The sequence below is a fragment of the Mya arenaria genome, chromosome 3 (genome assembly GCF_026914265.1).
Source record: "Mya arenaria isolate MELC-2E11 chromosome 3, ASM2691426v1".
In the NCBI taxonomy this organism is placed as follows: domain Eukaryota; kingdom Metazoa; phylum Mollusca; class Bivalvia; order Myida; family Myidae; genus Mya; species Mya arenaria.
The window spans coordinates 48,570,523-48,714,701 of NC_069124.1; the positions used below are offsets into that span (position 1 = coordinate 48,570,523).

The window sequence follows — 144,179 nt, forward strand, 5'->3', positions numbered from 1 at the left end:
TTTCATCAAAATCTGATCATCGGTTTCTGAGAAGATGTTCTTTAAAGGTTTTTCTATTTTTTTGCCCTGGCAGCCATGTTGTGCAGCGGACCGGAACCATTTGAGCAATTTTGGTTAAGGACCACCCAAGGAACAATTCTGTCAAGTTTCATCAAAATCTGCCTATCCGTTTCAGAGGAGATGTCGTTTAAAGATTTTGCTATTTTTAGCTGTGGCGGCCATATTGTGCAATGGACCAGAACCATTTGAGCAATTTTAATAAAGGACCACCCAAGGAACATTACTGTCAAGTTTCATCAAAATCTGCCTATCCGTTTCAGAGGAGATGTCGTTTAAAGATTTTGCTATTTTTAGCTCTGGCGGCCATATTGTGCAATGGACCGGAACCATTTGAGCAATTTTAATAAAGGACCACCCAAGGAACATTACTGTCAAGTTTCATTGCAATACGATCATCGGTTTCTGAGGAGAAGTCGTTTAAAGGTTTTTCTATTTTTACCTCTGGGGGCCATCTTGTGCAGTGGACCGAAACCATTGAAGCAAATTTGATAAAGGACCATCCAAGGAACATTTCTGTTAAGTTTCATCAAAATCTGATCATCGGTTTCTGAGAAGATGTTCTTTAAGGGTTTTTTTATTTTTTTGCCCTGGCAGCCATGTTGTGCAGCGGACCGGAACCATTTGAGCAATTTTGGTTAAGGACCACCCAAGGAACAATTCTGTCAAGTTTCATCAAAATCTGCCTATCCGTTTCAGAGGAGATGTCGTTTAAAGATTTTGCTATTTTTAGCTCTGGCGGCCATATTGTGCAATGGACCGGAACCATTTGAGCAATTTTGGTAAAGGACCACCAAAGGAACATTCCTGTGAAGTTTTGTCAAAATCCGCTTATCAGTTTCAGAGGAGATGTCGTTTAAAGTAAAAGTTTACGCACGCACGCACGCACGCACGCACTCACGCACGCACTCACGACGGACAATCTGTGACGACATAAGCTCCATGGCCTTCGGCCAGTGGAGCTAAAAACTGTTGAGTTAATATTACGCAATTTATTGTAAACCAAAAATAGTGAGCTTAGCTTAATCCTGTTATAAGGGACTTGATTAGTTTCGGGAAATCTGGGCCTCAGGGACCATGATTACGAACAGTCTCAAGTCCAAGTCTAGACTCAGACTCAGAAAAGCATTTTTATAAAGGAACAAAAAATCATATTTATTTCATTTCTTTTACAGAAATGAATGCAAATAAAGGTAAAACATTCAAATATTAATGTATTTCAACAAATTTTACCATCAATACTCTGATAGAAGGAAAATCACAATGAAATGAAGTTTTGCCATATTGAGTCTAGAGTCTGAACTCAGACTTGAGACTGTTCGTAATCACTGTCCCAGGACTTCAAGTCTCTGAATAAAATATATTCCAATCTGATGTGCTGTTTTAAATAATTATATTTGGCAAAGATAAACAAGAATAAGAACAAGAGTAATGATTTGCAGTATATTCAGTGTAAAATATGACTTTGTGTCTAATTACAACAATAACATAATGTATAATAATAATAAACCATAATCACAACATTCTGCAAGGTGTAGTTGCACCTACAAGGGAAATTGCAAAACTTCTTTTAATATTTATCACAAACATGATAATATGAAGTACATTCAACATAATTTTATAATCCTAAGTTCACTGGAATGATTTTGGACTGGAATCTTTCCTTGTAGGTACAATTTTACTGGTCCAATTTAGGTATATATAATATAATATTTTACTTACAAAATGAAAATAATAAACTTTTAAATAAAGCTGTTTATACAAAATAATGCAGGCTTAAGCATAGAATACAGGTCAAAAAGGTAATGTATAATAAAATAATGACATTACTGTAAGTTTCATTAAAATGCATTCATCTTTCTGTGCTATATACCATAGTCAATATTCATAAACCATTAATATTTTTAAAGCTGCACTCTCACAGATTGATAATTTTGACAGCTTTTTATTTTATTAGTCTTGGAATGAACCAATGTTTGCGTAAATGTCTGGAAATCAGTGGTACAAGACTGCTGACAAAAGATCAGATCGCAATGGTTCATATTTACGTTCGAAAAATGATATATTATGGCTAAATGCATTAAGAAAAATGAAATTTTCTGCAGTTCCAAAAACAATTGAGATCTGTTCCATTGTGAGTTATCTTATATGACTGAATTGAAGGCATTGATACCAAAATCAACTCATTCTGAGGGGAAAAAAATAATGTCAAAGCTGTCAATGAGTGAGAGTGCAGCTTTAAGAACAAGAATTATTATCATTTTCAGCAAAATACTGAAGCAGTCCTTAGACGTCATTACATATATTTGTTTCACTGTTTTTTTCTTTCATTAACATGCGCATGTAGTTTAAATACAAATGTTTTTTTCTCTAAAAATGAATTAAACCATGATTTAGATTCAATTTTCTACTTATACTGACCCCGATACATAAATGTCATTAAGTGATTATATCAATTTCATACAGTCAAAACTGTTACATGCAAGGTCCACAAAAAAGATTCACAGATGCTGTAGCTTTTGGTCGGGTGTATAAAACTTAACATTTAATCTTATCAAAAGACAAAACTATCCACAGAAAAAATAATTGTCAAAGGCAATTTCAGAGATCACAGAGAATTCACACAGAACGAGAATAAAACACAAAGACATGACTACAATGATGGAAGTGTATTACAATGACCCTGACACGCATCAAGAGAAATGTTAAACAAAAAGTCATTCCAACAGTACATGTGTGTTACTAGAACCATTTAAAAATCTGAATTTTTGTCTTACTTAAGATGTCCTTATTATAGAATATACTTCAGCTGGTGAACCACATGAAAAACTTCTTTGTCGTGATTACCGTTAACATAAACCATGACGCTGAAACGAGGTAACATCTTTGTTTGACATCCTCTTAACGGCATTGTAGTCACATCATGAACACAAGCATAAAACACAGTACAGTAACAAAAACTACATTGAACATGTCCAGTCCTGCATTTCACCTTCCTGTGTCAAGTAATAATGAAACTACAGCAAAAAACCTGGTGGTCCCATAACCAATAAAAATAACCTTATTTGTATATAAATCCCCCTGGTGGTCCAACAACTCTTTAATATAAATCTTCTTTTGTACTTAGCAAGAGTGCTATGAAGTGTACAGTAATGCTCGTCTAGCTTTTGTTGCTTTTTTAGTTTAACAAGGATCAGAATTCAACAATGATTAAAGCCTGGGGCCTGTTTTAATAAGATATCTTAATTTTAAACCTTATTCTGGTTTAAAGGGCTAAATATTGGACACCCTTAAAGTGATAGACAGAATCTATAAGATACATGTTATGTCCATAATTTTATTGAAACATAGTTTACACTAAAAATGGGGTTACGCCTTGAAATTTACAATCTTAGGCCTCATGATCTTTAATTAAACGGGGCCGGGAAGTATATGCCTTGCTTGACTTGTTTGTATCGTATCTCGAAACATGTGTTACAAGTTTTATTTAAATATAATCGTTTTTTTATTTATGTCCATGTTAAATTATTAGCACAACAATGCTAACGGCAATTTTTTCTCTAAAGTCAGACAAGCTTAAAACTGCATGAAATTCTAACCATCAACATCAAAACATGATAAAGGCAAAACTTTGGTATTCACAAAGCTCTTCCTCTTAAGAAATAACAGCTAACACAGTAACACAATAAAACAGACATCAAATGGAAACCAACACATCAACGAAAAAATAAACCTCCTTTTTTTAAACTAGTATCACTAACTTAGAAATAAAATTATTTACATGCAAAAAATGTACACATTTCTAATCACACGAAATACTGCGCACCAAAATAATTTATTCATTAAATACTTATCTGTTTAAGGATTTTGATTTATATTCTCAAAAAAAAAACCATCGCATTATTATGCACAGACAGAAAAAAGCAGGAAATCGGTTTCAAATTGATATAGTGCTGAAATCAGATTACAACTGCCCTCGGTAATTGCCTCATTTGTTTCCCAAAATAACATATCGCATCCGAGTCCATGTGTATTTTTTGTCCAGGGTTAATTTGTAACTAGTAAATATTCCCATTTGTTCAACAGTTATGAATATTTATATCTGGGTGGTTTAATAACATCATGTCAATTGACACACTGTTATAATTACGCACACTTTTCGCATGGACTCACCAGGATTCAATTTTATCACCTCAAACTTTTAACAAATATAGAAGGAAACCTTGTGAAACAATGCCATCAATATAGATTAGACTATGAATTAACAAAAGTAAGAAATAATGATACAGTAAAAGGTTTTCTATAATAGCTTTGCATGTGTAAGAATGTTCCCTTCAGATGGTATGATTTGGCAGAAGCATGAATAAAAGAATAAAGAGAGATCATTAAGAAGTTTCAAAGATGACATTAATAAAATTTGGATATTATGCTCCGCAAAAGTTCCCAGCAAAAACAATATTATTATATAATAATGCTGATTAATACAAAGAATATTGAATATTTGGCAATGTAAGGAGATAAAAAATCTCAAGCATCTTTGTTTAACTAACTTAAGCTTTTATGATTTTTATCAAAAGATGGATTAACATTTTTTTATGGATAAACATATTTTGTGCGGATATTTTCCACAGAAAGTTGCATTTATAACAGTTCAACAAATATACAACATATTATTTTAAAGAATGAAGCAATATATATGTTTTTGTCTTGATATATCAAAAAAAAAATGGTGGTTTAGAAACAGAAATAAAACACATCTACATGACGAGAAAAGAAATAAAGAATAGAAGAGAATGAGAGAGGTCACATAGGTTGAAGGGACTAGTTCAGGAAATCTTTTATAAAGAGAACACATGTATGCAATACAGTATTCTATAAAAAAAAAAGTCTGTTGCCTTTGGCAAAACATTGCATTAATGTTCATGTCTGATGGACAAACAAATAATATAATACATTTAGGATAGATCAAATTTACTTCAAGGGGCTAGACACCAGATGGTCCTCAAATCAGCAGCAAAAACAGTATTTCATCAAAAGAAGCCTAGAATTGTCAATGTGAGCAAGTATGAGGCTGATGAAACATCATTTTACATGATTTTAAGAATAAACGCAACAGTAATGTTGCTGTCTCATCTGAGTTTCCCAGTTATAGAAAAGCGCATAATGGTTTCACAATTCAAATCATATCTGTTTCTAAGTACAAATGTATATAGCAACGCTATTTTTAAACTTACTGGGATTTACATGGTAGACAACCCCAGCAAATTTTCGAATTGGAAATTTGCGCAAAAACTGTGAAAGATACATGTGTCTGGTACGCTATGTGATACAAGAGAAAGTAAGATTCATTGCATTGTACACGATGATGTTAATTTTATGTTTTAAGTTTTTAACAATTTTTCTTTGCATTGTTTCATCTGGTGTCTAGTCTCTTTAATGCTAACATGAGAAACATAACCAATGATTCACAGCTCTGCTGTTGATTTTTTTCACATATTTTGTTAATGAATTGATTTGTCAAAATTTACTTGCGTAGTGTAAGATATGAGAAAAACTGTCTAAAATTAATAAAAATGGAAACATATAAGAATAAAAGTCAAAAAGTCACCGTTGTTCACTATACTGAAACAAGGAAAAAATAAACTGTAAAATATCACACTGTAACGAAAACTAAACACACACAAAAAATGAAGATCAACTCGAAAATTTTCAAAACATAAACTTAAACAACCTCTCATTAAGAATGTACTAGTCGTAGGGCTGAACTATGTTAAAGTTAACAACATCGTTAAAGGCAGCATTGTTAACTTCTAAATAACAAAAAACTTTTAATTATGATGTGTACACATTTAATAATATCAAGCACAGCTGGATGTGAGAAGTGCCAATGGTTAAAAGTGAGGCCATGAAATGTCCCTACTAGTCAAAATTTGAGTTAACAATGATAATGTTAGCAACATTGTGAACAATCAGCCCATTCTATTTATTTTGCATAACATTCGTTCTTCATATAATGTTTAAGAAAAGTCTTAGAATAAATCCTATTTATAAATTATAATTTCAGAACAGCTCACAAAATATTTTTCACACTTCATTACCAAAATTTTACTATGCAAACTATACTCCACTAGGAATTACTCTAAGAAAAAAGAACAAATGAATTACGAAAATATGCCCAACAAAAAAGACTAGCTAGGGAAAATAACGCATTGAAAACAAGTCATTACATATTCGAAATAACAATAAACTGATAGACAGCTTGCACTTCAGTTATAAATCTATGTAACTATAATCACTGTCAATGTGCTGTAGGCTTCTCCTGTTATGCAAACAATTTATCGACTGACAATCAGCATTTTTGGCTTTGAACAATAACAAACTGATAAGAAAAATAAACAATGGTAAAGCACCTCAAAAGGGTTTATTTATTGGTAGCTGTATTGCTTTTAAAAATATTGACTGCATCAAAATCTTTGGCAAAAAAATAAATAATTTGTGTATTGGCCAATCCAGGATAATATACATACTAGCTATGTTTATCTGCTAGTTCATAGCTTGACAACTGAGCCAAGTTTATCCTTTAACTGAAATGCTGCTGGGGCGGTATTCATAAAAACTTCTTTAGTTACTTCCTAACTAATCTCTTAAGTCATAAGAGATAAAGAATTTCCAAAATGCATTATTACCATTGACTTAATTAAAAAAAACACACTTTAATATTAAAATCATTTATACATTTCTTTTAATTTGACTATGAAAATTTTAAGAAATTGACTCAAGTTAGGAGCTTAAGTTAGGAAATGACTTAAGATGCTTTAAGAATATGGCACCAGATCTCTAAGAGTTTATGCTATGCTTTTAAATCTGCACTCGCACAGATTCACCATTTTTACAACTTTTTTATTTTTTGTCTTGGAAAGGGCAAATTTTTGCGTAAATATCTGCAATATAAGATTGCTGACAAAAACTCAGATTGTAGATTTTCATATTTCTGTCCAAAAATTAATATTTATATTTTATGACTTAAACTGTTACTAATGGTTTAAGAAAAATGCATAAAACATCAATTTTTGAACTTAAATACAAAAATCTGCAATCTATTTTTTGTCAGCAGTCTTATATATCTGGATTCCATGGATTTTCGCACAAATTGGCTCATTCCAAGACAAAAAATGAAAAAGTTCAATCTGTGAGAGTGCAGCTTTAAGGAGTGACTTTAAACTAAGCAATCATAACATCCCTCACTTTGTTCAATTAACACCTTTCTACAGGTTTAAATTGTGCATAAAATTCTCACAGAGAATGATCCCACTGTTTTATGACAATGCTATTTCCTACTGGATCAAGAGTCATGTGACCGATCACATGACCCAATGTCAAGTCATGTCACTATCATGTGACCTGCATGCTCTGAAAGTTTTTCACCATGTCAAGAACCTTTGATGGTCTGCTTGCGGAAATATTGGAACACTTTTCTGGTGTGACCTTGGCCTTCTCTCGAAGAGGAGCATTGGTGGACTTCTGAAAGAAAGAAAATGAAATTTAATATTTCCCTTAAAAATATTCATGATAAAAAAATGAAACTATCAGTTATATTTCCATGATCTCATAAAAATTAGGCAGAACCTTTTTTGTAAGGTTTGGGTTACATCTTTTCCAAAAACAGGTAGGGAAAATAGGTGTTTTTTTCATTAGACTTATCTAACAATGTTACAGTCATCAGTGTGGAATGGCTTCAACTTTTTTCTTCAGCTTTTTAAACTACATATTAAAACACATACACACACACACAAACACACACAAACATTTTATTTATTTTTTAATCAACAGACTATAAAAATAGTAACGTTGGCACGTTATTTGTAGGTAGGGTCAGGTAACCCAAACCAGAATATTTTTTTTTAGGCCTTACAAGCAAAAGCACCTCTAGTCACAGCTCGTCCATTTTTCTAAGCTAATGATTGAGATAACTTTACAATTATATGAGCCAGAGTTAGGAGCGCTGTCATTGGTAATAACAACCAGTGCTTACTACTGTCCTTGTTAGGAAGCAAGATCAGATGTAGCTGACGTCAACACCAACAACACAAGGGTTTTGACAACACCTTGATTTCTTTTGTTAAAAAAACCCAAAAACCCACAGGCTTGAAATTTCTTGAATGAAAACACAAAAAACTTGAAAGTGTTTGATACATATATTGCATAACAAAGCCATTCTCTCTTAGGAAACCCCCCCACTAGATCCTTAAGTTTAGAGTCAAACCCATTGACTCTAACTCGTTAGGTGAGAAATTACTCGGTGCTCAAACTGGATGTTAAGGACCTATTTCTTCATACTGAAGATAAGAATTCTCGCTTGACTATTTTCACAGGAGTTCGAGCGAATGGGGTTTGACTGTATAAAAATATGTTTTATAGCCTACCTGCTCAGCCGTTCCAGCTCGGGGCTTGTCCTTGTCAATGATTTCAATTTTCATATCCTTTCCTTTAATGCTTCCTCCAAACCTCTTTGTTATCCCTGCAGTGGCTTTCTCTGGTTCACATCCAGTTTTGCCACTACCAAACGAACTACCAACTTTCCCAACTGAAGAGTTCATACTGGATTTGTTGTTTATATTCTTGTTTTCATTATTAATTGGTTGAAGAACAGTGTTTTTATTTTCCGTTTTGGCAAGATTAGACTTTAGACTGGCCCTGTGTGGAGATACATTTAATGGAGTTGATGATTTGCTTCCACCCGAGTCCGGTCTTCCAACAGATTTGGTTGGAGATGATAACTTTGAAGTGGCAGTGCTTGAGCTTGAACTTGAAGCAGTTGGTTTGTCACTAGATGGTTTAGATGCTAATGCAACAGGAGGTTTTACACTAGAAAATGCTGGTTTTTCAACTTGGAATGGTTTCGCCGAACCAACAGATGACTTCCGAACAGATGAAGTGGAGACTGTTGGTTTTGTGTCAGTGGGTGTTGATTTAGGTGTAGTAGTACTAATAGGCTTTGACGCACTGCCAATTGGTGGCTTACCAATGCTGGAAACTGCTGGTTTGTTTGGCTGGGAAGAGTTGACCGGTGTATTAAATGCTGGCTTGCTACCTGACACTCCAGGCTTCTCTATGCTTGACTGTTTACTTATGGATGACACTCCCCCGAGTTTGGCTGCAGATGGTTGACTTGCGGGTTTACTTACAGCAGATGCTTTTTCAAATGTGATCTTTTCTGTCTCTGGACTCTTTGGGGAGTCTTTTTTGTTTTCAGATTTAATAGGTCCGATCTTAATCTCTTTAGGTCTTGCTGGATCAGATTTATCATCAGCAGGTTTCTCAAGTTTCTGGACCCTGGATATCCATTCTGGCTGACCTGTACTAGGGGCAGCCACACTAGTACTTGGTGCCCATGAAGAGCGTTTGTTCAATGCAAAATTTTCATAGTCTCCTTGTCTACGCCTAACACTGGATTCTTTTTCCTTCCTCACACTGGCTATATTGTCATATTCAGGTTCATCCTTTTTCACATTTCCAATGTTTTCATAATCAGTGTCTGGCTTATTTTCATTGGCACCACTGGAATTTGTAACACTATTCTCAAAATTAGCACTTCTTCTATTACCAGATGTAATAGTTTCAACATTGTTGTCCATTAAGTCTTTAGACACAGGCAAAGTTTTACTTCTGGCTTGTCTTTTCATTCTATAATCCTCCCTTGGAGAAGCTAGTTTGTTTGCAGCTGCTTCAGATGTAGCTTTACTGACTTCAGACACATTGCCAGCAGTCTTATCTGTTGCAAAACTAACTTTCTGTTCATCTGACTTTTTGCCATATCCTTCACTACCAGACTTCTGACTATCTCCAAATGCTTCCATGTCACTTGGTTTCATATTTACAGGCAAGGTAGTACTTTTGAATGCAGGTTTAAGAGGGTCCTTTTTGACAGCAAAACTAGGTTCAGTCACTGGAATGTTTTTGTCAACTGCTGTAGTAGGTAATGATGCTTTTTCATCAGATTTTGTCATCTCAGCTGATCTTAATTTAACATTAACAGGCTTCACTGAACTCTGATTCAAGTCTTTTAAACTAGACACAGTTTCTGTCTCTTGAACTTTAGATTTCTGAGATTCCATATTTAAGGCTCCACTTTCATCAAATTTCTTAGATATTCTTTTCGCCCTATTAAATGCCTTTGCCAACTCGTTTTCTGACCCACTGGCTTGTGGTACAGTTTCTGCTGGAGTTTTCTCAGGAGCCTGCCTAGGCCTCAGTTTCACCTCTTGCAACATTGACATTGAAACTGGGCTTGTCGAGAATGGTGACTGAGGGGACATTGACCTTGGCCTTGACCTCTCAATGTCCTCTGTGGCTCTTGACCTTTGCATATTGACTGCTTGCGAAGGCTGAGAGCGTGGGACATACATGGACTGTGTCATGAGGGGCATATCCATGCTCATGTTCCCTGGGGTTTCCAGCACAGATCCAACAGGAATGGTGGTAGCGAAAACAGTCTTTTGGGACCCCACTGGACCTGGTGTTCCAACATCTGAAATGAAGCAAAATTGAACATCACACATCATTTTTGTGAATTGCAAACATTATTAAAGTAACAACATAAAATTAATACCAAACATAAGAGTAAAATGTGCTGAGATTTAAAAAGATTCTATGAAACTGGATTTAACAAAGAGAGATTTTGAAGGGACTAGACACCAGATGATACCATTGTAAGAAAAAAAGGAAATTGTCAAAACTTGTATAAAACTGATAATTTTAAACGGGTAAACTTAGCTTAGACATCAACATAATATTCTTTTCATCATGTAAAACGATGTTTTATCTGCTAAAGTAATGATAATTCTAGGCTTGTTTTCAGGAATTACTGTATTTGCTAATTTTGGGACTATATGGTGTCTATAGTCCCTTTAATGTCTGCTATAAGTAATCAACCACACAGAAAATCCATTTAAATTGAGAAACAAATATAACATGGAGGCCCTTTAGTAGCACTAAATTATCCACAGTGATAACTTGCCTTGGTCTTCCTCATGTGTTTTCTGTGGAGATTCCTCCTGTACATTTGGCAGATAACTGGCACCCTGGGGTCTCTGTAAGTGGACATGGCAACAACATTTACATATGTTACAAGTAAAACCTTTTTAAAAGACACATTAAGTCTTATTTTCACTATTAAATGTTTCAAGTTGTTTCTTGAGTGGTATGAAACACTATTGGTATAGGTATGTGTAAGTATTAGCTACTTTTTGTGCACTACATTATCAAGGTATATGTATATTGAACAAGTTAAAAAGGCATGTACTATAATACAAGAAAAGTGATCTATGCAAGTATCAGCAATCCTACAAGTACAAGTTTAATGTGAAATTTTGCATCAATTGTAACCTTTATGTGTACTGATAGCTGCACATACAAACAAGAACATGCACAAGTTCACATAGTGTTTTCACCTTCTCTAATCATTCATGTCTTTATAACTGATTTTCAATGCTTAAACTAAGCTGTTTATGTAATAGTTTAATTACATTCAAGACATGAATTAAAATCTTAAAGATTAAGAATGGGCAGAGTGAGCATAGTGAACAAGCCTTTCTTCATCACTTAGATTTTAATTCCTGATCATCTGACTGGCTTAGAATAAAAACTCATTGGCTGACACATTGCCAATGCAAAATCTGACAAAATTATTAATGCAGTGTGTATCGGATGAGTGGCAGTGGGCGGACCTTTCAACAGCCGCCATAGTTCAAATGCTTAATGATTAAGCCTAGTACTTAATGAATGCCTATCTGCAAATCACTGGCTGTAAATGTAGGTTGTATTCTAAAAAGATATAACACAGATCTTTTTGTTGGAGTAAATATGTTTCGAACTTAATGTAAGCCAACATGATCGATAAATTAGGTCTAGTAATGTTACAGAATCGCATATGGTTAAACATCCTCGGCACCCCAGCATATCATAACCTATATGATACCCTGGGTAAATTGGCTACGCAAACTTAGTAAATCTTGAATATTCATAAGCATTTTCCGACCAATAAAATAGCTGATAACAAAAAGGAAAGAATCTCCTTTGTGAAGTATCACCGGCATATTTAACAATATCCTGCATAAAACGATTTGTAAACCGTGACCTCATTCAATTATTTCGAACCGAGATTACATCCGTAACTTCTCAGCCATTTCGGCACTGCATGATGCGTGTCTCATTCGACCAATCAAGCGGCTGGATTTCACCTTATTAATTATTCATGAGTACATGATTTTAACAGCTGATTTGCCCAGGGTATCATATAGGTTATGATCCGCTGGGGTGCCGAGGATGAGGGTTCAAATTTGCTCCTGAATGTGGGATGCAATAAAATAAGTCTCTAACCTGGTTCCTTTTCATGGACACCTTGGTGGAGACCCTGCGTGACTTTGGCTTCACAGAAATACGGTGTTTGGCAGCCTCGTTCGTAAGCGACGATGACCGCACCTGGACGGACTCAAAGTCAGCTATGTCTACCTCACCATCTGTTAATATTAAGATTTCTTGGGTTACAGTTACATAAGTTAAATATTCCTCAAATTACAGCAATTTTAGTGTAACCAATAGGCAAGTTAATTTATAGTGAAGTTATTTACAGCTACTGTGAAACAAATTAGTATCACATAATATTTATCACCCTAGTTCAGTGGTCGAAATTAGCACAAGCCCGCAAGCCCTGCACTGGTAAAATGTCTTCCAGGCTTGCTCAAATTCTGAATTTTATATAGCAGGGCTTGATAAAAAAATTGATGCCCAGCAATGGTATAAGAATTCGGGCTTGTTCATCCAAAAATCTAATTTCGATGACTGCTAGTTGGCATAATATTAAGCGAGAGTGTGGTCTTATGCAGTCGCTGGAACCAGAGAATATCATATAAATTATTGCCTTATTTTTAACTCAAAATATTTTGTGCTAATCCTTTTTACATAGGAGTGCCAGCAAGATAGTAGTACAGTCTACATATTCAAGTAGATATATTAGTACTCTCAATATGCCAACAAATTAACATTTAATATGTTTTTATATATCACTAATTTACTTATTACATCACAAACAATTCATCTATTAATATGCAGTAGCAATTGTGACCTTTCTGGGTATGAAACTGACAAATGAAGATAGCCTGACATTTAATACATCTATTTCAAAATGCTCCTGGTGGAAAACCTAATTATAGCAAACATTTCCAATAATAATATAAAGTAATCATAACACTAACACAAAGCCCTACAGCACAGCATGAGCTGTTCAAATAAGCACATTAATCATATCTTTTTCCAGCAGACATTATACACCATTATTTCAAGTTGAGAAAAAAAAACATTATTATAAAATGGACTATTTCATAAGAACTGAAAAATACCCTTATTAAAACAACTATTTGTAAGAACTAAGAATTACACTAAAATTAGAATGACTCTTTCGTAAGAACTATAAAATACGCTTATAAAAGAAAAGCTCTTTTGTAAGAACTGAAAAAAACATTATCATTAAAGAGACTATTTGACATGAATTGAAAAAAAGACACTTTATAACTACTATTGCCTAAGAATGAGCTTACCAAGACTGCCCTGGGATGAGGTCAACCTCTTTGTTGATCTCGACATCTCCTGGAAATCAGAACAGGCAATAACATAAGGTGTAGAACAACAATCTCAAGATTTATGGTCACTGTTAAATCATATTTTCTTACCAAGTAATTCAACTTAAACTAGAGCTATCATAAAGTGATGAAATTACCCCCAAACTCCACACTGAAACAGGAATGGTCAAATGTTGTGCTTTGGAAGTAATAATATAATCATGTCCACACAAGAAAATCACCAACACTCTGTTTTTGTTATGTCAGCCTGAATATTTGTCGAACACATTATTACCAGTCAAGGACCATAACTTTTGTAAGAACAAGGGAAAATTATAACACGAAGCCATGTTCACAATTGCTTTTGCTGAAAAAACATTACTACAAACTTTCATGATTGTAGACACAATACTTTTGGAGCTACATGCATCACAAGATTTTTAGGATCATTTGTTTACTAAGTCAAGGGCCATAACTTTTGATAGACAGCATAAATTACTTCATGAATTGCAGGTGCATAATTTCCCATGCTGAACAACATTCTTATAGAGTTTCATGTGCTTCCTATTAAGTAAAATATGTTTGAGATGGTAATACATTACAAGATTTTTCTAATCAATTACTGAACAAAGCAAGGGCAATTACTCTTGTTAAACAACATGAAATGTCACATTAATTGCAGGTACACAATATCCCATGCTGACCAACATTCTTATGAAGTTCCATGATTGTGTATCCTTCAAGGTGCAATAATTTTGAAGCTTAGTAACATGCATTACAGCATTTTGTGACTCAAAGTGACATGATGAAATTTCCTCAACAGCCCCAAGATAAATCTATCTGGGGATATTTATTTAAAAAAAAATAATCAGAGATTCTCTGAATAAAGACTGATAATTGACAACGACCTGTTCACAGGGCTTCTGTTTAAGGAAGTTTGGAAGTATGTTACTCCCTTAAAATATGTTAAAACTTCCAAAATTGAATTCTTGGAAGAATAAAAACTTTTGAGGAAAACTTTCAAAGCTTTCAAAATATCAAAACCTTATGCAAATATTACTTTTATGACCTCAATTTCAATCAATCTTGAAATAAAGTGAATTATTATCATAAAAATGTGTGCATTTGGCAATTTTAAGTTGCAATTTATTTGAGGTTTAACATACTAGTTGAAAAATAGTGGATTTCTTTTACGTATTTCAATTTTTCTGTGGGCATTAGTTATGATTCAGTAATTCTTCTCACAGCATTTCATGAAATTTACTGCCATTCTGTTTGTACTTGTGAACATTTGAACCATTACATTAGACAAAAGTCTGCCCTAAAAGGGAGGCATTCAGGAGAATATTAAGGCAACATGAATAGGACAGAATCAGCTAATGGCAGACTGCAATATTGATTAAGAACAAAATTATGCATGCACTCGGCTTTCTGAATGACAGATTTATGTGCACAGAGGAAATGATAAAGAAAGAAAAATCTCCTATTTCAAGACCAGCCAAACCATTACTACAGACAGTCAGCTGCAAAATTTTGTTAATGGATATTTGTTTTCCAAATGATGTATTATCTTGTAAAAGTATTGTTTCAGAAGAGGCCCAGCATCAGTTTTGTTTACAATAGTGCGTAACATTAAGTTTAACCATACAGATATATTTCAGCTATGGGATGATACGAATTATGCTCAGGTTTGTTTACTCGGAAGGAACGACTCTATGACTACAAACTGGTGTTCTTTTGTAGAGACCAAGAGAATTTGCTCCTGATGGCGCTCGAACCTACATCCTCTTGAATAAGTGACAGATACCTTAACCACTAGACCACTCACACTTCATAATTGCAGTACAATAAAATAATCTATATTAAATAGGATGGTACATGAGTTGCTATTTAATACAAACATTTATGAAGCAAATTTAGCAAAAGTTTCCTTAACAAGTTTGATTAAATGATTTATCAAATGGCAACGATTGTATGATTCTATATATCATATAATGACACATTTGTCGCCAAAATAAAGTTTTTATTCATTTTTTGGTATGAAATACTATGGATTACATTACACAGACCTGTGTAATAAATAGGACAAAACGTTATGTTTAAATTACACTCGAAAACATTTCGGAACATAATGTGATAAATCGATTCAACATACCAGGTCTGAAGAACCATCCATGCTTCGAAGGCTCTGGTCACTCTGGATTGGTCCAGACAGTGGCTGAAAGTAAATATTTTAGTCCATCAATCATACACAGAAGCCGAAAGTAAACAACCATCGCTTCCCCGTCAATATATCATGTAGATATGAGCCAGGGATCAACTCTGACAGCAATCACGACGAAATAATCAATTTCATCCCGATACATAATCTGTCAAGATTACTTCTTCAAATAAATATAATGATATTACAACGAAATACACAAACGAAATTTATGGGACAGTTTAAATCCATTAAGTATCTCTAACTGTCCTCTGAACGGTACATTATATATATGTCAAATTCTCATGTTTTTTTCCACTTAAAGGGACATGTTCATGGTTTGTTAAATGGACTTTTCATGAAAAAAATCAAAAGCAAGGCAATTTGCTGAAGGGTTGTTGCGTCGTTGGTTGATCACATTATCATGTGATGTTACCAATGTCTTTGGTAAAAGTTAAAACATCCATAATAATATCAGTCCGTGTGGCCGAGTGGTTACAGCTTTGAATCACTAGTTTTTTTTTATTGAGTATACCGGCATACCTGGTCTCCCCACTAAAACCAGAATTATTTTTTTTTACCTAATTTGTTGTTTTTTTCTATCTGCAATTTCAGTATCAAATGTTAAAATAATGATAAAATAAGCGTTTCAGATGAAACGGATTAGGAAACCTATAACTGATGGTCCAAAAACATGAGCAAGTCCCTTTAAAAGAACAGGACCATATGATAGACAGGAATATACCTTTACTATTCAAGTTCAGTTTTTGCATCACATTATGCACTTTAATAATGTATTATCCTATGTGCAAATAAGCTTGTCATTTGATTGACCCATTGGCAATAATGTTAAATTTTCATGCCTAATGACCTAATGTTATTTTTGATATCGTTTGAAAGGAATAACTAATATGTTAAATAAATAACTGAAAGCATGTTGCCAATAATATAACTACAGTTGGTATTCTTGTACTTTATTTCGACTAATTTTGACCGAGAAATAAGAAGTCATGATCTATTGTGCTAATCTTATAAGGCCTAAAAAGCTTCAATGTAATAATTAAACAAGAGGGCCAAATGGCCCTGAATTGCTCACCTGTCATATATTGCACATTGGTTTGATAAGAAATCTGGATGGTTCAAAGTAGTTAAGGTTTTTTAGAAGTCTGGAATAAGCTAGGACTTATGGAGTATATCAAGTAAGAGGATGATATGTTGAACAGTGATGACAACATGGAGTCTGGTGAATGAACAACAAGAATTAGTTTAATTGCTTTTATTAATGAACTCAGGTTCGGAGAAGATTTTTTAAGTTTTCACTATATAATAACACATAAGAGAAAACCCATCAGCCCCGGGGTGTGGCCAATTTTGACCCCAGGGCCATAATTGGAACAAACTTTGTAGAGGTCCACTAGCCACTAGACGATGAATCATGCCAAGTATCTAAGCTCTAAGCCACGTAAGTTCAGAGGAGATGATTTTTGAAGTTTTCACTATAAACATATAGAGAAAACCCATGACCCCCCAGGGGGCAAGGCCAATTTTGACCCCAAGGCCATAATTTGAACAATCTTTGTAGAGGTCCAATAGACGATGAATCATGCCAAATATCTAAGCTCTAAGCAACGTAAGTTCAGAGGAAATTTTTGATTTTTTTTTACTATAAACATATAGAGAAAAACCATGACCCCCCGGGGGCGGGGCCAATTTTGACCCCAGGGCCATAATTTGAACAATATTTGTAGAGGCCTACTAGACGATGAATCATGCCAAATATCTAAGCTCTAGTCCAAGTAAGTTAAGAGGAGAAGATTTTTGAAGTTTTAACTATAAACATATCGAGTATACCCATGACCCCCCAGGGCGGGGCCAATTTTGACTCCAAGGCCATAATTTGAACAATCTTTGTAGAGGTCCACTAGACGATGAATCATGCCAAATATCTAAGCTCTAGTCCAAGTAAGTTCAGAGGAGAAGATTTTTGAAGTTTTAACTATAAACATATAGAGAATACCCTAACCCCCCGGGGCGGGGCCAATTTTGACCCCAAGGCCATAATTTGAACAATCTTTGTAAAGGTCCACTAGACGATGAATCATTCCAAATATCTAAGCTCTAAGCAACGTAAGTTCAGAGGAGAAGATTTTTGAAGTTTTAACTATAAACATATAGAAAATACCCATGACCCCCCGGGGCGGGGCCAATTTTGACCCCAGGGCCATAATTTGAACAAACTTTGTAGAGGTCCAATAGACGATGAATCATGCCAAATATCTAAGCTCTAGGCGAAGTAAGTTCAGAGGAGAAGATTTTTGAAGTTTTCACTATAAACATACAGAGAAAACTCATGACCCAAGGGCCATAATTTGAACAATCTTGGTAGAGGACCATTTGGTGATCCTACCTACCAAATATCAATGGCCTAAGCCTTGTGGTTTGGGAAAAGAAGATTTTCCTTTTGGTTGCGATGGCAACCAGAGTTCTGCATGGAATTGAATTCTTTGAACAACTTTGATAGAAGACATCCCTATGAAGTTTTATTAATATTGGCCCAGCGGTTAAGGAGAAGATGTCTTTTAAGTAAATTGTTGACGGACGACGCACGACGGACACCGGACAAAAGGCGATCACAAAAGCTCACCTTGTCACAAAGTGACAGGTGAGCTAAAAAATAATCATGTAATAAACAATGTTCTTTCTACATATTTACTCATTTTACCCTTTCGAAAAATACCAATACAACATAAGGTTACTTGGGGTCTGTTTCATTAAGGATCTTATTAATAATCGATTTTCGTTGAAAATTAAAAATATCTTTAGTTCATTTTTTATTTTCATTATTTTGTTACATATTTTAGTGAAATGAATTTTAAAAGCCAGTATTAAAAGTGAATATGAAGTTAAGGAAGAAGAAAAAATTAACTTGTTGAGATTTCTTACTTTTATACAGACTTATGGGTATTGGATTTGCAATATAAATATCCTTAAATAAAATAGGCTCCAGGTATTCTTAATTAATATACTTGAACATCAAATATCTTAATACGATAGAAACAGTTACGGGGACAAATCAAATGTCGGCTACCGTTTTATAATATGTTAAATAAACTTACTTTTAAGTAAATAATATTACCGAAGCAAAAAATATGCTTACTTAAAAACTTCACTTAATTGAGTTTGTATGCAATCACCACTTTTGATGACATTCATTTAACAGCCATCAAAGATTGTTCTTTGATGGCTGTTAAATTAATGTGAAGAACATAAAAAATAATCTTACAAAGTCTAAACAAAGAGGGTTTTTTAAACATTCAAATAAACAGTATAATGCTTGAGTTTCTTTAATGTCGGTGAACTTTTACTCATATGCACTTACTCGACATCTTTTGATAACCAAATAACGTGAAATGTAAATGTACAATTTGATAAGGAACTCTTTTTTTATTTCACTAAATCGCAGTATTTTTTATTACATATCCATCACAGCCTTATACATACATCCACACCATGTAAAAGTACCACTGCTATAAACCTCGACAAAAAACACTAGCTTTGAGGCTGAGATGTTATTTTAAAACATTATAAGCACAAAGGAAAGTGACATACATAACAACTGATACAATTAAATAAACTGTAACTCGTACAAACAGTACAGATGTATGATGTTGACACTTTGATGTACCATGTACGGGCGAGTGATCCGGAGATATTAACCTGAAGATATCTTAATTATCAGTATAAACTGACCTATTATCTTGTAAACATTCGAGAGTATGATTAAATATGAAATAACAAGAAAAAAGTTTTTATCAAATTTTATTTTTATTTGAAGCTCAGAATTTATGTTGGTTAAGGTCATTCTACATAACAAACCACACAAAGCCCTTTGGAAAGAAGTTTCTTAACTTGTTATTTGGAAGATTTCTAATTATTAGATATGGTTCCAAACCCTGGAAATATTTATGCCATCCTGAATGATAAACATCCTGAAATAATACATCTTTGAATCACCTAGCTTAAGGAGTCAAAAAATAATAAATGTTTGTTTCCGGTTTCCAGACCTACCCTATTTTAGCCCAGACCTTTTTATTGCCATGAGTTCTGTTTTACACCATTTCTTTTTTTTTAAAAGTTAAAAATGAAATGGTTTTTGGCATTTGACAATACTAGTGACGCTAATAATGATTGTAAGCATATACCGTAATTTATAATTTTTCTTTACAGAAAAATCTCACGAACAATTTGCCTAAGAAAAATAAAAAGATTTCCCAATCTACCTACTCAAATTTGATGAACCGGAAACAAACATTTTATTTTTTTAACATCTTATATCAAACAGAAATTCAAACCACTTAATTTTTTCACACCAGATCTACATTAGTTCTTAACTTCTATCTTAATATTAAAGCCATTATAAGTGGAATTTGTACGTGTAGCATGACAAAGCTTTAATATCATTCAACTCACTTAAATTTCTTAAACTAACACAAGTGTTACGCTGAAGTTAACAATGAAGAGGTTGTTGGTTCGAGCCTCAACAGGGGTAATTTCTCATGGCCTTTCAAAATGGACAACAACCCAGGAAATGGACTCGAGAGTGATTCTATAAGCCATAAACTTGCAGCACAATTGAGCAGAAATAAATAATAGTATTACCTAAAAGATGACTATAGAATTACTTTTTAATAAAAAAATATTTCGACAACAAAAGTTAGTCCATTCAGTCAGCCAGCCTATTTCAACCTTCAAGATTTTTTTTAACATTTTGACTAAAAATTGTTATCAGCTTATTCAGACTATGACCTGAATTGATTAACTAATGAATGTACAAGATATTGCATCTGATGTTATGCACCGTCATACAAAGACATGCTAACCAAGTTCAATCAAAAGTCAGTATTAATGTTAATGATGTATGTTCTTCTGGTATTCAGAACAGAATTAAATACTTTTGTCAAAAGAGGCATAGTCGCCAAATTGTAAAGCAACTCATTCCAACTTGTCACATTTAAATTGGATTTTCAAGCTTTTGGTAACATATTTTAGGTAATTAATCAACCGTGGCAATCGTACATCTAATTTATTAACCTAGCATTGGGCATTGAAAGCCCTATGCCCTGTACGACCTTACACTCTAATGTAAATTGTCAAGTTACAAAATAGCTTACTATCAAATGTTGACTTTCTTTTTATACATTCAAATTTTGGTATGTGGTCGAGATTAAGTGGTACTTTTCGTTTTAGTCCTGTTTGCTTTATAGCTTAAATAGCGTACTACATAGTATTGATATTTCATTTCACTTATAATATGAAATATTTCGACTTAAATGTAAAATGTCTGCTTTGGACTTAACCAAAACATCAAAACTTTTGTTACTCGGGATACAATTTAAATGCCAGAATATTACCTTATATGCCTTTACCCTATTTGTAGGTAATTCTAACATAGCAATTTACATGCCAGCTACGTAGAAACCATGACATTGATAGCTATAATAAGAACCTTAAGTGTTTCAAACAGATTGGTGTAAAGCTCCATTCTTAACAGATACATGTTTGAAGAACAGAAAATCTACTTACATTTACTAGTGTTAGACAAAAATCACTGTTCAGATTGTAAACAAACTATATCCAGCATCTGAGCAATAATCCATTTATAGCATTCTCCTTATTTGCCTTGGAACTGTGCAATACCAAACATAGCCTAAATCTTAGCAGAAACATCGCCATGGGAACCAATAATCAATATTTTCTTTAGACTTGCAGATTCTGACATTCTGCTAAATAAAGGCATAATATACTGAGTGTGAGGGGAGTGAACCATTTTTCTCAGCTTCGCGGAGTAATATACAATAAAGTTATTACTAGATATAATTCCTAGATATTAATGGGAAGATATAAATGTGTTCTATATTGTTACAGGAAATTGGAAAATGATGTTGCCAATGGAAACTGATAACATAATGTTTTTCAGAAAATATATTAACTTATATGAACATTGTTGATATAGGTCAATTTACTTTAAAGGTGCACAAAATAGGTTGATATAAAACATAAATAATGCATTATCATGTTTTACTCACGCGACTTAAATCATCAAAATTATTTGTGTACATATTTAAAAATATCGACCATGATTCGGCACTTTTTTAACTGGGAACTTTGTGACCTCGCAGCAATTAATTTGATAGATCATTTATAAAGGCTAACATTTTTTATCTGTACACAAATGATCTGTTTTTTTGGTTTTAATCATTTATGTCAAACAAGTTAAAGATGATAATGCATAAATTTAAAAAATAAAATGTGTCAACTTATATTGTGCTTGAAGTGATGGTTAAAGATTTTTTAATATGTACTTACAAAAATAAATAAATAAACAATTTATTTTGTGTAAGAACATTATTACAAGCTGATGTTTAGTGGTCTACACTATGTTAAGTAAACTATCCACTAACTGGGCCACCCACTATTTATATCTACCGCTACAATTCATCAAACTAAACAATGTTTTACTGCTGATTGATTGATATAAATGAATTGTAAACTAGAGAAGTACTGCTTTCTCATTAGACAAAATATAATGTTGACCACTAACAAAGACTAAGATCTACAGGATCTTTTTGTTTCATGAAAAATTTAATGGTATAATGGATTTAATTGTTATCAAGACAACAAAAACCACTGTATAAGTAGAACAGCAACCTTCTTATGAAAATTATCGACAATGACTTGCAAGATCTTTTAACATCTTTAAGTTATAACTGAAAAGAGCACCTCAAATTTCATCTTATATTTATGTAGGAAAAGTGTTCTTTTTGTATTACTTTCAACTCCGATATAATAGAGATTATAATTCAATCTCTTGAGGCCATATTTCTCTTGGAAGACCACAAGCGCGTTGCTTGTAAGATTAAGCAGTGCATGTTTGTGTTTATAAACCTCTAGTAAATAAGTTTTTTTTTTCTATCAGATTCATAAATTGTGTTTTACCAGTACGTAGATCAACCAGTACAAAATCTTTTAAATTCAAATCACTCAACAAAATCTTCCTTAATATTTCAGACATAAGCTTTGGTGAGGCTATGCTAAAAACTCTTGAAAATACATTTATAAAATTTATTTGCCGGTGATTTTTGCTATTAGATTATACAGATACAATCTTTTATGTTTGTCATTGGGCAAAGGTCATTCTGGTATTAAAATGATATTTGCAATGATAATAACAAACCCAACAGTAAATGGACTTAGACCGTCACCGATATGTTTAAGGGAAAGTCAAATAAACTCATGATAAATATTTACTTTGTGAATATATATCTTAACCATACTTAAAACGTTATGATTTCTAACAACGATAAAACATAAACAATACAATCATGGTGGTGTCATAAACATCATAGCAATCTATCAGTAACTTACAAATAAATGTTTGAGTGGCGAAAATTGAATATAAATATATCAAAAGCCAGGCAAGATTTTGAACATTATGTTTGTATGGACGACAATTCATGTAGCATGATGTCATTCCCTGGCCTATAGACAAGGTAACATCTAAACATGGCTAAACATGTGCGTTTTTTTGTGTTGATATCTCTTTCTAACTTGAGTTTACGTCTGTTTGCCACTCCTGCGACTTTCCTCAGTCTACAAGGAAGCAAGCAGACAACAAAAGCTTGTAAAGAATTTGTCTCTTAATTCAAAAAAGCCAATAAAGCTTGGCAATCAGTCAGACTTTGCAATATGCATTGTCTGTAATTTGTCAAACAAATTTATTATCATATTTATGACAATGTTAAATGATATATACTTCATAAATTTTGAATATTTGCTCAGCCTAAAAAAGCTAAATATAATAACCTTGTAGATGAGGATGTGATGGTGTCACAAGACACTAAATTCCATGGAATATTATGACCCTGCTGAATGCCTTTTCAGGCTATGTTTTTAAAGGTCTGCCTGCTCCTAAATATCTGCTGCATTATAACTGACTCCTGTTAATCCTTGTGCATTTTAAACAGAAACTTAGTGGCTTAAATGGGGGAGTTTACCCTCCTCATTAAAAGATATATCAAGCCAAAAAGAATCATTTAGATCCATGTGTTAGACTATCATAGTTGTCCCAGGCTTTGGGGGTGGGGGGCTTGAGTATCAAAAGGTTTCTACATGTATATACAACATAATACATGAAGTCCTAATTATTACCAATGATTTTTGGTGATATTTCCATGGAAACAGCCTCACCCTGCAGATTTCCTATTTGGACCTCATCAATAAGTTTTTATATCCATCATGGCCAGATTATTACCTTTGTATTGATGCTGGTAATATTTTCCATGGCAACAGCCTGACCCTGCAGATCGCCTATCAGGGCCTCAATAAAAGTTTCCATATACAACATGGCGTAATTATTACCTTTGTGTTGATGTTGGTGATATTTTCCATGGAAACAGCATGACCTTGCAGAATGCCTTTAGGGGACTCCTTGACCTCTGGTTTGAACACACTGTCCTCTGAGATGCTTCTGCTGCCGAGACCGCTCTTGGAGAGAAACCTGAAGGAAAGATAACAACTCTTAACAGGCGGGTGAGTGTGGCTATTGGTTAAAATGCCTGTCTCTCATTCAAGAGGTCATTGACTGAGGCCCACTATGGGTCATTTCTCTTGACCTCTCAAAAGGGACGCCACCACTGGTTTCTACCCAGGAAATGGACTCGAGAGCGATTCATATTAGCCAACAGCTGTCAGGTCAATACTGTTAAAAATAAGTTATTGACTAGTAATAAACACATATTATCTTAATGCATGATATTTGCTAGACATGAGCAGTCAGATAATGCAGCATTGCTGTATCTTTATAAAAACAAAATCCGTCATTTTACAAAGGCAACCTTTTAATGCTGGAAAGAGATTCACCATCTTCATTCATACTTATTTTGATGATTTACAGTGCTAAATACTTAAAACTTTAGTATAAAGGGTGCATATACTTAACACAATCCATCTATATCATGTTACACCAAAAGTTAATTGGATAGTTACATATAATATATAAAAAATATCTAATGACTTCATTTATGATGGCGACATTAATGGTATAAAAACAGATGGTCGGACAAAGCGTCTGGTAATTTGTCTTATGGTATCCCACTTTTTTTGTTCATCATACACGTTCTGAAACAAGTCCTTACCCGCCATCATCATCATCATCCCCCTCCGCCATCTTCTGATTCAAAGCACCGATGGAATGAGCCTTTCCATGCTCATCTGCCTTGAAGCGCTTCTTACTACTACCACCGAAGAAATTCCGAATCTTCTGAAACGGCTTAAATTTCTTCTTTTTGTCCAGCTTGGAATCTTAAAAGTACGAAATATGAGAAACCATTCAATACCACAGTTTCTTTCATAAACTACATTTAGAAGCTAGACAGAATAATGTTAAACAAGATTACCTGTCAAGCGTAAGGGAAATGTCTAATACATAAGAATAAGCTTGAATTAATGGCATTCAATGACAAACAAATGTTCCCAAGGCAACTAATATAGCTGAAATACCACGACTGAATAATGAGTAAAACTTGTAGCTGCTGATCTATAGCAAGAAATTGGTAAGTAATTACGTGAATATGAATAGAAATAGATTTCTATTGAGACAAACAAGAGTCCTGCAAGCAGAAGCCAATGTTCATCTGTTCACCTCTGGCAATCAAGTGGAATAATTCAACAATTATACTGCAAACACACCACTATTGTATCTGGTGTCACTGGGTGACATGTGTATTGAATTTCAAGGAAACATTTATAATACTTACCATCTCCAAACGTATCATCCCCATCCATCCCAAACCCGGAAATGTCGGCGCTTCCTGAAGCCATGCTGCTAAGGATTTCTTAGATTCTTTTACGCCCTATATCCTACCCTTGTTTCTGACAATGGTCTTCTGACCCATTTACTGCTTGTGAATCAACTGCAAAAAAAACAAAGACACAATTAGCATTAGCATAAGCCATTGGTTTTTGAAATTAATATTTTAAATAATATTAAAAACATTGTTGTTGAAATCTTTTGGGTTTTGCCTTTCTCAACTAAAGAATATCATGTTGAGAGTGTCTTGAATCAAAATATTACAAATGAGCAAACTAGCAACTGTAACAGCACTTAACTGTTGGTAAAAAATATTTTCTGAGTCTTTACCAGGCCTCAAATTTCCACAACTATGGATGCGAAATCAATGATAAAATATACAAGGACCATTCAATCATTCATACAAAACACAGACATAACTCATTCTTCTTTGTGTTGTGTTTCTGAAGTCATTAAGTCCGCAATATCTGCAAGACTGTCTCTAAGCTCAAGAGGAATAGTGCCAGGACCCTTTCAAAGAGGAATTAAGCCAGAAGAAAGGGAATTTCGAATAATCACAAATCATTCTTATTCTTAAATAAAATTCAGTGTACATGAATGAGTGTTTCTTATAGACAATCAGATTAGCAGATTCTAGTGGGAACATATTGCAGGTGAAATAATGCATATATATTGGCAATTTTTTATCTTGATTTTGAATCAACAGGACAACCTTATGAACAATGACTTTTTATAATAGAGTTATAAACATATAGTAAGCACTATAAGAACTGTTACCTTTGTTCACAATGCTTTCTAAATTGACATAACAATAAATTAGATTCAAGGAACTGGCTCATGTTTTGGCACTAAAATTAAGTTTTCCCAGTAATGCATCTGAAAAAACTTCTATTATAATTATCATAATCTTTGGCACTAAAATTGCAGTACAAAAATACATTATTATAAAATACCTGCTTGTAATCGAAAGCATACCCACGCTTGTAATCACGAGAAAAATAGAAAAACTGAAAACATATCCAGTCACCCACAAGGACTAAAATAAATCCAAGTCCATGAGCATTTGATCGTCCGGGGTTATCGTGCACATACTTTTAATTATGTTGTTCAGCATCATGTCAATTATAATATACGGTAAATGTGTATCAAGTATATGTAAATCCTGTATTAATCCAGAACTGCACGTACATTTAAAACATTTTACAATGTATGAGTCAAATAACATGGCAGTGATTCATTCTTTAACACTTCTTTTGAGAATTTCTCAGTTACGTTTGAACAATGATTTTTTTGTCAAATCTCTTTTATCAGGTAGAAGACCTGATAAAAGAGATTTGACAAAAAAATCATTGTTCAAACGTAACTGAGAAATTTTCACTTAACCTGTAAAATGTAAACATTTGAATGTTGACAATGTTACCTGGTACTGCAATGTTGACAAATTCTGATATAATCATGAATTGTGTTTATACATGTATATATATATAGTGTGAAATAACACCAGTTACATATTAATGCCTAAGGGTTGTACAGGGGAAAGACCTACTCCATCGTCAAGCTGTATCTAATGCCTTTTTTATTCTATATCCCTTTGTTATTTTTAGATTTAACAGATTTATATATTGACCAATGATAGGTAGAACGAAATCAGTCTAAAGCAAACTAGTATGGACGTAAAAAAGGGAAAAACAAACAAGTTGATTTTTGCTAACAGAAACATGTCTTTTTGACGGGACCTACGCGACAATGCCACTTGTACACCAGCAAGTATCGTACAACGACGTATATCCTCTGAAATCCTGTAGTCTCGTACACAGTGATTTGGTGGGATTCTGAGCTCCTGCTTTGGTGTCATTTGACCTGTACAAAATTTAGTGACATTTAACCTTAGATATATATCGTTTTCTTCAGATTCATCAAAGGGGTCACTAGAGCCTACCAACTATCTTAGTATCTAGCATAAAATACAAGTTTATGAATTACTGCACTTTTACAAAGTCAGAAAATCTCGAAATGGCTACTTAGGCATTTTATGATTTTCGGACTTTCTAAAAGTTAAATGTCACTAAATTTTGTACAGGTCAAATGACACCAAAGCAGGAGCTCATTCCCACCAAATCACTGTGGTCTCGTAATGGCTTCAGAAACACAACAAACTTGACACTGTCACCGATGACATATTTACATCGAAAAGTAACGTTTGTTAATAACCTTATTATAAAATAGGTAGTTTAATTCAATTCTACTTACCTCAGTTGATAATTATCGCCTACTTATTTCAGTTAATAGCTGATTGTCCACTTTAATACACCTTTGTAATTATTTGTGTACACCTGTAATAAACATTAAACATGGCGGATGTCAATGGTATGATCACGTGACAGGTGAATCGCTATCGCGCGAAGCAGACCAGAAAACGATCAAAATGCAATTTTATTTTAAAACCTATAATCATCGCTAAGATGTGAATCTATTTAATGGCCACTTATTGAAATGCACTATATTTGATTTAAATGCATACGTTTGTATATATATATATGTATAATAATACAATGCATATTGTACATGTCCGGCTGTTCAGACAGGGTTTTCCACTACGTACATGATATAACCTTATTAATTATTGACACTATATAGGGAAAGACATAGAGATAAACCCATGTGTGTTCATATATACATGACTTTATACGGCGGCAAACTGTTACAAGACACTGTACTACATAAGCTCGTGGAAATTATAAATATTATGTACGTTTCATAATTCCGGGATGGCCACAAACTTGTATATATCGAGTGATTGCGACAAAAGGACTTTTAACTTCATCTTACCCAGTTGTCACTGAAACAAAGACAAACTTCATCTTACCCAGTTGTCACTGAAACAAAGACACGTCATAGAAGTACTTGGCATTCTATATACAATTATACTATAATGTCCAAGCATGGATGGACACATTCCACTTGTATGGTATCAAGTTAAAGACCTGGGCGATTTTTTGTTTGATCGAAGTCATACATATTCAGTTCTCGTTATAATTTCCAAACTTCACGTTATCAACGGTATTTAAAAAATAGTTCGCCGTCATGTAGGGGGCCCGGTTCTTTTTTTTAGTGTACGGTCCAAGCACAGGTAGATTTCTAACAACCCCACCTCCTTACAGTATTTTAGGACCCATGTAAAGGCGTACGTAAAGTTCAGTCTGGGGCGGGACGTAAATTACTCCTACTATCTTACCCAGATCTACGAGCCAAGCATCCTTACTGGGTCAACTTTTGGCTCAACTGAAATTCGATCCGTCCCCCGGTTGCATCTCATTGTATGTTTTACCGTGCTGATCATGACAGCGCGCAGAGTTCCGGGCGCGGTAAAATCAGCCCGCTGTCTCCTATGTCAAGGTCAGACTGTATAAAAAAAATATATATATATTTATTATTATTCCTTTCATCGAATTAAATTTCTTCACCCTGGTTCAGTTTATCAATAGCTAATTTAATATCATCCAAGCATACAAATCTATGCTGTCGATCAAATACTATAGTAGACCATGTCAGTCTGGATAGCATTTTAACCAAATGTCTTATTATTATGTGGCAGTTTATAAGTACAGTCGAACCCCATTGGATGCTTACCTTCAGTAAAAAAAATTGGTCCTTTACATCCAGTTCGAGCCAAAGAGGAATTCGAGCCAAGCGAGTTCGAGCCAACGGGGTTCTACTGTAAATGATACTTGTCTTAAAGGCAATCGATGTTCGGATGGCTGCGAACTTGGCGTTCGTGTTCCATGGTCTGGTGGAATTTGCTTTCGTTAACTGTTCAAACCCGCGTCTCTAGCCGACGTCATTTGCCGTGCTAGGTGTATAGCAGAGATTGTTCGTAAACTGTTGTTATAAATAGATAATTATGGTTGTTTTTGCGTTTGTCTGTACGATTCATAGCGAACAATCGGTACAAACCGTTGATGTTTCTGTTACACCATGTGCAGCACCACTTTTGATCGGATGACGTTCTAACATGTGACGTCACCTGTAATGACGCCAATGACATATTGAAAGAACAAAAACGAAGAAACGCGCAGGGTCATGACAAAATTGTGAACGAGCGCTTAAGACATGGTGGATCGACTCTAGAATATTATCTCAAAGTGTTATTTAATATGATGACCTAAGCATCGTATATACCAAAAGATTGCAAATTGGGAATTATCATACCCATTCACAGAACAAGATAAAAAAAATATGCATGTAAAAGTTATCGTCCTATCACATTACTGCCTGTTATATATATTTTTTTCGAAAAACTGGTGCATAAACGTCTTCAAGCATTATATCAGGCCAGTTAAACATACAAAACAATTTCCAAATGCAAAACAGAATGGATATCAAAAAGGACTATGATCTATAATAGCATCCTTTGCTCTTTAGGAAACAATACTTTCGAATCTAGAGTACGGCTCAGCGTCATACGTAGCAACACTAGACACATCCGGTGCCTTTGACAATGTATTGCACCCAGCCCTGTTTGTTAAACTTCATGACTATGGAAATCGTGGCAGAATGTTGAGAGTACTCATCATCTGTTATGCAGACTTAAAGGGTATAGTATAAGTAAACGGATTTCAGTCGACGCCATTTCTGGTCCGCCAAGGTGTCCGCCAGGGAGGGATACTTTCAACATGGCTGTATCTTCTCTTCATTGATGAACTCTTAAAGGATTCTTCCCATGGATCCTACAATGGGACCATAAACACTGGTAACTGGAACCTTGCTGGACCTCACTCTGATATCATCGAACAAAGCGCGGTGCTACAAGCACAAATAAACATTGTTGTTGCTTATGCAAATTTATGGGGCTATCAGTTAAACGAAAGGAAATGTTTGTACTTAATCTTCGGAAATCTTCAAACAGTAAACGACTCCTTGGTCGAAGGTCATACAACGCTTTTCCAATCAGAGTCTATAAAACGCGTCGGAATAGAAATTAATAGGTCTTGTAAATGTGCCCCGGCAGTTGACGTCAGAATAAGAAAAGGACGATCATCGCCCTTTTCCTTGCTTACAATCAGAGACTGCTGAGCTTATGATGTCAATCCGCTAATGCTTGCTGGCTTAGTGCAAAAACTTGTATCTCTACACCAATCGTCCTATATGGCTCTGAATTATGGTCGTCACTCACTAAATCTGACATTGCGAAGCTCGAACGTTACGTTCGCTTCACGGCTAAGATGTGTCAAACCATATCACGAGGACAGGAACTGATAATGGCTCTCAGTTTGTTAGGGTGGAATTCTATAGAATCACAGATCGACCTACGGTGAGCTCATGCTTTTCCACAAACTGTGCAGCTTAAATGCATCACTACTTGTGAAAAAGGTGCTTGACTATAAGTTACAGTTATTCTGTACTCGTGGTAATAGCAGTCAACTTGGATTTATACCAGACATTTTCAAAATTCCAAGCAAATATGGTTTAGAACAGCACATTCACGCCTACAGATATACAGCGAAACTTCGTACAAAACTGGCTTGGAAACGGTCAGTCAGAACAGCCATCACGAACTTCTACACCAACAAATGGAAAGCCCGAGTCACCGGCGACCCGGAAATTCATTGTTTTGCAGTTCCCATACTCGTGCCTACCCGTCCTTATAATATGGTCAACTGCGAAATCTCGAGAAGACATACCTCAAGCGATATCTACCAGCCCCTTCCTCACGAACACAAAATATTCCCAGGCCGAGATATGTACTCACTGTCTTGCGTGGTCAGCTGACGTCGACGTCCATCGCGTTTCTTCGTGCCCAATGCTTTCCGCCAAGAGACAAGTGGCACGATCACACTCGAAACCCCACACAATAGTGCAGACTTCATTTACTACTGTACTAGCGCGATTCGTCATGAACATATACTCGACCGAGTGATCATACAGACAAACATATCCGCGCAGTCTGTAGATACTTTCATAATGTATTGTGCAAACTGACTTAGACTTAGACTCACAAAGGACCTCTCACTGCTGACCTGTTTTATTCCCTTTAGAAATTATTATTATTATGTTCGTTTTTCTATTTTTCTTGCTTATGCATGTGTACTGTCTTTAAAACTTATACGGCAGCTTTAATTTTAATGTAACACTTATTTTTGTTTATCTTTTTTATTCTGCATGTCTTAATGCGTTTTAAGCCATTTGAACCAGTTTAAAAAAAAAAAAATAATCATTAAATATTTCAAAACGGATGCAGGAAATTCAGAGGTATTATTATAAAGGCATATTTACCCGAGTACCTTTAATTACTTTCATATCTATTTCGACATGTTTTTGAACCAGGTGCCACGTGATTTTTTGAATATTTTTTTTTTAAATAAAAAAAGTAATAAGTCTTCAGGGCACTGTTCACCACGTACGTTAATCATAATAGCCACAAATTCAGGAAGTATACGCCTAGTTTTAGAGTATACGTTTTATCTTACAATATTATTACATTAACATCGTTATCATGGTGCAACAACTTTGGGCCTCATAATATGTTATATGTATTGCTGTATATATACTTTATATATGACCGTTTGTTTGTTTAATATGTTTAAATCAATGTCGGGTTGAAATAAAGAGAACATATATATAATATAAGACAGTCTCGGATGTCATGGTCTCCATTTAATTACCTACATCCTCGTTTCATTCATTGTTTTACAGACCAGTCCATTTCTTAGATCACTAGAGCAAACCTTGTCAGTTCACATGAAATTGTGAAAAACGTGTCCCTTTTATCGTATGTTTTTCATGTTAACAAGCCGCAATGTCCATCAAAAGGCTGTTGATGTTTAGTTTAAGACACGTACAGTCCATTGGCTTGGAATTACACGCTTACCAGGCGAATGTGTTTAGTAAATACATATTTAATGTATAAAAACATGACGTCTGTACCTTATTCATCCACTTGGAAAGCGTAAAAAGCAATTTTATTTACGTACACAATAAGAATGTTTGAAATTGGACTACTGCTAACACAAATAGACACCTTTAAAGATGCACTCGTACTCACACATGATATTTACCAGAATTAATAATATTGTTTTAATATTCCAAAAATGATCAAAAGATGTTGAAAACAATGGTTCTTATGAAGGATACCATGCATGTTTAATTTGAAAGAAATATGCATAAAACACGGTATTTCGTATTTCTACTTTGTGAGACTATAGAAGAGCACAGTAAATCTTTTAGCATTCACCAATCAGTTAATATTTTTGCGTTTTCAGCTATTAAATACACGGCTACAATGTTGTACAATCACAGTAATTAATAATTCCAGAAATGCATTATTTAGTAATTAGTTAATGGTATATCACTCAAAATTGATATTTGCTATACATGTGTATGTATTGATTTGAAAGAAGAGTGTCACTTTAAAGAGATTAAATTTTGGCATTTTCCCCGTTTAAATTCCATTTGAAGGCAACGTGAGTTTGAAGTCAGGTGATGAAATTTTCGGGTTTTTTTATTTCAAAGAAATCAAAGCAAACACAAAATGTCGCACTGAGGTATTTTGTCCCAAACCATGATTGCATGTGTACTCTTGTATCTTCCAATTTACTTTTGAAAGCTTTTAAAATGACCTCCAGTATAGAAAAAATCCCCAAACACCTTCTGGCCTCCCGGGGTTCAAATTCTGTTTAACAAGTGACACTTTCGGAATAAATTTCCACACAGATATACGAACTATAACTGAGTATATTTCAGAACGTTTTGAAGGACCATCGTAGAGATCCATAATAAATTACACGAAATTATTGCCTGTGAAAAAAAGTTGTCTGCTACCAGGAACCGGTTTTGAAATTGCCGTTATAAACATATTAAGTTTGTTTACTTCCGGATTGGTAAAGTTAGGATTTTGCAATATATTTCCTGTTTTCTTATTTGCAAATGCAGAAGCCTGTTATATTTTACAGGATCCTTAACATGTGATACAACACACTTTATTTACCTGGGGTCCGGTTCAGAAGGTTTACCTAGATCTGTGATAATACATTGCCAAACCATGGATGAAGATAGACAAAATTCAGGTTTATTCAGATTTATTTACCTTTGCAAAATATGAGGAATTTTGTATGATATCTTAATGTGAAAATGTCTGTTTGACAAGTGTTAATGTCTTCAAGTGTGTGTGGTAAAGAACCAGCTGCAGTCAGCACAGTTGGTTTGAGTGCCATGTTAAGTGTTCCACTGTCGAGGTTTAATTTTCCTCCCAGGTTTACTTAACTGGTGTCAAAAGTTAAATGCATAAGTGCCTGAATTGGCCTGAATAAAGGTTAATTGGGGAACAGTAACCTGGTAAGCTCAGTAGGTTAGAGCACCTTGATGGTGTTCAGATGGTCATGATGTTGAGCCCCACACAGGGCACACTTTTCATCCCAGGTCAAGTGAAGTGTTGAAATACTGCTGCTAGTCAATTAAGCCTGTTCTCACTTATTTGTTGCGCAATGGAAACAAATGTCATTAAATGACAATTATTGAATTAAAGTGTTGGACTCAGTGACCAAAAATCAACCTCTCGTGCGCCCAGGCCATGATTCTAGCCTGGGACACCTAAGTCAGAAGAACTTAGGCTTCAATATTTGTTAAGAAACACCCTTTCGGAATGAATAAGATTATCGTTAAAAACTTTGAATTTGCGGTCTCTTGGTTTATATTGCTGAACAGCTAGAGTAAAAAAATTGCTGATGTGCCTATTTGTAAAAAAACAAACTTGTACTGTTCATGTCAAAGTTCAGTTGGAGTTCAATTGTTTGTCCAAGTCATTACAGGTTGAGGTATTATTTTGTACTATTGATAATACCATGCAGTATGTTGAAATAGTTGTTTATTGCTAAAATAGTGCACAGAATTTGGTGTATCATATATTAGCTTTTACTGTAGATATTAAAAAAATATTAGCTTTTACTGAAGATATTAAAATAAATAAATAATTAAAATAATAGCTTTCTTTTATGGTTCCACAGGTAAAGGTGATGACATGGAGCCAAAGTCCAGCCGCTTCATGCCTGTGCCAGAACACATGCTTTCACGGTCACACCACTCTAGCAGAGAAAACGTGGATGATGCAGTTGTGCCTCCACCTTCGTATACGGAAGTCGTGGTTAACAGAAACAAATATGAAGAGCCGCCACCTGAGACAGAAGGTATTTTGCTTGGCTTCTTCAGTGTTGAAAGAAAACGAAAAAGACAAATAATTAATTATATTTATTCAAATCGTTATCCATAGACCTTTTTTTATAAATCAATAAACATAGAAATGCCTTGCTAAGATTCAAAGTCCTTTTATTACTCAAACTGGCTTGTTTTGAGAAAAGAAAAAGTAAGAAAATACTAAAAAGTCAAATTTTGTCTTTCTGTCATTGTCCCTTATCATTTTGATTTTGTTTTCTATGAAATATGACTGTTTTCAAAATGGTATTAAAAAACTATAGAAGTCACCATGCAGGATTTCTCATATATTTTCCAAGATGTCCCTATGGCAGACATGGGTGAAGGTGCTGAAGGTAGTGAACTTTCTCCGGAAGAAATTGCAGTTATAATGCAGATGCGGGACAGTCGAAGTTCTTACGTTGACGGTGCTGGCAGGGAAGAGGAGGCTTTTGAAATGGTAACAAGGAACTTAGGCTCTCATAGTTTTGTTTCTTTGTATTTGTTAAGTACCGGTAGTTGCCTATAATATCTTAAGGTGATCATACATGCCAGAATATTTTTGAGAATCATTGTTTTGGTCAGTGTTTGCCAGCCATTGAAAATCTTGCTTAAAGACACTCCCAATGGCATTTGCTATTAAACCCTGCTAATTCAATTAACAGTTTACTGTTGAAAAAGGCATTCTTGATAGCTTTATTAATAAGAAATCCATTCTTTAGAAAAATGTGTCATGTTTCTGCTATTTTAAGGTGTCCAAAGTTTAATATCATTCAATCAGGCAGTAGATCTGGCATTTATGACAAACTTTTACTTGTAGTATTTCACTATCCTTTGTCTTCTCTTTTTTATTAACAAATTTGATGCCAAGTTAATTTATTATATACCCTTGTATTTTTGGTATTAGGTACCATATGAATAAAGAAAGCACTTAAAATATGTTTCAGAGAAGGTAAGTTGTCATGATATTTTCACTTAAAATTATGCACAATATGCATCAGTTGCTAAAAAAGGGCATCACCTGGCGACATATCTATGGTATTTACTATGTGGTCCTTTTTGAACTTTTGGTAGTATGATGTTGATTTTGACTTTCATAGTTAACTATTTTATAGTGTGCTCATATATTTAAATAAAACTGGTACAGCTGAAACAATTATTTCAAGTCATGTTTGTAATACTTAAAATCAGGACTGTCTTTCCACTGTAGGAGCATGGGGCCTTGGCTTTTCCAAACAGGACTTTTGCCTAAAAGACAGATTTTTTATTGCACGGAGTATAACTTATTCATATGATAATATCAAATGTATTATTGTGCCACATATACATGTAATTTGGATTCACATTCAAACAATTTATGTGACAGCATATTGCAAAAGAAAAATTCATAAAAAGAAGGGAATTTTGGCATGAAAATTGGGAATGGGGCAGAAATTCGGCCCATAAATCACTAGAAAGACAGCCCTGTAGAATCGTAAGTGAAACTTCCAGAACAGTAATAATTTGAATGTTAACAATAATCAGTGTGTGTTGACCACGTGATAAATTGCGTCATAAATGCTACGTCGGAAGGCAATATTTTGGTTTGAAAAAAGACTTTAAAAACAAAGATATCTTCACTATTTCTTTACCATTTTAAATGAAACACAGCGCTTACGGAGCCCTGCCTCTGGTCTTTTACCAGATTTTGATTAAGAGTTTAGTTTAAACACCTCGACAAACCTTTTTGCAATATGGCCGTCTGACGGAGCACTGTCAAAACATTATTTTGGACACAGGTTTGTTGAAGTGTTTGATGAAGCAAATGGCATTATCGAATTTCGGTAATAAAACAAATGCGGGGCTCTTAAAGCGGTCATAGACTGCCCTTTGTTTCATTTAAAATGGTGTTGTAAAAGAAAAGTTATCTTTGATTTAAGTCTTCATTTTATGCAAAATGTTGCCTTCCGACGTAATTTATCACATGGTATACACACACTGAATAATGATGTTATCAAAATTAACATCAACAAAATTCTGATCACTCAGACTAACAAAAACTTACCACAGTGTTTTTGCAACAACAAAACTTCTTTAAAGGAAGTTGATTTTTGTGGTTGCTTGATATTCTAGGGCACTCCGGGTAACTGGACTTTAAGGGAATCTTCAGTTGATAAACAGGTAAACAGGTGCCAACTGACTGCGTCTCCTTGTATTGTCTTTATCCTTTAGTTTTAAAACTACTGGATAAATGCATGGCTGTCCGTATCATTTTTGTAAACATGTCTTGTGACTGTAATTTGCTCTAGAGCATCATCTTAATTTTTTCACTTGCCTGACAGCTTGTCAGTGAGTTATTTACTAGAAGTCTCAAATGACCTTGTACAGTTTTTTTTTGTAATTATGAAAATGGTTTTCTAAATGTATTGTTATCGCTGTTAAATAACTCAATAAAATTTAATCAAGAACAGTTTTACCTAGGACCTTGATACCTCGATGGTAAGTTGTCCTCTAATAGTAGATGACCCCTATTGATTTGGGGGGTCAGAGATCAAAGGTCAAGGTCACAATCAACAGTATTATAAGGAAAACTTTGTCTGCAGTCTATAAGTGTTCGATCGAGGACCATCATACTTACATGTAGGTTACTTCTGACAAGTTTTTGAACCTTATTTTTGTTTTGGGTTCAGTAGGTCAAAGGTCATTAGGTTCAATAGGTTTTTGAATACTTTGTTCTAAAAATGACTGAAAACCATTTTACCTAGGACCATGAAACTTTAATGGTAGGTTTCCGTTAACCCCGATGGTCCTATAGTTGGTATATAATCAATGCATTTTTTCTTAAAACACTTAGATTGAATAAACAAAGCTCTCAGGTGGCATTATGTATTAAGTAATATTGCCAGTCTCATTTTGCTGCTTTTACATTTTGCTTGGAAATATAATAAGCAAATCACTTGGAGTACTTGAAGCAGCTAAATAATGGCTTATGCCAAGAACAAATACTTTTTATATCATCACCATTAAGTAACTAATTAACCATGTGCCTGCATTGAGAACATAGTAAATATTTCACTCATGGCCGCAAGTTATCCAGAAAACCATGCCAATATGGATTGAGAACAAAACATCATTTTTGAAATTGCATTGTTCAATTACTGTCTTACCCAAGGCTATGCACACCAATTTGATTGAGAACATGGAAGTAGGTTAAAATTTTAAACAGTAGATGATTCTTTTTATAATAAATTGTTGAACTATCTAGTATTGCGATTATATATTAAATGATTAAATGACCAAAGGTGTAGTTATGTTTCTGCTTTTGACATGAAACACTAAACTAGCTCCTTAAAGCCAATTCAAGGTTTAGATATTATAGTTATCTAAAGCCAATGATACAAACTGATCATCTGACTTGGCTTTCACAACAAAAACGGTAGTCAATTTCAAACATGAAGACATTATTATAGGCAACACTATGTATGAATAGTTTCACTGGCATTCTTATGGGCGTGATTATCATTTTCAGTTATATTCTGGTACCAAACATGGAAATTTTAATGTAAAAAATATGCTTACGGTATACAGTCAGGGTTTCATAGGCAACATTTACTTTTACTATCACAAAAGTTTTGGTAAATATAGATGCCAAATATGAAGCATGGTTTTGGGCAGTGCCACACAACAATTTGTTATGCATATATCCGCTATTGATCAAACCTCTCATTGAATGTCTATCTCCTGTTTATTGCTAAAGTATTTCTGATTGAGAATTTCCTTTAATAGTAAAACCAGGCAACAGAAATGTACTTGTATTTATTAGGGTTTGAGCAATGTTTAAAAATAGACAAGGTGCTGCAGAAAAGGGACAGGGTGCTGCAGAAGAGGGACAGGGTGCTGAGTGACAAAAGGGCACATTGTATTGTGCAGTGAATATTATTGATTAAAGTCATCATGAATTTTATAAAAAGTGTTAAAAATTGTGCTCTTTAGTAGTAATATTAGGTTTCAATGACCAGATATGTAAAGTTTGTTTGAATTCATAATCATATCCCAAGTTTTAATCAAAACAAAAGAAATATTTGATTATCTTAAGCATTTAATTCTTTGAAGGCAGGAGGGTGCAATTTCTGGTCTCCATGAGGGCAGAAGTGTGCTTCCAAAATTGACAAGGTGCAGCACCCTCCCAACCATTTAGCTACGTGTAAAACCCAGATATGTTCATGCTTCATTGGGTTTGGGTATGATTTGTTACACATATATTTGTGTACGGAACAAATTAATTCATAAGTTTATGGACAAGAACTGCATGCATTAAGCCTAAGTCGTGCTCATGTTTTGCAGATCCCATGAAATGGAAAGAGTATAGCATGCCTCGAAACATACTGTAAATTGCGTGTTAATGTTTGTGAGAATGAGTGTTAAAGGTTTGTTGAAATTTATGACGCTTTATTCAGCTTATGAAAATCACATAATATACATGATCGAGCCTTAAAAAGCCATCCAACATTGCACTAACTGTTTTTCTTCAGCTTGAGAAAGATAGTGATGACGACAGACGATGGACTGATGTAAGTATAGGAACTTGAACCTTCCTGAACCCTGCCATAGTCATTATTCAAAGCATATTCCTAATCAAGTACCTTCTTTGCTTGACTAAAATCTGTAGGTTGCTATTAAGAAATGGTTACAGGTAGTAGTGGGAATCGGTTCCACATTACTATCGATAGTCGATTCCACTTAAGTAACTGATTATCGATAGTACAATCAGTTTTTGACAATACCTTAATGGTAGTTTTTTTCGTGTTCAATAACTGGTAATCCCTAACTATGCTTATGTTATGTGTATGTTTGAAGTTATTTAGTGTTGTTGTTTTTGCTTTCGGCCATATTGTTGATGATAACAACTGAACACTTCCGAATGCATAAACTAACTCAAAGGTGAAAGTTTGCGGAAATTAACATAATGTAAATAATAAGAGGAAAAAAGAAAAACAACTCGCTCGTTAAATCGAAGATCGATTTTTGACCAAATACAATCGATTGTCGCCAATTTCAGGCCCATCCACCAACCAATCAATTTTTTGTTTTAAGCATCATCTGAACATCACTAGTTATAGGTTGTATATATGTACTTACAAAAAAAGATTTGATGCTACTCAGTTATTTTTAGTGGTCTACAATTTATTGTGTAAACAACCTACTAATTAGGCCAGCCACTGCTTATGTCTATCGCTTCACCTGATTTAAATCAATAAAGGCTGACTTCTGATTTACTGAAATACATGTATTAGAAAAACTGCCTTCCTTTTGGCCAAAATATAAAAAGTTGACAACTAAAAAAAGAGTTAAAGATTCGAACAATCAACATCTGACTTAACAGCTATATACAAACTAAACCTGTTGGCATAAACTCCCAAAGACTGGCAAATATACCTCAAGCCTCGAGCTGAGTGGGAATGCTAACACTCAGTTGGAAAAAATTGGTCCTTCACATTAAGTTCCAGCCAATACGGTATTCGAGCCAAGCAAGTTTGAGCCCAGAGGGTTTAATTGGATGTGGAATACTTAACAAAGAATATGCATGTTTTAACCTGAAAACTGCTTAAAAGTTGCCTTGTGCTTTGTTCTTTTAAAAAACATTTTTGAATGTTTTGTACTATTGGCTTGGTGTCTAAATACAATGCAGTTCTAATTCCAGTATATACATTTTAAATGGTTTGAATTTGGTGGAGAGATAAACTTCTAAAAATATCAGTTATATTGAGAATTCATCAGTATCAGCTAATAACATAAGCTGCATTCCCTGCAAGCATTTCATGCTAAAACAATGCTCCAGCTAGGTATTGAAAGTAGAGAGACAACTGATTAAAGCATGTATAACATATGAATGAAATTTGGCCAAAAGGGCACAGTACCGGGTATATTCCGAAATTTGCCACTGGATGTTCGACTGTAAATAAATTATTTTGGCCATGCTGGTGCACTGTTTAACACTCATGAATTATTTTTAACAAAGTAGCTGTGTAATTCATCATACCCTGAAGATGCATGGTGCGTCTATCAGTATTTTTAAATGTGATTGTGTCCATGTATTTGCAGGTGGCAGGGGACCTGGGCACGGTGGGCATGGAGAGTCAAGGTGTGGCCAGGATCTCCTCTGTTGTGGATGCAGAAGAGGGAAACGCTGGGTCTCACAGGTCAGTTCTTGTAATGGCATGGCTCTAGTTGAACATGGCCAATCAATCTAGATGTATACAGAGCAGGGCATAAGGGAAACCAAGGAAAGTACATGTAATTGCTTGCTCTAGTTGCACTTGGCCAAGCATTTTCCACCATTGTAGATGCAGAGGAGGCCATTGCTTGGACAGCAAATTGAGTAGTTCCTTGATATAGGCAGCTCTAGATGTAGTTGTACTGTTCAGAATTCACCTTTAGTCTGATTAAAGGCTGCTCTAGTTGCACATGACCAAAGAAGGTTTTCTACCAGTGTAAAAACAGAGCAGGGCAATGCTGAGTCTCACAGGTTAGAACATGTAACCGCTTGCTGTAGTTGCTTGTTGCAAGGCTGCTCTAGTTGCACATGACCAAAGAAGATTCTCTACCAGTGTAAAAACAGAGCAGGGCAATGCTGAGTCTCACAGGTTAGAACATGTAATCGCTTGCTGTAGTTGCTTGTTGCAAATGAAGGTTCTGAACCATTGTTGGTGCAGAGTAAGGCAATGGAACACACAGGACAGTACATAATAATAATTGTTTGCTCTAGTAAACTAAGGTCAAGCACAGTTCTAAAGTAGTATAGATGCAGAGGAAGACAGCGCTTGGACACCCAGGTCAGTACATGACTTTTTTTGTACATGTAATTATTAACTCAAGTTGCCCATGGCCGAACTCTGTTCTCAAGCTTTATGGATGCAGAGGAAGACAGTGCTGCGACACTGAATAAGTACATGTAATTGCTTGCTCTAGTTCCTCATGGCCAAGTAAGAGTCATCACCGTTGTGGGTTCAGAGAATGTCAACAGGGTAACCTAGGTCTGTACATGTAATTGTTTCCTCTAGTTGCCCATGGCCGAACAATGTTATGGATGTAGAGGAAGACAGTGCTGGGACACTTAGGTAAGTACATGTTAATACTTGCTGTAGTTGCTCATAGCAAAGAAAGGTTATTCACTATTGTGAATGCAAAGGAGGACGATGCTGGTTCGCCCAGGTCAGTACATGTACATGCAATCACTTGAAGTTGTCCATGGTCAAACAAAGTTTTTAACCATTGAAAATGCAGAGAAAGACAGTGCTGTGACACTTGGGAAGTACATATTATCGCTTGCTCTAGTTGCTCATGGCCAAGCAAATAGTTTTCACTATTTGGGATGTAGTGAAGGGCAACAGGGAAACCAAGGTCAGTATATGTAATTATTTGTTCTAATTGCCAATGGCCAAACAAGGTTCTCAACCATTATTGATGCAGATGAAGACAGTCTTGGAAAACTTAGGTATGTACATGCTACCCCTTGCTCTAGTTGCTCATGGCCAAGCAAGTGATTTTACCATTGGGGATGAAGTGAAGGGCAACAGGGAAACCAAGGTCAGTATATGTAATTTTTAGTTGCCAGTGGCCAAACAAGGTTCTCAACCATTATAGATGCAGAGAAAGACAGTGCTGGAACACTTAGGTAAGTACATGTAATCGCTATCTGAGTTGCTCATTTCCCAAGCTAGGTTCTTGACCATTATGGATGCAGTGAAAGGCAAAAGGGAAACCAAGGTTAGAACATGTAATCATTTACCTTAGTTTGCCATGGCAGAACACTGTTCAGAAGTGTAATGTATGCAGAGAAAAACAGTGCTGGAACACTTAGATAAGTACCAGTACATGTAATCGCTTGCTGTTGTTGCTCATTTCCAAGCAAGGGTCTTCACCAGTGTGGATCCAGAGAAGGGCAATTCTGGGACACCCAGGTCAGTAGTCTTTCAAAGTATTTAAATCTTGCTTTAGTTGCATATGCCAATTGACAGTCTCAGGCTATGGTCAAAAGGTGGATAAACTTCTTATCTAATATGAGAGCATAAAATAAGTTAACTAAGTGACATGTTAACCATTCATAGATTGAAGCTTTATCTTAGTCAAACTTGCCTAGATGTATTGAGGGGTGGAACATGAAGTGACCACATTTGCATCATGGGTATACAATATTAGCCTCATTGCGCGATTTTGGGCCTTCGGACATATATTTGTTATTATAAGGTATTTAAATTAAATGATATTTCAGGAATGTAATTCTGAAAATTTCATGATGATTTCACTTAAATTGCGCAAGATACGTATTTACAAATGAGACCATGTATTGTGCATTTCAAAATCTAAATTTGAAGTCATTCACATATCATTGTTACGAAAGTACAATACTTCAAATGACATATCAGTATTACAACTAGCTTATAATTTTAATTATTTTCTTAACACATAATATTTGAGGAACATGAATTAAGATTAAAATGATGAATCCTTTTTGTATTTTTAATTCATTTTGCTGTTTTAAGACAGACTATTAATGCAGTCAAAATAATTAGGGACGAAATCCATGGTTGCTATGGAAACTTGAGTAAACCAATGGTCATAAATCGTCGAGAAAATGATGCTTCAATGTCAAACCTTTAAAAGAAAAAAGCCTGGAACAAATTTATATACATAGAAAAATTCATTATTTTTGGCATTTTTTATCAATGATTATTTCATTTGTACTAATTATGTCCGAAGGTCCAAAATTGCGCAATGCGGCCATAAAGTATCATGCCATTCAACTAAGCAAAATAATATTTCAGGGAAGATGAGGAAACACCTCGCATACTAAGATTGTGCCGAGGAATGGCTGCAACCCAAATCATCTGCTTTGTCGTGGTTGCCATACTGATCATTGGAGTACTGCTTTTCCTCAGCCTCTTCCCGGCCAGCTTTGTCTATGTTGACTATGATAAGGTACAACTTCAAGGACACAGTGCTTTTTAAGCAGAAATTGGGGCTTGAAGAGGCCTGGCCTTTTCATTTTGGATTTTTTATCAAGTCAAGGCTTTGGAAAAGTTGACAGTGTTTGGCCTAAGAACTAAATGTTCATTTAATTAAATTAATGAAAGATTGATATACAACTATTATAAAATCATTATAAACAATGATAACATGATTAATTTTTATTATATTTTTTGTCATTTTTTTTTAGGGAACTAAGTGTATAAATTGGGGAATAATATACTTTTTATCAATAGGGATGTAGCCAAATATCAGCCTTGGACATCTATAATATATAGTATTTATAATCATATCATGAGTTTTAATAAAAACAAAATATTTGATCATCAAAAGCATTCCATTCTATGAGAGCAGCAGAAAGGTGCTTCAAAAAAAGGACTTGTACAGTAACATAAACCCTAAATTTGTTCAAAGCTCAGAATAAAATCCTTACACAGTTTATGCTAATGACTTTTGCCTAGAAATCTTATGCCTTGCTATCATTATTATAACATAGCTCAGGGGCATTCTGGACTATTGCCTATAGAAAGTTAATTTGTTTATTAAAAGAATCAATAACAAGTTGAAATGTATCTCTAGAATAATTTTGTTTCTAAATGTCTTACTTTATGAATGTTTTTTTTTTTAATGTTTTAAGCAATATTTTACATTGATTACTGAGTATATAAAAGTAGTAGCTTATGATTCAATTCTTGAACACACATGGATGAAACTGAACATACCGGTACTTTTCACAATGACCTAATGTTTCTGTTTTCAGATAGCCTTAAAGCAGAGCAAGATGACAAATGTTGTTGATATGGACGAGGTGTTCTATGGAGGATGTTATGTCCTGGGGCCCGACACCAAGTTTGTCTATTTCAAGTCAACAACTCATGACGTTGTTCATCGAATTGCTGTTTTCACCAAGGATACCATCTCCGTCACCATCAATTTTTCTTTGCATTACTTTATCAGGTATGGATTTCGTATAGGGAAATTCATGGAAAAATACAAGTCCCAGACTTAAAGATTTCCATTCAACATATAATTTATTTTCCTGATATCTGATGTACTATGTAAATAATTTATGATACTCCCATGATACAGATATGAAAATGCAATATCTTTTCTGAAAAACCAAAAAGATTTTTGAGTAGAAAATTCATTTTTTTCTTGGTAATCGGACAAAAATATAAGCTCTTTACAAAGACACTGTTAACGATACTTTTCCTTTCATATATTGTTAAACATACATATATTATGAAAATAATTTGCTCTGAACGCATTTTTTTTCATTAAAAAACATTAATAACATGGAAGTACAGCCCACACAATCATGCAAATTCTTGTTCAGCAAGGACGCAAATGTTGATATACCCTGGTATATTTTTATGAGCAAACAATCACGTTTTGGTTAACAATCTGTAAAGCCTACATACTTTGCAACAAGCACCATGGATCAGGACCATATTCAATATAATCCTCACGCCTCATTGATATTCAGTCTATTGGTCAGTTATTTTTAAACTCCAATCAAAATACTTGGGTTCTAATCTTAAACTTAGGTCAAATCTAAGGTGGTTATTGAATATGGTGGTGGTGTTAGTAGTTTATACTTCGGGTCCCGGCGTGAGCACATTGAAGGGTCCCAGAGTGACAGTTCAAACACCGCACATCAACCTGGGCAGAACCAGTACTAGGTGCCTTCACCTCTGCAAGGAACTGACAACTTCTGTACATGCCAGGGACAGTGGTACAGTGAGAAGGGTCGTAGAAAGGATTTCATAAGCAATCACAACAGAAGTGACCTGGTCCGCCCGGGAATCGAACCCGGGTTGTCGGATTCACAGTCCAATGCTCTACCGATTGAGCTAACCGGGCGGACTAATTTGTATAGTTATCAAATATATTCAATATATATCAAATTAATATTGGGTGGGATTGGGCTGATCGTTCAGAACTTTGTTGAAGTTAACAGCATTGATAGTGTTCAACTCGTTTCTGTTCTGGAAGTTTAATGGATACACTTTTGACCTGCTGTATTTCTAACAGGATTTGAGATGACTTCTTCAGCTTTGTTTGTTTTATATTTGAATAAGAATTATCAAACTTGAAGCCACTTTCTAAGTTTGTTAAAAAAAACGTCAAATATTTTACACGTTTAAAAGTAGATAACAATGTCGTAAATCACGTTATCATCTTTAACAAAGTTCTGAACAATCAGCTCAATGTCTTTACAGTTTCATGGATTTGTTTACGCTTTACTATAAGCTCTGTTTGTTTTTCAGTCTCAGATATACAAGGAGCGATGTGAATATGGCCCCCTGGGCAAGATTTAAATATTGAAATTATCCTTATCCTTAGACATGCCTCAGTGATTCCATTCAGCCTATTGGTCAGCTAAATATACAGGCCAATCAAAACACTTAAATTAAAGTTCAATCTAAGGTGGTTATTGAAAACAGTCCCTGAACCTTTGGAAATGAAAGTCTCGCCCTCCTTTCAGGCCGAAGGAGGTTGGTCTGCTTTTCCGGAAGTTTGTCCATGACTACAATCCCCCGTTCGAGCTCATGATCAAAAGCACAATCAAGAACATTGCTGCAGCTGAACTCTCAGTCAATAATTTCCGATTCAACAGAACATATGTTGAGACTCGCATGCATGCTGCTATCAGGAGGAAACTTGGAGGTAGGCTAAAATTATATGGCATGTTAGCATACCAGGCATATATCAAGTTTGATTCGAAAAATATCACTTGTTAAAGCTGCACTCTCGCAGATTGACAGTTTTTTTTACATTTTTTCAGTTTTTGTCTCAGAATCAGCTGATTTTGGTATCAATGCCTTCAATTCAGTCATATAAGATATATCAGAATAAAAAAAGTCTCAATTGTTTGGAAAATGACTGAAAAACTTATTTTGCTTAAAGTGTAAGTTACTCTTTTGGCCATTAAGCAACAATTTTCGAACATAAATATGAAATACTGAAATCTGATCTTTTGTCAGCAGTCTTGTATCACTAGTTTCCAGACGTCTACGTAAAGTTTGGTGCATTCCAAGACAAGAAATATAAATTCAGTCTGTGAGAGTGCAGCTCTCATACATATACATAGTTAATTTACTGCTTACAATTATTAACTAAATAATGGGCAGATTGTTCAGACATTTGTTAAATTAACAAGGTTGTTGATGTCATCGTTGTTAATTTTTAAATCTACTGCTCAGAAAGGTTAATGGATACACTAGTGATATGCTGAACTTTCAACAAGATTTCAGACAACTGTTGGAGCTGTACTTGTTTAATTTAAATCAATGATCCCAGATATTTCAGATCTGAAAGTTAATGAGGATGTTTTTAATCATGTTGTTAATAAAGTTAAAAAATGAGGCTGAATTGAATATCACTTTATCTGGTTCATAAAACTGGATAGACACCAATATCATCAGTCACTAGCTGTATAATTTATGATTCATTTAATAGTAAGTCAAAGCATTTTATTATATGCATTTAGTATAAGTCTTCCTAAAAACTTGTTTTTTTTTTACAAAATAGTTGTATTCATTATGAATGAAAGTAGCAATGTTCACAAAATTAAATCACTAAGATATATTTCATTTTGAGTCTTTTATTTAAAAATACTGTACAATGTGAATGATTTCACATTCCTATAGGGACACTTTTTCCAATAAAATCAACTTTTATGCCTTAAATATCATTTTCTATGGTTTAACATATGACTCCACCTATGAAAAGTATGGAAATACACAAAGTGAACCATGAATAATAGCTACCGGTAATAATATAACGAGAAAAAAATGGCATAAAAAAGCTGTTTCTTAATTATAAAAAATGATCTCATCTTAGGTGACTGTTGCCCAGACTGCTGCAAATCTCGGGAATGTCAGAGTAACACCTACTGTGAGACTTGCAATCCACTAGCCTCGTGTAACCAGGGTTACCACGTGGACGCTCGATTCTTCAACCTACTCGGGGTCTCCATACCAAATGAAGTGTTTGAGAGGTATCTACATATCGCCATCCTTGAGGTAACTATTTTAGTTTTGATGGACTTGAAAACACATGTAGGAAGTTATAGAAATGTAGGAAATTATCGGATTGTCGGGAATTAGAGGAATGTAGGGAATTACAGGTATGTTGGGAATCATAGTAATGTCAGGAGTAATAGGAATGTAGGGAATTATAGGTATGTTGGGAATCATAGTAATGTCAGGAGTAATAGTAATGTAGGGATTTATAGGAATGTTGGGAATCATACAGAAAGGTAGGGAATTATAGGGTGCTGATTCTGTAGATTTGTTTTATTTCCAAGAGTTTTATTTTAATGATATTTCACGATTTCATCAAATATGGATTCAAAACTTTGCGAACTAATATTATAAAACACGACTGCTTATTCTTATGACAGTATTTCATATCACTGTGACCTAAGGAACACCGAATCTGTAGGAAATAGTAAAATATATCAATTATGCAAAAAAGGACATAAAGAATTTAATGTCTACTGAAATGAGAATCTTAATTGGTGTTATAAGATTCAATAGTGATTGATATATTATTTTGAATTTTAAATTCTCTAAGCGTTTCTCTAATCATGATGTACCATCTTGTATTTCAGGTTCAAAAGGAGCGGGAGTTTTTCTTCCGAAACCACACCCTCACAGTGAAGGAGACAGAGAGACAGACTAAAAACATCACAAATCGGGGTAATACCTCCACTGCAGTTGGTCGTATTTACATATTAGTAAACATATATATAAATACATATATATATAGATATTTATAGTTCTAAGAGTAAGAATAATGATAGCTAGTTATCAATGGTTTGTACTCAGTACTGAAATTTATTAATGTTTCCAAGATGGAATTTTTTTAACTTATCTTGTTTTTTTTAGGTTTTCTCAAAGCCTTGTTGTCATTGTTGTAAATGTTTTCAAAAAAAATAGCCATACCTTAAACACCATTCAAAATATCCATATGAAACTTGTATACAGGTTGCCAGAGATAATAAACACATGTACAGCAAGGCCCATTACTTGTATACAGGCTGCCAGAGATAATAAACACATGTACAGCAAAGCCCATTACTTGTATACAGGCTGCCAGAGATAATAAACACATGTACAGCAAGGCCCATTACTTGTATACAGGCTGCCAGAGATAATAAACACATGTACAGCAAGGCCCATTTCTTGTATACAGGCTGCCAGAGATAATAAACACATGTATAGCAAGGCCCATTACTTGTATACAGGCTGCCAGAGACAATAAACACATGTACAGCAAGGCCCATTACTTGTATACAGGCTGTGTACAGCAAGGCCCATTACTTGTATACAGGCTGCTAGAGATAATAAACACATGTACAGCATGGCCCATTACTTGTATACAGGCTGCCAGAGACAACAAACACATGTACAGCAAGGCCCATTACTTGTATACAGGCTGCCAGAGACAGACAATAAACACATGTACAGCAAGGCCCATTACTTGTATACAGGGTGCCAGAGACAATAAACACATGTACAGCAATGTACAGCAAGGCCCATTACTTGTATACAGGCTGCCAGAGATAATAAACACATGTACAGCAAGGCCCATTACATGTATACAGGTTGCCAGAGATAATAAACACATGAACAGCAAGGCCCATTACATGTATACAGGTTGCCAGAGATAATAAACACATGAACAGCAAGGCCCATTACTTGTATACAGGTTGCCAGAGATAATAAACACATGTACAGCAAGGCCCATTACTTGTATACAGGCTGCCAGAGATAATAAACACATGTACAGCGAGGCCCATTACTTGTATACAGGCTGCCAGAGATAATAAACACATGTACAGCGAGGCCCATTACCTGTATACAGGCTGCCAGAGATAATAAACTCATGAACAGCAAGGCCCATTACTTGCATACAGGCTGCCAGAGATAATAAACACATGAACAGCAAGGCCCATTACTTGCATACAGGCTGCCAGAGATAATAAACACATGTACAGCAAGGCCCATTACTTGCATACAGGTTGCCAGAGATAATAAACACATGTACAGCAAGGCCCATTACTTGCATACAGGTTGCCAGAGATAATAAACACATGTACAGCAAGGCCCATTACTTGCATACAGGTTGCCAGAGGTAATAAACACATGTACAGCAAGGCCCATTACTTGTATACAGGTTGCCAGAGATAATAAACACATGTACAGCAAGGCCCATTACTTGTATACAGGTTGCCAGAGACAATAAACACATGTACAGCAAGGCCCATTACTTGTATACAGGCTGCCAGAGATAATAAAAACATGTACAGCAAGGCCCATTACTTGTATACAGGTTGCCAGAGATAATAAACACATGTACAGCAAGGCCCATTACTTGTATACAGGTTGCCAGAGACAAACGCTGGCATTAATAATTGTTGAGTTACACCCATTGTTTAAATGCGAAAAAAATAAGCCAAACTTTGTGGCCCTCTTTTGTGCAAGTGTGTGATCTAATTGTTTGACATGTTTGATTTTTATTAAGTAAGCATTTCATTATTGTGTACCATGGTATTTATTAGTTGAGCGAGTAACTTTGAAATATTTCATTATCCTAATGACCATTATAATAATGGTAAGCTTTTTTTCTTCAGCCAAGGAGAAGTTAGATCAAGGCCATGCAGAGGCAAACAGGATCAGAACTGTAGCTAATGCAGACAAGGAAGTGATCGTGACCAACGCTCAAGTGTCCGCCCTTAAGGACATGTACACATATCTCAACATTACGCGCCAGGATTATAAGGCATCAGTCTTGTTGGTCAGGAGCCTGGAAGATTCCGCTAGTAATCTTTACGCTGGATATGGATTCAACAAGAATACTCTCTATTCACCTTAGTGCTTTATTCCAGTTATGTATTACTCTACATGCCTCGACCTTAACTGTAGACCAGTAGCCCGAGGCTACCATTTATTTTTAGGACTTCTTATTTCCTCCAGTTGGTTAGTCCACAGGGCTACTCGATTTTTTACACATTACGGTACACTTTTGTTTACAAGTGTATTTATTTACACTAATATGGAAATGAAGCTACTTAAAAACCTCAATTGTATTGTTACGAAACACCAATCAGCGGTTGCTTCCCTTGCTTTAAATTATGAAGGGAAGTAACCTCTGCATGAACATGTGTACTGTACGGTACAGGTTTTAATCTAATTTTTTTAGATATATTAAAGCGTCCCAATCGATTAAGTGACTTTCGCAACTGTCACCTTCATCCCCAACTTTTATGTTATGAATTTTGAAAACTCTTAGTAGTCGACTGATGAAATGGGTTAAAGTCGAGGCCTACTCTATTGTTATTGGCTTAACTGATATCTATACTACTGTAATAAATAACATATTAATATCTGTGATTAAATGTATGTTTGTTTGTTCTTAGTATACATGTAGCTCTAAAGGGGGACAATATAGGTATTTTTAATAAATAGCTATCAGGTACATGGCCACAAATTACGCAGGTAAAAAAGGGCTAAATTATTGCGGATTCTTTTTTATCTGTACACAATTTGTACGCTTTTTTTGTGTTGATTATTAAAGTCAAAAAATGAGTAAAACACAATTATGCATCAATTTTTTTTTGATAAATTGATACAAGCTAATTTCTAAAAGCATTGATATTCTTAACACTTGTGTTTTGTAATAGGAGGTGCTTTGGCAGCTAGCATACATTGTAGCATTGTACATAAGTTTGGTCAATAACCATACAGTGTAGTGTCTTTTTTATAGTCATGTGACATACCTAATGTCTTATTCTACTTTTCTTTGATAGTATGTGGTAACTCATAATTTTTCGTCAATTTTATACTGTTAACCATTTAGATGTTGTCTGTGATAATTGTTTTGTCTTCTGAAATCCCTGTTAATATGATTATAATTACATGTATGTAGACAATTTTAGTACTTGCAAATACTTTTAAAAGAATCCAGGGCCCGTTTTTACTTATGTCTTAAGTTTGAGTCTCAACTCAGACTCAGAAAAGCAGAATCTTCATTTTGTTATAAAAATGCTATTAATGGAGCAAAGATGCTAAAATTGTTGTACATGTCACAAATGATACGTTTTACACTGAAACAGACATTTTATATATAAAAAATATTATAGTCTTTAATATCATCTAATATCATAGATATTTTAAAACAATTAAAATTTCAATTTTCTGAGCCCGAGTCTTAAACCTAGATTGAAGATGTTAGTAAATAAGGAACCTGGACCCAGCAACATTTTTTAAATTGAATTAGGTTATTTCTTATAATAAGGCTATAGGGAACAGTTTCATGAAGGAAAAAGTCAAGTTGATATTATGAATATATATCGTGTGCATTACTGCGTTGGAATACTTTTAGGCTTTATTACATGTAATGCTGAGCTAATATATTTTTAGATTAACTATAAGTTTATAGATTTCGTACCTAGTGATTTTTAATTAAACATAACTTTGGTATTTCCTTCATATTTTGTAAAGGTACGAAACTTTTTTTTTTAATCACCGAAGTGAATTAAGATTTCTGACAATGGACTGCATAATTGCCCAGAACAACAGAAGGAGGCCTGCAGTTTACTGGACTCCCATTAATGCAGAAGGGTGCTTCCAAAAAAAGGGAAAGGGTGCATAACTCTTTTAACTGAAACCCTTTCCATAACATAAATAAATGAAGTTGCGCTGTTAGGGTAATATTTGTTTGTAAACTCTCCACCTAAGTTGTTAGCAATATTTTAATGTATTTATCATTTTACCAGGCATTTAAATTGTAACCTATTTGTACATGTATTTACTATTGTTATATTAACATTTTAGAGAATAAACCCTGATAATACACATTGTGAAGTGTTGTCCATCTTTGTTAAGTAGACAAGTATTTAACTTCTGCTTTTGGAAAAAAAATATTCAGGTATTGTTATTGACACAGGCATTGGTGTTGACTAGCAAAATCTTGCACCTTGGCAATAACTCATAATCATGTAACTTAGTAGACAGGTTGCTAGCAAAAATAAGTATTCATACTCTGAATTATGAATCTAAATTGACATAGAAAACACCAGACAAGCAATTTCAACCATTTGCGATGCTCTTGCATAATTCTTTCATTACCAGTGAGATATGAAATGATCATGAATGATTTTCCATGTTGAAATGAAATAAGACACTTTGCACTTGTTAAGAAGTGATTATATTATGGTTACAAATAATGAAGGTACAAAAAAGTAATGCTAATAACAAATAGTGTACTGTTGGGAGTTTATTTGTTATCCAATCACATGGTATATATATATGTTCTTTTTTCAAAAGCAAGGAATGGAAACAGTTGCTTGCACACGAGTATTAAATACATGAGCATATGTTTAATGTTAAACAGTTAAATTACAGAGAAATATTTACAAGTGAAAATGATTTCAAATGTAGCCAATAAAGATTCAAAATGACATTAAAGAAATAAAATAAAACATGATGAAAATACTGGCTTAAAAAGTTCATGGAAAGTATATTTATAAACTATATACACGGACTTAATAATCAAACAACAATTATGGCACAAAATGGTCAGACACACTTTATGTCAGAAACAATTACTAAAACAAGATAATGAAAGGCTTAAGTTTTCTTTCGGTCATCTTTAAATCATCTTAAAACAAAGCAATAGCATGGCAAAATTCAAAATGTCTTGAAAAAGGTATTTGTCAAATCCATTGAAAATAAAAATCAATAAATTGAATCATGCATATCTGATAGTAAAACCCCAACATACACCTGCACCAAAACAAACATTCCACAAGAGGATACAAAAAAAACATGTATTATTTTATACTATACAACAATTATATTTTGGTTTAATACACTTCAGTTTACAATCAATGCAAAAACTGATGGAATTATTACAAATTCCACTTACAAAATACAAACGTAACAATAATGATTTAACGGGCATGGGGTTGGAGAGACCTCATGGTTGAGCCAGAACCATCAGAACAAGTCTGCCTCAGCCTGCGGGCGTCGTGAACAAAATGATTTCCTTGATGAAGTTAGCTACTTCTTGCACTCAATCATGACCTTGATACCGTCTCCCCTCAGGGTCGTCTCAAACGCGTCCATGGTCTGCTCCAGCTTAAACCTGTGGGTGATCAGTGGCTTCACATTCACCGAGCCTAGAATTGGAGAGATGTGTTGAAAAACAGGATAAATTAATTACTTTTTATCACTGATGAAGCTTTTCAAAGGTTCAAGCTTTCACATGAATTCTGAAAAAAAAATCTTCGGCATGATGTACCAGAAAATACTTTAATGCCATTTCTAGAATGAATAATTTCAAGAGGGGATGCCATAAGACCCGCCTTTGTAAGACAGCCCTATGCCTTGCTTTTCATTTAAGCAACACTAGAAGCTTGTTTACTAATAATCTTCCTGAACTTGTTGAATAAAATTGTATATTATATGACAACTCATGACAGATCCTATATAATAATATTATATGTAGGCAAAAGACGTTGACATAGGAACCCTTTCAGATGGAGGATGCTCATTGAAAATGACCCTTTTAACAAAGCAAAACCATGCTAAAGAAGATGATAACAATACTTGTTGACCTTTAGTCGAAAAATCGGACAATCTTAAATAAATTCAATCTTTTGATACTGAAAATTCCTTGAAAATATTTACCTGAAGCCACCATATTTAGAGCCGTGGGGTAGCAGTTGACATATCGAAAAATTCCACGAATGTCGACCTCCCTGACAGCGGCGTCCATGACGGGCAACTCCACGGAAGATGGTCCCATTCCCACCAGCACCACACAACCTCCTGACCTTGTTGACTGAAAAGGCCATATTATTCATCCTCATTCTACATGTATGTGGGCTATGACTTAAATTGGTGTACATAACCATGGATAATTATTGTAAAAATCATATTCTTATATTGACAATTTTAGTCCTAGCAAGACTGATAAACTCGAAGTTAAGACATATAGATTTTAAACAGTTCAAATATTTAGTATTGAACCATGGGCTCATTGTACAGAACATTTTTAAAGTTAACCGTTATTGCTGTATACATCAATTAACTCATCATTGCTCTGGAACTTAAATGCACACATTTGTAATCTGCAGTATTTCTTACATTGTTCCAGGACTGTACATGTTATATCTAAATAAATAAGCACCTTTTTAAGTTAACAATGTTAACTTTAACCAAGTTTTGAACAATCGGCCCCATGAGAGTTATCCGTTAAATGCTACCAAACTTTTGCATTCAACAAACAAAAGACTACATAGTTGTATAGTCAATACCACTGGACAACAAATTTGGCTCTCCACTGTGGTGTACTAATTCACTTTATGTTGTGGGAGGATTTTGTCACTTGAAACAAAATGTAACTAAATTACCCCAAACCTACCAATTTGTCTCTCCAGCTCTGTGGTTTAGCACTACACTTTTTAAAGTTGGGAGGGACTAGTGAATTGAAAGATAAATTACTAAATTACCCATGACTTACCAATATAGCAGTCCTGATGATGATGGTGCTCTGTGGTGCATGGCTACACTTAATGAGGTTAACAGGTATAGCTCCGCTAAACTGGACTTGTCAGTCAAAACAGAGTTTTCCTAGATTATCTTGACCTACCAATATTGCCGTCCTTGTGCTTGGTGGTGCACCGCTACACTCTATGGTGACGTCAGGCCGCTCCCCAAAGGTCTCTACAATCTTATCGGCCATTTCCTTGGGATCCTTGGACGTGATCTTGACCACATGGTCCGCACCCATCTCCTTAGCCATTGCAAGTCTCTTCTCATCCAGGTCTTAAATATTCATGTACATGTATTCAAATGTAATGTATAATATACTACTTACTTATACAAGATAAACAGGCTGTATCTATAAAACTTGATTTAAGTTAGGAAGTAACTTATATAAATGGTAGATACCACAGAACATATAGCTAGAGTATTTCCCTTAAAGGAATTGGTTACTTAAATGACAAGGAAATAAATCATTTTTTTACCTTTAAAAGGACAACCAATGAATGCAGAACATAAGAGGGCTTGTCGGTTGAATCATCAGAGTTTAATAGTAAGTACTTAAAATGAAAAAGATTAAGGCTCCCTTTACCTGTAACACACACCACTGAGGCTCCACATGCCTTTGCTGTCAACAGGTTAACAAGACCTATAGGACCTGGAATTCAGAAGGAGTTATGCTGTTTTTATTATTCCATGAAAGGGGTACACTAAAGGTTTACACTTATAGATGCCCAAAAGAAATGTATTTATTTTAATGCATTATCATGTTTAACTCATTTGACTTAAATGATCAAAACGAAACAAAAACATGATTTGCGTACAGATAAAAAATATTAACAATGGGTTCCACTCAAGTAACCGATTATCGATAGTACAATCGTTTTTTTAACATACTAGATAAAACCTAAAGTGAAGTTTTATTCATGCACATTATTAAACTCTTAATCATTATATGCATATATGTATGTCTATGATTGAAGTAATTAAGTGTTAAATCAAAAATAGTTTATTTTTACTTGCTCATTGTGGCTTTCATCTACCATTTTGTTAAAGATAACGTCTGAACACTTACTTATATTTATTTCAAATTTTTTTTTGATGATCGATTTTAACCAAATACAATCGATTGTCGCCGATTTCAGGCCCAACCAATCGATTTTCGATTATAATCGATCATCGGAACATCACTACTTAAGCTACTATTTACATGTCATTATATATGTTTTTCATTTTTTGTACAAGAGATTGACTAGCGATACTGACATAACACCACTGAGTCTTTTGCAACATAAATTGTAACAGAATTACAGGAATTTTACAGGAATTAGGGTTATTTCTCGATAATGCCAAGGGCCATAACTGTGGTATGACTAATAAATAGAGGGTTATGAAACTGCAATGTTTAACTTTATTTTTCAGTAATGTATACATATGTCTGAATAAAGATAACAAAAATCAAATTGCTTCTTTTTGATTTGTTAAACTAGTAGGCTTTGATATTTATCTTGACATTTCAGTTGAAACTAACTTTTTTTGACAGAACAATCATTTTGTCTAACTACACTTGTTCTGATTACTTGTATACACTAGCAACTAATATTTCCTTTAACAGCTTTATATTTTGAAACATCAATAATATCAGGTTATCCTCAACAAAATTTGAGTCGTATACTATTCCTTTACTTGAGTAATATTGGTACATTGAAGCAACATGAAAAAAGGCATTCTAGTATCTGATCTTTAAAACATAAGGATGATCTTTACCTTGACCTTAAACATGTGCTTATCCTTTGTATTGCTTTTATATGGTGTACAAATGTTTAAGAATGCAAAGCTCATAGACAGTTGTAGGGTTGGATGGCAAAAACAATAAGAAAGGTTTTCTTCCAAAAGCTGTATGCTATCAATATGCACGTAACTAAAGTTCACCTACCAGCCCCACAGATGAGGACCTTGGTCCCTAGTGTGACCCCAGCTCTTTTACAGGCATGGACCCCCACTGACAATGGCTCCAGTAGGGCACCTTCCTCTGTGCTCACATGGTCAGGTAACCTAGGGATTCAAGGATGATGGTTACATTATTTCAATTTATTGATATTCTACAGTATGTTGGATGTAAGATTGAAGATTAATAGTACATGTAATATTGTGGCAAATACATTGGATTCGGGTTTTTTTACCAGTAAGTTAAAAATTTAATACAGAAAATTTGTTCCAAAATTTTATCAAAATTAAACTAATTCTCATTAAGGCAAAAAATAAAATAAAATTATGTGGTTTAGGTTACATCTTGTCAAAAACCAGGTAGGGTAGGTAGGATTTACCTTTTAAGCTTTATGTTAGAAATGTTATTGTCATCATTGCGGAATGGGGTAAAAGTTATCTTCAGTAATAAGCTTTTTAAACTACATATTAAAAGACACACAGACAGACTATAAAAATGATACGGTAAGCCCCTAGGGAAGGGTCATATAACCTAAACCAGAAGTACTTATTAAGGCCCTAGAACAATATTTAACTCTTTCTTACTTGTAGCAGAAGTCTGCATCATGCACATAGTATCTAGCAAGGTTCCCATGTATAGGGGGCGTGGCACAGAAGGCCATATCTGGACACAGATTGTAGCGGCCGCGCTTGCAGTCCATACACCGTCGACATGGTACACCTGGCTCTATGGCAACCCTGTCACCTAGAAAGTTTGCCATTACTTAATATTAAATGATTGGTGAATGCTAAAAGATTTACTGCGATTTACTATGGTCTCATAAGGTAGAAATACCGTGTTTTTTGTGCATTTCTTTTTAATTAAACTCGGTATCCTTCATAAGAACCATTCTTTTCGACATTTGTTTATCCTTTTGGGTATATTAGAACAATTGTATTAAATGTGTTAAATCTAAGTTGGGAGTAATAGTGCATCTTCAAGACCCAGAATCATGGGATCTTGAACAATAAAGACCCTGATATACAGAATGATGGTTATACCACTATATTATTCTACCACATACCAATTTTGAGGCTGGTGACTCCGTCCCCTATCTTGGAGACTATTCCTGCCGCCTCATGACCCAGAATCATGGGAGCCTTGACCACAAAGTCCCCAATGTTACCATGCTGCCAGTAGTGCACGTCTGAACCACAGATACCAACATGCTGCATGCACAACTGCACCTCTGTAATGGTATAAGGTTATGGTTGACCCAAATCATCACAAACATACGTTAATTATGGTCGGTGGAATTGATCAAATTTTAGAGTTCAAAATTATATTTTGTCCAATAAGGTGGCAGAATTTTTTAAATTGTTCGTTCATTTGTTTTAGTAAATCAACTCTTGATTATGACATTATCTTAGAAAGACAAAAGTTTTAAACAGTTTCATTATATCAGTGCATATGACAAGAGGGTGGCTTACATTTTACATTGTATTACATTTTGAGGTGAGTAAACGTAAATAAAAATATATTGGCAAAGGAAATTAATACACAGCTAGTGCAAATTGAGGTAGAGATAGTGTAGCTCATATTCTGATAGGTAAATTTGTCATTACTGACAGTAAGTTGGAAGATGTTGGAAGTTGTAGAAAGGGAGTTTGAAAACAAAAATATAATTTCCAACGCTAAAATAGTTAAAGGTAACTATAAGTATGTATCTACCAAAATAAAATGTTGAGTGCATCCCAATAAAGCATTCATTTTGGTAAATACATACTTATAACCTTTATAGCTGCACTCTTATAGTTAGAATTTTTTCATTTTTTATCTTGGAAGGAGCCAATTTATGCGAAAATATATGTAAACCAGTCATATAAGACTACTGACAAAAAGTTAGATCGCAGATATTTATATTTCAGTTCAAAAAGTGGTTTTATGCATTTTTCTTAAACCCTTAGTAACGCTTTTAGACATAAAACATTAATTTTTAAACGGAAATATGAAAACCTGCAATCTGCTCTTTTGTCAGCAGTCTTTTATCTCTTGTTAGCGGATTTGTAAAAACTACAAAAGTTGTCAACAGTAAACCTGTGAGAGAACAGCTATAACCATTACTAAGTGTCACATCAATGAAAGTAAATACAGATTTTTTTTTTATTTGGTGAATGGATAGTCATGAAAGTTTAGCACTCATTTTATTAAAGCGATTGCTTTAGAAACAGTTATCAGTTTTGTTCAAGACGAAGAGTCATATAGATTTGTTGATGCAAAATATATCATTGATTTTGAGTCAAACAATAATACAAATAGAAAGACTTGAAAGTTGTTAAAAATTTAAACTCTCGAAATACATGGGGTCATGCACACATACGGCCAGGTCCTGGTTCCGGTACAAATAGAAAGACTTGAAAGTTGTTAAAAATTTAAACTCTCGAAATACATGGGGTCATGCACACATACGGCCAGGTCCTGGTTCTGGAATACTGGTATCTTCCTGAAAATATAACATCATAAGAATCTATAGGAAGACTTGAATTGACAATATCTATCAAATCGATACTTGTATTTAAAACCAATACATACACATATAATAATCATAAATTTTGTGTGATAAACCTTTAACTACTTAGTCAGACTTACTAAATAATGCATTTATGGAAAATATGAATTACTGATAACAATATTGTAACTGTGTATTTAATAGCTGAAAACGCACAAATACTAAATGACTGGTGGGTCCTAAAAGATTTACAGTGATCAATTATTGTCTCATAAGGTAGAAACAGAATATCCTTCATAAGAACCATTGATTTCAATATTTATTCATCCTTTTGGGTTAATTAAAACAATTGTATTAATTGTGGTACATCTTATTTGGGAGTAAGAGTGCATCTTTAAATTCAATGAAATAAATTATATATATATTTTCAATTGTAAAGATGCAACTTCATAAATGTATTTTAAATCAAGGAAGAGTGAGAAATGGATAGAGCTGGCTAGGAAATGATGATCTTGAAAATAAACTAAAAAACTAGCATTTACATTTCTGCTCTATTTAAAAGTAAGATGTGTTCAGATCTGTGTGTACATGTCTTGAGCATCTGTTTGGCATAGTGAATTCACAGTGGAACTTATCAGTAATTTAGCTGATGTTTGTGCAGATGATAACTTTATCAGTCTTGACCCCATTTGTCCATTATCAGGCTACTTATGGTCATTGAAACAAATCCTGACTTATTTTCAACTTGTTCCGCGAGACCATGACCTTTGTCTTTACATTATAAACCTGTCAATTTTTACATTATTTTTAGAAGAAAAAAGTTAGGATGCATAGTGTAGTGGAAACAAGATGAAGTCAGTACCAATAGTAAAACATAATGGAAGATAAGCATAATATATATAGGTCATAATTTATATATAGGTCATGATTTTTAAAGTTGAAAACATCTGGTGTATGAACATTCACCTTAAGTCCGAAATAAGACAAAATGCCTTTTCTTTACATTAAAAGATTTTTAAACAACCTATCCATTACCTTTTTAAAACATGTCACACCATTCTTTCTGCAGTCATAGTTAGCCATGATGTTGCTTTTCCAGCTAACACAATCATGCACAATGCACTTTTACTTTAAGACCTTTGAACAATTTTCTGTTTGTCACATTTCCAATGAAGCACATGCAAACTGAAACTGTGCAATTGTGGGCAAGTTTCAAGGCTTAATTGGAATTTATGGTATTTTCTAAACACCTTACTTCAACAAATACATACATACATTAAGGCTTTAATGACAGGAGTTTTTCCATTTTAGTACATGTATAAACATTGTGATTAAAATCTGATCACATTGTACATAGAGGAGGGTTAACCCCTTCCCCCATGAGTATGGAATACTCCTTCATTTTATACCTGAATCCTGCATAACCAAGTAAATTAAATGATTTTGAAAGCCTTTGTTCATGTAAATGTACATCTACTGAATTGCTGCATGCAACATGCCTAGCCACAATAATGCACATTTAGGGATCTTCTTTAACATTTGGACATTCATAATGGTCCCTTAACAAGTAGAGTCACCAAAACAAAGTTCAACTTTGAAGCTGCTGTTTATATGAACTAGTTAGCAACATACCGCCCTTTTTGAGTCCCTAGTACTGTACTCATTTAGTCCACCTAAATGGCCGTCAACGAGTCTTTTGAAGACTCAAAAAGTAGCAAGCGGTCCTGGCGGAGAGAATCCTTGCGGCCACAATTTTAAATTATCTTTGTTATAAATTCAAATTTCTACGAAAATATTATTGCCTACTATTAAACACATATTAAGTTATGTCAGTATGCCCAAAAAACATGTTAAGTTATCATAAAACACGTACAAGTGTCGATTGTTTATCAAGTATCCCGATATCGGTAAATCTGGGACAAATCTGACTGGTTGTGTACATGTATAACGGTATTCGTGACCCGTAATATAGTAATGTGAAAATAACAACTCTAATGACCAATTTAATCAAGTTCAGATCACTGTCGGATAAAAATTGAACAACTTTGTCATTATTATTCAACATCAATGCATATTATTACAGTATATCATTTCACCCGTTGTTAAATGGTAGAAAGTTGTAGCGTTATAGGGATACATAAGAAATGTCTAAATAATACAAAGAGTATCCCTGATTGCTCATATTGTAGCTATGTACTCAATTTAAAGTCCCTGGTTGCGGCAAACTAAAAGTTGGGAGGTGCTCAGCCTCATAGCTGGGTAGAAGGTCAAAACTATAAAGTCAAAACCCCAACTCATCATCTGTCACGTTCTGTTACTGAGATTGAGAGACTGATACTGTCCTCAGGTTCAGAATTCTAACAGATTCCAAGCCATTGAGGAATTGACAGCTTCTGGAAATCTAGGAAATTTACAAACAGTTTACAGCCAGTATAACTGAACCAATATGCATGTATGATTGCTAACATTACCAGTCGAATGTCTCCTTTTGCATAGAGTATCGCTGTCAAGTTTGTATCTGCCATTTTGCTCTGCAAAGGAAGTTCAAAATTGAGAACGAACAGCAGTCAACAGTCAAATCCAAAGAGCAATTTTCTACGCAGTGACCTCCCCTTACAATCCCCCTCCAGTTTGAGTCTCGAGTACTTCATGTACTTATTTTTAGCGGATTTTTGGATATGTTTCAACACTTACTGCTACAACATTAAAACCGTTGCCTGGGACGTATTTAATATTTAAGAGCAATTGAGGGGCTTATGTTGGGTACTTTATTCCAAACAATGTTATGCGCGAGTTTGTGTAATCATCATGTTATTAATTTTCATATTAACGTTGATTATGCTTCCGAATCTGAAGTGTGATTTGCATTGCTTAAAATGGGCGTTGTTAAATCTTGCTAAAAACGACATTCGAGTTACATGATTACATGGACTATTTCGGTTAATCTTATTTGAAGAAACTCAAAGTCAGAGTTTGATAATACGTACATATGTAGCTTTGGTGTCGTAGCTGACCATTGACCTCCTAACAAACAGCTAACCCGCTAGACAACCACCGTTTGTATTAGCAACCATTGACTTCCTTAGCAACAGATGGTCGATGTAGCGATATATAGTGCAATCGTTGTGTGTCGAAGTTACCTTGTAAACATCATGGCGATTTAAGGTATGTGTTTCCCCAGACCTTGATGTCCTCCAATACGGGATCCGCTAAGAACGCTGGACAGCCATCAACACTGAATGAATGTAGATTGTTCTCGATGTACGTGGCGTCCGCGGAGCTCTGCAATATGGACATGATGTAATGTTAAAGTCGCTTCGATATTTTTTTCAAGATATTACCATAAATGCCAACCTATTCTTGAATGGCGACAACTTTGTTTATGTTATTGATATCAACGATTTTTATCAGCCTGTTCTGCAAACAGACACAACATAAACACAGTTGGTATGTTCTTACAAAAGTAAATGGTTTGATGTTACGCGTAACCGGTTATTTTGTGTAAGTACAAACTAACAAGTTTTCTACATTATATTGTGTATACTACCCACTTACTGGACAAGCGACTGTTCATATTTACTGCTTCACCTGATAAAAATCGGTAACGGCTGACTACAGCTTTACTAACATAAATGTATTGGAAAACTTGGAAATGCTGCCTTCTCGTTGGACAAAATATAATGTTGGCCACTGATGATAATTATGTGTGCTACTTACCGTGGCGATAGATATGTACGCGTAAACGAGGGAAATGGTGTAGCCTGAATCTGTCACTGAGCTTATAATTACATGATTACAATCTTGTTGTCAGTAATTAATACTTTCCATAAATGCCTTATTTAGTAAGTAGTTAAAGTTATATCACTCATATTTTATTTTTGTTATACATGTGTATGTATTGATTTTGAATACTAGTAAGAGTGTAACTTTAAAGCAGCACTCACACAGATTTACCGTTTTTACTACTTTTTTTATTTTTTGTCTTGGAAAGAGGAAAATTTTGCGTAAATATCTGCAAACCAATGATAAAAGATTGCTGACAAAAGATCAGAGCGCAGATTTGCATATTTCCGTTCGAAAAGTAATGTTTTATGGTTTAAACCGTTAATAACGGTTTAAAAAAATGCATAAAATATGAATTTTTGAACTAAAATATGAAATTCTGCGATCTAATTTTTTGTCAACAGTCTTATATCACTGGTTTCCATGGATTTTCGCAAAAATTGGCTCGTTCCAAGACAAAAAATAAATAAGTTGTCAAAACGTTCAATCTGTGAGAGTGCAGCTTTAAATGTGACAGAAAATACTCTGTTCAGCCAAAAAAACGTTGGTAACGGTATTATTCACAGAATTCTGTTGTATTGAGAATCTGCCAATAACTGAATTCAGCACAGTTTTAAAAAATAAATTTGAGTCCCTTTAATTCTTGTTGATTTATCCCCTCGATTGCATGAAAAAATAAAACAGCCGACGAACGTGAAAATGTGGTTGTCGCGGCCAACTTGTTATTAGACATTTGGACATTCAGCCAAAGCCCATGAAACTTAATGCGCCATTGTCCACGAAGGCCACGGTCAGTATATTGGTATACATTTGTTCACAATGTCATATCAAGCTCAAACACTTCGGATACTAAAATAACTTAATGCATACGGAAAAAACAACAACACTTAACCTGATTAATAGCCCTTTGTTATTCTTTTTATGCTATCCGCATTCGCCATTTATTCTTGAAGGCTCATTTGAATAATGTACATGTTTGAGAAAGATTAGTTCAAACACCCTGCTAAAACATTCATACAATTGTTCGTGGTGCTTTGTCTTAAAGTGCGTCAACGCTGATTCCACGACCGCTTGCTCTTTGTGTTCAGAAAATATAATGATATACAGTACCTGGTCCCGGACAGATAAAATGAATTGTTGAAATCGGATATTGACAACTGAAAGAGGACTGTTATGTAAACATTAACTGATGACAATCACCCTATCGATTTCTTTGCATCAACAACATTGGCTGTAATGGAATTCTTTGTCTAATAAAATTTAAATATTCCTATTGGGACGCATTCATTTTAGTGAAACATTCTGGGTATTCGTGTATGTCGGGAAAACAATTATATGGACATTCCACTTTATGTTTTTGAAGATGCTATACAAAAATGGCAATTATCTGGACGCCCATGTATTCTTTCTACGACGGTAATACAATTGTCTGGACGCCCATGTATTCTTTCTACGACGGTAATACAATTGTCTGGACGCCCATGTATTCTTTCTACGACGGTAATACAATTATCTGGACGCTCATGTATTCTTTCTACGACGGTAATACAATTATCTGGACGCCCATGTATTCTTTCTACGACGGTAATACAATTATCTGGACGCCCATGTATTCTTTCTACGACGGTAATACAATTATCTGGACGCCCATGTATTCTTTCTACGACGGTAATACAATTGTCTGGACGCCCATGTATTCTTTCTACGACGGTAATACAATTGTCTGGACGCCCATGTATTCTTTCTACGACGGTAATACAATTGTCTGGACGCCCATGTATTCTTTCTACGACGGTAATACAATTGTCTGGACGCCCATGTATTCTTTCTACGACGGTAATACAATTGTCTGGGCGCCCATGTATTCTTTCTACGACGGTAATACAATTGTCTGGACGCCCATGTATTCTTTCTACGACGGTAATACAATTGTCTGGACGCCCATGTATTCTTTCTACGACGGTAATACAATTGTCTGGACGCCCATGTATTCTTTCTACGACGGTAATACAATTATCTGGACGCCCATGTATTCTTTTTACGACGGTAATACAATTATCTGGACGCCCATGTATTCTTTCTACGACGGTAATACAATTATCTGGACGCTCATGTATTCTTTCTACGACGGTAATACAATTGTCTGGACGCTCATGTATTCTTTCTTCGACGGTAATACAATTATCTGGGCCTCGGTATAAATATTTTTAGGAGGGAATAAAACCATCTAGACTTCTATGTATCTTGTTCTTAAGGCGGGGATAAAACTATCTGGGCTTCTATGTATCTTGTTCTTAAGGCGGGGATAAAACTACCTGGACTTCTATGTATCTTGTTCTTAAGGCGGGGATAAAACTACCTGGACCTATATGTATCTTGTTCTTAAGGCGGGGATAAAACTACCTGGACTTCTATGTGTCTTGTTCTTAAGGCGGGGATAAAACTACCTGGACTTCTATGTATCTTGTTCTTAAGGCGGGGATAAAACTACCTGGACTTCTATGTATCTTGTTCTTAAGGCGGGGACAAAACTATCTGGACATCTATGTATCTTGTTCTTAAGGCGGGGACAAAACTACCTGGACTTCTATGTATCTTGTTCTTAAGGCGGGGATAAAACTATCTGGACTTCTATGTATCTTGTTCTTAAGGCGGGGATAAAACTACCTGGACTTCTATGTATCTTGTTCTTAAGGCGGGGATAAAACTATCTGGACTTCTATGTATCTTGTTCTTAAGGCGGGGATAAAACTACCTGGACTTCTATGTATCTTGTTCTTAAGGCGGGGATAAAACTATCTGGACTTCTATGTATCTTGTTCTTAAGGCGGGGATAAAACTATCTGGACTTCTATGTATCTTGTTCTTAAGGCGGGGATAAAACTATCTGGACTTCTATGTATCTTGTTCTCAAGGCGGGGATAAAACTATCTGGACTTCTATTATCTAATTCTTAAGGCGGGGATAACACTATCTGGACTTCTATTATCTAATTCTTAAGGCGGGGATAAACGATCTTGACATTCAATGTATTTAGTTGTTTTTTTGAGGCGGGATGATAAAAAGATATTTGGACATTCATATTGGCGGGAATCAAAACTATCTGGACACTCATGTCTTTTTTCTTAACGCAGGAATAAAACTTTCTTGACATTAATGTATTTATTTCTTTGAGCGATAACAAAAAACTAAAATGGACAGTCATGTATTTAGTTGATTATATTAAGCGGACGCTTTTAAAAAAATCTATTTAAACTTACAACAATTAGTGCCAATAATTTTGTGTTTTTTTATCAAGTGGGCTTTGAAAGGTTTGTACTATTAAAAGGTGACGTATTTTAAAGAGCTCTGCTATTGAATAACTCCGCACTGTATATATTTGTATAATGTATAGTTCATGATTTTACAACACAATGAATGTGTGATATTGTTAGCTCTATCAGCCAAGCATTAAATCTCACAGGAAAAATCTAATTCATAATTCATCACTTTGAAATTTCCATCACTTGAAGTCGGACAGTTTAATTGATGATCAATATAAAACAATAAGCGGGGAATTTTTACTTGTGCCAGTAAATAAGTTGTCAGAGAGTGGCTTGAATATTTCAGGAGACGTGTCATGTAAAATAGTGTTTGTTTTATATTTTAATTCCGTTATTTCTATGCGTTTATTATACAGTTCTTGGACGTCAAATTTTGCTTTAATTGCGCTTTTCAGAGTTTGTATGAAGGTCCGATGGAGATCGTTTCATAAGGGAATACTTAAAAATTAAAATTCAAATACTGCCATCTCTGTGTTTATTCAATGTTACCATAGTGAAATTGTCTCTTTACAGCCCCGGCTTTGCGGCTTAGTGCCATAGACGTCAGATAACTTCGCAGAACAGCATTATTTTATCGTAACAAGGTACTACAGTATGGGAACTTTGTTCTGGCAAATTTAGTGCGGATCACATCCAAGATGCAGGCGATACAGGTAAGTCAGTTAATTATCAAAGCTTCAAAGCTATACTATTATATTAATACTTTTTTATATTAACCATACAACATGTTTTATGTACTGCATAACTATAAATGTCAAGGTTATGAGTATCTATTATGTGTTTCCGGTACGGATAGAACAATCAGACCCGAGGGCTCGCGCGTAGGCCGGTCACGAGGCTTGCCGAGTTACAAGGCCACGCAGCGTGCCCAATGGTTGGATTTTTCGATCCGGATCGGATAAACATGATTTCCTTTTGAATATCTAAAATTATCAATTTGTTGAAAAAATTGACGTAGAAAACGCACGTTTGTACATTTCACCAAAAAGCGCGTGCGCCGTTGTTTACTGACTTCATAAAGCACGTCAAATAGTTCCTCTAAAATCACGTTTTTACGATTATTTATATTCATTTATATTTTAGTCAAAAGTCTCGCAAACTTCTATATATTTACTGGCGCTTTATTGAAATGGCATAATATACAATAAACATAAACCGTACACTAAAAAAAGAAAACATTTGAAGACTTATTTGCTAGACTTTTCAAAAAAAAGGGGAGCTGTTCTAATAATCGTCTCGGATGGACGTCGCCATAAGTGTCAGCGAAGGTGGCGTTTGTTTGAAGTTTTATGGTAAAAGTATCTCAAAACTACTCAATGGATTTAATTCAAACTTTGGCGTAGAAAATATAGAAATAAATGAACAGATTAAGTAGCATACTTCTAGTAACAATTTCTTCAAATTAATGATTCTTGAAATGCATGAATAACACACTCTGTATCTATATTTCAAATATCAAAACGGAATTTCCAAGTTTACTAAGTCGTGTACAAAGTAACCATGACTTATTCCTGAACTGTCTTAAGAAACCTTCAATTTGTTCTGAGGCAAATATTGTAGAACAGCGTCTAGCTACAGCTACGGCTGTAAATTGGTGTACACTAGCAAGGGGCAAAATTGCCGAAACAGACAACAAGTACAACGCTACAACTTACAACAAACGCCATTTGCACAATATAATGCTATATATGAATGCACCCTCATGGTGAATCCTTAAAAAGTACTTTTTTCGTCTTTTTCATATATATCCCTATGATCTTTTCAGATGTTCGCATTAGCTGCAGCGATAGTTGCAGTTGTGTTGCAGACAACAGATTCATCTACACAGTCACCGGCATCAGGTACGCTGACAACATTTAATACACAGGGATCAGGTACGCAGACAACATATACACAATGATCAGATACGCAGACAGCAAATACACAGGAATCAGGTACGCAGACAACATATACACAATGATCAGGTATGCAGACAACATATGCACAATGATCAGGTACGCAGGTAGCAAATACACAGGAATCGGTTACCCAGGCAGCAAATACACAGGAAGCAGGATCGAAGGCAGCAAATACACAGGAATCAGGTACACAGGCAACAAATACAGAGGAATAAGGTACGCAGGCAACAAATACAGAGAAATAAGGTACGCAGGCAACAAATACACAGAGGTTAAATATGTAGGCAACAAATACATAGGAATCAGGTACACAGGCAACAAACACACAAAGAATAGATATGTAGGCAACAAATACACATGAATCAGGTACGCAGGCAACAAATAAACAGAGGTTAGATATGTAGGCAACAAATACACGGAAATCAGGATCGCAGGCAACAAATACACAGAGGTTAGATATGGAGGCAACAATTACACAGGAAACAGGTATGTTAGTACCAACTACACAAGTTCAGGTACGCATTCAAGCGACATGCATGTATGCGCCAGTTATTCACGCGTCGTGTACGCCTGCCCTAAATGCGTCGACTGATTGTATGCAGGTACCAGATACACAGGGCACCAGTTACTTATGCACCAGAATCTCCTGCACCCAGTACGTAGGCCAAATGGATGGAGGTACCAGGTACACAGGTAATAAGTGCATAGGCACCAGATTCTCACACGTCATGTGCCCCTGCCCAAACGAATGAAGGTACCAGGTACGCAGGGCACTAGTTACCCACGCGCCAGGTACGCCTGCACCCAGAACGTTGTCGTAATGGATAAAGGTGCCAAGTACACAGGACACCAGTCACTCATGCGCCATTTACGCAGGTACATCTGCACCCAGAATATAGGCGCAATGGATGAAGGTACCAGGAACACAGGGCACCAGCTATGCAAGCGCCAGAATCTTCTGCACCCAGTACGTAGGCACAGTGGATGGAGGTACCAGGTACAGAGGCAATATGTACGTAGGCACCAGATACTCACACGAAATGTGCGCCTGCCCCAAAAGCGTAGCAACAACGGTCGAAGGTACCAGGTACACATGGAACCAGATGCTCACGAGCCATGTACGCCTGCAACCTGTACGTAGTCGAAATGAATAAAGGTTCAAGGTACACAGGGCACCATGCAGTTACTAACACGCCGTATACGCCTGCACCCTGTACGTAGTCGCACTGGATGGAGATACCAGGTACACAGGGCACCATGCAGCTACCCACGTACCAGGTTCGCCTGCACCAAGTACGTTGACGCAATTGATGAAGGTACCAGGTACACAGGACACCAGTTTCTCATGCGCCATGTACGTCTGCACACAGTACGTAGTCGCAATGAATGAAGGTACAAGGTACACATGACACCAGTTGCTCACGCGCCATGTACGCCTGCACCCAGTACGAATGCACAATGAATGAAGGTAACAGGCACACCTGCAACATGCGGTTATGCACCAGTTATTCATGCACCATGTACGCTTGCACCCAGTACGAAGGCACAATAAATGAAGGTACCAGGCACACCTGCAACATGCGGTTATGCACCAGTTATTCATGCGCCATGTACGCCTGCACCCAGTACGAAGGCACAATAAATGAAGGTACCAGGCACACCTGCAACATGCGGTTATGTATCAGTTACTCACGCGCCATGTACGCCTACACCCAGTACGTAGGCACAATGAATGAAGGTACCAGGCATACCTGCAACATGCGGTTATGCACCAGTTACTCACGCGTCATGTACGCCTACACCCAGTACGTAGGCACAATGAATGAAGGTACCAGGTACACCTGCAACATGCGGTTATGCGCCAGTTACTCACGCGTCATGTACGTCTACACCCAGTACTTAGTCGCAGTGAATGAAGGTCACAGGTACACAGGGCACCAGTTACTCATGCGTCATGTACGTCTAAACCCAGTATGTAGTCGCAATGAATGAAGCTCATGGTACACAGGGCACCAGTTACTCACGCGCCATGTACGCCTGCACCCAGTACGAATGCACAATGAATGAAGGTAACAGGCACACCTGCAACATGCGGTTATGTATCAGTTACTCACGCGCCATGTACGCCTACACCCAGTACGTAGGCACAATGAATGAAGGTACCAGGTACACCTGCAACATGCGGTTATGCGCCAGTTACTCACGCGTCATGTACGCCTACACCCCATACGTAGGCACAATGAATGAATGTACCAGGCACACCTGCAACATGCGGTTATGCACCAGTAACTCACGCGTCATGTACGTCTACACCCAGTACGTAGTCGCAGTGAATGAAGGTCACAGGTACACAGGGCACCAGTTACTCATGCGTCATGTACGTCTAAACCCAGTATGTAGTCGCAATGAATGAAGCTCATGGTACACAGGGCACCAGTTACTCACGCGCCATGTACGCATGCACCCAGTACGTAGGCACAATGAATGAACGTACCAGGTTCACCGGCAGCATGCAGTTATGCACCAGTTACTCACGCGCCTTGTACGCCTGCACACAGTACGTAGTCGCAATGAATGAACGTACCAGGTACACCAGCAGCATACGGTTATGCACCAGTTACTCACGCGCCACGTACGCCCGCAGACAGTACGTAGTCGCAATGAATGAAGGTACCAAGTACACAGGACACCAGTTACTCATGCGCCATGTACGCCTGCACCCGGTACCTAGTCGTAATGGATGAAGGTACAAGGTACACAAAACACCAGTCACTCATGCGCCATGTACGCTACACCCTGTACGTCTTCGCAATGAATGAAAGTACCAGGTACACATAGCATCAGGTACTCAGGCATCATGTACGCCTACACCCAGAACGTAGTCGCAATCAATGAAGGTACCAGGTACACAGGACACAAGTTACTCATGCGCCAGGTACGCCTGCACCCAGAACGTTGTCGTAATGGATAAAGGTGCCAGGTACAAAGGACACTAGTTACTCAGGCGCCATTTACGCCTACAATCAGTACGTCGTCGCAATGAATGAAGGTACCAGGTACACATGCAACATGCAGTTATGCGTCAGTAACTCATTCGCCATGTACGGTCATCTACGCCCAGTACGTAGGCACAATGAATAAATGTACCAGGCACACCTGCAACATGTGGTTATGCACCAATAACTTACGCGTCATGTACGTCTACACCCAGTACGAAGTCGCAATGAATGAAGGTACCAGGTACACCTGCAACATGCGGTTATGCACCAGTTACTCACGCACCATGTACGCCTACACCCAGTACGTAGTCGCAATGAATGAAGGTACCAGGTACACAGGGCACCAGTTACTAATGTGCCATGTACGCCTGCCCCGCATGCGTAGGCACAATGGATGAAGGTGCCAGGTACACAGGGCACCAGCTACTAATGTGCCATGTACGCCTGTCCCGCATGCGTAGACACAATGGATGAAGGTGCCAGGTTCTCACTTGCCATGTACGTCAGCACTCAGTACGTAGTCGCAATGGATGAAGCTGCCAGGTACACAGGGCACCAGTTACTCATGCACCACGTATGCCTGTCCCAATTATGCATTCACAAGGTTCACATACAGTATACACATAACAACAGTTACGTATGCATAAAGATTGTGGGCGGAAGGTTCGAAGGCAACATGTACGCGTATATCAGGTATGCAGGTATTAAATATGCATGCACCAGTAATGCAGGCAGCACATGCGAATATATCAGATACGCGGGCTTGAGGATTGTTGGTATCGTATACGCAAGCACCATTCACGCGGGCCACAGTGTGGGATATATAAGATACGCATGCACCAACTTCACAGACAATATTAACGCACTTATGATACGCGCAGGTACAAGTAGCACCATATAAGCAGTCACCAGAAACACCAGGACAAAAGGATCAGGTGCGCAAATACTAGGAACGCAGACATACTGACGTGTAAAGTTTTTTATAGGTGGATATATGGTACGCAGGCAAGGTAAGCGGGAAACAAGTACGCTTGCACAACGTATGCAGTCACCACTTACGGAGGTATCAGGTACGCACGTGTCAGAAATTCAGTCACCCGGTACGTTTGCTTCGATTATACAGACGCCAGGTAATCATATATGCTGAATAATGATAAGGGGCTTATCAGCTACCATTCAGATATCAGGGCCGGTATAACAGAAGCATCTTAAGAAAATGTTTACATATACATGTATTTTAACATAATTAAGTTTGAAATTTGAAATTGTTATGTTTCGGAAAAAAAACTTCTTTAAAAAATTAATACAGTTTCCATTCTATAATCGCAGAAAAAAACTCTAGATGTACCACTTTTCACCTTTGGAATAAAACAGGTAAGGACATTTTTGAATTTAAGAAAAACGTACATTTTTAACTTGAGATGCTTCCGTAGTATGGCCCCTAGGACACTGGCACCAAGCTAGGAGCGCCATATACCACTTAGCAAAAGGTATTCAACAATGATTAAAAACATTCAGTTATGAACGTGTGCGTGTAAGTTAAAGAGCAGAATGATATTAAACATAGTCAATTATGAACAGGTGCATGTAAATTAAAGAGCAATACACGATTAATCATATCTAGTTATTAACAGGTGCCTGTAAGTTGAAGAGCAGTACATCATTCAATATATCTAATTGTGAACAGGTGCTTGTAAGTTAAAGCGCAATACCTGACTAAACCCATTCAGTTACGAGGTATGTGAAGTTGGCTTGTACATTGTACATCGTAGTTCAGCTTGTAATTCGCCAATTACAAGCTTGTAGTTTGGTATTCAGCTTGTAGTTCGGCTTGTATATTGTACATAGTAATTCAACTTGTAGTTCGCCAATTACAAGCTTGTAGTTGGGTATTCAGCTTGTAGTTCACCCTAACTGCACCAGCATTCATAATATTTGAATTACAAGCTAGTAGTTGGGTATTCATCTTGTAGTTCGGACAAATACATTAGCATACATTATATTTGAATTACAAGCTAGTATTTGGGTATTCATCTTGTAGTTCGGACCAAATACATCAGCATACGTTGTATTTGAATTACAAGCTTATTTCATAAGCCTCAAATCTTGCGGTCATGGTTGAGCGCTTTTTTGCATGTAACTCTTCAAGTATTCGGTTTAGAGCTTCGGTTCCTATCCCAATTTGTTTGAGAGGTCTTACTCCCTGAATCGAGAGAGGTCACATATTGGGCGCATCTAGTATAAATTAGAACCGAGTCTAAAACCTTCGAATGTTATTTAAGCCAAGTCAAAAGTTTATTTTCATATCATGTTATTACAGAACATAACTTTACTCAAAATTGAACATATTGACATGGCATGCAAGTAAACATAATCAAAAGCATATGAAGAAAAGTATAAAAAACGACGATTGAAACTAATACATATAAATAAGTAAATATAATTATGTGACTAGCTTCGTCTAATCTTAGTAAACGATAAAAAACATAGCCATATCATACAAAATTGACTTTTATTACAAATCATCGGAAAATTAAATGTTGTCAATTTGGGCCAATTAACATAGTATCTAGGAATATATTGAGTACGTTAATCTCTATATTAAGGACATATCAAATAGTGATTATATTATTTTAACCACATTAATGTTACAATTAGTACAAATTGTGTCTTCTCGAAATATTGGAGATGTCATCAGACGACTACACGGTATTGTGTTTAAATGCTGTGGGGAAATAGACTGGTCAGCTTTTTTAAGAACATGTAATGATCTATTTTTAGAGAAATGTTTACAAACCAGTCTGATAAACCACATCCTGGACGATCTTATATGACACTACAAGAACTCATGGTCGATTTAACATGTGGTGTCATCTATTGTTCCTCTAACACGGTTGCTCAAACAACAACTTTTACCAAAATATGCACATTTTGAAATATAATATTGAGTATTTTCACATGAGAACTCAAGTGGCAGCAAGTTATAATTATATGTATGTAATGATCATTAAATCATATGCATGCAGCATATTATTTAATTCCTTCCAAAACTTATCAGTTTCAAACGATTCACAGGGCAGTTAAAACATTGCATCGCTTATAAAACAAAACAAAACAAATTTTGAAATTTAGGTCCCGGATCCCGGGTCCCGACGGTCTGCAGATATAATCCCCAACATTTTGGCGCATGCGCAGTCAACTATAATTGTAAGACTGGTTTGTAAACATTTCTCTAAAAATAGATCATTACATGTTCTTAAAAAAGCTGACCAGTCTATTTCCCCCACAGTATTTAAACACAATACCGTGTAGTCGTCTGATGACATCTCCAATATTTCGAGAAGACACAATTTGTACTAATTGTAACATTAATGTGGTTGAAATAATATAATCACTATTTGATATGTCCTTAATATAGAGATTAACCTACTCAATATATTCCTAGATACTATGTTAATTGGCCCAAATTGACAACATTTAATTTTCCGATGGCTTGTAATAAAAGTCAATTTTGTATGATATGGCTATGTTTTTATCGTTTACTAAGGTTAGACGAAGCTAGTCACATAATTATATTTACTTATTTATATGTATTAGTTTCAATCGTCGTTTTTTATACCTTTCTTCATATGCTTTTGATTATGTTTACTTGCATGCCATGTCAATATGTTCAATTTTGAGTGAAGTTATGTTCTGTAATAACATGATATGAAAATAAACTTTTGACTTGGCTTAAATAACATTCGAAGGCTTTAGACTCGGTTCTAATTTATACTAGATGCGCCCAATATGTGACCTCTCTCGATTTAGGGAGTAAGACCTCTCAAACAAATAGGGATAAGAACCGAAGCTCTAAACCGAATACTTGAGGAGTTACATGCAAAAAAGCGCTCAACCATGACCGCAAGATTTGAGGCTTATGTAATAAGCTTGTAATTCAAATGCAACGTATGCTGATGTATTTGGTCCGAACTACAAGATGAATACTCAACTACTAGCTTGTAATTCAAATATAATGTGTGCTGATGTATTTGCTCCGAACTACAAGATGAATACCCAACTACTAGCTTGTAATTCAAATACAACGTATGCTGATGTATTTGGTCCGAACTACAAGATAAATACCCAACTACTAGCTTGTAATTCAAATATAATGTGTGCTGATGTATTTGGTCCGAACTACAAGATGAATACCCAACTGCTAGCTTGTAATTCAAATATAACGTATGCTGATGTATTTGGTCCGAACTACAAGATGAATACCCAACTACTAGCTTGTAATTCAAATATAACGTATGCTGATGTATTTGGTCCGAACTACAAGATAAATACCCAACTACTAGCTTGTAATTCAAATATAATGTGTGCTGATGTATTTGGTCCGAACTACAAGATGAATACCCAACTACTAGCTTGTAATTCAAATATAATGTATGCTAATGTATTTGTCCGAACAACAAGATGAATACCCAACTACTAGCTTGTAATTCAAATATAATGTGTGCTGATGTATTTGCTCCGAACTACAAGATGAATACCCAACTACTAGATTGTAATTCAAATATAATGTATGCTAATGTATTTGTCCGAACTACAAGATGAATACCCAACTACTAGCTTGTAATTCAAATATAATGTGTGCTGATGTATTTGGTCCGAACTACAAGATGAATACCCAACTACTACATTGCAATTCAAATACAACGTATGCTGATGTATTTGGTCCGAACTACAAGATGAATACCCAACGACTAGCTTGTAATTTAAATATAATGTATGCTAATGTATTTGTCCGAACTATAAGATGAATACCCAACTACTAGCTTGTAATTCAAATACAACGTATGCTGATGTATTTGGTCCGAACTACAAGATGAATACGCAACTACTAGCTTGTAATTCAAATATAACGTATGCTGATGTATTTGGTCCGAACTACAAGATAAATACCCAACTACTAGCTTGTAATTCAAATATAATGTATGCTAATGTATTTGTCCGAACTACAAGATGAATACCCAACTACTAGCTTGTAATTCAAATACAACGTATGCTGATGTATTTGGTCCGAACTACAAGATGAATACCCAACTACTAGCTTGTAATTCAAATATAATGTATGCTAATGTATTTGTCCGAACTACAAGATGAATACTCAACTACTAGCTTGTAATTCAAATATTATGAATGCTGGTGCAGTTAGGGTGAACTTCAAGCTGAATACCGATATACAAGCTTGTAATTGGCGAACTACAAGTTAAATTACGATGTACAATGTACAAGCCGATCTACAAGCTGAATACCCAACTACAAGCTTGTAATTGGCGAACTACAAGTTGAATTACTATGTACAATATACAAGCCGAACTACAAGCTGAATACCAAACTACAAGCTTGTAATTGGCGAATTACAAGCTGAACTACGATGTACAATGTACAAGCCAACTTCACATACCTTCAGTCACGAACATTTGCTTGTAAGTTAAAGAGCAGTGTGTGATTAAACCCATCCAGTAACGAAAATGTGCTTTTAAGTTAAAGAGCATTGTGCGATTAAACCCATTCAGTTAAGAACATGTGCTTGTAAGTTAAAGAACAGTACGTTATCGTTTATTATATAAGATTGTTTTAGTACTATTTGGTAGTCAGTATGGGTAATCAAATTCACAAGAAAGCGGAGCAATGTTATTTGACGTCAGGTTATATAAAAAATCATATCTAATACACATCCGAAACTATATTTATCATAAAAAGATATTTTACAGGCCCTGAGAACATGACATACCTTGTGCCATTCCTTGGACGCAATAATGACGCCGTAGACGCAAATGATGTCTCTTACACTCTGGCAGTCACCAATACCGGCGAATCCAATATAGACGTCAGCGTCTATGGTCAGCAGTTATTAAACTTTTATATATTTAATTATTTATTCATTGATAAATACAACTATTGCGATGCCAAGTCTGCCATAGTTCGACTATTAATCAATTGTTCTAACTGACCGATGTTCAATGCAAAGACTATTAGTATTTAATTGACTGATTCAAGTTGACACACAACATTCGACATTCAACATTTCGACGGTTTCATCATCCGCGCCATTCCCAACGCTTCCGACATTCGACTTAATCTGCTTTGAGCAACATTAGCAACATTTTAGGTATTATCAACATTCGCGACATTCGTGACATTCCTAACAATCGTGACATTCGAGATTTTCTTAACATTCGCAACCATCCTTACATTCGTGACATTCCTAACAATCGTGACATTTCTAACATTCGAGATATTCTTAACATTCGCAATATTCCTTAAACTCGTGACAATCTCCACATTCACAACATTCGCAATATTATCAACATTCGCAACGTTTTCAACAATCTCAACACTTTCAACATTCACTACATTCACAACATTCAAAACATATACGACATGAAAACATTACCGACATAAATGAATTTTGCGAAAATCAAACATTATCAACAGTTCCGAAATTGAAGGCATTCGCGACATTACAAATATTGACGACACTGGCGACATTCTAAACATTCAAGACATTCGTTACAAACTTCGCAACATTTACATCATTCAAAACATTCACGATCATTGCAACACACATGCAACATCCACAACATTCGCAACAAACCCCGCAACACAAACACCATCCACAACATTCACCACAAATTCCGCAACGCACACAACACCCACAACATTCGCAACAAACCGCGCAACACATACACCATCCACAACATTCGCCACAAACCCCGCAACACATACACCATCCACAACATTCGCCACAAACACCGCAACACATACACCATCCACAACATTCGCCACAAACCCCGCAACACATACACCATCCACAACATTCGCCACAAACCCCGCAACACATACACCATCCACAACATTCGCCACAAACACCGCAACACATACACCATCCACAACATTCGCCACAAACCCCGCAACACATCATTCACGACAATCACAACATTCACGACGTTTACGACAATCACGACATTCACAACATTGACAACATTCACGACAATCACTACATTCACGACGTTAACGAGAATCACTACATTCACAATATTCACGACAATCACAACATTCACAACTTTCACAACATTCACGACATTCACAACATTCACGACATTCACAACATTCACGACGTTCACGGCAATCACAACATTCACGACGTTCACAACAATCACAACAATCACGACATTCACGACAATCACAACATTCACAACATTCACGACAATCACAACATTCACAACATTCACGATATTCACGACAATTACAACCTTTACAACATTTGCAACATTCACGACAATCACAACATTCACGACGTTTACGACAATCACGACATTCACGTCGTTTAAGACAATTACAACATTCACGACAATCACAACATTCACGTCGTTCACGATAATCACAACATTCACGTCGTTCAAGACAATCACAACATTCACGACAATCACAACATTCACTTCGTTCACCAAGTTCAAGACAATCACAACATTCACGACGTTCACGACAATCACAACATTCACAACATTCACGACAATCACAACATTCACAACAATCACAACATTCACGACAATCACAACATTCACGACAATCACAGTATTCACGACAATCACAACATTAACAACATTCACGACAATCACAACATTCACAACATTCACGTCGTTCACAACAATCACGACGTTTACGGCGTTCACAACAATCACAGCATTCACGACAATCACGACAATCACAACATTCACGACAATCACAACATTCACAACAATCACAACATTTACGAAGTTCACGACAATCACGACATTCACGACAATCACAACAATAAAGTCGTTCACGACAATCACAACATTCACGACAATCACAACATTCACAACTTTCACGACAATCACGACGTTCACAGCATTCACGACAATCACGACATTCACGACAATCACGACAATCACGACGTTCACAACATTCACGACAATCACAACATTCACAACTTTCACGACAATCACGACATTCACAACATTCACGACAATCACAACATTCACAACTTTCACGACAATCACGACGTTCACAACATTCACGACAATCACAACATTCACAACTTTCACGACAATCACGACGTTCACAACATTCACGACAATCACAACATTCACAACGTTCACAACATTCACGACAATCACAACATTCACGACAATCACAACATTCACAACTTTCACGACAATCACGATGTTCACAACATTCACGACAATCACGACAGTCACAACGTTCACGACAATCACGACATTCACGTCATTCACGTCGTTCACGACAATCACAGCAATCACGAGGTTCACGACAATCACGTCATTCACGACAATCACAACATTCACAACATTCACGTCGTTCACAACAATCACGACGTTTACGGCGTTCACAACAATCACAGCATTCACGACAATCACGACAATCACAACATTCACGACAATCACAACATTCACGACAATCACAACATTCACAACAATCACAACATTTACGAAGTTCACGACAATCACGACATTCACGACAATCACAACATTAACGTCGTTCACGACAACCACAACATTCACGACAATCACAACATTCACAACTTTCACGACAATCACGACGTTCACAACATTCACGACAATCACAACATTCACGACAATCACGACAATCACGACGTTCACAACATTCACGACAATCACAACATTCACAACTTTCACGACAATCACGACATTCACAACATTCACGACAATCACAACATTCACAACTTTCACGACAATCACGACGTTCACAACATTCACGACAATCACAACATTCACAACTTTCACGACAATCACGACGTTCACAACATTCACGACAATCACAACATTCACAACTTTCACGACAATCACGACGTTCACAACATTCACGACAATCACAACATTCACATCTTTCACGACAATCACGACGTTCACAACATTCACGACAATCACAACATTCACAACTTTCACGACAATCACGACGTTCACAACATTCACGACAGTCACAACGTTCACGACAATCACGACATTCACGTCATTCACGTCGTTCACGACAATCACCACAATCACGAGGTTCACGACAATCACAACATTTACGTCGTTCACGACAATCACAACATTTACGTCGTTCACGACAATCACAACATTCACGACGTTCACAACATTCACAACAATGACAAAAATCACGACAATCACAACAATCACGACAATCACAAAATTCACTGCATATACTGATTTGCAATATTAACATCATTGGCATTTTTCACAACGTTCGCGATATGAACAAGTTTGTTGTGGACAATGTTGCTCAGAGCATAGAAATCGATTGTTGTGAAATTGGTGAATATTTTGAATGTTGCGATGGTTGTGAAGAAGGCTGTGATTGATGCTTGAAACATAAAAGGGGAATGTCGCATATGTCGTTTATACCTATATTTGGATGCCAAATGTCGTATGTAAGCGACATTCACACAGCAAATGTATTTAATATTCAAAGATTAAGTCTATGGACGACAGCTACAAACCTTGTACGTAGCATATCAGATACGTACTTTACAGGTATTGGTGATGGAAACACAGAAGAAATCTACGAAGTTCCTGGCTTTAAAGACATCGCAGCCGGAAGCAGTGTAAGGAAGACATTCGAAAATGACAGTCTTGCACTGAACAACTCCCAGACCAGAAATACAACGCTACGAATAAGCTCAGAGGATGGGCCGTTTCAGTTGCAAGTTTACATCACCGTCAATGGCTACACAGAAGGTTTTCTGGGAGTTCCGCTGGAGAAGATGCAGGGTCCGAACGTGCCAAACGATGTTCACGAATTCGTGGCGGCTACATTTTGTGACACCGGTGGCTACTGTCAGATAGCTGTTGCGGCAAATGAGGACGATACAGCCATCTACTTAAAAGTTCCAGACCATGTTGAAAATATTGTTCTTTGTCGAGATAACACATTCTATCGTACTAAAGAAATAACCAAAATCACTATGAAAAAGTTCGAAGTCATTCAGCTCGAGAGTACCTACGACATGTCGGGCACTCATATCTACAGCAAGAAGCCCCTTGCGGTGTTTGCGGGCTCACGTAACGTCACTAACGGCGACGTGGTGGCACACACCGTGGAGCAGCTTGTACCCAGCTCACATTGGGGTACGGAGTTTGCGGTTAAAAATCTGGGAACCACCGGGTATGGGGACATCTTGAAAATTGTAAGCGGCTGGGGTTCCACCAAGGTCACCATGAGGGGGTACCCGAGTTTCACGATCACCAACCAGTTACAGACAATTGTGAGGCGGCTCGACCAAGGTTATATTACGCACATTACGGCCAGTCATCCGCTCCAGGTATTATTTTGAACAATTTGACCAGTCGCGATACCAATTACTGCAATTTTTAGACATGATTTGGCGGATGCTTTCTAGTTAACCCATTTAGGGCGAACCAGTGCATACTCCAGTACGTCCTGGCATACCTAGGCATATTCCAGTACGTTCTGTCATACCTAAGCATACTCAAATACGTTCTATCATACCTAGGCATACTCCAGTACTTCCTGGCGTACCTAAGCATACTCAAATACGTCCTGGCGTACCAAGGCATACTCAAATACGTCATGGCGTACCTAGGCATTCTCCAGTACGTCCTGGCGTACATAGGCATATTCCAGTATCCTGGTGTACTTATGCATTCTCCAATACACTCGGGCGTATTTAGGCATGCTCCATTACGTCCCGGCGTACCTAGGCATCCTGCAGTACGTCCTGGCGTACCTTAGCATACTTCAGTACATCCTGGCGTACCAAAGCATACACCAGTAGGTCCTGGCATACCTAGGCATACTCCATAACGTCCCGGCGTACCGAGGCATACTCATTTACGTCCTGACGCACCTAGCCATACTCCAGTACGTCTTGAAGCACCTAGGCATACTCCAGTACGTCCTGGCTCACCTAGACATACTCAAGTACGTCCCGACGCACCTAGGCATACTCCAGTACGTCCTGACGTACCTATGCATATTCCAGTACGTCCTGACGCACCTAGGCTTACTCCAGTACATCCAGGTATACCTAGGCATACTCCAGTACCTCCAGGCATACCTAGGCATACTCCAGTACGTCCAGGCATACCTAGGCATACTCCAGTACGTCCTGGCATACCTAGGCATACTCCAGTACGTCCTGACGCACCTAGGCTTACTCCAGTACATCCAGGAATACCTAGGCATACTCCAGTACCTCCAGGCATACCTAGGCATACTCCAGTACGTCCAGGCATACCTAGGCATACTCCAGTACGTCCTGGCATACCTAGGCATACTCCAGTACGTCCTGACGCACCTAGGCTTACTCCAGTACCTCCAGGCATACCTAGGCATACTCCAGTACATCCAGGTATACCTAGGCATACTCCAGTACGTCCAGGCATACCTAGGCATACTCCAATACGTCCCGGCGTACTTAGGCATACTCAAGTACGTCCCGACGCACCTAGGCATACTCCAGTACGTCCTGACGCACCTAGGCATACTCTAGTACGTCCTGACGTACATAGGCTTACTCCAGTACGTCCTGACGCACCTAGGCTTACTCCAGTACGTCATGACGCCTCCAGGCATACTCCGGTACGTCCTGGCGAACTTGGCATACTCCAGTACGTCATGACGCACCTAGGCATACTCCAGTACGTCCAGGCATACCTAGGCATACTCCAGTACGTCCAGGCATACCTAGGCATACTCCAGTACGTCCAGGCGTACCTAGGCATACTCAAGTACGTCCCGACGCACCTAGGCATACTCCAGTACGTCCTGACGCACCTAGGCATACTCCAGTACGTCCTGACGCACCTAGGCATACCCCAGTACGTTCTGACGCACATAGGCATACTCAAGTACATCCTGACGCACCTAGGCATACTCCAGTACGTCCTGACGCACCTAGGCTTACTCCAGTTCGTCCTGATGCACTAGGCTTAGTCCAGTACGTCCTGACGCACCTAGGCTTACTCCAGTACGTCCTGACGCACCTAGGCTTACTCCAGTACGTCCTGACGCACCTAGGCATACTCCAGTACGTCCTGACGCACCTAGGCTTACTCCAGTACGTCCTGACGCACCTAGGCATACTCCAGTACGTCCTGACGCACCTAGGCATACTCCAGTACGTCCTGACGCACCTAGGCATACCCCAGTTCGTCATGACGCACCTAGGCTTACTCCAGTACGTCCTGACGCACCTAGGCTTACTCCAGTACGTCCTGACGCACCTAGGCTTACTCCAGTACGTCCTGACGCACCTAGGCTTACTCCAGTACGTCCTGACGCCTCTAGGCATACTCCAGTACGTCCTGACGCACCAAGGCTTACTCCAGTACGTCCTGACGCCTCTAGGCATACTCCCGTACGTCCTGACGCCTCAAGGCATACTCCTGTACGACCGGACGCACCTAGGCATACTCGTAGTACGTCCTGGCGCCTCTAGGCATACTCCAGTACGACCGGACGCACCTAGGCATACTCTAGTACGTCCTGGCGCACCTAGGCATACTCCAGTACGACCGGACGCACCTAGGCATACTCTAGTACGTCCTGGCGCACCTAGGCATACTCCAGTACGTCCTGACGCACCTAGGCTTACTCCAGTACGTCCTGACCCCTCTAGGCATGCTCCAGTACGTCCTGACGTACCTAGGCATACTCCAGTACGTCCTGACGGTTCTAGGCATACTCCAGTAAGTCCTGACGCACCTAGGCATACTCCAGTACGTCATGACGCACCTAGGCTTACTCCAGTACGTCCTGACGCACCTAGGCATACTCCAGTACGTCCTGACGCACCTAGGCATACTCCAGTACGTTCTGACGCACCTAGGCATACTCCAGTACGTCCTGACGCACCTAGGCATACTCCAGTTAGTCCTGACGCACCTAGGCATACTCCAGTACGTCCTGATGCACCTAGGCATACTATAGTACGTCCTGGCGTACCAAGGCATTCCCCAGTACATCCTGACGTACCTAGGCATTCTCCAGTACGTCCTGGCATACCTAGGCATACTCCAGTACGTCCTGACGAACCAAGATATACTCCAGTACGTCCTGGCGTACCTAGGCATTCGCCAGTACGTTCTTGCATGCCTAGTCATACTCCAGTACACCCTGACGCACCTAGGCATACTCTAGTACGTCCTGGCGCACCTAGGCATACTCTAGTACGTCCTGGCGCACCTAGGCATACTCCAGTACGTCCTGGCGCACCTAGGCATTCTCCAGTACGTCCTGACGCACCTAGGCATACTCCAGTACGTCCTGGCGCACCTAGGCATACTCCAGTACGTCCTGACGCACCTAGGCATACTCCAGTACGTCCTGACGTACCTAGGCATGCTCCAGTACGTCCTGACGCACCTAGGCATGCTACAGTACGTCCTGACGCACCTAGGCATACTCCAGTACGTCCTGACGCACCTAGGCATACTCCAGTACGTCCTGACGCACCTAGGGATACTCCAGTACGTCCTGACGCACCTAGGCATACTGCAGTACGTCCTGACGCACCTAGGCATACTCCAGTACGTCCTGACGCACCTAGGCATACTCCAGTACGTCATGACGCACCTAGGCTTACTCCAGTACGTCCTGACGCACCTATGCATACTCCAGTACGTCATGACGCACCTAGGTATACCCCAGTAAGTCCTGGCGTACCAAAGCATACTGCAGTACGTCCTGGCGTACCTTAGCATACTCCAGTAAGTCCTGGCATACCTAGGCATTACTCAAGTTCCTCCTGACGCACCTAGGCATACTCCAGAACGCCCTGGCGTACTCCGCTCTGGCGTACTTTAGCAAACTTCAGTACACCCGGGCGTACCTCGGAATACACCGCCCTGGCGTACCTTGGCATGCATCTGTTCGCCTATTGTTTGTTGCGCGACAGAAGCCGCGTAGGCTTGACGTTTCGTGATATAATAAAAATGAAGAAAGCGAAAATAATGTATTCGGTGCAATTAACAACATTTAATTTATTTGGTGGATTTTATTACTGACTAAAACTGTTAGAATTAAAACAACACGTTGTCGTCAATAAATCTCTTAAAGACCACATCGAGTTTAAGCATTAAAGAGATCAATCAGTGGTATAGGTATCCGGCTTTCAAATAGAGGTCACACAATATCGACCCACATCGAGGACAGAAATGCAGCGTCTTCACTATCGAGCTTAATGTGAATTTATAATTTTTCCCCATTTTTCGAAGGTGATGCAGGTGGGGGGAGTGCAATATTTACAGCCAAACGACACCTCGAGTGTTAGTATGACGTACGTCCCACCCCTTGAGGCACACACTACCCTGGCGAAAGGCGTCTGTGGGGTCGAGGCCAACCATGCGCGGCTACACCTCGTTGCAAGTATGTAGACTTCTAGTGTGAAGGCACCAGTCAATTGTAACCACGGCCCCTAGGTTCGGGGGTATACCGGGGATAGTCGGGGAAATGGGCCGTTTTTTTAGCTTCCGGGTGGCCTCGCAGTGCCCAGTGAATGCGGCGGTTTTGTTTTCGTGCCAAAAATAGCGGGAAATGGGCCTAACCTAGGTATCCCGGGGTGCTGGGGCATTTGGCGGGGATTTTACCAGCAGTTTGTCCCCACATGGCGGAGATTTTACCCGGGATTGACTGTACCGTAAGTCAAATTCCTCGCTACTCTCCGGACCCTGCGGGCGTGGTAACAATTGACTGGTGCCAACACTGTGTTATGAAGTGTTTGTATTGTAGTTTCGTCGAAAGCACACTATTGCTTATCGATTATTTTAATTCATTATTATTATAATTGAAATAATACTACATGTATATAAACTCCATGCATGTACATCTAGTACTATAACCATAATAACATTAAGGTACCATTTTGTATTTCTTTTTTGAACACATCTGTTTATTATATACAAGTATAATTAGCAAAATGCAAACTGGCAATTTGTAATTGTTAAAGGGACTAGACACCAGATGGTCCCAAAATCGGCAAATACAGTATTTTCTCAAAACAAGCATAGAATTGCCAATGTGTGCTGGTAGGAGGCCTATAGTACATATTTTTTTACATAATCAAAATAATAAAAGCACCAATAACGTTGCTGTCTTATCTGAGTTTCTCCGTTTAAAAATAGCGAATAATGGTTTCACAATCATATCTGTTTATGAGTACAGATAAATATACCGACGCTATGTTTAAACTTACTGGGATTTACGTGGTAGACAACCCCATTAAATTTCGAATTGGAAAAATGCGCAAAAACTGTGAAAGATGTACGTTTTGTATGCGATGTGATACATCAGTAAGTCATATTTATTGCATTGTGTACAAAGATGTCAATAGTATGTTAAGTTTTTGACAATTTTCTTTTTTTTCTTGCAATTGTATTACCTTGTGTCTAGTCCTTTTAATTACTTTGACTAGAAAGTTCGAGAAAACCGACATCCAGTTAGTGACAAGTGAACATGAATTTGTTTTTCTTCTCAATTGTCCAGACAAATTCGATATGGACAATGGATACGGGACCCCTACAGAACTTAAAGTGGGTGGCACAAACATAAATTCGAGTTACTCCACCATTGTCGACTATACGGCGCTGCGGGTGGCCACTGTAGACTCGACTGTATCTCAAAGCTACGCTGTGGAACTTGATAATAGGACTTCTAATAATATAATAGATTCTAAACCAAACGGTTTAGGTGTGACAGGCATTGTCCAGTGTAATCAGACAGCCACCATGCCGCTCGTCTGGGCCAACACAGGGGCAAGTCAATTTTCCGATATTTGACTAACCAGTAAAACATTAAGGGTGCCTTTCATATTCATTCATATTGATAAAACATAATCGTAAAACGCATCCACATTACAATGTTTACAAATTAAGCATTGAATAGTTTGTTCTTTGAAATTAAGATTTACCCTTTTAACTCGCATCCAGATGAACAGATTTTATTGACATTAAAACGTTTAACATTATTATACTGTATGTTTATTTTTTCTGCACAAGTCTTAAGGTAAAACAAGTTATGGCGACCATAGATAAGTGCTAAATTTTCATCCCCGCCCGCCCCCTCTTTTCCCGCCGCCCCTTAAATTTAATTGACTCAAATAGAAATGTTGAACTGGGGACTGTATTTGCGTACCGATTCGGTACTGTCCAGGAACGGCGTTTATTCATACCTATTGTGTCGATGTATAACATTCATATGTTAAAAAAGGAGAATTGTTACGATTGTGTTCGTAATTGGTCTAGACAAGAATAAAGAGCATAAACAAACGAGAAAAAATAAAAAATAAAATGTTACATCCTCCGCCCCCATTTAAAAAATGGATGAAAATCTAGCAAAAAATGTATACTGACTTAATAACATACATGCATCGGATTGTTTCAAACTAATGTTACGTAAACGTTATCATTTTTAAAACTTAAGTGTTTATCAAATCGTTATTTGTGACTGCAGAGTTCCTTACTTCGACAAGAGCCTGATGATCCGGTGCCCCCAAACACGTGCAGAGGTAGGCAGGGACTTTGAATGCTAAAGAATATTTGGGCATTCGGAACACCTTTTCTAACTTCTACATGCAGCGTAGTTAAAATTAAAGGATTCTTACATTGTAAACCGCCCATATACATTCGAGGCTGTTTTCGAAGAAAAATTGCCAAGGAGTTCCGAATGATATTTGGGTTGAGTACATTTTTAATGATCCGGCCCCCGTAGGTGTTTTTCGTGGCGGTCTTATTCCTCAAAATAGTTCTGTTCTGTCCACACAAATGCATGTGTACGGTTCGTCATGATATGGAACAGTTTGTATTTGAACTAAATATTCAAATATTTAGATATACATGTAAATGACAATGAGTTTAAAATGAGTTTGAGTTTCAAAAATGACAAACATGCGCATTTGCGGAAGTCTGCCAGTTGCCACCGGTCTAGTAGGATGCCATACTCACCCGGTTCGACCTTTGATAACAATCACGTGATACCCCCCCCCCCCCCCCCCAACAACAATATCTATTTGAGAACTGTAGTGCATTAAAACTTCAAACGCATTGAAAACATACAAATTGACTTCATTAAGGTTCAAAGTTAATGAACGCAAGCTTAAGTCCGATTACATTTTTTCCGTCCGTGTTATTCATGTTTTTGTCGATATTATTAATGCGGTAAGAATCACGAATATTCGTTCTCTGCCTTGTTATTAATATAATTCCCACATCGTCTCCTCATAAACATTATTGTTAACGTTTACTAACGTAAAGCTTTGTAAATTTTATTCCGATATTTTTGTGCCCTGTCTTTGCATATGTCGGGTTCGTGTTGATTCGAATATATTATAATTATGTTTTTATAAATACATCCGTTGTCAGAAGTTTTCAGTCAGGATATAATAATTTCATCACCGACTTATTATAATGTTTAAAATATAAACACAAGATAGTCTCTCCACTTGAATTGAAATAACCTTTAAACGTGCCATTCTTTAATTGGAGAGATTCAATGGCACCGCAACATTTAAACCAGATTCTGGACTGATACATACCCATATTATTGTCTGCTAAAATTGAAATCATCATTTAACTTGTCATTTTTTCAATTCAGAGGGATTCAAGGGCACCTCAACATTTAACCCAGATTCTGGACTGATACAGACCCATATTCTCGATTTGAGCTCGAACCAATTTAACGGCGACGTGTTAAGACTGCGGACCCAACTCTGTGGGGATGGATCGTTGCTATTTCGGTCGTCCACCACCAAACTGATTCTGAAAGTTAACCATGCAAGCATCCTTATGACCAAGTGCCAGTCGGGATCGTGTACCACTCCCGAACAGATTGATACCGAGTACGTTTGTTCCACAGTGACTTGATGACAAAGGCTCATTAAAGTCACAATAAATAATTTCAACTAGCCAAAGTTATATTTTATACATACTTGAACATGAATATCACAAAAATGATACATTGCCATAAACATAAAACGAGATTTGACAAAATTAAAAAATACCCTATACTGTAACATGAAACATATTACAGTATAGGGTATTTTTGAATTTTGTTAAATCTCGTTTATATTTCTAGCAATGTATTATTTTGATGATAAACATGTTCAAGTATGTATAAAATATAATTTTGGCTAGTTGAAATTAATTATTTTGACCTTAATGAGCCTTTGTCATCAAGCCACTGTGGTTTGTTCCGCGAAGTCAGCTACTCTTTAGTTCAAATATTGGCAAAAGTTTCATCGTTGCATCGTTCAACAAAATTCCGTCAAGATGAAATTTTGGCCAAGGATTGCATCATTAAAATACAATCAAACTAAAGTATTTCATCAGTGTAGAAGCAGATGGTATAGTCTTTTATAGACTAAGAAATGTTTTCATAGTTTTATCTGTCAAAAAGGTTATTACGGAGTTAACGTTAACTGCTGATCTAGGTCATTATCAAGAAATCTGTCAAACACTAAGTAATCCAACGTATTTGAAGTTCGGCTATTTAAGTCTCCTTTACGAATATTATTTCCTGCGATTTGTATTGTCCTATAACTATTTCTACTTTACTTTTCATTCAATTCCAAATATATCACAGAGCCCTCATGCTGGGTGAAGATAACTTTTTTATAGAATACATATGCTTTTCCCCAGGTACAACGATAATGCAATAGATGGCTGTGAAGGTGATATGCTGTTCTTCTGGTTTAAAGAGATTAGGACTGAAAATGATGGCCTTGAGGGCTTTTGCTTCGGAGCGGGGGTGAAAGCGGACCAAGACTGCTCCGCAGGGTCCACTTCCATTAGAAAAATCGATCTCGATGTACCTTTTACTACTCTTGAAATGTCAGGACTCACAAGGGAGGCAATCTTTAATTATGGTAAATGGAGTGCATTATTTTTCTTAACGTTTTCCTACTACTACATAGATAGACAACATTAAACTATATTGCAAAAAGAACACCCCCAAATAACCCACCTGGTATCTCATTCTCAGGGGTCTTTGCTTTTTTATGTAGATTTGTTTAAAACGAATGTGATCTTCAGGTGTCGTTCAATTATTATATGCCTTCCGGTGGTTTATAGAGATTTATCAGTGAAATAAAATTGATATTTTACTGTTTCAAATAGTGAAAATATGAAATTGGTATTTTTTACTGTTTTGCAATTTTAGGACTATATCGTTCAAAATTAAACGGCGGCGCGCAAAGGGTTGGGACACAATTTCAACGACGTCATTTCGAAATGTCGTTACGTGCGCATAGAAATTGGCGCTTTTTCTTAAAAAGTGTAATTAAATGACTTTATTCTTCAATTTAAGCATATAATAAAAAGAAAGAAATAATTGTTTCAGTGCAATATAGTTCACCTCGTGAACACAAAAAGTGAATATTTCACTCGTGGCTGGCTTTGCTTGGTGAAATATACGACGATCTTAAACTGAAACAAACAATTACCCTCTATGTAAATTGCGACTCACTATGTAGCTGTAGAAAGACACGTTTGTTATAGTAAAGAGTATGTCAATCCTGCTTGCTTTTGTGATGACACAAGACAATTGCTAGTCACTGCAGAATGCAAATATAGCTAGAATAACAAGTTTGTCTAATTACAGAATTTGTGAACCCTGCTGGCTGTATGATGTACGAAAGTGCCAATCGTAAGTATTCCTTTCGCTAAACAACGATACAAATGCGTCTTTTAAAGGGTAGGGACAAGCCAATCCGATTTGAATCTACTGTGGTGTTACCAATATGTTAAAATGGACAAAAACGATGATTATGGTCTCTTAGTTTTCCATTTCATATGTGTATGCGTGTTAAACGAGAGAAGCGGGAAAGCTTACTGTAGTTCCTCAAAGGATTAACTATGTGATGTTTTAAATGCAAAGGTTACAAATAAAAAACCAAGGTCTGATTTTCTAGAAATTGCAAGAAATTAATGTTGACCATGTAAAAATCTGTATTTTAGTGAAGAATGTCATTATCCGATTGTGTTTGGCAGTTCACTCACATATGTGTAGCGTTTTATTTACAAAAGGATGCATTGTTACAGATTTAAGATCTTAATTGTCTATGTTTGGTGCACGTGTAAGGCTCGATTTTGTGAATGTTCGTAAAAATCCAGATGTTTACGTTGTCAACATTAAGCTCTAGCAAGTTATGCAAGTTCTTTAATTTTAGTCAGAACGTCTACAATTAACACAACACATAATCAATGTTATGTGGAACTTCATTCCCGATTTGTTAAATTGTACTTGCATGAATCTCTCAAAGAGAAAACTTAGCGACCAAACTCGCCGTTTACGTCCATTTTCCACTCATTGGCACTACAACGGAAGACACATTGGAGCATTTCCAACCAAAACCATGTGTTGTGTTCGCCGTGGTATTGATAAAGATAGTTTTGTACTATTGTGTCTCTCGTTGGGTGTCGTCTGGGTCCTTATCTTTTGTTTGACTTTTTCTTTCAAAGTACATTGTGTATTTCTTTTATTAATGGGACTTTTTCACAGTTTAAATGTTGCCAACAAATGTTTTAAAATGTTGTTCAAATTGAGTTATTTTACTTACTTTTATCAACAACTGGAAGATTTCTGACCCAAAAAAACGTGAACGAATCCTTTTTATAGTACAATAACTAACAACCAAAGCAAAACAGACAAGTTCTAAATCTGATACGATTTGTGTCTGAAGCTCAAGAGTCAAGTTTATTTCTTGGCCGATGCGAATTGTAGTTTATTGCCGGGCAAATGGGCTTCCTTCGGATTCTGCGATTCACAACCTCACCCATCTACACATATCTCGCGTAATATCGAGGCAATGAGCTACATTAATATCTTGTTTCACAATCGTTGTATTGTATTTTAATAGATTTTAGAATACAACCTACATTCTCAGCCAAATATTTCTTTAGGCCATTTAACTGTATCAGAATACTGCCTCCTTGGCTGACGGGCGTGTGTATCGAATGAATGGTAGTGGTAGTACCTTTAAACACCCGCGAAAGTTGACATTCGGTATAAAGCCTAGTACTCAATATTTACCTAATTAATAACGATGTTCTTTTATATGCTTTCCAGTAGTTTATAGAGATTAATCAGTGACTAAAATGATGTCTCAAACAATAAAAATTGATATTTTTCACTGTTTTGAAATATAATCCTATTCCTACGTCCAGATCAAACATCAGCGCTCAAAGGGCTTGGACACAATTTCATCTACGTCATTCCAAAAATGACGTTCATTTTGCTTTCAATTTGGCGCGTTTTTCTGAAAAACTTCAATAACCTTTTATATCCTTACTAGAATATAATACAAATAAACAATGGTTCTTTCAGTGATCTAAATTAAGGTCAATTCTATTTTTGTTTCAACCAAATATGATCTGTTCAAAATGATGTTCGTGTTTACAGCATGGCGTTGTGAAGATAAGAGGAATGACTGTTCCTCGTATGGAAAGGATTTTTGCCGGGGTCAGAAACATGCAGCATTCGCGAAACAGCAGTGCGCCAAACACTGTGGCAAATGTAAGTTTATTATCAACAACTTATGTGCGATACATTCCAAACTACTTGCCATAATGCTACCATTCTCGTTGTAGCTATTTTGTGTTCGTGTCCTCTTGTTTGTCAGTCAAGTATAGCTTTACTTTACATGTAGTACCATAGGAAACTTTTAAGCAAATAAATATCCACTAATATACACATTTTACAGGATTTCATTAGCTTTACTTTACATGTGGTACCTTAAGAAACCTCATTTCAGTCATTTTAACCAGGAAATATTCATAGATATACACACACATTTACAAGGAAATCATTAGCTTTACATGGAGTACATGAGCAAACTTTTCCATTGAAACCACAAAATATCCACTAATATACACATACATTTTACAAGGATACCATTAGCTTTACTTTTCATGTAGTACATGAGGAAACTTAGTTATTTTAACCACAAAATATCCACCGATCTCCACAAACATTTTACAAGGATTTCATTAGCTTTTTTACATGTAGTACCTGAGGAAACTTAGTCATTTTAACCACTACATATCCACTTATATACATAAATTATAATCTTTGCAAGGATTGCATTACCGTTACTTTACTTATAGTACCTGAGGAAACTAAGGTGTTAGTCAAAAACAATATCTACTAAAATACACAACGCTTTGCAAGGATTTCATTTATATAACTAAAAAATGGATAACATATTTATTTCAAGGTGTTGCTGACAGTTTCGGTCGAGAATTTTTACTTGTCGTTCCCATAGGGACCAACTATTGTCGTATCTACGTAACACCTCTCGCCCAAAATACGCACATTGCAGTAGGAAGTGGCACCTCGGTCATACCTGGAACGACCTACAACCGCCAGATTAGAATGTATGACTGTTTGGAGTACGTGTCTGAGTACAAGGTTAAATTAATTCACGTTTTAAGCGATGCGGACGTTGCCGTGAATGTTTATATTAAACACCCACATACCACTAACAAATATCCCATCATGAACATACCGGTGCAACCCTTGGATTCTTTTGGAATGGAATTAATGATGCTTGATCGGGGTGATGGTGAAAATCACAAACGTTATTGTTTCCCAGTGTCTGCTTTTGACGATGCAAAAATGATCTGGTTCACAAAAGATTCTAAAGACAAAGTTTTTTACACTGGAAATGCAAGATGGCCGCCCTCTGGCAGAACAGTTTCTTTCGGAGACTTAATGAAAGGTACTAGTGGCGAAGACTTTACAGGAACCTACTTCAAGTTTACAAGGCCTTCATCTATATTCTGCGGACAATTTTCATCTGCAAAGGAGAATTATATATTTTACCAAGTCCCTGCACTAATGACGTGGTCCACACATTATACTATTCCGTCATTTGGTGACAGTACCGCAAACAGACCGTTTGATGCTAAATTAAAGATTGTTACAAATTCCGACAACACCATTGTTAACATCACCGGAGGTTTTGATGCTCTTCATGTTTTGTATGATCGCGGAGACTTCGTGGAACAAGATATCGATCTGTCTAGTCATTATCACATTGCCTCAAACGAAGCAATAGGGGTGAGCATTTTGTTCTACAACCCGACTGTGCCAACTGACGCATCATTCCACCTTCTGCCGGCGCCTCATAATTTCATGAGCGGATTTTTGGCGGTGGCTCCAACTGGTATTTTGGGCGATGAAATGAACTTCGACACCGGAAGTGTCTACTCCTTTTTCTCGAGCGGTCAACAACACAATACGACCACAACCGGAGATTCCACGAGCATTAAAAACAATTTTTACTTTAACTGGTTGAACGAAGGGCCTTCATTTGGGTTTACAGTGGTTATGACAGATAGCAATTCCTGGTTCATTGTGCCAAGTTACACTGTCCATGGACCAGATGCGAAATGGGTAAATTTTACCGTTTTGATTAAGTTTCATTATGGTTTAAACATAGTTTATTATTGAAAGAAACATATATGTATTTAAATATCATATATACAATATCATAATATAGGATCGGACTGGAAACAACTTATGAAAGTCCTTTCCAAAAGGTTTCTATATAAGAAGTTGTGTAATACTTTCTTTTTTAAATTTATAAATAAAGTGATAGTGACATTGTTTTGGGAAATGGTGTTTTATTTCTAGAAACAATATATAAGACTATTAATTGGTATATATTTTAATAACAAAACATCCATTCAACACTACCCGCTTACTCGGTTCCTATTAAGACTGAAACAGTTAAGGGAATTGAGAAAGGCGGAATACATATGTATGAAATACAGCTTCAATCTTGAAATGAATAAATATAATGGCAACCAAATGGCAAAACATAACACCGTTGACACTAACAAATATCAATATTTACACCTCAACTTCCGTTCCTTAAATGAACTGCCTTTCGGCAATTGCGTTCATCAATCGATGAACGCAACATCTTCGGATATGTTCGGATAGTAATTCATTGCATAACAATATACATGAAAGCTATTGATCTTGTTATTGGTTGTATTGTGTCTGCAGGTCCCGTAAAATATAGATCAACATTTTTAAAAGTGTAATTTTATTATATTTTAAATATATTGGTACCAGAAATGTTTTAGTTTTACGTTTTAAAGTGATTTCAAGTGGTTGATCTTTTCCCGCGTTATTGTGACGTCATTTGAAAAAATGTTTCCGGTTATAGTCGGGTCGTTCTATTTACAGAATGGGTAAGAACGGATTACTGAAAGGTTTTCTTAAATGAAATGAAGTATTTTTTTAACAATTCTTGAATGAAATAATGAACTATTGGTGTAAATATAAGGAATGAATTGCGGGGTTGATGTCATTATCGGGGATATGAACGCAATTGGGTTGGTCAAAGTACGCGTGGAGTCCTTCGGACTCCACACACATTGACCAACCCAATTGCGTTCATACCCCGATAATGACATCAACCCCGCAATTCATTCCTTAAATAAAATACATTGCTTTCTTAAAATTGTTTAATTGAGAACTGACTATGGGGTGAACGTGTTCTAGCTGGAAAGGAGGGGGATACAATCAGCAAGATGGGTAATACAATTAGCTGGATGGGGAATACACTCAGCTGGATTGATATTACAATCAGCTTGAGTGGGATTTTCAATCAGCTGGATGGGGATTACAATCAACTGGTTGGGTATGACAATCAGCTGGATGGGTATTACAATCAGCTGGATGGGTATAACAATCAGCTGGATGGGGATTACAATCAGTAGGATGGGGATAACAATCAGCTGGATGGGTATTACAATCAGCTGGATGGGGATTACAATCAGCTGGATGGGGATTACAATCAGCTGGATGGGGATTACAATCAGCTGGAGGGGGATTACAATCAGCTGGATGGAGATTACAATCAGCTGGATGGGTATAACAATCAGCTGGATGGGGATTACAATCAGCTGGATGGGTATAACAATCAGCTCGATGGGGATTACAATCAGTAGGATGGGGATTATAATCAGCTGGATGGGGATTACAATCAGCTGGATGGGGATTACAATCAGTAGGATGGGGATTACAATCAGCTGGATGGGGATTACAATCAGCTGGATGGGGATTACAATCAGTAGGATAGGGATCACAATCAGTAGGATGGGGATCACAATCAGCTGGATCGGGATTACAATCAGTAGGATGGGGATTACAATCAGCTGGATGGGGATTACAATCAGCTGGATGGGGATTACAATCAGCTGGATGGGGATTGCAATCAGCTGGATGGGGATAACATTCAGCTGGAGGGGGATTGCAATCAGCTGGATGGGGATTGCAATCAGCTGGATGGGGATTGCAATCAGCTTGAGGGGGATTGCAATCAGCTGGATGGGTATTACAATCAGTAGAATTGGGATTACAATCAGTAGGATGGGGATTACAATCAGTAGGATAGAGATTACAATCAGCTGGATGGGTTTTACAATCAGTAGGATGGGGATTACAATCAGTAGGATGGGGATTACAATCAGCTTGAATGGATAACAATCTGTGTTAGAGATATTACAATCAGCTGCCGAAGTGTGGTAAAGTACAGCTGTGATTGCAATCAGCTTGATGGGGTAACAATCTGTTAACCGACTACCAACTAACACTGGGAATTTTGGGCTATTTGATTAACGCGCGTGTCTTACGATCATTTTTTTAAATTATTGTTTCTGAATATGTATGATACCATTTTGAGGCTAACATCATTAAAAGTCAGATTAAGCATTGTATATTTCATTTGGCAAGTAGAATGTTCTATTTAATGTGTGACCCTCACATCATAGGAAACTAAAAACATCATCTTACATTATTTTGTCGTACGCTGTTTTATAAGATACTTAAACTACAGGTGTCTTTGGATAACAAGTGTTTACATTTATATTTCATTTTTAATAAATGTGTGTCTATTGCCTGGTTGCTTATATGAATATATAATAAATCAATTATACTTATCAAGATATTAGGAACATAAATAACTATAAAATATAAACTAACAGTTTGAGACGGATAGCTGTCAGACGTCCGTGGGTACGGTAGGGGATGGAATTGACAACGACTGTGACGGGCTAGCGGATGAAGATACGTGCTACACCGGATATGGAGTCTACCGAGAAGGTTAAACGTATATTTGTGAAATAGTTAAATGATATTCTGATTCAGAATGCCACGGCTTATACAGATTCACAGAAGGATTAAGCATACATGTTTCATACAGGCCGATCAGCGAAACTGTACGTTTTATTTTAAGCAAACTATATTTTGACTTCTTTTCATATAAATGAGTCATATAGTTCATAATTTGTACGACAGTGACTATGCTTCAATTATTATTAGTTCTTGTGTGCTGCATGCATGAGGGGGTGGGGTGCGGTCATTTTGGATGACTTGTCGCCCAAGTCCCTTTGCATATTTGAAATACTGCATATACATTGTCTTGCAAGAAGAGGTTAACACAGTTCCATACTCGCACACGCTTTGTCACTTTTAATGACCCATTGTGATATGATTTCACTTAAATGCAAATAATGTATCTTTGTATTTCTTCATTCTTCTTAGTTTTTTTTCTGAAATTTTCGAACTTTTTTTTTAATATAATGATCTAATCGTACTTTAAAACAAATTGTGTTGCCAGCAAGATTAAAAGTAATCATCTTATTTCGCTCAGGTCATATATACATAACAACATGAGGACGTATTAGAATGAACACCATTGCCCAAAAGAGCTTAATAATGCTAATTCTAAGTAGAATAACTTTGTCTGGGATTCGAACCCGAGTACTCTGAGTGTGAACTGGGATTCGAACCCGAGTACTCGGAGTGTGAACTGGGATTCGAACCCGAGTACACTGAGTGTGAAGTCGGGATAACAAGGTACACGGTTTATCTGAGGTTTTTTAATGATAAAACAAACATAATTTAAAATCTAAAAAAAAACAAAAACATTTTGTAACAACAACGAATGTTGTCTATACAATTTTATTTAAAAGTTTATTTTTATTAAATTGAAATGCTGTTCTTTGTTTGAAGATACTTAAAACCAAAGTTATCATTTTGTTGTCACCTTTTGCAATTGGGTAGTTCGGCATCGAGAATCTTTGAAGATGTCTAATTCAATCCGTTATTTACCTTTTTTATTCGAAAAAAAAAATATTACCTCGTTAAGGTATAAATGCCCCCTTAGTATTGGAAGCTACGCCACCATAGCGTGTTGTTGTTTTACGCAAATCCTTCTGACAATACATCAAATGCCATATATGCTTTTTGTAGATAAATCTAATATTGACACAGGCCCGTTCGATGTTTAAGCAGTTCTTATTTCTCCTGTCAAAACAACAACACACAACTAATTTGTAACCACATTTGTATCATTTTGTTAAAGCTGCACTCTCACAGATTAACCGATTTGACAACTTTTTATATTTCTTATTTGAAATTAGCCATATTTTGCATTAATGTCTGGATATCAGTGTAACAGTGCTGCTATCAAAATATTAGATCGCAGTTTGTCATATTTAAGTGCAAAAAATGGTGTTCCATGGCTAAAATAGTTAATGGTGCTTAAAGAAAAATGAGTTTTTCAGCAGTTTTGCAAACAAATGCGATTTGTCAGTGAATTTGAGTGTTTCTTATATGACTTAATGGAAGCCATTGATTCAAAAATAATGAGAGAAAAAAACAAACTAAAGTCAAGACTGTCAATCTGTGAGAGAGCAGCTTTAAACGAACACTGGTTTTGTATTTTCAGACGCAGACCTAGACGGTGGCTTCGGTGAAGATTGCAATGCCAGTGCCATAGGTAAAATGCACAGTCATTTTATAGGAATGACCCCTTCTTTGTTGTCATATAACCTGTAAAACATATAGTGACATTTAACCTAAATACAAATGTCTTCAGATTTATCTAAGGACTCACTCCTACCAGCGATATATCATAGCATTACTATGCATAACTGCAGTATGAAATTTGTCATGAGAACCACGAAATGAATCAGATTTTACGTAAGTTCATTAAACTATTGCTTATACCTTTTTTAAATAATTGTTAATTTTTGAAGTGTATGTAAAACTCATCTTATCGAACTTGAAATGTCACTGACACACACATTATTTCAAATCATTATACGCATGCCAGGGTTGTCTATCGTGAATACCACGGTGTGGCCGGTGTGCCTGCAGCGACCGGACAGGCCCCCGGAGGAGTGCTGGACGCTATGCAGCTGTCCATGCTCCTGGGCGGAGAAATACGAACGCGAGAAGAATCTGACAATGGATGAGCTGGAAGAAGCTTACGAGGAAAAGAACAAGCAGCTAGAGTCAGACCTCAAGGTAAGTTGGAATGTCATTGAAAAACTTCACGGCGAGGTTTAAGATAACATCGGGGATGATAACATAGGCTGGGGTATCTTTCTCTAACGACAGTTACAGAACACCAGATTGGTTATAATGTAACTAAGAAACTCCCTTGTGAGGTGTTAACATCGGGGATGATAACAAAGGCTGGGGTATCTTTCTCTTACGACAGCTACAGAACACCAGCTTGGTAATAATGTAACTAAGAAACTCCCTTGTGTGGTGTTAACATCGGTGATGATAACAAAGGCCTGGGTATCTTTCTCTAACGACAGCTACAGAACACCAGATTGGAAATAATGTAACTAAGAAACTCCCTTGTGAGGTGTTGACATCGGGGATGATAACAAAGGCCTGGGTATCTTTCTCTAACGACAGCTACAGAACACCAGATTGGAAATAATGTAACTAAGAAACTCCCTTGTGAGGTGTTAACATCGGGGATGATAACAAAGGCTGGGGTATCTTTCTCTTACGACAGCTACAGAACACCAGCTTGGTAATAATGTAACTAAGAAACTCCCTTGTGAGGTGTTAACATCGGTGATGATAACAAAGGCCTGGGTATCTTTCTCTAACGACAGCTACAGAACACCAGATTGGAAATAATGTAACTAAGAAACTCCCTTGTGAGGTGTTGACATCGGGGATGATAACAAAGGCCTGGGTATCTTTCTCTAACGACAGCTACAGAACACCAGATTGGAAATAATGTAACTAAGAAACTCCCTTGTGAGGTGTTAACATCGGGGATGATAACAAAGGCTGGGGTATCTTTCCCTAACGACAGCTACAGAACACCAGATTGGAAATAATGTAACTAAGAAACTCCCTTGTGAGGTGTTAACATCGGGGATGATAACAAAGGCTAGGGTATCTTTCTCTAACGACAGCTACAGAACACCAGCTTGGTAATAATGTAACTAAGAAACTCCCTTGTGAGGTGTTGACATCGGGGATGATAACAAAGACTGGGGTATCTTACTCTAACGACAGCTACAGAACACCAGATTGGTAACAATGTAACTAAAAAACTCCCTTGTGAGGTGTAAGATAACAAAGGTGGGAGTCAATTTCTCCGACAAATTCTACAGAACATCATGTCTGTTGGAAGGTAACTCACAAACTGCCGTGCAAGGTTTTAACATCAGGGAGGATACCATAGGCTGGCGATTGTTCCTTTGACGACTGCAATAGAACACTCGGTTAGTTGGAATGTAACTAAGAAACCAGTACGATATTTTAACAACAAGCAGGATACCAAAGGCTGGAGTTTCTTCGTCTGACGACAGTTTCAGCACACCAGGTTAGTTTGAATGTAACTATGAATTTTCCATACGAAGTTTTAACATCGGAGATGAAACCATAGGCTGAGGCATATTTATCTGACGACTAAGACAGAACACCAGGTTGGTTTGAAAGTAACTAATAATTTTTCATGCGATGTTTCAACATCGGGGAGGATAACATAGGTTTGGGTCAAATGTCTCTGACGACAGATGCAGAACACCAGGGATTGACAGGTAACGTGAAAAGGCTAACAAATGTATAGTTACTAGGGTCTTATTGTAGAAGCACCTTGGCACAAGGTATCTTGCACTTATCTGGCAGCTGGAATAAGAATTCCAGGAATGTTCAAACGTTTCTACATTGAGACCAACCGATGTGATGACACAACTGTATCACCTAGCTTGAGTATACTGGTACTGTTGGCACCGACAGACAGAATTCAAGCTTTGTTCAACTGTTACTTTTTTAAGGACAACGGATATGACACTTCTGTATAACGCAAATGAAGTCTATGGTACTGTTGGCAGCTACAGATAGAATTTTAGGTATGTTCAAAGGTATCTTGTGTTTAGGCCAATGCATATGATGACACTTCTGTTAAACGCAGCTAAAGTGTTTGATACTGTAAGCAGCTACACTCAGAATTTCAGATAGGGTTAAAATGTCCCTTGGTACGTTTATGTGATTTTTTCTACACTTTGTATGGTGACATTGATTTGGCAGTTGAAGCCTTCTACTATGACAGCTGACCAATGTCAACCGCTGCTGTCTTTGAGTTAGCTTTGATGCCGGACTTGTACTTTCAAATTATCATAAATGTATCACTAGACACTGTGACTACGGCGGCTAAATAAAAGCTCAGAGTTGTCACACTATTGTTTAGTGACTGCCTGTGAAGCATATGTTCGCGATAAAAAGAAATACTACTGTAGCAGTGGTTTAATTAGGTAAGATTTTGTGAACCAAAATGGACCGAATTACAATGTTTGTTCTTGTTTGTGTGTGTTTTAGGTGGAAACGGATGAATTATCCTCAGTTTCAGCGGAGAAAGAAAGCGCCTCAGATGAGCGACAGAGCGCGGCAAGCATTGGTTACCTCGGCATAGCCATGTTCGTCCTCGTGTTTGGCACGATCTTCATCCTGGACCTCAGCGCTCTCGCCCGGGATGCGATAATTCTCTTCGGTAACCTCAATGCGGGCTTCACGAGGTTCTCAAATTGGATTGACTCAAAGTTTTGTTAAAATGAGACTGTTAGTCCGAAAATAACTTTAAATAAAAAATACAGAGACGATGGACATTATTATTTTATAATTGTTTTTGCAACATTCTGAAGGTGGTCATATTTAGAAGAGGGAAGATTTTAACTCCAACTTGTTTGGCCTCATGTGAGAATTAAGGAATCACATTTATTACCTTTCAATGATTAGTTTGTTAATGTTCTTATCGTTGTTGTTATTTTTGATTGTTTTTTCGTGAATAGTGCAACAAAATTCATGCCACCTGACTGTTTGTCTGGATTTGTTGTTTTGTGTAATTGGAATTGGCTGATGTCTTTTAAAAAACCCCACAAAATTTAATGCCCTTTAAGTTCCACATATGTATTTTATTTATATTTCACTTATTTTTTATGCTCTTTATAGAGTTTACACATATAGATATATATTTCACATTTAGCTCTTTTTAGAGTTTTCATATATGCCCTTTATAGAGTTTTCACATATGCCTTCTATAGAGTTTTCACATATCCCTTATATTGAGTTTTCACATATGCTCTTTATAGAGTCTTCACATGTGCCTTTTTATATAGAGTTTTCACATAACCCTTATATTGATAGTTCTAAAAAATGTTCTTTATAGAGTTTTCATATGTGCCTTTTATAGATTTCACATTTTTGGAGAAAGATCTTTGTTTTTAATGAATTGCTTATCAGAGTTCTTCTATTCAGAAAGAAATTTGCACAAACACAAATATATTGTAAATCAAACTATAGGGAAGTTCAACATCGTTTCGGCAACTGTACCAATGTTACCTCAAGTAACGCAAATATTTCCTCGAAATAACGAAAATATTTCCTCGAAATAGCGAAAATATTTCCTCGAAATAACGCTGCGTTCTTTCGAATACAATGTTTATAAACCTTTTCAGGTCGTTACAATTTGCAAAAGCACGTAAAATGCTTTATTTCCCGAGTGCGATATTTGTGTGACGTATTTTGCGGTGTTTTTGAAAGAGTTTAACAATACGCTCGTATTGATTTGCACACGGGCTCTAAACCATTTTACGGACAATTGAAGATGGTACCGACAAAAAACTATATAAACCCTAAAATAATGCAACATTACCTCGAAAATGATACATTTAGATTCTTAACATATGCGTCTTCAGAATTGAACTATTAAATTTTACTCAAAATCGCTTTGTAGTATTTGTTTATCAATATTGACGCGTATGATAGATTACTCAGGGGGTGGGTTGTGAAGACTATTCTGCAGGGCTGGAGAGGGGGTTTACGGTGTCACTCGATGAGACATGAAGGATTATTCGAGAGGGGTGGTGAATGATTATTCGGGGGCAGGGAGGTGAAGGATAATCCAAAAAGCTATATAAACCCTAAAATAATGCAACGTTACCTCGAAAATAATACATTAGCATTCTTAAAATCGACGTCTTCACAATTGAACTATTAAAATTAGAAAAAAAATCTAAACTAATATCATTCTGAAAGTGTGTCATATTTGATTTCATTTGACAAACAATTTGCAATGTGTTTGTCTTGTGAAGCGGTATAACTTAGGCATTGTTACTCAAAATCACTTTGTAATATATTTGCAATAAATGTATACATACATGTGCATGTCTGTTATGTTTCAATAAATCTTGAATACTTTTTAAACGTCAGAAAAGAAAGTTATATACATGCAACCTTATTTGTTCTTACCAAAATTTTTTTGCCATACTTGGTCGTACGGACAGAAGGACATTTGTTAGGTATTATTTTGGTATTTTCTTCAAGTGAATAGAAGTATCTACATTTATGCCAAATTAATTTGAAGGAGAAGAGATAGCCCCAATCCGACATTTCATTCGTGTTCATATGTATACCATCATAACCATATAAAACATATACATATTGTTCATTTGAGCTTCCTTCCATCCACGGCCGCCCCAGGCCGCTGGGCCCGGGAGCCGTCCCCATATATCAAGAACGGAGATATTTTACTTCTGTTTTCAGAATTGATTTTAGTATCCCTAATTACCTCGCAAATATATCATTTTTGATCAGTATAACAACATAAATAAGAAAAAAACTGTATCGTGAAAGTAAGGGTTTGATTATCGGGAATAGTGCCTCCGAGAGGAAAACCCAAATCCTGATCCCTATTTATGTTTTTTTCAGGAATGTGTTGCTTTAATATAGTTCTCGCTATTTTTGAAAATACTACAAATCTTGTTGAATAGCAAAAAAAATGAATTTTAGTGGCAGAGGCACTATTCCCGTTTCACCCTAACTCAACAGTTGGGTCGGAGTTACACTTTACAAAGCAGGACAGTTTGGCTGGATTTACATTTCTCTACATAAGTTTATACTTATTCCCGTTTCACTCTAACTCTAACGGTAATATAAATTGATTTTTGCTCACGGACGGACGAACAGGCTTTGAAACCCGTACTTTTTGTTGACCATTCAACGGGGATTATTTTTCTACACATCTCTAAAAAATTTCAAGCCAACGACTCGAAAGATGACACAGAAAATAGCGAAATGCCAAAAAAAGTGTAAACGCTTAAGCAAAAATCGATCGCTAACAACATTGGCAGGTGCTTAAGTACGAATGTACGGACAAACATCTGTCTTATTTTTTAACATGGTTAGACGAGGCATACTTTGGAATACAGACACTAAGACACTTAATAAAGAGACAAGAAGGAGTTAAAACCAGGACGCTACTAAAACTTGAAACAGGGAACTTGAAAACGTTCGCTTGTTGCATGCATTTCTATACAGTCATCTTGTGCATATAAATCTATACATATAATTCGATTCTATTATATTCGAGGTATTGTCTTCAAAAGTGTCTGTTTTTACAGGTATAAGGGCCAGTGTTTTCACTTAATTTTAATCACCCTGAACAACAGCGCCTTTCTTCAGGGCTTTTTTTCTGTCCATTTTGGGGAAAAACCCCAAGACATTTTAGGAAAATTTGCGTCGCGAATATGCCTTAATAGGGAAGTTTTACTGTTAAAATAACACGCTTTTGAGTCTCCGGCGAATGAGTAAATTATTAAATATTAGTTTATTTTCCTTTTCTAATGACTTAAAATGGCTGAAATATCAATCCTTGGGGTGTAAATATCTATTGCAATAAATCATGACAGATACTATTCATACTACGTGTAAATGTTTTTAGTCAATCGTGTGTTATTCTTCATGCAACCATGGTATACCAAGAAGTTTCTTTCAGCATTTTACAGTAAAATGACGCTTATGAATTAGCCAAAAGAAAATTACGAATTCTGCAAAAACTACAAGGAAAACAACAATCATTGCTGAACGAGTATAGAAATAAAAATATAAAGTGTACAAAAATGAAAACATAAAAAATTGGCAAAAAGAAAAGTCCGACCCGAAATATCTCACAAAACTTTACAAAAACTCAATCAAACATGTTAAACTTGAAATAATAACAGTGTGTAACTAGTTCATACTTTATATTGGGTAACCACTTTCAACATTAAACAGTTATGAAAATAAAATTATAACCATAACAGAATAGTAAGTCATACAAAAATGGCAGATATTACACATTCCGAGACGTAATACTGGCAATAATTTTGTCAAATCTAAATGAAACATGTTGAAATCTGAAACAACAACAGACTGTTCACACTTTTTGACGGTACTGTACTTTTCTGACCATTATGACTCTAAGATAAATGTACAAAGGAAATAACTTGTGTTAGCCCTACTTTCGGTAAAGTTCTGTAGCATCCTTATGGGGGCAGATGTACTTAATTTCACCTTCCAGAATTTCTAAATATAATTCTAGTCAATTTTATTCAACTTGTACGAACTTCACGCGTGATCTACAAATCATTTGGTTCATACTCAATACGCAGTTTGATCCCTGAACCTAAAGATTTGCAAGTGTGAAAGTTTTAAGACACTATTGTCATCTTATTCGCACTTTATCCAAATATTGAATGCCCCGTTAAACTTGAGTAAATTTGAATAAATAAGTTCTTTAAACACAAAACATACATACACTCTGCACATGACATTTACATGGACAAACATGTGACTTTACAAAAAAGAACAGTTGGGATGGAGTTACACTTTACAAAGCAGGACAGTTGGGCTGGATTTACACTTCTCTACATAAGTTTATACTTATAAGTTTATACTTTCCATGTATGGATGTAAGAATATAATTTTTGAGCATACTCATATTAAAGCTAAGATACATACTTATCCTACTTAAAGTCATTGTATATGTACATGAAAACTACCTGAATCCTCGTCACCTCCACTTTCACATTATATGTATGTTCATACATATGTTCAAAATGTTAAATATTGGGTAATTAGTGGTTAAATCACTTCCAAACATTTTAAAAGACTAAAACAATATAAAGATTTAGATTTTAAGTTATTCCACAGGGGATTCTGATAGATTCCTTTGGATTATGGTAATTCTATATTCTGACGGGATTGGCGCGATATATAGCAATTTTCTTGCCATGAAGGTAAACTTTTAAATGTCAACTTTACAAAACTTGTCACATATATATATAAATGCTAAATCTGGGAGTAGTATTTGTTATTGGCCCAAGTTTAAATTAAAAAATAGCGATTAATATCAATCATGAACACCATTAAGCAAGTATTACAAACCTTAATATGTTTCTTTCATATAAAACAACAATGCTATTTACCTTTAAAAGTGGAGAAGGTCGGTATACAATTTTGGCGATTTTTTTGGGAAATCAAATTAAAGGAAAACAACGTTAAGGTAACAGTCAACAGTGTTATATGGCGGTGGTAAAATTCGTTAACGATGTGTTTAAAACCCCCCAGAAAAAACACACTTTTCCAGGAAGCATATTCCTGACCCTACGAGCAGAATAGACCGGCACGTTATATTTGGTCTAGCCTCGCCCCTCGATGTGATAGCTTGGGAAATCCCTAAAATCGGTATCGAGTAAGTTACAATTGTAGTATAGCCGACGCGGTACGTAGGTCACAGATCTGTCTGCAAATGGTTCACATTACACTCTGAAACCATAACGATCCAATTAATAAAACATGCATGAATATATTGCACACAAAAAGGGAATGCTGTATACAATATAAAACTTGCATACTTCAACTCCACCCCTCTAGGACAGCTCGCACTAGAGCAGTATAATTAATGTAATCCGTACCGGCCCAGCGCGTCCACACTCTGAATGAAAGTATCGAAACAATATAGACTGATAATGATCATATGCCTTCTAGCCCCTGGACATGTGTACATATACCTGTGAATGCATGGAGCGATAAATTATGTGGTCAGCCATGCATTTACATTGGTCAGTTGAAGGCGGGAACCGAGATAATACGGACGTTTCGCAATGGTTGTCTTCGGGATTGCAGGTATGTTGTGTGTGTTTTATATGCACTTTGCTTGCTGATAAATTTAATTATTTGTACGAATATCCCAAACTGTTTCTATTGATTTCATGTTGTTATTTTTTGCTTTTAAATGTTGTCAAACAGCAAAAAGCAAAATGTCCACAAATGTGTTACCTTTATCATGATACCTCTTAACAAGTCCACAAATCTTGAACTGTGCCTGCGCAGACTCGTCCCTGGCAGTGATATACATGCCGGAGAGTTCAATCTTCCAGTCTCAACCGGGTATCACTGCTGTGTTTTCTTTTCTTCTCCCTCATTAGCTATGGCATACCCATGACTGTGTATATTTTCTCTCTATTTCTATCTATTTTTCTCGTTATTATTTATATTCCAGCGCATCATAGTATCTGGTCAAATTTGACAGTTTTACATACTATTCAGATTTAGATCAGCTTGAATATAAGAAATACAACACCATGCATTTTCTGCTTGTCCTTTTACAATAAACATTCTTATATAGGCGATTGTTTCTTTCCCAATATGTTTTTAACCGAACCCGAATAAGTGTATATTTGTTTCATTTTCGTGTATACATATACATAATACTGCAAGTTGTTACAGATATTCCTTTCAGTGAGATTAATGATTCTAATTAGAATGTGGTTAACAGATTAATTAACGGTAGAAAATGCAGTGGAAATCATAAGAAAGAATACAATGTTGAAGGAATATAGGAGCCACATCGCGCGATTATAGGCCTTCGTACAAAATTATTACATATGAAATAATAATAAACAATAAAAAATGACAAAACAAATGATTTCTCTATGCATATTAATTTCTTCTAAACTTATTTTCTTTAAAGGATTGTCATTGGCGCATCAATTTCTTGACGAGTTATGACCATTACATTACTCTTGTTTCCATAGCAAACATTTATGTTCCAGAAACATTCCGCATTAAAAAAAAACAACTAAGATTATAAGCCTTATGTAATATTGATGCGTTAATGTTGCACGTCATTTCAATTATGTACTTTCGTAAGCCTGTCATGTGCGTGACGTCAAATGTAGTTTTCTAAATGTAGAATACATGGTCTTACTTGTTAACACGTATCTTTCGAAATATAAGTGATATCATCATGAGATTTTAAGTATTGCTTTCTGAAATGTCATTTAATTCAAATATCCAATCAGATAAGTCATAGGTCATTTGATAAAACAGTCAACGAGATGACCGAAGGCCCAAAAGCGCGATGCGGCTCATATATTTTACTTATGTGTTACCACTTTAAATCATCTTAAAAATAACTTTTATAAATGATGTTAGTTGGTGTTTGTGTAAACTCTAAATCGACATTTTAGAACATACATATTGGTTCATGGTTTCAACGCCAACGGTACCGGAAGTGTCCCTCCATCCAACCGAAAGTGAAACCGTTCTATGGACTTGGCTAAAGAAACGCAATAAGTGACACTTAATTGGTGACGCAATGGTGGATAATTGAGGTGAGCTTTTTATATGAAAGAAATAATTCAACAAGTGTTCAGAACTTTGTTAAAGTTATTAAATGTGATTTACTACTTCGTGTCTAACTTTTAAACGTGAAGTAGTTGATGATGCGCTCATATATTTCAGTAAAACTAGTTCAGCTGATACAGCTGTACCAAAGCTTGATACTTGTTTTGACACTGTATGATATTAAAAATTGTTGACCGCCTCACTTAGACTGGTACCCTTATTCTCTTTTCTACAAAAAGAAGTTAGATTTTTATCAAAAAGTAACGAAGGGTACCAGTCTAGCCTCACTTTCACATCATTCGGAACATCTCGGCCATTTTCCATTAAAACAACGATGTAAAACAGTTGAGGAGTTCCGAATGTTTCACCTGAAAAGTTTCTTTCTGCCACTCTTGAAAAAGCACTTCTGATCCCATTTTTTGTTGTGTTGTACGATTTAAAAGTTTTACAATTCTGGATGGTCTGTATTATTTTGTTTTTCTTGTTTTTAGCATTTGCAATTATTTTGATTGTTTAGTTCAAGTTTAGTTGAATTTATAATTTATGTCACATATTTCCGCGAATTCAGGTTTTGGTAAAGGTGTCGTAAATGTTATGTATATATACATTTAAGTGTGCAATGGTGGTTCTTGCTATGGTTATTGATAGGAGACAACATCTTTTCCATTTTCAGTGTCTATTTGATAGGACGTATTCAACCTTTCAACAGGAAGAGATGATGCTGCTGGTGATGTTGTTGATGATGATGGTGGTACTGGTGATGATGATGATGATAATGGTGATGGAGGTGGTTGCGGTGGTGTTGTTGATGATGGTGGTCGTTGATGGTGGGTGTGGTCATGATGATGGTGGTGGTGATGGTGATGATGGTGGTGCTGGTAGTGGTGGTGATGATGGTGGTGAAGGTGATTTTAATGGTTATGATGGTGATTGTCATCATGGTGGTAGTGATGGTGCTGGTGCTGGTTGTCGTGGTAGTGGTGCTGGTGGTGGTCGTGTTGCTGGTGAAGGTGGTGCTAGTGGATGTGCTGAGTGTTGTGTTGGTGGTCATGGTGCTGGTTATGGTCATGATGATAGTGGTGGTGGCGCTGGTGGATGTGCTGATGGTGGTGGTGGTTGTCATGGTGCTGGTTATGGTCATGATGATGGTGGCGGTAACTTACGCTGGTGGATGGTCTGATGGTGGTGGTGCTGGTGATGATGATGGTTGTGCTGGAGCTATAATGGCAGTCTTGTTTGCACCGGATGCTGTGGACAACATTATTGACAAAGATATGTATTATTTTGGTCATTTTTGTGTTTTAAAAAGTGTTGAATGTAAAAATAATCAATGATGAATTTTAAATTATAATGCAAGTTAAATTGTTTGCACTATTTGGATCATCTTTGTTTTTTTTTCTGTTTTTGTAAAAAAAGATTAGCTTTAAAAGACATGTTTGCATTAAGTAGGTCACTTTATATTTTATGAGCCTATCATTTATCAAGTAAAATTAATGGACAGAATCTTAATTGTTCATTATTAACTTTTGGACAACAAACTAAATTATTCATTGTATTATTAATTCAATATGGTTTTGAAAGAAATACACGAAAACTGAAATGGCATTTTCTGTTGGTTTCTGAAATCTTACAGTGAAAATGCTAAAAGGCACCAGCATTCTTTCCCAAGATTTCCTTAACCAAACACATGTAGCAGAAAAGGTTTATTTCATATTCGTGTATATTAAATGTATAATACTTTTATATAAATAGTGCCATTGGAGTGGCTTCATATGTATAATTTTGCACGAGGCTTGTAATAGATTGGTAGGAAAGGCTCATGAATTCAGAAGTGAAAACAAATTTACAAATAGATTAAGTAATGTAAATGTATTAGTGTAATGAAAATATTTAAATTCATTTTGAACGATATAGGAAAAATATAAGCACATTTATTAATATCTTTGATATTTGCTTCTTTAATTAATATATTTGTTTCAATTATGTATACGAGCTTTATTGCAATAAGTAACTGCATTAGTTCCATGTTTCAGTGTCTATTTGTTATGAAGTGTTCAACCATTCAACGGGAAGAGATGATGCTACTGCTAGTGTTGTTGACGATGATGGTGGTACTTGTGATGATGATAATGGTGGTGGAGGTGGTTGCGGTGGTGTCGATGATGATGGTGGTCGTTAATGGCGGGTGTGTTCATGATGATGGTGGTGTTGATGGTGATGATGGTGGTACTGGTAGTGGTGGTGATGATTGTGGAGGTGATGGTGATTTTGATGGTTATGATGGTGGTTGTCATGATGGTGGTAGTGCTGGTGCTGCTGCTGGTCGTCTTGGTAGTTGTGCTGGTGGTGGTCATGGTGCTGGTGAAGGTGGTGCTGGTTGGTTTGCTGATGGTTGTGTTGGTGGTCATGGTGCTGGTTACGGTTATGGTGATGGTGGTGGTGGCGCGGTTTGATGGTCTGATGGTGGTGGTGGTGCTGGTGATGATGATGGTTGTGCTGGAGCTACAATGGCAGTCTTGTTCGCACCGGATGCTGTGGACAACATTATCAACAAAGATAATGTATTATTTTGGTCATTTTTGTGTTTTAATAAATGTTGAATGTAAAAATAATCAATGATGAATTTTAAATTATATGCAAGTTAAATGGTTTGCACTATTTGGATCATCATTGCTTTTATTTCTGTTTTTGGTAAAATTGTTTAGCTTTAAAAGACATGTTTGCACTAAGTAGGTCACTTTATATTTTATGAGCCTATCATTTATTAAGTAAAATTTATGGACATAATCTTAATTGTTCATTATTATCTTTTGGACAACAAACTAAATTATTCATTATATTATTAATTCAAATTTGTTTTGAAAGAAATACACGAAAACTGAAATGGCATTTTCTGTTGGTTTTTGAAATCTTACAGTGAAAATGCTAAAAGGCACCAGCATTCTTTCCCAAGATTTCCTTAACCAAACCCAAGTAGCAGAAAAGGTTTATTTCATATTCGTGTATATCAATGTATAATACTTTTATATAAACTATTGCCCATTGGAGTGGCTTCATATGTATAATTTTGCACAAGGCTTGTAATAGATTGGTAGGAAAGGCTCATGAATTCAGAAGTGAAATACAATTTACAAATAGATTAAGTAATGTAAAAGTATTAGTGTACTGAAAATATTTAAATTCATTTGGAACGATATAAGATAAATATAAGGAAATTTATAATATCTTTGATATTTGCTTCTTTAATTAATATATTTGTTTCAATTATGTATACGAGCTTTATTGCAATAAGTAACTGCATTAGTTCCATGTTTCAGTGTCTATTTGATAGGAAGTGTTCAACCATTCAACAGGAAGAGATGATGGTGCTGCTGGTGTTGTTGACGATGATGGCGGTGCTGGTGATGATGATGATAATGGTGGTGGAGGTGGTTGTGGTTGTGTTGAGTATTATGGTGGTCGTTGATGGTTGGTGTGTTCATGATGATTGTGGAGGTGATGGTGATTTTGATGGTTATGATGGTGATTGTCATGATGGTGGTAGTGCTGGTGCTGGTGCTGGTCGTCTTGGTAGTTGTGCTGGTGGTGGTCATGGTGCTGGTGAAGGTGGTGCTGGTTGATTTGCTGATGGTTGTGTTGGTGGTCATGGTGCTGGTTACGGTCATGATGATGGTGGTGGTGGCGCGGGTGGATGGTCTGATGGTGGTGGTGGTGCTGGTGATGATGATGGTTGTGCTGGAGCTACAATGGCAGTCTTGTTCGCACCGGATGCTGTGGACAACACTATCAACAAAGATATGTATTGTTTTGGTCATTTTTGTGTTTTAATAAATGTTGAATGAAGAAAAAAAAATCAATGATGAATTTTAAATTATAGTGCAAGTTAAATGGTTTGCACTTTTTGGATCATCTTTTTCTTTTTTTTCTGTTTTTCGTAAAAATGTTTAGCTTTGAAAGAAATGTTTGCACTAAGTAGGTCACTTTATATTTTATGTGCCTATCATTTATCAAGTAAAATTCATGGACAGAATCTTAATTGTTCATTATTAACCTTTGGACAACAAACTAAATTATTCATTGTATTATTAATTCAAATTTGTTTTGAAAGAAATACACGAAAACTGAAATGGCATTTTCTGTTGGTTTTTGAAATCTTACAGTGAAAATGCTAAAAGGCACCAGCATTCTTTCCCAAGATTTCCTTAACCAAACCCAAGTAGCAGAAAATGTTTTTTATTCATATTCGTGTATATTAGTGTATAATACTTTAATATAAAATATTGCCCATTGGAGTGGCTTCATATGTTTAATTTTGCACGAGGCTTGTAATAGATTGGTAGGAAAGGCTCATGAATTAAGAAGTGAAATACAATTTACAAATAGATTAAGTAATGTAAATGTATTAGTGTACTGAAAATATTTAAATTCATTTTGAACGATATAAGATAAATATAAAGAAATTTATAATATCTTTGATATTTGCTTCTTTAATTAATATATTTGGTTCAATTATGTATACGAGCTTTATTGCAATAAGTAACTGCATTAGTTCCATGTTTTAGTGTCTATTTGATAGGTTTGATAGGAAGTGTTCAACCATTCAACAGGAAGAGATAATGCTGCTGCTGGTGTTGTTAATGATGATGGTGGTGCTGGTGATGATGATGATAATGGTGGTGGAGGTGGTTGCGGTGGTGTTGATGATGACGGTGGTCATCGATGGTGGGTGTGTTCATGATGATGGTGGTGTTGATGGTGATGATGGTGGTGTTGGTAGTAGTGGTGATGATGGTGGTGATCACGGTGATTTTGATGGTTATGATGGTGATTCTCATGGTGATGGTCGTTGATGGTTGGTGTGGTGATGATGATGGTGGTGTTGATGGTGCTGATGGTGGTGCTGGTTGTGGTGGTGATGATGATGGTGGTGAAGGTGATTTTAATGGTTATGATGGTGATTGTCATCATGGTGGTAGTGATGGTGCTGGTGCTGGTTGTCGTGGTAGTGGTGCTGGTGGTTGTGCTGGTGGATGTGCTGATGGTTGTGTTGGTGGTCATGGTGCTGGTTATGGTCATGATAATGGTGGTGGTGGCGCTGGTGGATGGTCTGATGGTGGTGGTGGTGGTGATGATGTTGGTTGTGCTGGAGCTACAATGGCAGTCTTGTTCGCACCGGATGCTGTGGACAACATTATCAACAAAGATATGTATTTTTTTGTCATTTTGTTTTGAAAAATGTTGAATGTAAAAATAATCAATGATGAATTTTAAATTACAGTGCAAGTTAAATGGTTTGCACTATTTGGATCATCTTTGTTTTTATTTCTGTTTTTGTTAAATTGTTTAGCTTTAAAAGACATGTTTGTTCTAAGTAGTTCACTTTATATTTTATGAGCCTATCATTTATTAAGTAAAATTTATGGACATAATCTTAATTGTTCATTATTATCTTTTGGACAACAAACTAAATTATTCATTGTATTATTAATTCAAATTTGTTTTGAAAGAAATACACGAAAACTGAAATGGCATTTTCTGTTGGTTTTTGAAATCTTACAGTGAAAATGCTAAAAGGCACCAGCATTCTTTCCCAAGATTTCCTTAACCAAACCCATGTAGCAGAAAAGGTTTATTTCATATTCGTGTATATTAATGTATAATACTTTTATATAAACTATTGCCCATTGGAGTGGCTTTATATGTATAATTTTGCACGAGGCTTGGAATAGATTGGTAGGAAAGACTCATGAATTAAGAAGTGAAATACAATTTACAAATAGATTAAGTAATGTAAATGTATTAGTGTACTGAAAATATTTAAATTCATTTTGAACGATATAAGATAAATATAAGGAAATTTATGATATCTTTGAAATTTGCTTCTTTAATTAATATATTTGTTTCAATTATGTATACGAGCTTTATTGCAAATAAGTAACTGCATTAGTTCCATGTTTTAGTGTCTATTTGATAGGTTTGATAGGAAGTGTTCAACCATTCAACAGGAAGAGATGATGCTGCTGCTGGTGTTGTTAATGATGATGGTGGTGCTGGTGATGATTATGATGATAATGGTGGTGGAGGTGGTTGCGGTGGTGTTGATGATGATGGTGGTCATCGATGGTGGGTGTGTTCATGATGATGGTGGTGTTGATGATGGTGGTGTTGGTAGCAGTGGTGATGATGGTGGTGGTGATGGTGATTTTGATGGTTATGATGGTGATTCTCATGATGATGGTCGTTGATGGTGGGTGTGGTCATGATGATGGTGGTGTTGATGGTGATGATGGTGGTGCTGGTAGTGGTGGTGATGATGATGGTGGTGAAGGTGATTTTAATGGTTATGATGGTGATTGTCATCATGGTGGTAGTGATGGTGCTGGTGCTGGTTGTCGTGGTAGTGGTGCTGGTGGTGGTCCTGTTGCTGGTGAAGGTGGTGCTGGTGGATGTGCTGATGGTTGTGTTGGTGGTCATGGTGCTAGTTATGGTCATGATAATGGTGGTGGTGGCGCTGGTGGATGGTCTGATGGTGGTGGTGCTGGTGATGATGATGGTTGTGCTGGAGTTACAATGGCAGTCTTGTTCGCACCGGATGCTGTGGACAACATTATCAACAAAGATATGTATTATTTTGGTCATTTTTGTGTTTTAATAAATGTTGAATGTAAAAATAATCAATGATGAATTTTAAATTATAGTGGAAGTTAAATGGTTTGCACTATTTGGATCATCTTTGTTTTTATTTCTGTTTTTGTTAAAATTGTTTAGCTTTAAAAGACATGTTTGCACTAAGTAAGTCACTTTATATTTTATGAGCCTATCATTTATTAAGTAAAATTTATGGACATAATCTTAATTGTTCATTATTATCTTTTGGACAACAAACTGAATTATTCATTGTATTATTAATTCAAATTTGTTTTGAAAGAAATACACGAAAACTGAAATGGCATTTTCTGTTGGTTTTTGAAATCTTACAGTGAAAATGCTAAAAGGCACCAGCATTCTTTCCCAAGATTTCCTTAACCAAACACGGGTAGCAGAAAAGGTTTATTTCATATTCGTGTATATTAATGTATAATACTTTTATATAAACTATTGCCCATTGGAGTGGCTTCATATGTATAATTTTGCACGAGGCTTGTAATAGATTGGTAGGAAAGGCTCATGAATTAAGAAGTGAAATACAATTTACAAATAGATTAATAAAGTAATGTAAATGTATTAGTAATGAAAATATTTAAATTAATTTTGAACGATATAAGATAAATATAAGGAAATTTATAATATCTTTGATATTTGCTTCTTTAATTAATATATTTGTTTCAATTATGTAAACGAGCTTTATTGCAAACAGTAACTGCATTAGTTCCATGTTACAGTGTCTATTTGATAGGAAGTGTTCAACCATTTAACAGGAAGAGATGCTGCTGCTGCTGGTGTTGTTGAAGATGATGGCGGTGCTGGTGATGATGATGATAATGGTGGTGGAGGTGGTTGCGGTGGTGTTGTTGATGATGGTGGTGGTTGAAGGTAGGTGTGGTCATGATGATGGTGGTGTTGATGGTGAAGATGGTTGTGCTGGTTGTGGTGGTGATAATGGTGGTTGTTAAGGTGATTATGATGGTTATGATGGTGATTGTCATGATGGTGGCAGTGATGGTGCTTGTGCTGGTTGTCGTGGAAGTAGTGCTGATGGTGGTCCTGGTGCTGGTGAATGTGATGCTGGTGGTTGTGCTGATGGTTGTATTGGTGGTCATGGTGCTGGTTATGGTCATGATGATGATGGTGGTGGCGCTGGTGGATGGTCTGATGGTGGTGGTGCTGGTGATGGTGATGGTTATCCTGGAGCTACATTGGCAGTCTTGTTCGAACCGGATGCTGTGGACAACATTATTGACAAAGATTTGTATTATTTTGGTCATTTTTGTTTTTAAAATAATGTTGAATGTAAAAAAAAATCAATGATGCATTTTTAATTATGGAGAAAGTTAAAAGGTTTGTACCATTTAAATCATCAATGTTAATTTCTTTTTAAAAAAATGCTTAGCTTTAAAAGAAATGTTTGCACTAAGTAAGTCACTTTATATTTCATGGGCCTATCATTTATTAAGTAAACTTCATGGACAGAATCTTAATTGTTCATTATTATCTTTTGGACAACAAACTAAATTATTCATTATATTATTAATTCAAATTTGTTTTGAAAGAAATACACGAAAACTGAAATGGCATTTTCTGTTGGTTTTGAAATCTTACAGTGAAAATGCTAAAAGGCACCAGCATTCTTTCCCAAGATTTCCTTAACCAAACCCAAGTAGCAGAAAAGGTTTATTTCATATTCGTGTATATTAATGTATAATACTTTTATATAAACTATTGCCTATTGGAGTGGCTTCATATGTATAATTTTGCACAAGGCTTGTAATAGATTGGTAGGAAAGGCTCATGAATTCAGAAGTGAAATACAATTTACAAATAGATTAAGTAATGTAAAAGTATTAGTGTACTGAAAATATTTAAATTCATTTGGAACGATATAAGATAAATATAAGGAAATTTATAATATCTTTGATATTTGCTTCTTTAATTAATATATTTGTTTCAATTATGTATACGAGCTTTATTGCAATAAGTAACTGCATTAGTTCCATGTTTCAGTGTCTATTTGATAGGAAGTGTTCAACCATTCAACAGGAAGAGATGATGGTGCTGCTGGTGTTGTTGACGATGATGGCGGTGCTGGTGATGATGATGATAATGGTGGTGGAGGTGGTTGTGGTTGTGTTGAGTATTATGGTGGTCGTTGATGGTTGGTGTGTTCATGATGATTGTGGAGGTGATGGTGATTTTGATGGTTATGATGGTGATTGTCATGATGGTGGTAGTGCTGGTGCTGGTGCTGGTCGTCTTGGTAGTTGTGCTGGTGGTGGTCATGGTGCTGGTGAAGGTGGTGCTGGTTGATTTGCTGATGGTTGTGTTGGTGGTCATGGTGCTGGTTACGGTCATGATGATGGTGGTGGTGGCGCGGGTGGATGGTCTGATGGTGGTGGTGGTGCTGGTGATGATGATGGTTGTGCTGGAGCTACAATGGCAGTCTTGTTCGCACCGGATGCTGTGGACAACACTATCAACAAAGATATGTATTGTTTTGGTCATTTTTGTGTTTTAATAAATGTTGAATGAAGAAAAAAAATCAATGATGAATTTTAATTATAGTGCAAGTTAAATGGTTTGCACTTTTTGGATCATCTTTTTCGTTTTTTTCTGTTTTTCGTAAAAATGTTTAGCTTTGAAAGAAATGTTTGCACTAAGTAGGTCACTTTATATTTTATGTGCCTATCATTTATCAAGTAAAATTCATGGACAGAATCTTAATTGTTCATTATTAACCTTTGGACAACAAACTAAATTATTCATTGTATTATTAATTCAAATTTGTTTTGAAAGAAATACACGAAAACTGAAATGGCATTTTCTGTTGGTTTTTGAAATCTTACAGTGAAAATGCTAAAAGGCACCAGCATTCTTTCCCAAGATTTCCTTAACCAAACCCAAGTAGCAGAAAATGTTTTTTATTCATATTCGTGTATATTAGTGTATAATACTTTAACATAAAATATTGCCCATTGGAGTGGCTTCATATGTTTAATTTTGCACGAGGCTTGTAATAGATTGGTAGGAAAGGCTCATGAATTAAGAAGTGAAATACAATTTACAAATAGATTAAGTAATGTAAATGTATTAGTGTACTGAAAATATTTAAATTCATTTTGAACGATATAAGATAAATATAAAGAAATTTATAATATCTTTGATATTTGCTTCTTTAATTAATATATTTGGTTCAATTATGTATACGAGCTTTATTGCAATAAGTAACTGCATTAGTTCCATGTTTTAGTGTCTATTTGATAGGTTTGATAGGAAGTGTTCAACCATTCAACAGGAAGAGATAATGCTGCTGCTGGTGTTGTTAATGATGATGGTGTTGCTGGTGATGATGATGATAATGGTGGTGGAGGTGGTTGCGGTCGTGTTGATGATGACGGTGGTCATCGATGGTGGGTGTGTTCATGATGATGGTGGTGTTGATGGTGATGATGGTGGTGTTGGTAGTAGTGGTGATGATGGTGGTGGTGATGGTGATTTTGATGGTTATGATGGTGATTCTCATGGTGATGGTCGTTGATGGTTGGTGTGGTGATGATGATGGTGGTGTTGATGGTGCTGATGGTGGTGCTGGTTGTGGTGGTGATGATGATGGTGGTGAAGGTGATTTTAATGGTTATGATGGTGATTGTCATCATGGTGGTAGTGATGGTGCTGGTGCTGGTTGTCGTGGTAGTGGTGCTGGTGGTTGTGCTGGTGGATGTGCTGATGGTTGTGTTGGTGGTCATGGTGCTGATTATGGTCATGATAATGGTGGTGGTGGCGCTGGTGGATGGTCTGATGGTGGTGGTGGTGGTGATGATGTTGGTTGTGCTGGAGCTACAATGGCAGTCTTGTTCGCACCGGATGCTGTGGACAACATTATCAACAAAGATATGTATTTTTTTGTCATTTTGTTTTGAAAAATGTTGAATGTAAAAATAATCAATGATGAATTTTAAATTACAGTGCAAGTTAAATGGTTTGCACTATTTGGATCATCTTTGTTTTTATTTCTGTTTTTGTTAAAATTGTTTAGCTTTAAAAGACATGTTTGTTCTAAGTAGGTCACTTTATATTTTATGAGCCTATCATTTATTAAGTAAAATTTATGGACATAATCTTAATTGTTCATTATTATCTTTTGGACAACAAACTAAATTATTCATTGTATTATTAATTCAAATTTGTTTTGAAAGAAATACACGAAAACTGAAATGGCATTTTCTGTTGGTTTTTGAAATCTTACAGTGAAAATGCTAAAAGGCACCAGCATTCTTTCCCAAGATTTCCTTAACCAAACCCATGTAGCAGAAAAGGTTTATTTCATATTCGTGTATATTAATGTATAATACTTTTATATAAACTATTGCCCATTGGAGTGGCTTTATATGTATAATTTTGCACGAGGCGTGTAATAGATTGGTAGGAAAGACTCATGAATTAAGAAGTGAAATACAATTTACAAATAGATTAAGTAATGTAAATGTATTAGTGTACTGAAAATATTTAAATTCATTTTGAACGATATAAGATAAATATAAGGAAATTTATGATATCTTTGAAATTTACTTCTTTAATTAATATATTTGTTTTAATTATGTATACGAGCTTTATTGCAAATAAGTAACTGCATTAGTTCCATGTTTTAGTGTCTATTTGATAGGTTTGATAGGAAGTGTTCAACCATTCAACAGGAAGAGATGATGCTGCTGCTGGTGTTGTTAATGATGATGGTGGTGCTGGTGATGATTATGATGGTAATGGTGGTGGAGGTGGTTGCGGTGGTGTTGATGATGATGGTGGTCATCGATGGTGGGTGTGTTCATGATGATGGTGGTGTTGATGATGGTGGTGTTGGTAGCAGTGGTGATGATGGTGGTGGTGATGGTGATTTTGATGGTTATGATGGTGATTCTCATGATGATGGTCGTTGATGGTGGGTGTGGTCATGATGATGGTGGTGTTGATGGTGATGATGGTGGTGCTGGTAGTGGTGGTGATGATGATGGTGGTGAAGGTGATTTTAATGGTTATGATGGTGATTGTCATCATGGTGGTAGTGATGGTGCTGGTGCTGGTTGTCGTGGTAGTGGTGCTGGTGGTGGTCCTGTTGCTGGTGAAGGTGGTGCTGGTGGATATGCTGATGGTTGTGTTGGTGGTCATGGTGCTGGTTATGGTCATGATAATGGTGGTGGTGGCGCTGGTGGATGGTCTGATGGTGGTGGTGCTGGTGATGATGATGGTTGTGCTGGAGTTACAATGGCAGTCTTGTTCGCACCGGATGCTGTGGACAACATTATCAACAAAGATATGTATTATTTTGGTCATTTTTGTGTTTTAAAAAATGTTGAATGTAAAAATAATCAATGATGAATTTTAAATTATAGTGCAAGTTAAATGGTTTGCACTATTTGGATCATCTTTGTTTTTATTTCTGTTTTTGTTAAAATTGTTTAGCTTTAAAAGACATGTTTGCACTAAGTAAGTCACTTTATATTTTATGAGCCTATCATTTATTAAGTAAAATTTATGGACATAATCTTAATTGTTCATTATTATCTTTTGGACAACAAACTGAATTATTCATTGTATTATTAATTCAAATTTGTTTTGAAAGAAATACACGAAAACTGAAATGGCATTTTCTGTTGGTTTTTGAAATCTTACAGTGAAAATGCTAAAAGGCACCAGCATTCTTTCCCAAGATTTCCTTAACCAAACACGGGTAGCAGAAAAGGTTTATTTCATATTCGTGTATATTAATGTATAATACTTTTATATAAACTATTGCCCATTGGAGTGGCTTCATATGTATAATTTTGCACGAGGCTTGTAGAGATTGGAAGGAAAGGCTCATGAATTGAGAAGTGAAATACAATTTACAAATAGATTAATAAAGTAATGTAAATGTATTAGTAATGAAAATATTTAAATTAATTTTGAACGATATAAGATAAATATAAGGAAATTTATAATATCTTTGATATTTGCTTCTTTAATTAATATATTTGTTTCAATTATGTAAACGAGCTTTATTGCAAACAGTAACTGCATTAGTTCCATGTTACAGTGTCTATTTGATAGGAAGTGTTCAACCATTTAACAGGAAGAGATGCTGCTGCTGCTGGTGTTGTTGAAGATGATGGCGGTGCTGGTGATGATGATGATAATGGTGGTGGAGGTGGTTGCGGTGGTGTTGTTGATGATGGTGGTGGTTGAAGGTAGGTGTGGTCATGATGATGGTGGTGTTGATGGTGAAGATGGTTGTGCTGGTTGTGGTGGTGATAATGGTGGTTGTTAAGGTGATTATGATGGTTATGATGGTGATTGTCATGATGGTGGCAGTGATGGTGCTTGTGCTGGTTGTCGTGGAAGTAGTGCTGATGGTGGTCCTGGTGCTGGTGAATGTGATGCTGGTGGTTGTGCTGATGGTTGTGTTGGTGGTCATGGTGCTGGTTATGGTCATGATGATGATGGTGGTGGCGCTGGTGGATGGTCTGATGGTGGTGGTGCTGGTGATGGTGATGGTTATCCTGGAGCTACATTGGCAGTCTTGTTCGAACCGGATGCTGTGGACAACATTATTGACAAAGATTTGTATTATTTTGGTCATTTTTGTTTTTAAAATAATGTTGAATGTAAAAAAAATCAATGATGCATTTTTAATTATGGAGAAAGTTAAAAGGTTTGTACCATTTAAATCATCGATGTTAATTTCTTTTTAAAAAAATGCTTAGCTTTAAAAGAAATGTTTGCACTAAGTAAGTCACTTTATATTTCATGGGCCTATCATTTATTCAGTAAACTTCATGGACAGAATCTTAATTGTTCATTTTCAAATTTCGGAAAACAAAATAAATTATTCTTTGTATTATTAATTCAAATTTGTTTTGAAAGAAATACAACTGAAATGGCATTTTCTGTTGGTTTTTGAAATCTTACAGTGAAAATGCTAAAAAGGCACCAGCATTCTTTCCCAAGATTTCCTTAACCAAACCCAAGTAGCAGAAAAGGTTTATTTCATATTCGTGTATATTAATATATAATACTTTAATATAAAATATTGCCCATTGGAGTGGCTTCATATGTATAAATTTGCACCTAGCTTGTAATAGACTGATAGGAAAGGCCCATGAATTGAGAATTGAGAAATACATTTTACAAATAAAATAAGTAATGTAAATGTATTAGTGTAATGAAAATATTTAAATTAATTTTGAACGATATTAGTTAAATATAAGCACATTTATTAATATCTTTGATATTTGCTTCTTTAATTATTATATTTGTTTCAGTTATGTATAAGAGTTTTATTGCAATAAGTAACTGCATTAATTCCATGTTTCAGTGTCTATTTGATTGGAAATTCAACCATTCAACTGGCAGAGATGATGCTGCTGCTGGTGTTGTTGACGAAGGTGGTGCTGGTGATGATGATAATAATGGCGGTGGAGATGGTTGCCGTGGTGTATATGATGATGGTGGTTGTTCGTGGTGGTCTGGTCATGATGATGATGATGATGATGATGGTGGTGCTGGTTGTGGTGGTGACGATGGTGGTGGTGAGATGATTTTGATGGTTATGATGGTGATTGTCATGATGGTGGTAGTGATGATGCTGGTGCTGGTTGTCGTGGTAGTGGTGCTGGTGGTGGTTCTGGTGCTGGTGAAGGTGGTGCTGGATGTGGTGCTGATGGTTGTGTTGTTGGTCATTCTGCTGGTTTTGGTCATGATGATTTTTGTGCTGGGGCTACAATGGCCGTCTTGTTCGCACCGGATGCTGTGGACAACATTATTAACAAAGATATGTATTATTTTGGTCATTTTTGTGTTTAACAATAATGTTGAATGTGAAAAAAATCGATGATGCATTTTTAATTATGAAGAAAATTAAATAGTTTGCACTATTTCAATCATCGTTATTTTTTCTTTTTAAAAACATGTTTAGCTTTTTAAGAAATGTTTGCACTAAGAACGTAACTTTATATTTCATGAGCCTATCATTTATTAAGTAATGTTTATGGACAGAATCTTAATTGTTCATTATGAAATTTTGGACAACAAAATAAATTATTAATTTTATTATTAATTCAAATTTGTTTTGAAAGAAATACACGAAAACTGAAACGGCATTTTCTGTTGGTTTTTGAAATCTTACAGTGAAAATGCTAAAAGGCACCAGCATTCTTTCCAAAGAATTCTTTAACCATACCCAAGTAGCAGAAAATGTTTTTTTTTTCATTTTCGTGTGTGTGTATATATATATATATATATATATATATATATATATATATATATATATATATATATGTTATTATATTGAACATTGGAGGGCATGGATAGCATTTGTTTGAATGTGATTAATTATAAGCTTAGCAGTAGGAAAGGCTCATGAATATGTTATGAAAAGCAATATAACATATAATTAAAGCAATTTAAATATATTTCTAATGGAAAACAAAGTCCAATTATTTTTGCTTATATATTGGCGGGACTTTGATCATGTAACTTTGAAATAATAATCATAGAGATAATTTATATAATATGAATATATATGTTGAATGAATATATTTTGAATTCATTCTGAACGATATATGGTTATTATCTTTAACATTGGTTTGTTTAATAATGATAAGGTACTTGTTTTGTTGATACATTGACCCTTTATTAAAATAGGTGACTGCGTCCGTTCTATATTTCAGCGTGTGTCCCACCATCTAGTCAGAGTGATGCCCCGTACAATTGGGTTATTTTGACGCACTTGCTTCATGGCTGGACTGGATCATGTAAGCATTGTCTATTAAACTTATGGTTGACCATGATTGGTTAATACATGATCAATGGTAATAGTAATGCAAACTGCTTACAGTCAAGGGTATTCATCGATTGAGACTTTTTTCTTGCATGAGTATGGTATTGTTTTTAGCTCAACCTCTCGAAGAATAAGGATGTCTATACTTCTCATCATGTTGTTCAAAACCATCAAACAATTAGATTTCAACTCCATATCATCTTATGTGCAAATTATGGCCATTGTTTACTTTTGTTGGACAAAATATATACTATAACATTAATGCACTCATTTCTAAGACTATTAAAGCAGCATCAAGTTCAGGCAGCTTTTGATGATGATGATGATGATGATGATGATGATGTTGATTAACTTATCCTTCATTTGGCCCATATGTTTAACATTTGTTTGTTTAATTATCATACTTGGTCTAGTGATATATAACTTTTATATTGAAATAAAGATACATGCTTTGGTTCAATGTTTCAGTGTCCACGGAACCGGAAGTGCCCCACCATGCAACTGGAAGTGATACCCCTTGCAACTATATTCCATCAGTGGCCGTGGCCATGGTAAGAATTTAAAAAAAATGCTTGGTTGGATTCAAGAATACGTAACGATATTAATTTAAGGAAATATTATTAATTGAAATATCACTCTAGCTTTGATATAATTTCGTACAAAAAATATGATTATAAAAAGATGATGGTGGTGTTGTTGACAAAGCTGTTGCTGCTGTTATTCTGAAGTATAATAAGTGGTATTTTTTGCCATCCAGTTAACAGTAACATAGTAAAAACATGGTTGATAGCCTTATTGAATTGTAGATGTGTTATATAATTTTAGCCTCAAGAAGAAAACTCAGACCTGGCTTTGGCATAGAGCGCTATAGGAGTTGGCTATGGGCGACGCCTCACTGATAACACAATGGGTGACACCTCACTGATGACACAATGGCCTGATTTCTATCTTGATCAGGTAGGTGTGAATTGTTTATGAAACGTTATCATGGTAATACAAAGATATTGGTAAATAGTGTTGAAAAAACATGTTTCAAGCGTAAAAGGGGCAATCATATTATGGAAAGTAATTAAAGTGACACTCTTATACAAAATCGATACAAACATATGTATAACAAACATAAAGTTTGAGTGATAAACCTTCAACTATTTACTAAATAGTGCTTTTATGGAAAATATTAATAACTTATAACAAGTTTATAACTGTGTATTTAATAGCTGAAAACGCAAAAATATCAAATGATTGGTGAATGCTAAAAGATTTACTGTGAACTACTATCGTCTCATAATAGAAATACCGTGTTTTCTGCACCTTAATCAAATTAAACGCAGTATTCTCCATAAGAACAATTGTTTTCGACATTTATTAATCCTTTTTGGTAAATTATAGAAATTGTATTAAATATGGTAGATCTTATTTGGGAGTAATAGTACATCTTTAATGGTCTTGCATAATAATGACAATATATATTTGTTTGATACTTTGCAAAAAAACTTTACCATTATGTGATTCCAATACCTTCAGTCAAATGTTCAGAAAAACATTTTATATAATATTTAAGTTTTTTTTCTTTTCTTTTTTCTTTCAGAGAAAATAATGGATGCCGTTTCACGGGAAACACTATGGAAACGGAAATTCGGGACTTATTGAGAAGACAATTTTACATTGATGTTTATGTGAAATTCTTATATTGATGCGACATTTTTAAGTTGTTGTGACATTCTTAAATCAATGTGACATTCTTATATTGATGTGGCATTCTTAAGTTCTTTAGGCTGTTTTCATCTTTAGTTTAGTTTATTTGGTGTGATTTCTTAGGTTGATGTGGAATTCTTATGTTGATTTGACATTCTTATATTGTTGTGGCAAATTTATATTGTTGATATTAATGTGACATTATTATATTAATTATTAATGTGACATCTTTATATTGATGTGGCATTCTCAAGTTGATATGACATTCTTATACTTATGTGACCTTCTTATACTGATGTGACATTCTTAAGTTCTGTTTACTGGGTGAGTACCTAAATAGAAACAGTACCTAAATATGGAACACCCAATATAACAGTGTTTTTCCCATCGAGATAAGTTTATTTACGATTTTAATCAATAAAGACGCTTGACTTAAATACAAATTGCAAAGAACACGATTTTCCAGTAAGTATTTTAAATACTGCTATCATTTAAAGTTTTCCATGTTCAAATATCAATACATGCCACGCGGCGGAATGCCTTCATGCTTGCCACAATCACAGCATACTGGTACAGCCTGTATTTTACTGAAATCACCAAAATGTTTTACTGATAAAAATACAAGCTGGAAATGAGACAAATTATTAATTTACTTAAACAAATCATGGAGCAATAATTTTTAAAGTAAACATTAAAATGAATAACGAATTAAAACTGTTCCATATTTAGGTACTCCGAGGACGAACATGGCCGTTCTTAATTGTGCGGTTAATAAAGTACTTTTCATGCAGATTGGTAGTATCTTGATAAATGCCTTTTATATCAACCAATTGGTATTGAATCCAAGTATTCTGATGGAAAATGTTGTAGTTGTGGTGCAAGTCTAACTCAAAGTATTTAAAAAATAGTGCCGAAAGTGTTCCGATTTAGGTACTCATCCAGTACATTTTCAGTTTATTGTGTATTGCAAAGGGTATATTTTATATAATATTGTATGTGCATCATAAATTTGAACCAGACAAATAAATGAGGCTCGACATTCATACTTTGTGAGCCGACACTTGGCAAATGATCACAGGGTTCCAGAGTTAACCGTCTCTGGTTTTGCCTGGCCGGTCGGTAGAGCAGCTCAGGACGTTTGCAGCGTTTAGTGTTTACTTCAGGGCTGAAGTGTGCTTGTTTTACATATCATGTGTTTCTTTGTCGGCTGCACTTCATCTCTTAAAGTGACACTCTTATTCAAAATCAATACATACTCATATGAAACAAACATAATTTTTGAGAATACATCCTCAACTACTTACTTATCAATGCATTTATGGAAAATATTAATAACTATTAATATTATTAACTGTGTATTTAATAGCTGAAAACGCAAAAATATTAAATGATTGGAGAATGCTAAAAGATTTACTGCAATTTACTAGGGTCTTGTAAGGTAGAAATACCATGTTTTCTGCAATTTTCTTTTAAATTAATCTCTGTATCCTTCATAAGAACCATTGTTTTTGACATGTGTTTGTCCTTTTAGGTATATTAAAACAATTGTATTACATGTTTCTTATTTGGGAGTAATAGTGCTTCTTTAATAAAGTACTTGTCTGGTATTGTATATGTGTGCTGTTGTTTTTTAAGTTTAAACAAAATAAACCAAAGACTGTTAATTTGACTTTAAACTTTATTATTTTGAAAATAATTGATTAGTATACTATTAAATAGGATTATTACTACTGCGTTTCAATCCAGTATATTCAAACAAGTGGATTTTTCAGATTTAAAATTTACGAGGCTGCCATTTTGAATAATCTTTACTTAAAACTTTAATTTTGCAAGTAACTAGTATTCAAGTTTTAGAATTAGTAATTTATTCATATTTATATAGAATTTGGTTTCTTCGGCTCCGATAATCATAAATTATTGGATACTAGATTTTCTGGCATGAAGCCTAGTTTGTTGACTGCAAAAGTAGAGGTATTTTATGAAATCGTTTGTATCAATATTTGAAGTAATATTAGGGCAGAATTTGACGGTGATTGAGCTTTCATAAAACATACATGTGTTACATGGCATGCTTGTTTTTGTTTAAACTAAATAAATGTTAAAACTGTTATGTTCGTTTTGTTTATTTCTTTGTTTATTATATCAGTTTTGGGAGAACTGTTAATTCTTAAGTATTAAGTAAGGTCCAAATGTCACTTTGTTACCCAGCACGGGAAAGATGTTTGCTTGAACGAATTGATTGAAACTTGGAATATAATCTCCTTTTTTATAATGCAACCTACTAAAAAACTAGTTGAAGCAAATTGAATACTTGCTGACCAACAGTCTTATGAAGTTTCATTGGTGTAGGAACAATACTTATGGAGCTATTTGCGGCCAAAAAAACTCACGGGATTTCAATGACATATGCAACTCATATACATGTTGATCTGGTGGTAAACAAAATCAACTTGCCATTTGTGACGTTTTTCGTGTAAATTTGACTTCAGTCAGTTTAAACTGCACACTCACAGATTTACTTTTTCGAGTTTTTGTCTCAGAATCAGCTGATTTTAGTATCAATGCCTTCAATTTCAACATCTAAGATAACACAAAGTTATTTAGATGAACTAGCACCATAGGTTGTTGACATTTAATTGTGACGTTTCTACAGATTTAAGATGATACTGTAGCGGGCCTCTTTGGTTGTTTATTACACAAAATCTTTATTATAACCGGTTAAATAATTAAGAGAATCCTCTACTTAAACCGCATTTCACAAAATATATTTTTGTTTTATTATATCTCCTTTATTATAACGTTCTGAAAAGAGCTATTATCACATTTGATCAAGGTCAGTTTTGCCAATGTAATGGAGAAAGGAATTGTTGAATACTTGTATGTTGGTCACACTGGCAAACTCACTACATAATGAATATATAAAAAACAACACACTTTTATTTATAAATTCGATGAGTTTTTCCTCCTACTTGCTAGCGGAATGATTTTCCAAATCAGCATATCACTAAATACTGGGTTTTCCAGAGGAAAAAAAAACCAATAGTACCATATATAATGTAAATGCTCTGTCATTTTTAACCTTATCGATTCTGATAATAAATATATTATTAACTTTATATTGCACCACTCATAATGAAAAACTGTTCACGGTTATATGACTTCATGCTTATTAAACGATTATTCATGGTCATATGGCCATTGGTGTACATGTAGCTGTCTTCTTTATTTATCAGATCAATCAGATCAAATATAAGCAAGGACAAATCGATGGGCAATTTCTACAGGCATCTTGTCAGCGAAATGCCTTTCAATAAAGAGATGCTGAAATTCACTTTGGTGGTAGGTCCTTAATTACTTAATACCGATTTATATTTGTCTATTACGATTATCTGTACATCCATTAAAATGTATGTTCTGTTCTGTTCTGTTCTGTTCTTAATTTCCTTTGACATTAGCAACAGCAAAAATGAGTCCTAGTGGTGAATGTCTTAATTTTATTATACCTGAGAAAAGTAATCAACATTGATCCATACACAAGTTCCCAATGACCGAACTCTTCATGCTCTGATTATGATATGGGTCCCTGGGGGATTTTCCCAAAGAAACTATCATATATTTTCACTAGATATTCTTTGGATACCAGATTATGGCTGCCTTCATAATTGAGCTAAGATAAACTAGTATTATGAAGCAATTTTGTGTCAAATTGTCTTCGTAATATTTGTTATTTTTTTTTTTGATATTTCTTAATATTTCTATCCCATAAATCAGATGTACATATTGTCTGTTCTGATGTTCAGATGTAAATCTTTCATTGATATGAAGTATATAATATTTCGTATGAAAATTATTGTCCTTTTTTATGGAATTCATTTATGTTCTTTATATATATTGTACCTTAAAATTATAATAGTTCATACATTTTATCTGTTTCCTCTAACATCTGAAGGGTTTCATAATGGTTCTTTATTCTTAAACCAACTGTTATTTCTTGTGTCTACATTTTACCTATGAGTTTAGCACCTTTATTATTTTATGTTCTAGATAATCTTTACGCAACAGGCTGAGCTAGATATATTATATAACTGGTTTCATTGGATCTTCGCAAAAATGGTATGTTCCAAGACAAAAAATAAAAAAAAAAGTTTTCAAAACGTTTAATCTGTGAGAGTGCAGCTTTAAATGATGCGTTCATAATCGTCTGTTTCAAGTGTTTTGATCTCAGATTTCAAACACTGTAACCAATTGCAAACAAATACTTTTGGTACATTAGGTATGATAAATGTCACATTAATAATCGGTCTTGCGTATAACAAATTTAAAGCACATTGCTGATGCTAATTGACACACGATTTCTCGTGTTTCCTGAAATCTTTATCTGATAAAATAGGGTTACTACTACTGCGTTTTGTTTCGGGAGTTTGTAACTCAAGTGGAATTTCGCAGATACGTATTTCACGAGGCGCTTGATCTCCCGCGCAGAATGAGTATTTTTGAATTAACCTCAGAGTTTTGCAGCACAAAATCAGAAGTCAGGCAAGTAATACTGTGAAGAACTGCGATATTATTATCACCCGCCGAACCGAACATTGTCCGTCCGTCCGACCGATAGAAATGTATCTAATGATAGAGATTGTTGAAACTTGGCCAGAATCTTCCTCTTGATAAAATCTCGACCGCTTGGACCACTAAATGGATCACATATGTCAAAAATTAGGTAATTGCGTCACAATTTAGAAAACTTTTTGAAACACACAAGAGACATAAATTCTATTTGGCCCAATATTCATGAAACTTAATCAGAATTTTTCCCTTGATGCACTCTTGAACAATTTTAAACTGGGTAAAATATGATATAAAAGGTGAATCTTAGAGAAATTTTAGGAACAAATTGAGGCAATATATCCGTTTCAATTCTCATTTAAGCTTGATCAAAATATTTGCCTCCATATAACCTTGGATAGGTTTGAAACTAGGTCACACTGGGTCCAAAACTAGATCACTAGGTGAACAAAAACAAACATTGTAAACGCTTTAAATGCCACACTTTTTTTGCAATATCTCGGGTCCAATCTTCATGAGGCTTAATCAATATGTTTGTCATGATGTTATCTTTTATAAATGTGAAACTAGGTAACGTGGTATGTATGTTTAACAAGAAGTAAACTATTCTTAATACTACTGTAACAGTATATTCACTAATATTTTATTTAACGCAATTGCAAACACTCTTATATCTCATATATAATAACATTATAACATCCGTAAGAGTCCATCACTCTTCAGCCGTATTGCGTGTTTCAGTTGAAATATTTCATCAACATTTGGTTAAAACTCCATCTTCTTTGCTGAATCTGGCTGGGGATATCAATTCAGCGAATATGCTTGTTTTTATTCATTTGTTACAATAATAATTCCTTCATTACACTAGCGGATATACCAATAATACAACGAACACACCCAGTAGTGAAATATCAAATATATACCCTGCTCATAGTAACAAGGTAAGTTCCCAAAGACTGATAGCAACAACAACAATATAAATGGTACAAAAACGTGAACAATGAACTATGTTTTAAATCAATACAGTCGAACCCCGTTGGCTCGAATTCGTTTGGCTCGAATTCCTCGTTGGCTCGAACTGGAGATAAAGGACCGATTTCTATATACTGACTGAAAACATTTCCACATGGCTCGAATATTCCGAGGTTCGAGGTATTTTCGCCGGTTCCTGGGAGTTCGAGCGAACGGGGTTCGACTGTACACGCAATTCAATAATAACGAGTGATCTATATAAGTGATGGTCAAACAAACTGTATAAATAGTTTACATATTTAATATCACATTTGTAGCTTACTTAATTTGCAATTTCAAAATAATGATAAATAACATGTTTTATATATGTGCCGCGTCGCGACAAAACCTGTCTTAATGACATTGATGACGTTTTATGGAAAACCGGATTTAAATGACGTCACGTATTTTATCCAGGAAGTGAGAAGTTAGATTTGTAAACACTGAAGAAAAAATAGATATTTGTACAGGTTATTGACTTAGATGTTTTAAAATGGATGCAGAGTTGGAGGTAAGTTATCTTTTTATGTATTTCATTATTTTGTTCTGTCAAAGGAGGGCGTAAATTAGGTTTTAACATAAATTTGCACTTAGGTATAACATGTAAATAAATAACGTTACATGCATACATCACCTTATATCGGCATCATAACATTATATATATATACTTAGATGTGTGTTCACCCTTTTAGTTATGTCATACTTGTTTTAACATCTGAAATAGAAATAAAAAGACAAGGATGTAATAATAATTCAAATTATAGATGATGTTTTGTTTAAGATGATATCATTATTGATATAACTGAAATTTAATACACTAGTATGTACAAAATTCCCTATATTTATGAAATGTTTTGTGAGGTATGTTCCTGTGGTGTGCCCCGAACCACGCATACCATAAATGTACGGGGGACAATAAAAGGTAGCACACAAAAATCAACAACAAAAAAACAAAAACAAAAACAACAACAACATTATAATCATGTAAATAAAGCTATGGAGCATAGTTTCAATATTATGGGGCAATATTACAGATGGCTACAAGTACGTTAATTAATTGTATTGATATTTATCTATTTTTCCCCATTTTTTGTACAAAAACGAAAAGATTGTGTATAATTTACATACAAAAATGATTTGTTTTTATGGTTAAAACCCCCATTTCAAGCTAGGGTAATAAACTGAAGAAAGTATAAATTCTCCCCACATTGGACTCTACCACGGTTGTTTGAATCTGGCACGAATGGAAAAATACAAACAATATACAAAGTTTTGTACACTTTTCCTTCAAACATATCGTTATCTTCTGCTGATTCAGCCATTTACATGAAGACGCAAGTCAGTGGTTCAGACACTAGTTGCTAGAAAGGTAGGCTTATTGTATAGAAGAATATAGGCCCAGTGGCACTTACATTTAATAATTAGAGAAAAATAAAATGTGAGTACATAGCTATTATAGAGTCTCTTATAATGTCTGATAACATCCCGAGATCCACACGATGCTTTATTAAAAAGAAATGTATGGAAAATACCAACGAAATCCCTAACTCGACCACTGACTCATTATATGCTAATGAGGTAGATACGTGGGAGGAGCAAAGCGCTTTGCAAACAATACCTGGGCAGTTACCGGATTAGAATGGAGAAAAAAGCTAGAGAAATACTGTACATTTTTAAATGAAGAAAATTAAGATCCTGTTTCCAAAACAAATGTGATGCAGGCATTTTCGAGTGAAAATTGATCAATGTTGTTCAGTGAAAACTCGCAGATTTATGGTGTGCACACTAATTGTCTTATAACCTCCCTTTTTTAGTTCAATACAATTTAGCTTTCAATTGATTCAGAAATATTTTATGAAAAAGAAACATTGTTTGCATGATAATTTTGTTTGAAAACAATTTAAACCATAAATATCTTCATTAAAAATGGATATCATTAGTATTTAAAGCAACATATAATTTTTTGTAGTCATGTGATGTACAAATGTCGTAATGACGACATGCGCGCTAAATTTAGAATATACTTTCAGTTTTGTTACATTTTGTAATTACGATAAATGCATTTTTATCATTCTTGAGGTTAAAACATATTAAAAGAAAATCAGAGAAGTCATTTGGATATACATACGATAAACATAGTTTACATCATTAAAACAAAATGGTACTTTTAATTATTGTCTTTTCAATATGTAGTGTACGGTATTCCCACTTTGATAACTTTTTTTATTTGTATTTTTTTTATAGATTTTGATTTTTTTTCTTATAAAAAACGAAAAAGGTGGCTTTTTTAACAAAAAAAACCTCGACAAATATGGCACAATGGATTCACGCTTACAGGTCATATGTAAATTCTGATAAAGCACAAACAATGAAATAATTCAGAGGCCGTTTAAGTTGATTTGTTTATGAAAATAAACGTTTCTATGTTCCTTCCCGTCAGGTTAAAGATATTGAACTTTTTATCGCTAAAACAGAACGGCTAACTCTGATTGAGACTATATTCCTGAAGGTAAGGGATGCAAACATGCTTGTCTTATTTCCTATAACTGTGAGGCTATGTGTTAAAGCTGCACTCTCACAGATTGAACATTTTTTGTTTGTTCTTGGAATGAGACAATTTATGCGAAAATGCATGAAAACCAGTAAAATAAGACTGCTGACAAGGAATCAGATCGCAGATTTACATATTTAAGTTAAAAAAATGTTGTTTTATGCATTTTTCTTAAACCGTTAGTAACGCTTTTACTCATAAAACATTAATTTTCGAACAGAAATATGAAAAATTGCGATTTAATCTTTTGTCAGCAGTCTTATATCACTGGTTTGCAGATATTTACGTAAATATTTCCTCACACAAGGACAAACAATTAAAAAAGGTTGTCAAAACGGTAAAGAGTGCAGCTTTTACGAAGTATTACTCGAAAAAACAACAATACAAAATGAAAGGAAATTTATGCCATATAATAAACGCACAAACAAATATCATTCAAACAATAGTTATAGGTCGATGTTAAATTATTACGTTGATACTTAATAACGTTAACAAAACGAAACTGACTAAATTAGAGGTATATGAATGATTTCAATCTCAGCCTTGTGACACTAATTTGTGTGTTCTTCCAGTTAAATGGAACCAATTTATGAATGTTAAATAGATAAATATGTCCGAAATACAATAACCTGGACCCAATGATTCATAAAGTATTACAAAATATTTACATACGACAAGAATGATTGATAAACGTGTGCACGTCTAAAGTAACGTCATTTGAATAAATAACGCTTATAATTAAGAACATTGTAGTCTTGTTGGTACAGGACATGAAACAAATGCGATATGTTCTCTTATTGCAATTGACAGAAAGATGAACAGTTACAGATATAATAAATAAACAAATACTATAGCTACATAAATGCAAAATATCATACTAATACACTTTTTTAAAACATCAATCGGCATTGAATACATGTCTAAAATGGTAATCGGTAACAGATTGATACTACTTCGACTTCAAAGTTTAGTAACAAATCGGTGTATAACAATACCTTTGACCATTAAACATATTGAACATGTTTTGTAATGTTTTAAGGAGTATATGCTTATAAGAAAATATAGTTAAATATAAAGAAAACGTTAAGAAGCAGGTATATCATTGAGTTGTTCCTGTTTAGTTAACATAGCATGATGGATATATTTAGAAACATTTCTAATAGTTTTTGAATTTTCACATGACAATATCTTATTAAACTTTTGAATAGTCGGGAATGCTACAAATTTACAAAAGTTTAGTCTTAAATTACGATTAAGTGGGCGACATAAAATAAAATGATATTTGGATTCATAAAACTTCAAATAAAAGCTTAATTTCAATACTTACAAAGTCTAGCTTTTCTTTCAATAATTAAATAAACCAACAAATAGATTAAACTATATGTAAAACGGAAATAGCATTACAATGAAATAGCACATAAAATATCGACTGTAAGAAGAAAATGTTCAACGCCTGATTTTCAATTCAGAATAAGTATTCCATCCGTGTATGATTAAATCCATTTATTAACATTGAGAAAACTCTATCTAGACCTGGCCCCAATTTCTCGAAACTTCTTAAGTCCCTTATAACAGGATTAAGCTAATCTCACTATTTTTGTTTTTCTATATTATGAGTAACATTTACTCCTGCGAGAGTTTTTATACGTTATGAAGTAAATATTTGTATAATAATCACAATTAACTATTTTTCATTTACCAAAATCGATTTTAAGTATGTATTTTGGCTAATTGAAATAAGCGACTTAAGCATGTTAAGCTTAAGAAGTTTCGAGAAATGGGGGCCCGTCTGCGCTAACATCTAAACCATCGTAAGTGACTTTAAGTTGATCTTCAAAAATGTTGAATTAGGCTTTTGAGATCCAGCTTTACGAACCAGCCACTCACAATCTGTTCATTATAACATAAACAATTTTACTTCGGTTTGTTCAGAACTCAGTTTCTAGGTTTTCACCATTTAAACATCAACATGTTACTATTCAGTTAGTTTTATTATTGATAAAATCATTCGGAACTCCTCGGCCATTTTCCGTCGAAAGCAACCTCGGATGTATATGGACAGTTTACAATGTCAGAAATCTAAGCACTTTAACTACGCTGCAAGTAGATCGCGTAGTAACTTCAATTTAGGAGTAAACTTAATGACTTTACTCTTGCGAATCATAATTAACTATGCAACTATACACTTCAATGGCATCAATTTAGACTTGGAAAACACAATACACGTTAAACACTTCAATAATTTAATACTATTATTTAAAGTTTTACGAACTGCTTTTACTGATGTACCGGCATACATCCGAAGTTGTTTCCAATGGAAAATGGCCGAGGAGTTCCGAATGTTATACAATGTTACAAGGACATTCGGAACTGCTCGGCCATTTTTATCGAAAACAACCTCGGATGTATTTGGACGGTTTACATACTCAAAAAGTGGTACGTTTAAGTCCGCTGCAAGTAGATCGCGTAGTAATTTTATTTATCAGCTAAACGTTATGACTTAACTCTTGGGAATCTTAATTATGTTTTCCATAATACATTTCACTGGCACTCAATTCAAACTTAGATCAATAAATACAACTCTCAAACACTACATTTAATTATTGATATAATTCAAAAATTTACGAACTACTTCAACTGATGTACCGGCATACATCCGAGGTTGTTTTCGATAAAAATGGCCGAGGAGCTCCGAATGGTTACAAGGAGTGCAATTGCGCATGCGCGTCCCTAGTATCTCTTGATTGAAAGCTCCTGCCACATACCAAACACACATAAAACATGTTTTGAAAATGTTGATTTCGATGAGTGTTCATTTCCTTAAGAGAGTCACACTTGACTCGGCATACTTGTATCGGACATGGGTATGGTTTGATGCCTGCAGATAAAATATGCATGTGTTTAACAATTGCTAAAGAATATTATTAATCACCCATCTTCCCATTGGTCCCCTGTGAATGAGCCAAGGTTCTTGTCCAAAAGGAGCACATTGCACTTTGTAAGCTGGTGTAATATACTGAACGTCTTACTTTCTGACATGGAGATTTACATTGTATTTATAATGCACCAGTCAATTGTAACCATGCCCCCCCCCCCCAAGTCCGGGGAATAGCGGGGACTTTGACTTTCGGTCCAGCCAACCCCGGGGTAAATCCCCGCCCTGCGGAGACGAACTGATGGTAAAAACCCGGCCAAATGCCCCCGCACCCCAGAGACTCTGTATAAGGCCCAATCTCCGCTAAATTTGGCGCGAAGACAAAACCACCGCGGTCACCCGGCCCTGTGGGGCCACCTGGAAAGTAAAAACACAGCCCTTTTCCCCGGCTATCCCCGGTATACCCCCGGACCTGGGGGGGGGGGGGGGCGTGGTTACAATTGACTGGTGCATAAGAAAGATGGACTTTGTACATATCACAAACACATACAATGGCATTTTAAGAAAAAAGAAAATGAATTACCCAAACTTCTGTCAGCGACCTTGAGATTACTATCCGGCAAAGAGTTTGTTGTAAAATCGACCTAGAACATAAAATTAAACCATTTGACCCAGTTCAAGATCTCAATTGTCACTCGTTAAGGACTAAATACTGTGAATGCCGACAACGAGAATGATAAGGAATATATATTTCACGACGCGCATGATGTTACAAGTAGTGTCGTGAATACAAATTCAAAAGTATGACATAAAATAAAGAACAATTGTTGCCGTCTAATAAGTTGGCAAATCATAAAACAATCCTAGAAACGAAATGAAATACATGTAAATAAAACATATAAATGAGTGTTGCGATAGAGAAATTCAGGACCAATTACACCAATTGATCCATAAATTTCGACGCATAAACATTCTTCATGTCCGTTACAATTGCTAAAATGAAGGTCAGTGTGTGTATACCACGTGATAAATTGCGTCATCAATGCTACGTCGGAAGGCAATAATTTGCTAAGAATGAAGACTTTAAACAAAGATAACTTTCCTATTTATCCGTCATGTTAAATGAAACATCGCGTAGTCTACGCCGCTCAATTAGCCCCGCATTCGGTCTTTTACCAGAGTTTGATTAAGAGTGTAGTTTCTTAAAACACTTCGACAAACCTTTCCACAATACGGCCGTCTGACGGAGCGCTGTCAAAACATTATTTTGGAAACAGGTTTGACGAAGTGTTTGTTGAAACTAATCGCTTTATCAAACTTCGGTAATAAAACGAATGCATGGCTTTTTTAGCGGCATAGACCACCCTTTGTATCATTTAAAATGGTGTAGTAAAAGAAAAGTTATCTTTGATTTAAGTCTTCATTTTAAGCAAAAAGTTGCCTTCTGACGTAGCATATATGACGTAATGTATCATGTGGTATACACACACTGAAGGTTAAGCGCTGATTTTGATTGCATCTACCTTTATAAAAATGTAGAATAATCTCGAAAAAACTATGTCCGATTTAAGGACGGAATACAGCTAGCTGATATCATAACAATGCAAACAAACTTCACCTTCTTAGGTTCTATGTATACGTCTGAGAACTCAGAATCCCCAAACGAGCAATCATTGGAGCAGACCGACTTTTCATCCGAGCATCCGTCCGAGTCCAACTTGTATCCGTACGAGTTAAAATTGTATCTATCCGAGTTAAACTTGCATCGGTTGGAGTCGCACTTGCATCCGTTCGAGTTACCTTTCCATAGGTTCGAGTCGAACTTGTATCCGTCCGAGTTATCTTTGCATCGGTTCGTGTCAAACTTGTATCCATCCGAGTGACCTTTACATCGGTTTGAGTCCAACTGGAGACCGCTCGAGTCAGACTTGTATCCGTCATCCAATAATACCATAGGCTTTCTTATCCGTTCTTTTAAAGACTTCTTTGGTATGGATGGAAGCGATGCCCGTGTCAGATGCATGTTCATGTTATGAGATGGGGTCTGTATTTGGAGTTGATATCTTTTCTTCCATAACTTTCTTGGCGACAATATACAATGACTGTTGCTAGGTTCAGGTTTTGCAGGCTGGCTGGACATAGTGGATGACAATTCAACACAAGAGTCTTAAAGTCTTGACCACGATTCCATCACGAAATCTAAAAATAAATAATGGACATTACATCACTGTGCTAATAATAGGAATACATGTACGAGAAAACGATGTGTTTTACAAATGAGTACGAATTCTATTTTGAACCAAAAAGACACCATCGAAACGATGTATTCTGGGATACAATAAAAATAATCGAATTATAACTTTGAAATTAGGAAGTAATTGAAGATGAAATTTCGAATATCTACTGAACAATTACGTACACTTTAAACATTTGATAATAATTAATAAGTCAAAAGTATTGCATACGTGGAAATGCATTCTAGTGCTTAATGCTACAACTACAAACTTTGTCCTCGGCGATAGTCAAATTATCACACATTTGCGAATGTGCTAATCAATGTGAGAGTTTTGGTTATCACATGTAAAATACGTGCTAAGGATTGAGCGGCAAATGACATTGACAATGATAATCAAGTTCACCGTATACGCCCAATAAGACATACCACACGTGCGGTAGTTATCATTGCAAAATAATTGAAAATTAAACGACATGAAACGAATATTCTTCCAGTAACATATCAATTTGCGTTCAAAGCTGAAGGGTGTTTTGAACAATGTAAAAGCTACCTCTACAGCTAGATGTCAGAGATGTAGTAATATTATTAACTACCATTCTCAACAACCTTAGGCAACCATATCATAGACTTAGACATTCCTAAGTCGATTTGCTTAATCGTACTTAAAACTAAAATTCAAACTTTGAATTTCCCAAAGCCAAATAATCACACGTTTGCGAATGTGCTAAACAATGTGAGACTTTTGGTTATCACATGTAAAACACGTGCAAAGGTTGAGTTGCAAGTGACCTTGACAATGATGATCAAGTTCACTATGTACGCCCAAAAAGCCATACATCACGCGCGGTAGTACTCATTGCAAAATATTTGAGAAATAAACGACATGAAACAAAATTCTTCTAGTACTATATTGATGTACTTACAAAACTGTAGTGTGTTTTGAACAATGTAAAAGCTACAATACAGCTAGATATTAAAGATTTACGGATAGTAGTTACAACTATTTTCAATAACTTTAAGGTACATATACATGTACCATATCATAGACCGTATTCCAAAGTTGATTTGCGTACTAGTGCTTAAAGCTATAATTATAATCTTTGAACTTGGTCAAACCCAAATTATCATACCTTTGCGTAAGTGCTAACCAACATCAGCTTGTGCCAATATGAGACAATTGATTATCACATGTGAATACATGTGAAAAAAGTCATGCAAGAATTGCGCGGCAAGTGACCTGGACAATGACGATTAATTTCACTACCTTCGACCAAAAAGCTATACAACAATTGCGGTAGTTATCTTTACAAAACAATTAATAATTAAACGACATGCAACATTCTTCCAGTGATATGTTAAAGTACTTTCAAAGCTGAAGGGTGTTTTGAACAATGTAAAAGCTACAATACAGCTAAATGTCAAAGATATAGCGATTATAGTTACTACCATTCTAAGAAACTTTAAGCAACCATATCACACATCTTATTCCTAAGTCGAATTGCATACTCGTACTTAAAGCCATAAATACAAACTTTGAACTTGGTCATAGCCAAAAAATCGCACGTTTGCGTATGTGCTAACCAATATCAGGTTTTGCCAATATCAGACGATTGGTTATAACATGTGAAAACACGTGAAAAGGGTCATGCAAGAATTAAGCTGCAAGTGACCTTGACAATGACGACCAACATCACCGTCTACACCCCAAAAAAACCATACAACACTTGAGGTAAATATCTTTGCAAAATAATTGAAAATTAAACGACATGAAACATATATACAGTAAAACTGCGATCGCTCGAGGTCGCCGGGGACCGAGCCTTAACCTCGATGGAACCGATGTTTCGAACGACCCGATTTTCAATTCGCCAGTCTGTTATGAAATATATTTCAGTGTATTTAAAGTATGAAGTAGTCTGTTTATTAAGACACCGATTATGTGCTGCGTTGTGGAAATCGCAATGATGTTCAAAGGCCGTCGTTTACTATATATTTACTAAATATAAAATGTAAAAGAAATATCAATTAATCAATAAATCGATTTTTTTTTTACAAAATGGCAATATTGCAAAGTAAAGTGACAAAAAGGAATTATTTTCAGAGATTCCGATGTTGGATCGATATGGTAGTGTTTATTCATATTTTTATTGCTCATGTACATTTCTCACAGTTAACTTCTCATAATTATCTTCTAAAATGCCCATCTCAACTAATATCGGTCATGCGTTAACAGTGTTAAACGGGTTTTCTCACCTTATCAATTGCGTTTCAACTGTCATTGCAATTTTTATAATTGCGGAAATTTAAATACCTAGCAATTGTTTGTTTATTTTGGAACACGCGTTCGGGAAAAAGTGTGAAATTATGACCTCGAGGGAGCCATAAGGTTTTGTACATGATTTGTGTACTTGGGACCGAGAATATTGCTCGACTCCTCGACATAATTAGGTTTCGATGCAGCGTAGGTATATTTTATATGAAAATAGAATGGAAAAAGTTCGGGACCAAGCTCCGACCTCGAGGGAACGCCGGTTCTCGAACGACCGCTTGTTCGAACGACCGCAGTTTTACTGTACAAGTAATGCAAATTTAGCTATACATTGGAAACCGTAGTTTCGTCTGTTTTCTATATTTGAATAGACATCCATTTTGTTCTTACTTATTATCTTATCCTCCTAATATGCCTATATTTTGTCAGTAGATATGATGATAATTAAAATATATATTTTGTCAGAAAAAACTGACAAGTTTTCTCTGTTTTCATTTATGTTTTGGTACAAAGATCAGCTTGTGAGGTTTTATTCGTTGGAATAGTACCGACCTGCGGTAGCCTGTTGACCATTTTCAACAACTTTAAACAATCAAATAGATCGTAGATACATCCCAGTTTAAATGGACTACATTCCAGATGTTAGAATTCGAAGAAAAAAAAAGAAAATTGTCAGAAACTTACATAAAAATGGCATCGTTGAATCTTACTATCATATGTATCACATCGTTTACGACACATATCTTTCGCAGTATTTGCGCATTTTTCTAAATAGAAATTTACTGGGGTTGTCCACCACGTACAATTTAGTCTGTTAGCGTCAGTTTATTCATCTTTAATAATCAACAGATATGATTAAAATAAGGAAAACATTATGCGCTATTTTTAAACTGGGCAATTCAAATTAGACAACGAGATGATTTTTGTGTTTATCCTTGAAGTCATGTATTAAAATGATGTATTATCGACCTCGTACTAGCTTCTTTTGAGGAATAACTTTATTTGTTGATTTTTGGACCAGCTGGTGTCTAGTAATACAATAGGTCAAAACACATACGGTATGGCAGAAATCAGCCACTATGAAAACGCGTGACTATTTTGATTAAATAATAATTATGAAAACATATAAGAAAAAATTATATATTTTAAAGATAAATGACCTCATGTAAATATTCAAGCAATAAACTTAACTAAACTATGTTGTTATTCCAATAATTACACGTTTTGAAAAAGTGTGTAATCAATAATTAATTTCCAATATTAATTAGTCACTTAAATAGTAATTGCCAACACGGTAATCGTTTTACTGCACAGGTTAGTACGTCCGGCTTTGGGCCAGTATTTTTTTATTTCCTGTTTTTAGGGAGCGTTGAGCCGAAATCAAATAAAAAGTAAATTAAACTTATTTTTATTTTTTTATTTTCATGTATTCCGCTTCTTGGAAGGAAACAATAATCTGTTACCGCTTATTGCCCGTTTTACAATCTCATGACCAGTATCAAAAAGCCCGGATGAGTTAAACGCACATGACCTATTTTAATTGGATAATACATCGCATTATAGTCAAAGGGTAAGATGTTTAGTTAAACAGTTTTGATTTACCAACAGATGGCGACAGATCTGGTTTCAAGACAAAACTTAAAACGACAATAAACTTGATCAAGGTTTCAAAATCGAAAATATTTGAATGTAATATATTTCAATACAAAATAATAACTTAAACACACGT

The 144,179-nt window shown here is 35.8% G+C and overlaps 5 protein-coding genes and 1 non-coding gene across 12 annotated transcripts; 3 read left to right on the forward strand and 3 right to left on the reverse strand.

The window, feature by feature from the left end:
- Positions 1-3,184: 3,184 nt before the first annotated feature.
- On the reverse strand, positions 3,185-28,118 carry LOC128227815 (mucin-17-like). Its single transcript, XM_052938684.1, has 10 exons — positions 27,992-28,118; positions 25,689-25,844; positions 25,068-25,233; positions 24,292-24,430; positions 15,829-15,891; positions 13,653-13,701; positions 12,436-12,575; positions 11,075-11,147; positions 8,481-10,585; positions 3,185-7,578 (listed from the first exon to the last, which is right to left on the reverse strand). Exons 2-10 carry the CDS (start codon positions 25,750-25,752, stop codon positions 7,450-7,452), a joined length of 2,928 nt encoding a protein of 975 aa, XP_052794644.1. The 5' UTR covers positions 25,753-25,844; positions 27,992-28,118; the 3' UTR covers positions 3,185-7,449.
- A 5,490-nt stretch (positions 28,119-33,608) lies between these two features.
- On the forward strand, positions 33,609-52,800 carry LOC128227267 (uncharacterized). Of its 4 annotated transcripts, XM_052937630.1 has the most exons (12): positions 33,609-33,804; positions 34,741-34,920; positions 35,245-35,384; positions 37,037-37,084; positions 39,436-39,474; positions 41,006-41,103; positions 43,729-43,882; positions 44,691-44,887; positions 46,419-46,600; positions 47,777-47,958; positions 48,549-48,636; positions 50,574-52,800. In XM_052937630.1, the coding sequence occupies exons 1-12, from the start codon at positions 33,780-33,782 to the stop codon at positions 50,813-50,815; spliced, it is 1,575 nt and encodes a 524-aa protein (XP_052793590.1). In that variant the 5' UTR covers positions 33,609-33,779; the 3' UTR covers positions 50,816-52,800. The 4 variants fall into 4 exon arrangements, with proteins under 4 accessions (XP_052793590.1, XP_052793591.1, XP_052793592.1 ...); XM_052937631.1 differs by lacking the exon at positions 39,436-39,474; XM_052937632.1 differs by lacking the exon at positions 37,037-37,084.
- Trnah-gug (transfer RNA histidin (anticodon GUG)) lies at positions 45,722-45,798 on the reverse strand. Its single transcript has one exon. It is a non-coding gene; the product is annotated as a tRNA-His (tRNA).
- Positions 52,801-53,200: 400 nt separating the features above from the next.
- Positions 53,201-62,460, reverse strand: LOC128227269 (sorbitol dehydrogenase-like). 2 transcript variants are annotated; one of them, XM_052937634.1, is made up of 9 exons: positions 62,399-62,460; positions 59,888-59,921; positions 58,503-58,667; positions 58,024-58,183; positions 57,428-57,546; positions 56,084-56,149; positions 55,598-55,773; positions 54,634-54,787; positions 53,201-54,122 (listed from the first exon to the last, which is right to left on the reverse strand). In XM_052937634.1, the coding sequence occupies exons 1-9, from the start codon at positions 62,450-62,452 to the stop codon at positions 54,004-54,006; spliced, it is 1,047 nt and encodes a 348-aa protein (XP_052793594.1). In that variant the 5' UTR covers positions 62,453-62,460; the 3' UTR covers positions 53,201-54,003. The 2 variants fall into 2 exon arrangements, with proteins under 2 accessions (XP_052793594.1, XP_052793595.1); XM_052937635.1 differs by lacking the exon at positions 62,399-62,460 and having other exon boundaries at positions 59,799-59,894.
- A 4,756-nt stretch (positions 62,461-67,216) lies between these two features.
- LOC128226804 (uncharacterized) lies at positions 67,217-104,495 on the forward strand. Of its 3 annotated transcripts, XM_052936862.1 has the most exons (17): positions 67,217-67,331; positions 67,547-67,686; positions 68,799-68,874; positions 77,696-77,824; positions 81,524-82,311; positions 86,228-86,378; positions 87,495-87,763; positions 88,461-88,515; positions 89,601-89,844; positions 90,644-90,870; positions 91,605-91,649; positions 93,405-93,518; positions 94,219-95,399; positions 98,003-98,120; positions 99,751-99,801; positions 100,138-100,331; positions 102,657-104,495. In XM_052936862.1, exons 2-17 carry the CDS (start codon positions 67,672-67,674, stop codon positions 102,885-102,887), a joined length of 3,888 nt encoding a protein of 1,295 aa, XP_052792822.1. In that variant the 5' UTR covers positions 67,217-67,331; positions 67,547-67,671; the 3' UTR covers positions 102,888-104,495. The 3 variants fall into 3 exon arrangements, with proteins under 3 accessions (XP_052792822.1, XP_052792821.1, XP_052792823.1); XM_052936861.1 differs by lacking the exon at positions 67,217-67,331 and having other exon boundaries at positions 67,478-67,686; XM_052936863.1 differs by lacking the exon at positions 67,217-67,331 and having other exon boundaries at positions 67,478-67,686; positions 102,682-102,884.
- A 6,212-nt stretch (positions 104,496-110,707) lies between these two features.
- LOC128226087 (uncharacterized) lies at positions 110,708-111,963 on the forward strand. The gene is made up of 2 exons (XM_052935979.1): positions 110,708-110,990; positions 111,818-111,963. Exons 1-2 carry the CDS (start codon positions 110,708-110,710, stop codon positions 111,961-111,963), a joined length of 429 nt encoding a protein of 142 aa, XP_052791939.1.
- The last annotated feature ends 32,216 nt before the right edge of the window (positions 111,964-144,179 follow it).

Bases quoted from the DNA above. Each gene is read 5' to 3' on its own strand.
- LOC128227815 (XM_052938684.1), bottom strand. From the start codon at position 25,752: ATGGCTTCAGGAAGCGCCGACATTTCCGGGTTTGGGATGGATGGGGAT. The intron at 15,892-24,291 runs GTAATAATTACG...ATTTACTTTCAG, and splicing joins TCACCAACATCAACACAAAG to CCACTGTCTGGACCAATCCA. The intron at 13,702-15,828 runs GTATGTTGAATC...TCTGATTTCCAG, and splicing joins TGGATGGTTCTTCAGACCTG to GAGATGTCGAGATCAACAAA.
- LOC128227267 (XM_052937630.1), top strand. From the start codon at position 33,780: ATGGATGAAGATAGACAAAATTCAG. The intron at 37,085-39,435 runs GTAAACAGGTGC...GTTTTTCTTCAG, and splicing joins AATCTTCAGTTGATAAACAG to CTTGAGAAAGATAGTGATGA. The intron at 48,637-50,573 runs GTAATACCTCCA...TTTTTTCTTCAG, and splicing joins TAAAAACATCACAAATCGGG to CCAAGGAGAAGTTAGATCAA.
- LOC128227269 (XM_052937634.1), bottom strand. From the start codon at position 62,452: ATGGCAGATACAAACTTGACAGCGATACTCTATGCAAAAGGAGACATT. The intron at 58,184-58,502 runs GTATGTGGTAGA...CAAACTTTCTAG, and splicing joins AGTCACCAGCCTCAAAATTG to GTGACAGGGTTGCCATAGAG. The intron at 54,123-54,633 runs GTAAATATTTTC...CTCCAATTCTAG, and splicing joins TCTAAATATGGTGGCTTCAG to GCTCGGTGAATGTGAAGCCA.
- LOC128226804 (XM_052936862.1), top strand. The intron at 99,802-100,137 runs GTAAAATGCACA...TACGCATGCCAG, and splicing joins TTGCAATGCCAGTGCCATAG to GGTTGTCTATCGTGAATACC. The intron at 100,332-102,656 runs GTAAGTTGGAAT...TGTGTGTTTTAG, and splicing joins AGCTAGAGTCAGACCTCAAG to GTGGAAACGGATGAATTATC.
- LOC128226087 (XM_052935979.1), top strand. From the start codon at position 110,708: ATGGTGATTGTCATCATGGTGGTAGTGATGGTGCTGGTGCTGGTTGTC. The intron at 110,991-111,817 runs GTTGTGCTGGAG...TCCATGTTTCAG, and splicing joins TGGTGCTGGTGATGATGATG to TGTCTATTTGTTATGAAGTG.